The 116,679-nt window shown below is 44.5% G+C and overlaps 1 protein-coding gene and 1 long non-coding RNA gene across 3 annotated transcripts; both read left to right on the forward strand.

The window, feature by feature from the left end:
• The first annotated feature begins 11,070 nt into the window (after positions 1-11,070).
• On the forward strand, positions 11,071-115,368 carry RAB6A (RAB6A, member RAS oncogene family). Of its 2 annotated transcripts, none has more exons than XM_074954849.1 (8): positions 11,071-11,227; positions 73,839-73,897; positions 80,828-80,881; positions 82,657-82,762; positions 85,276-85,387; positions 86,947-87,040; positions 105,057-105,123; positions 112,295-115,368. In XM_074954849.1, exons 1-8 carry the CDS (start codon positions 11,158-11,160, stop codon positions 112,357-112,359), a joined length of 627 nt encoding a protein of 208 aa, XP_074810950.1. In that variant the 5' UTR covers positions 11,071-11,157; the 3' UTR covers positions 112,360-115,368. The 2 variants fall into 2 exon arrangements, with proteins under 2 accessions (XP_074810950.1, XP_074810941.1); XM_074954840.1 differs by lacking the exon at positions 82,657-82,762 and adding an exon at positions 82,828-82,933 and having other exon boundaries at positions 11,073-11,227; positions 112,295-115,365.
• On the forward strand, positions 26,957-54,548 carry LOC141988840 (uncharacterized). Its single transcript, XR_012639841.1, has 3 exons — positions 26,957-26,997; positions 53,589-53,680; positions 54,330-54,548. It is a non-coding gene; the product is annotated as an uncharacterized LOC141988840 (long non-coding RNA).
• Positions 115,369-116,679: the final 1,311 nt, after the last annotated feature.

Here is a 116,679-nt window from a genome sequence, read left to right on the forward strand (position 1 = left end):
ATCTGTACCCTAGAGTTCAGAGTGGGGGAGGAACCTTGACACCTTCCTTAGAGGTTTTTAAGGTCAGGCTTGACAAAGCCCTGGCTGGGATGATTTAACTGGGAATTGGTCCTGCTTCGAGCAGGGGGTTGGACTAGATGACCTTCTGGGGTCCCTTCCAACCCTGATATTCTATGATTCTATGATTCTATGTCAGGGGCGTACGATTCAAATAATCAGAAATAGGATGAGGATCTACAGTCTTCAGAATATCTTCTAATACTGCTCCTAAATGATGGGCTTTGGTAGTGGTGAGATCTGACTGAGAAAACGCTCAGAGCGGAAAGGTTCATTGTACCCTTCTCGCTCATCAAGCATATGACAGGAAAGAGAGGAAACAGAATGATGAAGCTCAAACAACATTCACAATTGCTGCTGACCCACTTGAAGGGGGGGAAAACAGTGTCTGCCCAGGAGTCAGACAGCTGACCACGCAGACAACCCAAGTGATTTACAAACTCAGTGGGTCTAGTCGTGGGCACAGGAAGAGATAGGATTTTTCTCTATGTTGCTAGTCAGAGAGCAAGTGAAGTGGTTTTGGATGATGTCCCTTTAAGAGGAGAAAGGATGGGATGCTGGGCTCATACGGTTCTGGGGCACCTGAAAGCAGTGGCAGGGAGGAGGCAGCTGAAGAGGGGATGACCTTTGGGGATGGGTAGTTGAGAAGCGGCTGGTGGATAAGAGAATTGGGAGGGGCTGGCTGGGAGTGTGAGTTGGCTCCTGGATTGGGAGTGGTGGCTCAGAATGACCGTTGGGAATGATGGTGGCAGTTGGGAGTTAGGAATGCCAGTCTGTTTGGTGTATGTATTATTTAAGTGCTCCCATCAAACAGTCTTCTCTGGGGGCATGAATAGAGTTCTTTAAAAATAATACTAAAAAAAAAAGACACACCACACACTGATTGCAATATTTGTTGAGACATGTCAACTAGATTAAGGCCAGGTCTACACTACAAACGTACATCAGTAAAGTTACATCTCTCAGGGGCGTGAGTGACGTCGTTATACTGACCTACCCCTTGGTGTAGATGTAACCCACTCACCTCCTGGGTGTGGTGTTCTGTCCCCTCTAGTGGCACCGAAACTGAGATCAATGAGTCTGCTACAGCCTTAGCTAACGGCCATGTGGCTTGAAGCTCATGTATTTAGCTCCAGAGGTCCCAGGTTCGATCCCTCCCTCCAACGACCGGGGTCTGTCAGTGTTACATACATAGCGCAACGGGAAAGCCTCTCCCATTGATATCGCTGCTGCCTGTCGGGGAGCTGTATTAAGATGCTCTCCCATTGGCATAGCAGTGTCTTCACTACAATGCTGCAGGTACAGCTATGCAGCACTGTACGTGCGGACAAGCCCTTAGAGAGATTTGCTCAAAAATGGGGACACCTCAGACATAAAAGCTGTAGTGCCTAAAAGTGCTCTCAGATTTTGGGTGCCACATGTACCTGATGGCCAGCTCGAGACTCCTCATTAGCAGAGATGCTGAGGGCTCACTTTTCTAGCTGACACCAGTAGGAGGTACAGTTGCTTGGCACCCTTGAAAAATCAAGCTCAAGCTGTCTCATGTTGGGCCCCCAAAACTGGAGGTACCTCAAACTGGTGGACAATTTCAACAGTTTTCAGAGTAGCAGCCGTGTTAGTCTGTATTCGCAAAAAGAACAGGAGTACTTGTGGCACCAATTTATTTGAGCATAAGCTTTCCTGAGCTACAGCTCACTTCATCGGATGCATTCAGTGGAAAATACAGTGGGGAGATTTATATACACAGAGAACATGAAACAATAGGTGTTACCATACACACTGTAAGGAGAGTGATCACTTAAGATGAGCTATTACCAGCAGGAGAGCGGGGGTGGAAGGGGGAGGGAGAAAACCTTCTGTAGTGATAATCAAGGTGGGCTCAGATAAATTTGTTAGTCTCTAAGGTGCCACAAGTCCTCCTTTTCTAATTTCAACAGTGTTGGCCACAGAGGACACAGTCTTTGCATCAAGCCTGAAAGGTCAACACAACGTGGGCTCAGCAAACTAGGGGAGACTCCAGAGTTAGAGGGCCCTCCACTGAAAATTTCCTTCCAGGAGCCCGTAGAGATTTCAAAGCTAGATAATGCTATCAACAGCATATCAGCTGATTTGAATGTACACAAGGGTGCAGGGCATAGGATGGGGAAAAGGGCTGGAATGGTTATGGGGCTGACTGGAATAACACCTGAGAACAGGGAGTTGGAAGTAGGCAGCTGGTGACTGGGAATGATAGCAATCAGGCAGAAGGGAGTGAGCAAAAGGAAGACTCAGAAGGTGGTGTAGTGAGAGCAGCAAGTCCCCCAGGAAGAGCAGAGAAACAAGGCATAATCAGGGAAGAAAGATTGAGCTGGGAAATAAAGGAGATAAAAGTGACCCAAAGAAAGCTTCTGATGCCAATTTAAGGCTTGGTCCTCATTTCTAAAGGAATTTATGGATCAAGTCCCAACTGCATTTCAATCTATGAATCACTGGGACAGCTGTGCTTCTCTGGGACAACACAGATAGCAAAGCCCAGGACGAAGCACGAGAGAGCTGGAGACAAAATATTCTGGATCTAGGGAATCCAGCTATGGAACAAACTTCCAGAGACAGCCAGGCAAATCTAGAGTCTGACAGTCTTCAGGAAATGCTGCAAAACCTTCCTCTTTGAAAAAGCCTTTCCACCATCAGAATTACAGAACACTGACCACTAACCCCCACCCTCCCAGCCTAAACCCCAACCAACCAAAACAGGACATTCATAACAGCTAAATAAATAAACCAAACACCCCACCCCATGCAGAATTTTGGCCCCCACAAGGGAGAAGTGCCAGGGATTCCATGAAGTCTACCAGGGACTCTGCTATTACTATTGATTTTCCAGGGGAGGGGCTAAGAGACGATGCTGATGGGCAGCAGTACAAGAACAAACGAACTCTGCTCAGAAAAGTAAATGATGTCCTGGGCCCGTCTCTCCGCACTGAGAGGCATGAAGGGCTTGCATAGCTTCTTCGGCCTTTGTTTCTATGGAAAAAGAGTTTCTTTCCACTGCTGTCGAATCACATTGTATTTTGTCAATGGCAATTGAGGTAAGTAGGTTCAGGGGAAGCACTGAGCCATTGCAGCCAGATGCTGTGGGCCTCTGTAGAGAAGCAGAGATTTGGCATCATCCATCTTTAGTGATACTGAGATCAGGCACCCTGCGAGCTCTCCAGGAAATGTTGTGCCGTCCCCACCGCGGCAGGAAGAGGTTGGAGGCTGCAGTGGTGCAAAGAGGCTCTAGCCTCTCCTCCACTGGGAGGCCTGCAGCTGGTGATGCTGGCTTGCAAGGAGGCATGACCAAACAGAGGCAGGGGACGTGCTGATTCAGGGCAGTCCCGCAGCAGCTTCTGCTACCGAGAATCCTATGGAGCCCCCAGTGGAACTTAAAGTTGTCCCCACAGTTGCAGTGAAAAGCTACCTTTTGGCACAATCTGTATCCTCCAGCACTCGGAAAAGCAAATCCAGCCCTCAGGTTCTAATACAGCCATTATGTAAACAGGCATGTCAATTGGTCAGGAAATGTGACTTCAAGGTCATGTAACTTGTGCCGTAGTGGGGCCGGCTGCCTCCAGAGCGCCCCCGTGTGGCAGAAGTCACATCAATCTGTGGTGCCCTGCTACCAATGTCCCCCCTCATCAGGGCCCCTTAATAACTCACAATTCACAGTCCATTACAACATTCCTTCGGTGCCATTTAATGAGTCCTTACACACTGGCCCTCCAAACGCCAGTTCAGTCACTCTCTCCCCTTCTTCTCAGAGCTGGGTCCCCATAAGTGTCTCTCCAGCTTTACCTGGCTGAAGCTCAGCCATCTGGTTCCAGCTGCCAGGCCCAAACCCTTATCTCAATCAATCTCAAACTATACATGTAAAATGATGGGGTCTAAATTAGCTGTTACCACTCGAGAGAGATCTTGGAGTCATTGTGGATAGTTCTCTGAAAACATCCACTCACACTGCAGCGGCAGTCAAAAAAGCAAACAGAATGTTGGGAATCATTAAGGAAGGGATAGATAATAAGACAGAGAATATCATATTGCTTCTCTATAAATCCATGGTACGCCCACATCTTGAACGTGCAGATGTGGTTGCCCCATCTCAAAAAAGATATATTGGACTTGGAAAAGGTTCAGAAAAGGGCAACAAAAATGATCCGGGGCATGGAACAGCTTCCGTATGAGGAGGGATTAATAAAATTGGGACTTTTGAGCTTGGAAAAGAGACGACTAAGGGGGGATATGATAGAGGTCCATAAAATCATGACTGGTGTGGAGAAAGTAAATCAGAAAGTGTTATTTACTCCTTCTCATAACACACGAACTAGGGGTCACCAAATGAAATTAATAGACAGGAGGTTTAAAACAAACAAAGGGAAGTATTTCTTCACACAACGCACAGTAAACCTGTGGAACTCTTTGCCAGAGGATGTTGTGAAGATCAAGACTATGACAGGGTTCAAAAAAGAACTAGATAAATTAATGGCGGATAGGTCCATCAATGGCTATTAGCCAGGATGGGCAGGGATGGTGTCCCTAGCCTCTGTTTGCCAGAAGCTGGGAATGAGCGACGGGATGGATCACTTGATGATTACTTGTTTTATTCATTCCCTCTGGGGAATCTGGCACTGGCCACTGTCAGAAGACAGGATACGGCTCTAGATGCACCTTTGGTCTGATCCAGTATGGTCGTTCGTTTGTTCTTATGTCTCTAGCAGGAGCCCCCAGCTCACTGCAGCTCCTCTTCCTCACCAATCTCTTCATCTCAGGGCCTTCCCAGCAGGAGCCTTCCACGCTCTCCACTGACTACCATTTCCTGAGCTTCCTTACAGCATCCTGCTGCTCTGTCTTGGGCACTCCCCCGCTCTCTCCCAGGCAAGCCTCATTCTCTAATCAGAGCTGACTAGCCACCCCTTATGTGCACCAGTCTGGCATTTACTAGGTGTGCAACACAAGCATAAATCATACCCCCCTTATTGGCATTCTGTGAAAACCAAATGCAGCCCTAACATAAGGGGATGCAGCTCCCACTGAAGTTAATGGAAATTGCGTCTGCCTCTGCCAGGCCTCTGTTTGCTGCCTGGGGATTTGCGGGAGGTGCAGAAGTAAGTTAAAATAGGGGGACTGCTTTATATTACACCCTCCTGCCAATTGTTTCCCGCCAACATCCCATTTTCCTCCCTCTCAGCATGTAAATCACACTCATTTTGCACACTCCCTGAATTCCCAGGAAGTCACACTTACGCCCGCCTACACCTGTTGGCAATTTACTCCTGACGTGTAACTTACATCAGTTTATGTTACTGCTCAATTTCTGGAGGAGATTTGGGGGATTTGCACTTACTGACTACAGGCTGAGTGTGACTGAATTTGCTCCTGTATCTAATCTAGATGACAAGGGCCCAATTCTGCCCTTACATTTGTGGATATAATAATAATAATTAACAAGCAATAGGAATAATACCTAGCTTTTATTGAGTGTTTTTCATTAGTAGTGTCATTATCCCATTTTTCAGATGAGGCACAAAGAGGGGCAATGGTTTGCCCAAGGTCACCCAGCTGGCCAGTGACAGAGCCAGGAATAGAAGGAAGGTATTTTGAGTCCCAGTCCAGTGCTCTATCCAGGCCATACTGTGAATGCCATTGATTTTGCTGGGACTTTTGCCTGTGTTTCTGAGGGCAGGTTTGTTATTTCCAGCCTTCGCTGATCATTTTCTGCCACGTTTGTGCACTGCTGGTGCTCAGTAAATAAGGGATAGTAATGAAAGTGGTACATTTTCTCAGGCTAAATAAATCCACCATGGTAGATCACAGCTTCAAAGAAAGCCACTTGTTTGATAGACTCTGGCTGACCAAGGGTTGCAAGCATTAATGGATAAGGAAGATATAAACCTTTGCAGGGGGTGCAAAAAAATGGATCCTGATTTTTGGCCCTGCTTTGCATCACCCACCAGCATGAAACAGCCATACAGCTGTTTTACATGGCCCCTGGAGAATTCCCCATGCATGGGGACATCCTTGGATGGCTTGGTGGCCTTCACATCATCTAGCATAGGGATGTGGCCAGGGAAAAGAGAGCATGACCCAGTGGTCTCTATTCTCTGGCTGTTGGAATGGCCCCTTGCTCTAATTTAGGCAGGGACCAACTCTGTGGCTGGATTTCCCTCTGGATCAAGGGAACACAAAGGTCGCTGAAAGCCACATTTGTGCATACCCTTGCTGATCTGTACCAAGTACAGCTTGTCCTTCTGGACTATACACCCTGCATCCTTCAAAGGATCGGTTTGGCTGGCAGTCTGGAAAATTCTAATTCCCTCCAGGGTTAAAAGAAAGATGGAAGGACAAGATTTTAAATGTCTTGTTAAAACAGATTGCACTGAAGCCAAAATGGGTGAGATTTTGCAGGTCTGGAGCTGGAGCTTGGGGAGGGGAGGATGGCAGAGGAAAAAGCTGTATGAGAAGACAGCACTGCAAATGCCTTATCTTTACCAGGAGCAGCAGCAGCTGTCTAAAAGCCTGTAGAAGCCAAAGCAGCAGTGACAGATTGTTTTATAAGAATCTGGAGCTAGTCAGAGTAATTATAGTTCCAAAGTCCAGATCCACCTCGATGGCTATTTCTGAGAGTACAATACAAATGAACACCTTTCAGGAGAAAAAAGTATACCCACTGCTCGGTTTGAGTGCCATCGGGAATTTGTTTTTAACAGCAGGAGTTTTGATAGGCTGTACCTTTTTCTTTAGGTTTCCTGTGGGGGGGGAAGGGGAAGGGGGGCTGCCAACCTGTGACAATGTGAGAGATTTAAATCATTCATGACTCAGTTTGTTAAATGGCTCATTGAGACTCGTTGCCAGTGCTTTCATCATCAGCGGGATGAGAGACAACGAATGCCAGTGAGCCTCCAATAGGCAGATAGGAGTGTGAAATTGCTGCTGCAGCTTTTTGGGTGCAAGAGGAACAGGAGGCTTGAAGAGCTGGAGTTCCCTTGTAGCATAAAGGGGGAGGGGGATCATTTGACATAGTCATTGTCAGAGAAAAAAAGTGTGTTTGAAGCACAGGAGTGGGAGCCAGGAACTCCTGGATCCTAATCCTCCAAGCTCTTACACTGAGTCACTGAGGCCAGGACTGCACTACAAACTTTGGTTGATGCAAATTACATTGCCATACAGCTGCCAAAGTTTGTGTATCGACAAGGCACACACATACTTGACTGCTTGCATCGGGGCTGCACGTAGTCACCAGGAGTGCTGGTGCTGATGCAAATTGCGGTGCGCCATGGGTAGGTATCCCAGTGTGCCATATGCTACCATCTGGTGCAAGGCCTTTTGGGAAATTTTTGCAATGTGTTGTGGAATAGAAATGGCTCTCCCAGGGATCTGTGAGATCTAAGGGTCAAGTTCCCAGCATGCACCTTTCTCCATCCCATAATGCCATCCGTATCCCATCATTTCACACCTCTTTTTAAAAATCCCACAAACCTGCATGGCACTTTTCAGTGTCCGCCATCCCTGACAGAAGCACGGAGCCTGCAGAGCTCTGTGCTGTTGTGACTAATGTTGCAAATACAGGACTCACAATTCTTCTGTATTTGCAGATCCACAGGAAGTATTGCAGTAATGGGGGTCATGATGATTTCTTGGAGGACAGTTTGCTGAGGGATACAGCGAAAAGCTATTCCAGGTCGTTGGTGACATTCCCTGAGCAGCTGCAGATGGTGGAGGAGTGCCACATCTGGGCCTGACAAACAAGCACTGACAGGTGGGATTGCATCGTAATGCAGGTGTGGGACAACAAGCAGTGGATACAGAACTTTTGGATGCAAAAGGCCACATTCTGTGGATCTGTGTGCCACGCTTGCTCACCCCAACACTTCACGACAGGGACATCAGAATGAGAGCTGCATTGACAGAAGCAAATGGCAATCGCACTCTGGAACCTTGCAACACCAGATTGCTACTGGTTAGTGAGAAATCATTTTGGAGATGGAAAATCCACAGTGTTGGCTGTTGTCATCCACTTGTGCCAGGACATTAATTGTCATCTGCTGATTCTCTGCAATGTGTAGGACATAGTGGATGGATTTGCAGCAATGGGGCCCTGTTGCATATCCCTATTTTGGCAGCATGTATGTACCTGTTCTGATACTAGGGCACCTTGCCACAAAGTACATCAACAGAAAGAGCTACTTTTCTATGGTGGATCAACAGGGATACTTCATTGACATCAGTGTGGGCTGGTCCGGGAAGGCGCATGATGCTCACATCTTTAAGAACCCAGGACTGCTCAGAAAGATGCAAGTAGGAACATTCTTTCCTGACCAGTGGATTACCATTGGCAATGTAGAAATGCCAAGTGATTCTGGGGGACCCAGAGTATCCTTTGCTCCCCGGTTCATGAAGCCGTACATTGGCTACCTTGACAGTACCAATGAAAGCTTCAGCAGGTGCAGAATGACTGTTGAATGTGCTTTTGGTAGGTTGAAGGGACACTGGTGGTATTTACTCACTAGATTGGATCTCAGTGAGCAAAATATCCCAATGGTTAGAGCCGCCAGTTGTGTCAGGCAAGAAAGGTTGAGCTGGGAAATAAAGGAGTTAAAAGTGACCCAAAGAAAGCTTCTGATGCCAGTTTAAGGCTTTTTGCATTCATGAAAAAGAAATCCCAACCAGTGCTGGCTGGTGATGCTGGGAGATTGCTTTAGGTGAGAAACTGCTTGTTTAGACTATAAGAAGGGTGTTCTACTTTTGTTTTATTTGTAACCATTTCTGTTCCCACTTCTTATCCTTGCTCACTATCTCTTAGATCTTAGCCTTTTGTACTAAACTTGATTTTCACTATAGATGTATCTCAGTGCTGTGATGTTATAAAGGACCTGATCCTGGGCTGTACCAGCCAACCTGGGTTTAAACTGTTCCTTTAGAGACCACAAACCTGGCGAATTCTGTGAGTGTCCAGTGGCTAGACACAGCGGACCACTTCAAGCGGGCTGGTGTATATCTATCACTAGCCTGCACAGAGAGAGTGAGGTCTGAAGAGACCTGGAAGGCAGCGCTTGTGTGGCCAGAGGCTGATGGTTTCAGGGAGCTGAACTACAGCAGGCAGAAACAAGGCTGTTTCACACTAAGGGGAGGTAGCAGTAAGGTGCCTCACAAACCTGGGTACTGTCACAGCTGGAGGAGGGATTTGACCTTGGCTTTTCCACATTGCAGGAGTGTGCCCTAATGCCTAGACTAGTGGTCTCACATTCTCTCCTGTTAAAGTTGTTCCATGCCATTTTTATATAAACTACTTGACTCGTCATTGGGCCAGAGAGAGAGTGAGAATTACCCTATAGCTTGGTGGCAAGGGCATTCATCTGGGAGGTGGGAGACTCAAATTCATATCCTGCTCTAATGACTATCAAATTATTTATACAGAGTGGAACAGCTTCAACAGGAGAGACTAAGGACTGGTCTACACTGAAAACTTACATTGGGATAGTGACGTCTCTCAGGGTGTGAAAAATCCACATGCCTGAGAGATGCTGCACAGAGAGAGTGAGGTCTGACCTAATCCATGCTGACCTAACCCTGGTGTAGACAGTGCTAGGTTGACAGAAGAATTTTTCCATTGACCTAGCTACTGCCTCTTAGGGTGGTGGATTAACTGCAGGAATGGGAGAACCCTCATGATGAAGTGAGCTGTAGCTCACGAAAGCTTACGCTCAAATAAATTGGTTAGTCTCTAAGGTGCCACAAGTACTCCTTTTCTTTTTGCGAATACAGACTAACACGGCTGTTACTCTGAAACCTGTCATGTTGTTGTAGTGAGTGTTTATGTTGACATGGTCCAGCACTGCAACATTTTCAGTGTACACATACCCTAAGGAAAACCCACCCCAGAATAGTCTATATCCCAGTGCCTAGGACACTTTCCTGCAAATATGAGCGACTCAAATTCAAATCGTTTCTTCATATCAGGCAGCGAGGGGAATGAAGCTTGTGTCTCCCATGTCCCATGGGCTAAAAGTTACAAGGTTGGTAACAGCTGCATGTCTTTGTCTGGCTGTGTTGTAAATGGTGTATAAAAATTACAAGTTGATATGACCAGGCAAATTCATGTCAAATTTACTGTGGGAGCTTCAGGCTTGGGTGCATCTCCATCCTTCCTAGTCTCTCCCTGTAGCACATGACACTCTAGTCTCCTGTGGGCTGTAATACTTTGGTCTTATTTCAGTTGATGGGTTTAGTGTGCAGGTGCTGGCTGGTAGCCTGTGATGTATAGGCGGTCAGACCTGATGCTCTGCTGTGCCTTTCTGGCCTTAAACTGTACGGCTCTAAATTCACTATTAACAAATAACCTATTTGTCAGAAAAACGTGCCTCTCTCTACTGCTGAGGGGCTATTCTTATTAGTGATGAGGAAGATACAGCTCTTCCTTCTCAAGGGCATAGCACCAGAGGACTCAAAAGATTTTCGGGAGCAGAGCTCCCCAACCCAGGAAGCTTTGACAGCAGCCAGCTGCCCAGCTCCCACATCCCTGCCCAGGAACAACCGCTGCAGCTGGCAGCAGCAGCTGAGTTGGTCAGCAGTGAATTCCTTAACAGCCTTAACTGGGGTCTGCCCTCGTTAGGTTTCAGGGTTAACGCCTCGCCGAAGGGCAGGAGGGAGCTGCCGGCCCCCAGACCGTCCAGCGCTCCGCCCCGCCTGCGGCCCCAGGCCTCTCCGCCCCGCCCCTCTTCCCTCCGGCCCCGCCCTCTGCCCGCGCGGCCACACTCCGCATGGCCCCCGACGCGCGCCGCGCCCGGCCCCCTGATTGGGCGGTGCGTTCGGGCGGGCGCGCGCCCGCCCCTGTGTGGGCGGGGCGGGCGCGGCGCGCGCTGAGTCCCGACGCTAGAGCCGCGGGGTCGGTTGCGCTGCGCGTTGCGAGCGGTTGCGCCGCGCTCTCTCCCTTGGTAACCGGAGTTGCGGGAGGCGGGGACTGTCTGCCGCTGCCAGCAGCCCCGGGGCCCCTGCCCGGCTCCAGCCTCCCTCCCTGCCAGCCGGCCGCCGAGAGCGCGAGTCCCGCCGCGGGGAGCGGAGCCAGCGCGGGGCGGCGGCGGCTCCATCATGTCGACGGGCGGCGACTTCGGCAACCCGCTGCGGAAATTCAAGCTGGTTTTCCTGGGCGAGCAGAGCGGTGAGTGACCCGGCCCCGGCCGCGACCCCTGTGACCCCCCCCCACGCCCAACGGCTGAGCGGGACTCGGCCCCCTCCCCCACCCCAGAGCAGGAAACCCGGCCCCATGGGGACCCCGCTGAGCCTCCCACGGGCCCCGGCCTTGGAGCGCCCGCCAGGCCCCCCGGGCTCTGTCCTCGCCCCCGGCGGAGCTGAGCTGCCCCTGCCCGGGAGCCGCAGCCCCTCGCCCCACCGGCTGATGCAGCCCGCCCGGTGTGGGGTTTGGTGGGGGCCGGAGCCGGGCCCCGCCCGATGGGGAAGGGTCCCCCCCCGGGGCGAGTGTCTCCTCCCCCCCCCCCCCCCCCGGCATGAGTGTCGTCTTGTGCGGAGAGCGACGGGCTGGGAACCTGCTTCGGGAAGCCGCCCTCTGCCGCCACCTTCCTGTGCATCGGTTCCCCCCTCCCCGCGGAAATGGTGTTGCTCTCTCCGGTTGCAGCTGGAGGATGCTTGACTGTGATCTTTACCTTTATAATGTCGTAAATTCAGCCCCCCCCCCCACGAAGAACCAACTGGTGTTTGCTCCAGTGGGGGCAAGAGGGGGAAATGAAAGGGCCAGTACTTCTCTGAATGTATTTTAATCACTGTCTATTTGGTAATGGGAGGAAGAGATTTCAAATAGTGCAGTTGTGGTAGAAGCAGCTGCTGATTTCATATGATCTGGGTTTGGTTGGTTTCCTGGGGAGGGTGGAAACCGAGACTGGTAATTCTACTAAATAGTGGATTTTTTTTTTTAGGAAACTGTGAATTACATTCCAGCAAAGTGTTTTGAACACCTTAAATATTTAATATAGCAAATGAGAATACCCTCCCCCTCTTTGATGGAAGAAATCTGAATTCCCTCTTCCTCCTCAGCAAAAGGCCCTTGGTATCTCACCAGTGCAGTACAAAACCCTGATTTCATTCCTCGGGAGTGGATTGCTTTATTGAAATAATGTTGTCTGCAGTTGTAAGATGTACTATGATGAGACACTTTGATGAGGGGTGAGCAAAAATATTTAGTCTCTTCTGTCCCTGGGTGGGGTGGAATTGGTATCTGCTGCCACAGCCAGCACTAATGTGTTTTGAAATCTGCCTGGAAAGGGATGCTAATCCATAAAGGATCCCTTCTACCTTCTCTGGAATGACTTACATTTTGGTGTCGCTTCAGTTTACTTTAAACTGTCTTGGTGGTGGGAGACTGCTGTTAGCAAATCAAGCCATATACACGGGCAGTTCTCTGCCTCTTTCCTTTGTTGGGAGAGAGCTCCTTTCCATATTACTGTATGCCCAACTTGTATATCTTTTTGGGTAAGTAGCGTCATACAGAAAGTGAGGTGCTGCCTGGACAGCCATTTTATGAGAATTTCAGGAGAGGGTCATGTGTAAAGACACTGTTCAAGTAAATATTGATAAAATGAGTTTAAAGTGCTTGCTACACACCCCTGGGATTCTGCTGCTGCCTGTTTTATTGTGTTGCTGATATTTAGTTTGGAGGAAGCCTTTTAGTATGGGTCTCAAAGGAAGATTTTTAGCTTCTAGTACTGCTTAATACATCTTGGTAGGTAGCTTCCTTAGTTGACAAATGAATTTCTCACATATTTCAGTTCTATCCAACATATTGCAGACCACCTAGTGTCTAAATCTTCCAATCCTGTTCATTTTTGTGCTTGAGCTAATCATATTTGTACCAGAAAGGTTTACATGATTCCCATTGATAATACCAGATGTATATTTTGGGGGTAGGGGGGAGAGGAGATGATCATGGGTACAATGTAGCAGAATGCTACCAACGAACCCACACTCCTGACGTACATGATTAAACGAGGTCCTCATGTACAGTGGAAAAATCACTACTTTTTCCATGCTGTCAAAGTGAGGTTTAGGCAGCTCCACGCCATCTTGAGGTAATTGTGTATGAATTATTTTTTTTAGTAGCCTTAGTGCTGTAAATTTTAATATTGGATTTTGCCACCTTTTAGCTCATTCCCCTTGTCCTTTCAGGGTTGGTGAACGAGGATGCAGAGAAATCTAGAAACAAACGAACCCTTGTAGAATAGCAGCATTTACAAATCAAGCATCTGTTTAAAAAACACTGCAGCTGGAATATCTTTTTCACTTCCTGTTTCGCTAAATCGTTGTCTGCCTTGTTGGAAGGCCATAATTAAAGGTATCCTGCTGCTGAGAGGAGAACAGAATGCTGCTTTTGCATTGTTTTCTTTCAGTCACTTCAGAATGGCAAGTGAAATGTTATAGTGTGCTCTGCTGCTGATTAGCTGGAGGGAGATGCATGCCAGGGCTAAGATCAGGCCTCTTGTGTTGGCTGCATTCAGTCTTTTCAATAAATGTATGTGTTACTGTTCTGTGATTCTTAATTGGAGTTTGTTAAAGTTTTTAATAGCTTGCACAGGCGATGTAGTAATGTGATCAAGGATAATATCTTGCCATGTGAAACTGGATATGTTTGTGGAGATGTCAGTTTTAAATAAGACACAGAAAACCAAGTTAACAGTAAAAGATGCAGATCACGTCTATTGTATTAAGCCATATTACAGCAGCCTTCTCCCTAGGCATATTTACTTGGACTGCAGTGATTCTTCCTGATTATGCTGTTCCTTGTTATCTGCTGCAGGTTGTCTTGCTGTACTAACATGCTGATTATTATTTTTTAGATTATAAACTTCCACCTTCTCCCCACTTCCGGGTGTCTCCTCAGCTGGTGTCTCCTCAATTACTTATATTGCCTGCCATTCATGCTTTAGTTGAATCAATACCTTGAGAGCTCTCCATGCTGGAGAAGGAAAACTGACAGACTGCTGCAGTCTTCTGCCAGTGCCGATCAGTCCGTGGGGGTGTGTTGGCTGGATGACCTAAAATCACTTGCAGCTTCTTTCAGGATTTACTGCGAGTTGCTGGTTCTCAGCTGAAGTACATTTTTATTTCCAAACTAGATTAGCGATACTTGCTGTGGATTCCTCACCAGCCTGCGGCTTGTTCCTTCTCTGGCCCAAAAGAGCTCTGTTTGAACCTCGCATTTTTTGACTGTGGTATAAAGACACTTCTTAGGCTAGCAATGGGTAAAATTTAACTGGTGCTAGCCTTGATTGAATTACTATTTCTATGATTGCAGATTACATAGTTTAGTAGTGTTAAATATGTTAATCTTCCCTGAAAAGACGGAGCTTTGTGCTGAGGATTTAGATGCAGCTAGAGTAAAATCTATGATATATAAAAATCAGTCCTCTTAGTACCTTTTGATCTTGTTTTCTTTCAGGTGATTTCTGGTAGCCTAAATGTCCCAGGTTAATATTTAATTGCTATTTCAGGGTCAGATTATCAGCTAGAGTGGCACAAACCACCCTTATTAAAGTAGTTTTCAAATACAATTGCTGTGTGCTTGAAAACTGTAGAAAATGTTCAGCAGTCTTGTCCTCTTCATTGTTGTCTGGCATGTGTGCTCCCCCTTTCATTCTGGGTACACGTGGCCAGTTCCCTGCCTGAGCAGGCAGGAAGAAGTGTATGCCAGTGGCAGGTAATAGAAGTATTACTCTTCCTGATTTCATTGGATATGTTTATACCGTGAGCTTTATTAGAAAGGAAACCTGGAGGGCATCTATACAGGGACATCAAATGCGAAGCAAGAAATCACTTGCTTTGGTATGTCAGGTAGGGGTGGGGAAAGAATGTCAGTCTGTCTGTCTGCCTTTTCCCCAGGCTGTGGATGCTTCCCTGCAATGGATGACCAGAAAAATCAACTATGTTAATCTGTATCTATCTTCTAAAACACTTGATCACCATGGTAGCTAAGTGTTGTGCAACAGCTAAGGCCCTGTCTTCACTAGGGAATATATTTAACTGTGTTTTGAAATGACTTAACAATTGGGTTAGTTAATACAATGCTGACCAGCGTAGAGCAGACCAAGTCATGGTTTCCATGTCAGCTAGCCATGGGACCAGAAGCTTTCGTGTGACTACCTGACACAATGGTGATCACAGCTTGGTCACCAGCAGCTGAGGACAGCATCACCATGTAACTTGATTCTTTAAGTATGATTAAACTTCCAGTGAAGACCAGTCTCTGAAGAAGCATTGAGCTTGCCCGCCAAAGATTAATATCTTGTATCCTTCTCTCTCTCATGTTTACTCCTTGTTCCATTGTATTTGGGCTATTGTTATTGAGGAAGGGTGGTCCAATGGTGAGGGCTGCAGCCTGGGATTCAGGAGACCTGGGTTCAATTCCTTGTTCTTTCACAGACTTCCCGTGTGACTTTAGGCAAGTCACTTAAACCTCTTCGGTCTCAGTTCCCCATCTGTCAAATGGGATAATAGTACTTCCCTACCCTACAGATGTGTGGTGACGATTATACATCAAGGCATGGTCTACACTTAACACTTAAGTCAACCTAGCTACATCACTCAAGAGAGTGAAAAAGATTTAGTTAAGCTGCCCTAAACCCTAGTGTAGACACAGGCTGAAGGAATAATTCTCCCATCGACCTAGCTACTGCCTCTTGAGGGGGTGGATTAACTATACAGTGATGGGGAAACTTTTCTGTTGCTGTAGCAAGTATCTACATCCGATGAAGTGAGCTGTAGCTCACGAAAGCTCATGCTCAAATAAATTGGTTAGTCTCTAAGGTGCCACAAGTACTCCTTTTCTTTTTGAAAACATCTTGCCTACTATGAATGAGCCTAGTGAAATTCCAAGTAAATACCTGCACTCATTTTATTATTTGAGCCCCACTGACTTCCTTGAGCCCCATGCAGACCTGTTTATGTGCACAAGCAGACCTGGAGCTCACTCTTCCTAAGTGACTCTTACTGGCTCAGTGAAATGCTTCTAAACTAGGACGAAAAACTATTTTGACTGTAGCTCTAATCCAGCTCTTCACCATGGTAGTGACCCATGTTTAACTTATGTGAACAAGTGGTGAATTCTTCGAATACTCTGATTGTCTCAGCTGTCTCCTTGAGGGGAATGTAAAGTGTATGATCTCTGTTTTGTTCTGCGTACCATTCTGAATTCTTCTTCACTGCTGGCCCACTCTGCACCCTGACAAATCACTGCTGTAGCCAGAAGTCCAGGCTGGGCTGCATTGAGCTGCCAAACAGTTAAATCTTTTCAAAGCTTATTTCTTATCCCTCTAGAATGCCCAGTCTTAGATTACATTCATATAAATTGGCCTTGGGAAAGTATACCCCCCCCATCCCCTCCCAAAGAAAAAAAAAATAGTGGTTGCACAAAGGAGGTTGAAGATCAAACTGTTGTTCAATGCTTGTTTTGGAATTTTATTTTCTTTCTAGCATTTTCACAAAGACAGAGATACAGTCCTTAACCGACCAACTGCCAGTAGACACCAGCCCCAACTAAAACCAGTACTTGCCCCAAAGTCCGTCCCCTTCCCCCGTACCTGACCACTCTACTGCCATGGCAACAAATTACAATTTAACACCCCCCAAGTTACATATGCAGCTCTCCCCAAATCATGTCACTAAACTGCTACTACCAGAACTGCTGCTCGCTCACCATCCTGCTTGCATAGGTCAGATTTTAAAAATAGTCAGTCAACAAAACATAGTCGGTACCAATCCAAACGTCCCAAGTTCAGGGTCTGTTGTACCATGAAGGGGAGGGAATCCAGAGAGTTAACCCAGCAACCCACACAGCAAGAGGATCTCAGTCGATCTCTACTGCCATATCGGGCATAGGTTGAAGTGTATCTCCCTGACCATTGAGGGCAACAGAGATGAGAAGTAACTTGAAATTCACCTGTAACTGACTAGGAGGCAATTGCAAAGCTCTGAGCACTAATGTTCCATGCTCATGGCAGTTACCTGTTACTGCACAAAGTCTCAGGATAGCCTTCAAGAAATAGCTCTTAGTAGAGTGCTTGACAGCCTCTCCTGGAAGTGTCAGAAATGGATGCCTATTACAAGGTTCGTACCAGAGAGGAGCAGTTGGAGCTTCCTGGCCAGGTCTGAATTAAAGAGCGCTAAGGGCTACTGATACCCAAGTATTTAGGAACTTTGATAGATTCAGTAAGCTATTCCCAAGGCTGAAACATAACATGAAGGTTGACATGCTGTAGGGCTTGCATAAACAATGCAAAAAGAAGCAATGCAACCAAGGTTAGCAATGGACAAAGCATAAACTCGCAAGTGGCCTTCTAAATAACATAGTTAGATTAAAAAAAAAAAAGTAAAGAGTTGTGTGACAAGCTTGCAGCTGCAGCTTTGCTCACTAGCATACTTTGTAGCTCGTGGATAGTTCGATCTGTACAGGGATTGGTTACAAAAATTAGTAGACTAATCATAAATTAGATCAGTCATAAAGTACATGATACACTTAATACTATTGATTTGTGATTATGTACATTGGATGTGTGGTATGCCCTGTAAACCCCCTGCCCTCCCCCCCCCCCCCCCCCAACTTGAGTCTGATGACGTGTAGCTTGATTGTATGCCAGTAAAGAAACCTCAGTGATGAGTCTGGGGCTGAACTGATTTGTTGGATTCCAGAGAACTGGATAAAGTGTTTTCCCAGAACTGGCCGAGGTGTTCTGGATAACCTGTGTGGAAAAGAGCTCTGAGAGAATTCCAACACATGCCAGATTAGCTGAGCAGTCCGATATCTTGTCTTCCTCAATGGGCAGAATCAGCTGCTTCAGAGACATGTGCAAGAAACTCTGCAGTTGGAAGCGATGGAATAACCCACCTCACAAAGAGAGCTTCTTCTAACCTCCATTCATTTAGAGGTTGGCTTACACTCTGAAACATGTGGGTTCAGATCCTTTCCAGCCTTTTAAAGTCTTGCTGTTTTAACTTCAGATGTTACTGTTCTTCTTTAGCAATGTATTTTGTGGGACTGAATTCCACAGTTAACTGACTGAACCATTGTATCAAAAGATAGGGCAACTTACTCAGTAGTTAGCATAGAGGCCACCTAGGCTCATTTCTCTAAATGTTTCCTCTTGTCAGCAAGCACAGTTAGCATCCGATTAGGTTTGAGTTGAAGCCAATTTACTTTCTTACAGTTCTTGATCTCTCTCAAATGCTAGGAAAGTAGTGGAAACTATAGTCTAGGTTAGATGAAAGGGAGATGAGGCCTCCTCAGGGAAGAGCCTCATTGGCAAAGCTGTGAGCACAGAGAAAGCAGTCAGTAGCAGAATGAAATTGATGTGATCCTTATCAGTTTCACTGCTGCCAACAAGGTTCTGGATAGCTGCTGTGGAAACTGACAACTCTGGTCAGTTTTCATATCTGTAGGTTGGGAAAGCTCTGAGCCAGGTAGGCAGTGGAGAGCAGTCTGCAGTCATGGGAAGACAGTGCTGCCTCAGTCCACTCTTGGAAAACTTTCTTTGCGGAAGTACTTAATTTCTTTTAATGAAGTGTTAAATTCTGGAAAAGTTGGTGGTATTGGTTCCTTACCCACCCCCTCTGCCCCCAGCCCAAAAAAAAAAGTGGCTGGGAGAAAATCCAGTGGATGTCTGGGTTGGAGGGGGAATGAGAGAATATAATTTATTGTAAATGTGAAGAGCAAAAGCGCACCGTGCGCGAGGATTGAATCTCAGCGAGAGCAGCTGGAGCTTCGAATTCGGTAGAGGGCATTAGAAACACAGGTACTGGAGAACGCCACCTGTTACAGTAACTTAGTCCCTGGTGCACAGTCACTTCTGAGGAAATGAACAGGGTTGTTCAATTTTTGTTTGTTTTTAGCTGCATGATTTGGCTGTGTCTGTAGCACCTAGTCCACAGCAGACTCTAATTCCTCCTTGTTGTAATGGACATCAGCTGGCAAGTCCCAATGCTGGAGGTTTGGTGCCTTCTTTTGGTCCCTCCTGAGAGCTGCTGTCACCAGCTTGTTCTTCTGGCTTCACCTTTGAGTTTGCAGCAGCAGCTTTTAAATACAGTATGTCCACAGCTCACTCAAAATGGCTGAAACTCAAACTAAAGTAAATGCTTCATTCTGCAGAACTACTCTGCAGACTTCCAGGATAGCTTTACTTAAACAGTGCCCTGCTACAGCAGACCATCCCTGCACATCTGTGGCTACCTCAGGCAGGCTGTGCAGCAAAAGGAGGCCCCAATTAAAAAGGCGGAACAGACTGATAGCCCCAAGTGAATTTGGCACAGAGCCTCAGGCAGACCCAGAGCTTTCATCTCTGACCTCTTGAATGCCTTGCATAGAGCTTTCTCAGGGCAGGCTCTTTCCAGCTGCTCTCATTTCTGGACCAACCCGTCAACTCATATTCCCACAGCTCTACATCCAACAGCCTCAGCTTTCAGAACCGGCTCCTGCAATCAGTACTTCATGTGCATGCCTTAACTGTCTGTACTCCTCCAGCTCCCTTGGTTTCCATTACTCGTAAAACTGTCTCAGCTTCCTTTAATCCCAATTTTGCCTCTTCTGCCAGACAACCATCTCTAGTGCCTTTCACTTCAGATCATGTCTTCCCTGGCAATTATTGCTCCATCCTGGCTTCTCCCTATTTTAGTTGCCATATAAACCCCACATGATCTAGAGGAGGATGGGCTTTTTTTTTTTAAGGGAGCACCAGGTGGAATGCAAGGCTTGTTTCCTACCAGTTTCTGCCTACTTTCTCCATTGGTGGATGATCTAATCTATCTCTACACTTGAGAGAGGGCTGCTGAGCCCATAAGAGCACTCAGAAAATGTGAAGTAGCAGACCAGTCCACTCTACTAAATGAAAAGTCCCAAGACATTTCCCTCTCTATCCAGAAAAGACCGCATCCTGTTATGAATATGTTGTAGGGAAATGATGCAATATTTGTGTTGTGGTTGTCTAGATGCCCCAGTCACAGACTGGGACCCTGTTGTATTAATCACAGCACAAACTTATAATGAAAAGACCCCTGCCCCAGGAACTTGCAATTTAAATAAAAATCCAGAGAAAGATGTTCTTGGTCTACTTTGCTGTGAATTCCCTAATTTAATCCCTTTGGGAGAACCTTGAGCTAAGAAAAGGAATTATTTGGGGATCCTTTCCTGTGGTACTTGGTCAGAGTTAGTCCTTCACCTTAGAAGGAAATGGGTTCCTGAATGACTGTGTGGATAAAGTGGGAGGGTAACTTTAAACAAACAAAAAAAAACCCTAACCTTTGACTGTAAGTAATGTTGTCAGAAGGTACCTGTGTGGTGCTCTGCTCATGTTCGGTGATAACAGTCGGCTGCATATCTTTATGCAATATCAGCCTTTTCCTTGCCAGCTTCTGTGAGCAGGGCCTGCCTCTGGCTCACAGCTTAACTTTGCTTTATGTTAGCAAAATCTTGACCATTACTTTAGCTCAGGCCTTAGATCTCATACCGGGGCCTCTGATACCAAGGATTTATGTTTCAGGGCCTCGTCTTACTACATCATCGAGTCTTTCTGCACACAGCTTGGCCGTGTGAGAACGGGTCAGACATTCCAGATCAGCTACTAGCCATGTCTCTCATTCCTGGTTTCAGTGTTAGAGTCTATCTTGTCTTTCCAGCTTCTTTCATGAGACAGCACAGCAGCCCTGTAGGGCGTTGACTGGCTGCCTTGGCCCTACATTTCAGGTGTCTGTCTGATCTTTCAGCAAAATGTAAGCTACTTGCATTACCTTTCCAGAGGAAGGGAGGGGGAGAAGAGGAAAGAATTAGTTGAGTGCCTACCTGAGACATGTTTGAGTAGCAGCTGTGTTAGTCTATCTTCGCAAAAAGAACAGGAGTACTTGTGGCACCTTAGAGACTAACAAATTTATTTGAGCATAAGCTTTCCTGAGCTGTAGGGAGTGTCAGAATTGCTTTCTTTGGTATGTGTCGAATATTTCAGAAATTAACGCCTGGCAATTACTTGCTGAAATGCCTGATTCAGATAGGCCAGACTGCTTTTGGTTGGTCTCTCCGGGCTCTTTGCTTTCAAGAAAGAATTTTTTTCATTTGAGAACAGGGAGGGCAAGGAGACACGGCTCTTGAGGGTATGTCAACACTGCCCCCCTCCCCCAAATATAACTTGGGTTAGCTAACCCGGGTTGCTGTCTTGGGTTAAAATAGCAGTGAAGACATGGCACCGCATGTAAACTGCTCAAGTTAAAGTCTATAAAGGAGCCCGGGGTTGAACTCAAGCACCTAACCTGAGTGAAAAGCCAAATTGCTGTTGCTTCACTGCTTTTTAACTCAGGTTAGCTAACATGGGTTAAGAACACTCTTTGGTTTTTTCTTTTCAATGTAGACATACCTTCAGCCATCTGCTAAACTGACCACTAATTCCTCATCAATCTGAATGGAAGTGGGAGGGGAGCTCCTGTTTTTCTTCAGAGCTTTTCAACCATAGATCTTAAAACACTTGTAAAGGGGGACATGTTTCACAGCCGGCAGAGGACTGGGGCTCCACAGCTGTGACTCGGGGGGAGGGATAGCTCAGTGGTTTGAGCACTGGCCTGCTAAACCCAGGGTTCTGAGTTCAATCCTTGAGGGGGCCATTTAGGGATCCAGGGCAAAAATTGGGGATTGGTCCTGCTTTGAGCAGGGGGTTGGACTAGATGACCTCCTGAGGTCCCTTCCAACCCTGATATTCTGATTCTGTGGTTGTGCAGTGAATTGGCAGCTGTTGAGCTGGAATAGAATTTCTCTCCACTCCCAGTGTAGTGTCCAATCCACAGGATCACAGTGCCACTTAAAAGCAATTCCTCCTGCCACATGGAATGAATGCATTAAAGATGCTCTTAATTGTGTTTTGGGGGGTTTTAGAAAGAAGTGAAGAATGGTTCTAATTAATTGCAAGAACCAACAGATCTATGTCCCTGCAGTGCTAGATCAGAAGGGGTGGGGTTTATTCCTCCTCTGAAGTGTATTGCTTAAGGGGTGCACATTTGCTCCAAGATATGCATGGTCATCAAAGCTCCGATAGAGAGTTGTCCTTTAAACAACCTGCTGATCAAGAAGAACTGCAGAATGATTGTTTCATCAGCCCTGGCACTTACCTGCTGTGTGACTTTGGGTCAGTTACTTAATCTCTCTGTGCCTCTGATTCCACTCCCAGCCTTTGGCTCTTTAGAATGCAGGCTCTTCAGGACAGGGACTGACTCTTGCTGTGTGTGCTGTGCACATTGGCCCCCAGTTTTAGGGTGCTGAGGATGTCTGTCTTATCAATGAGATTCCATCTCAAGATGCTCACTATTACCATGAGTATCCATTGAAGCTGATACCTTCCAGCCCTTAGAAATGTGAGAGCCTCCTGGAATCCTGCAGGCCTTGCTTACATCAAGAATCTCCAGATAGTTCGTAGGACCCAGTGGTGAGAAATTGACAGAGGTACATGCTGTGTAAACTGGGACAGCCTTTCCTAGCTTCACGGGTATAAAGTCACAGTCTAATACTCTGAGGGTAGCAACATCTGGGCACAGTGACATTGGATGGATAGGGAGAAACTTTGGGGCATCCACTAAATAGACTAATAAAGTCTATTTAGTGGCTTTGTCTTTAATGGCTTAATGTCTGCAGAACATGGGTATTTGGGTTTTTCTTTAAAACAAAACAACCCCCCCCCCCATAATTAACCTTTACTTTTCCTTAGCTTCTCTTTCTAAAAAGGCTGCATTTTGGGGGAATTTAACAAGTGTTTTGGTCTGTGCTTAGTTATGCTAGTGTATCATTAACTGGTCTAATTGATTTTTCTGTGTTGCTGTGGAATTGCATCATCTAGGTTAAACATCTCTGTGCCTTGTAACCCAGACAGGATTGTGTGCAGCTGTGGTTATCTCGGAGCAGTCCCAGAGTGCTCTTCACAGGTATCTGGTGCCAGTTTGGCTCAGCAAATGCTGCCCAAGTTCTTACAGCGTTGTATGGTAAAGTGCACTGAATTTAAGTGAGCACTGAATGTTCATTCTGCACAATCTCTTCTTGCCTGTCCCCTTCTGAAACTTCAGTCTAAATATGTCTTAAAACTGAGCTAATGTGAAGATTATTCTGAATACTTCTCACATCCTCCCCTGCCCCCACCCCCCCGCCCATATCTCAAATATCTGTGATTGTAGCAAGGGTCGGAGAGAGAAAAGCTACTAGGTGGCTGAATTGGGAAGTTCTCTCCCTTCTGCAGAGGAAGAGTTAAGACCAAATGCTAGTCTTTCCACAATCGGCTAGCGAGTGTTAGGTTGTAGGACTTGGAGGCTGGAATTCAAAAAGGGATTGGATACTTAAATGGATATCAAAAACATCCAGAGGGATCAAAGTGAATGGTGACAACCATTTTACCCAGTGGGAACTGGAGCTTGTCTGAGCCGCATCTTTCAAGCAGGAGGGAAACTGCTGCTGGGCAAGAGGAAGGCTGCTGTTGCTTGTGGGCATGGCTGGCAATGACTGGGCATGTTGGGAGTGAATTTTACTTGCGGGAGACGGGAATACATTAGGAGGAATTTAACTTATGCGGGGAATGGAAATAAAAAATCGCACACAGATTATACAGCAATATGAGCCCTGATGCCAAGTGAATAGTCTACAACGCCACCTTCCAGAATACCTTGTAGCACCTTTCATAGAATCATAGAATATCAGGGTTGGAAGGGACCTCAGGAGGTCATCTAGTCCAACCCCCTGCTCAAAGCAGGACCAATCCCCAATCAAATCATCCCAGCCAGGGCTTTGTCAAGCCTGACCTTAAAAACTTCCAAGGAAGGAGATTCTACCACCTCCCTAGATAACGCATTCCAGTGTTTCACCACCCTCCTAGTGAAAAAGTTTTTCCTAATATCCAACCTAAACCTCCCCCACTGCAACTTGAGACCATTACTCCTTGTCCTGTCCTCTTCTACCACTGAGAATAGTCTAGAACCATCCTCTCTGGAACCACCTCTCAGGTAGTTGAAAGCAGCTATCAAATCCCCCCTCATTCTTCTCTTCTGCAGACTAAACATTCCCAGTTCCCTCAGCCTCTCCTCATAAGTCATGTGTTCCAGACCCCTAATCATTTTTGTTGCCCTTCGCTGGACTCTTTCCAATTTATCCACATCCTTCTTGTAGTGTGGGGCCCAAAACTGGGCACAGTACTCCAGATGAGGCCTCACCAATGTCGAATAGAGGGGAACGATCACATCCCTCGATCTGCTCTCTATGCCCCTACTTATACATCCCAAAATGCCATTGGCCTTCTTGGCAACAAGGGCACACTGCTGACTCATATCCAGCTTCTCGTCCACTGTAACCCCTAGGTCCTTTTCCGCAGAACTGCTGCCTAGCCATTCGGTCCCTAGTCTGTAGCGGTGCTTTGGGTTCTTCCGTCCTAAGTGCAGGACCCTGCGCTTATCCTTATTGAACCTCATCAGGTTTCTTTTGGCCCAATCCTCCAATTTGTCTAGGTCCCTCTGTATCCTATCCCTGCCCTCCAGCGTATCTACCACTCCTCCCAGTTTAGTATCATCCGCAAATTTGCTGAGAGTGCAATCCACACCATCCTCCAGATCATTTATGAAGATATTGAACAAAACCGGCCCCAGGACCGACCCCTGGGGCACTCCACTTGACACCGGCTGCCAACTAGACATGGAGCCATTGATCACTACCCGTTGAGCCCGACAATCTAGCCAACTTTCTACCCACCTTATAATGCATTCATCCAGCCCATACTTCTTTAACTTGCTGACAAGAATACTGTGGGAGACCGTGTCAAAAGCTTTGCTAAAGTCAAGAAACAATACATCCACTGCTTTCCCTTCATCCACAGAACCAGTAATCTCATCATAGAAGGCGATTAGATTAGTCAGGCATGACCTACCCTTGGTGAATCCATGCTGACTGTTCCTGATCACTTTCCTCTCGTGTAAGTGCTTCAGGATTGATTCTTGAGGACCTGCTCCATGATTTTTCCGGGGACTGAGGTGAGGCAGACTGGCCTGTAGTTCCCAGGATCCTCCTTCTTCCCTTTTTTAAAGATTGGCACTACATTAGCCTTTTTCCAGTCATCTGGGACTTCCCCCGTTCGCCACGAGTTTTCAAAGATAATGGCCAATGGCTCTGCAATCACATCCGCCAATTCCTTTAGCACTCTCGGATGCAACTCGTCCGGCCCCATGGACTTGTGCATGTCCAGCTTTTCTAAATAGTCCCTAACCACCTCTCTCTCCACTGAGGGCTGGCCATCTACTCCCCATGTTGTGACGCCCAGCGCAGCAGTCTGGGAGCTGACCTTGTTCGTGAAGACAGAGGCAAAAAAAGCATTGAGTACATTAGCTTTTTCCACATCCTCTGTCACTAGGTTGCCTCCCTCATTCAGTAAGGGGCCCACACTTTCCTTGGCTTTCTTCTTGTTCCCAACATACCTGAAGAAACCCTTCTTGTTACTCTTGACATCTCTTGCTAGCTGCAGCTCCAGGTGCGATTTGGCCCTCCTGATTTCATTCCTACATGCTCGAGCAATATTTTTATACTCATCCCTGGTCATATGTCCAACCTTCCACTTCTTGTAAGCTTCTTTTTTATGTTTAAGATCCGCTAGGATTTCACCGTTAAGCCAAGCTGGTCGCCTGCCATATTTACTATTCTTTCGACTCATCGGGATGGTTTGTCCCTGTAACCTCAACAGGGATTCCTTGAAATACAGCCAGCTCTCCTGGACTCCTTTCCCCTTCATGTTAGTCCCCCAGGGGATCCTACCCATCCGTTCCCTGAGGGAGTCGAAGTCTGCTTTCCTGAAGTCCAAGGTCCGTATCCTGGTGCGAACCTTTCTTCCCTGCGTCAGGATCCTGAACTCGACCAACTCTTGGTCACTGCCCCCCATCTGTCCAGAGATGGCTTTTACGATTCTTCTGAAGCAGTTGCAAGTAATGCTTCAGGGGAAGTCTTAACATCCTGTTAATCTCAGTAGTGCCTGACGACGAAGCAAGAATGGGCCCTATTGGACCAGGTGCTGTACAAACACACAGTAGTAGACAGTCCCTGCCCCAAGGAGCTCACAGTCGAAATAGACAAGACATGCCATGTGAGGGAAGGGATATCGCACACGCTGAGTAAGCAGTGCGATGGCAGCGGATGTCATGTTAGTTCTGTGACTTTTTTTGTGGGGGGTGGGTGGTGAGGTTTAGTTAGGAGGGATAAACTGAAGGGGAGAAGGAGAATGAAGGTGTGGGGCAGGGGAGGAGTGACGCTGAAGCGAAGAGACTGAGGAGGCAGGGAGAAGGTTGGAACAAACACCCAATTAGCACAGGGTAGAGGTGGTTCAGTCAGAACTGTAGAAAGTTAGCTGATTGTCCAAAGGTCCCTGTTTTGGCTGCCTCTGCAGCTGCTCTGACCAGCTGGAGTCTCTGGCTGGTTCCTCTCTGCCGGTTTTTCACCAAGGCCAGAGGGAGGGGAGACACCCCTGGATCGAGTGGGTGGGAGTGAGTCTTAAATACAAACTACCTCAGTTGCAGTGGTTGCTCCTTCTGCTATTTTAGAGATGCAGACAAGGGGGAAAAGATGTATTTTCACCTGAGATTTAAAATGAGCCTTTTCCAGGTGGCAGGAAGGACAGAGAAGACCTTGATGCCAACAGTGGCCAGATGATGATGAGGAATGGAGAGGAACGTGCTAAATGAGCAGAAAAGGCAAAGTCCACGAGTGAAGCTGGAGTAAATCCATGAAAGGCTTGAAAAACCAAAGGCTGCCCCTGAATCCTGGCACAGATTAATGAACCAGTGGGGTTGGGAATGGGGTGCTGTGGCCATGATGTTTTCTATATGAGAGCAGCATTCTGCACGTATTGGAGTCTGCTTTCCTCACCAGGAGCCTTGGCTTTAAAGGTGAACTACAGGGCTAAAAATGAACCAGAGATATGCTGACTTTTTCCTCTAGCCAGGAAGAAATAAACGTTAGCATTGCCCCTGCCTCAGTGAAAATAAGACTACATGTAGCATCAGTAATTCAGAGCATGGCTCATAAAGATGGCCATTTGCAGCCCTCAGTGTCATTTTTTGACCCTCTGTGTGCTCCTCAGTCACCCAGCCAAATGTACTGATTTGTATTTCAGTAGTCCCTTGAGGCTTGCAGTCAGGATCAGGGACTCATTGTGCTGTAGAAACAAAGTGTGACAGTCCCTGCCTTAGAGATTTCAGAGCCTAGTTTTGTACCAAGATTTCCATGCTTCAGACTGTTCCCAGAGCGTTCTGCTTCAGCTGGTCACAAGGTTAAAGGATGAACATTAATCCATATTTGCAGTTTTGTAATAACTTCATTTTTATTTATGTAGCTAGTGGTCATACATGAAACCTATTAGACACCCCGAGGGACCAAGCTGTAACTACAGACCTCTTGTTAGAGATGAGAAATCATAGAAATTGGACATAGGGAGGGTTGGCAGAGGAAAAGACCTAAGGGGATGACCTGACCTTGCACTCACACTGGTCATTAGAAATGACCAGGGTCAGAGGAATGATATTCCAATGGCTTGTGTGCTAGCTTGGGACTTGAGAGGCCAAGGTTCAGTTCCTTGATCTGCCCCATACTTTAATGACTTACTCAAGGTCACACAGTTTCTCTGTAGAATGGGGATAATAGCACTTCCAAATCTCACAGCAAGAGTGTTATAAGAATAAATACATTAAAGATTATGACATGATCAGGTGCTATGGTAACAGAGGTCATATAGGTACCTAGGAGATAGGGTTTTCATCCTTCGTGCCCAGAATCCCTAGATGGCTTTGTTGCTTTCTTTCTGCACTGTACATCCTCAAAGCTAGTGATCATGATCACATGGCACCTTTACAAATGTCTGGTCGGATTAAACTGATCCACAGAACAAATGTAGGCTAAACTCCTTTTATTGGTAGCCATCATTTATTTTCTTTGGTCCAAGTTGTTGGAAGATGCATCCCAACAATTACTGACACATTCCAGTCAGTCATGCACTATCTCATGCTGCTCCTAATCCTGCTTTCCTGCCTTTGTACCAAACATGCCCCTTCCTTTCTTTAAAGGTACAGTGCTATGTATTACCACTGACAGGTTGTTCTTGAGAGCCCTTATATCAAATATTGGAGGCATCTCGGTCCATTCTTTCAGGGACTCAAAGATGAGAACTTCCAAGAGGTGGAAGGAAAGCTTTAATGTAAGCAAATCTGTTGAAATCTGTGGGTGTACTGTGAAGCGAAGCCATATTATTTTAAGATTTCTGCAGTATTTGCTGCTTTTAATTGTACAGAATCCAGCCTCTGATTTAATCTTCAGCATTTGTCGCACAGCCTCCCCTATGAGTCCAGAGTAATGCGCACATTAGATATACATGAATTCAATTTTGCGTCTACCTTGTTAACCTAGACCAGGGGTCGGCAACCTGCGGCACGCGTGCCAAAAGCTGCACCCGAGCCGATTTTTACTGGCACGCTGCTGCCAGCCGGGGTCTCGGCCGCCAGCCCGTCTCATCCTGCTGCTTGCCTGGGTGAAAAGAACTCCCCAGGCTGGCGGCCAGAACCCTGGCTGGCAGGAACTGGTGGACGGAACCCCAGACCGGTAGTGGGCTGAGCCACTCAGCCCGCCACCAGTCTGGGGTTCTGTCCGCTGGCCCTGCTCAGCCTGCTGCCTGTCTGAGTGAACAGAACCTCCACCCGACAGTGGGCTGAGCAGAGCCGGTGGCCAGGACCCCGGCTGGGAGAAGCCGGCGTAACCCCAGACCAGCAGCGGGCGAGCCACCCAGCTCAGCCCGCTGACAGTTGGGTTGCCAGCCGGGTTCCCAGCCATCTGCCCCGCTCAGCCTGCTGCCGGCCTGGGATACCAGCTGCCGGCCCTGCTCACCTCGCTGCTGGTCTTGGGTTCCAGCTGCCCAGCCCCCTGCCAGCTGGGGTCCGGGCTTCTGGCCCTGCTCAGCCCTCCTGCCAGCTTGGGGTACTGGCAGCCAGCCCAGGGCTCTGCTCCTGGCCTGGGCCCAGTGCTCTGCAGCCCTTATCAAAAATTACGCTACAATTAGCTTAAAAACTTGAAAACTTAAAACCTTTGTATATTACAGTAATCATTAATGTATAATGTTAATAAATACATAGGTTTGAAGAAACAAAGTAGTTGTACTTGCGTGCCTGTGCTTAATTTGAGTTTTCGATGATTTACCTTCTAAAAAAATCTCGCATGTCTTGCATGCACCCCACGTTAAGAACCACTGCACTAAACTGATAAGATCTGCATTTTAATTTAATTTTAAATGATGCTTCTTAAACATTTTAAAAACCTTGTTTACTTTACATACAACAATATTTTAGTTATATAATATAGACTTAGAGAGAGACCTTCTAAAAACGTTGAAATGTATTACCGGCACATGAAACCTTAAATTAGAATGAATAAATGAAGACTTGGCACACCTCTTGTGAAAGGTTGCCGACCCCTGACCTAGATGTTCAGAAAAGTACTGTAGCTGTTTCTGATGACAAAAGGAGGTATGTTTACTCATTCTCCACTCACTTTTTATGTTGCTGGCAAAGGTGAACTGGGACCACTTAAATTAGATACAACCCTGAACCAAACACCCTGAGCGTTCGGGAAGCTCCAATTTGGATATCCTCTCTAACTGAAATGCAGTCATAAGGCATAACAATCTAAGTAAGGCCTTATCCCAACTGGGAGCAGAACTATGCTGGCTCCTGCATCAATTAAACATTCATTTTTGCAACTTCACCCCCACTTTTATTCCCCACTTACCCATGAAAGGGGCGTTTCCTTTAGCCACTCATTCTCCAGAACTAGGTTTTCCTGTCTTACTAACTGAGGAAGATTGGAATTCTCCCTGCCTCACCACCTTTGGCATTCTTTCTACTTAATATTCCAAATAAAAGGTGTTGCCTTAAGGGTGTGATGTGCAATTGTCTTTTAAAAAAAAAAAATCACAAACTTTGGGCTTGTGCCTTTTTGAGGTGCCCTGTGTACAAAGAAGATCTGAAAATTTTTCCAGAAACAAACCATCTAAGGGTGGCTTTTGGGGGTTTTTTACATTAGAAGAGTTAGGTTTTGTCTAGTGTTGAAAGGGTCTATGAATAAGTGAGATGAGATCGAAAAAAAATCAAGCGACTAAAAATAAGCAATAGAGAGGATGGGATTTTTAAATCACTGTTCAAAAGAAGACACACACAAAAAATCTTTTTGTTTATACTTCTCTTCAGTGACTGACAAAGTTGTCCTCTCTCCAAAACATTAGTCACTGGAGCAAAATAAGCAGAAACAAAAGTTTCTGAAGAGTCTGTCAACCCCTCCCAACCCCCGGTCTGCTTCTCATTTTTGCTCATTTGGCTTTTGCAAGATCCTCATCATTTCACTTGTTCTCCAGTCGTCATAGCCTAGTCTTCTAGGCTAAATAAGCTAGTGGGATGCTAATTGTCCCATACAAATGTACACAAGTGAATTTAGATCTCTCAAGTCTTGAGGTGGAAGCCAAATGCAATTCAGCGTGGGTGGCTTGTATAATGTGCACTTGATCATCCGTATGAACCATAATTAACCAGCAGAAACTGGTTGTTTGCCCACTTCTTAACAATTTACTGGAGGAGGAAGGCTGGGCAGTGGTTAGGTCTCTAGCCAGGACTGGGGAGACCTGGCTTCAAGTCCCAGTTCCAGCAGGCTTGTTGTGTGACCTTGGGCAAGTCACTTGACCTCTCTGTGCCTCAGTTCCCATCTGTAAAATGGGTATACTGGCGCCATCCTTTTGCACTAGAGTATTGTGAGGCTAAATACATTAAAGGTTCCAAGATGCTCAGATACTATGATGAGGGCAATATAAGTACTCTAGGTCAGGAGTCCCCAACGTGGTGCCCGCGGGCGCCGTGGTGCCCGCCGGGGCATTTTTGTGCGCCTGCAGGACACCCCGCTGCTGAAATGCCATTGTTTCTTGGCGGCATTTCGGTGGCAATGCTTTTTCCCGCTGCCACTTCTCTGCAGTGGCATTTCAGCAGCCGGGTGTTTGGCACCTGCCACAGTCTTCTGGGAATAGCAAGGTTGGGGACCACTGCTCTAGGTAGACCCAACCTTAAACCTAGCTGTAAAAGTGACCTTTGAAATGTCAAATTCTAAGATGAAAAATAAAATGTCAACTGAGCTTGCTACAAAATATTCCAGGCTTCAGTTGGCTTTTTCCATTGTAAGTATGTTGGAAGCATGTTTGCGAGATCTACGGTGTCTAAAACTGGAAAATTGCTTGCAAGGTCCTGCACAAAAAAGGGGCATAGCGCCAAAATTGTCTTCCTCTTCCACTCCCACAGCTTCCTCTGCAGCTCAGAAGTGTCTCCTCCTCCCCCCCCCCACCCAAAAAGAAAAAAAAAGCGCCAAACGAACGATCTGGGCACTGTTGAAATCATGTTGGCTTACTTTTCTTTTGCATTCCCTATTTATGTATAGGAGACCAAACGGCGTGACTGAAGATTAGACTTAAATTTCTTTCCCCTCTGATGGAAAAATTAGGTTGCACTACACATCTGGTTAACTGTGATGGTATATTCTGCATTTCCAAGCTTGTCCTGAGTGTCTAGGTCACAGTTCTTATTGCAAAAATATAATTCAAAGATCTGAGGGATGCAGTTGGGCAACTTCCATCTCTGTATGTAAAAGATGCATATTTGCAATTCCCTTCTCTGTCTCAGCAAAAGCTCCTGAAGTTTGCCATGGGCAATCGGCATTTCAAAGATCAGGTGATGCCATTTGGACTCTTTTTGCCCCAAGCCTGTTCGCCAAATTGGTGTTCATGCTTTCAGCAGAACTCAAGGGAACCCCACTGAGATGGTAGGTGTGGCTTCATTCTTGCAGAATCTGAATGAAGCATCAATTGGATTTTGCAGGTGATCTGGTTTTCCAAATCCTATGGCGAAGGTTGGGAGGAAGAGGTTCTCAGTATTTCTGTCCTGTGCTCTGTTATATTATCAGAATTGTTCTAAATGGAAGCTGGTCCTTCTAGATTCCTCTCTTGCTTCATCATAGTAAAGCAAGGAATTCCTATTAAAATGTTAAGTCTTCTGGCATTGCTAGGTTCACTGCTGTGTTTGGTAGCATTAAAGTATTCTAGAAATTGGTCCCCTGAGTTGCCTTCTGAGCACCAGTGCTGGAGCTTTTTCTATGCTGAGGTTTATATTTTTTCTAACCCTTGCACTAGTGCAGCTCCAGTGCCTCATATTTCTACCACTTTCTGGACCTCCGCTGAGCATGTTCGTGTGATACAGTGGTTAAAATCACTGTTGGCTGGTCAAGTGAATTAACCAGTGCTGTGATTAAATAGCTGATATCAGCTGCATTTGAGAGTGGTCTGGTTTGCATTGATATCTGGTGACTACAATGTGTATTGTGGAATGGCATGAACTACCCAGTGAAAAGCTCTGAACTCTTGTGATTCACTAGATATGATATAGCTAGAGCAGCTTCTGTATCTGGATAATTCCTGAGATGAGAACTCCACTCTGCTGTGGTAAACGGGGGCTAAACAGCTTTGTCTGAAACGTGAGCATTTAGAGCCTTTGATAAAAGTTTGACACAACCTCTTGTGTCAAATGTCCTTTCCATCCCAAAACGACTATGGTCTTGGAATCTCCTTCTTGCAATGCACTGGTTTTGATATACACCAGTGTTGAGTGCTCTTCTGGCTTACTGGTGTCTAGCAGGGCAACTGATAGGTCACCATACTTCTGTCAGTTGGCAATAACTCAGTCACTATTGAAATGGGCTGGATTAGAATATTCAACACTTGACGCGCTGGTGATTTGAGGGAAATCTCAGTATTCCATCACCAATTCTGTGAGCCACGCCTAGGATGGTGCTTAAGTTAATGAGTGTACCATACCAGCAGAGCCACCAGGTCCTGTGATAGAGTGCATTTTCCAGATAGTTGGCATCTCTCTGCACCTGCTCAGTGTGATCCATTAGGTACGTGAGCCATAGCGTGCCTAATTGGAGAAACAAACTCTTTCAAACAATGTTTTAATTTGATTTTCCACAAAGGGCTGGTGGGTGCCATGTACTCTGCTGGGGTAACCATCGAGCATTTGAGATATTGGTTCAGTGATGGGAATCCTGGTTTGCTCATTATCTGTGAGCAAAAAAAAACATTGCCAGAATGTGTCAACTTTAAGAAAAGCTGTTTTTTCTGGGCGCTTGGTCTTTTTGGGTGTTTTTTGGGAACGCCTTGGTCTAATGTCCCCAAATTTAGATCACTGACCATACCCTGTGCCCCCATGAGGTGCACTAAATTTCAAGGCAATCTGGTTGACTCGATATATTTTAGAGCAGTTAGAACAGTCAAGCTTTAGACAGAAATCTGTTCTGAATGGTAAATTTGAGTGTTTGTAGAAAGGTAACTAAAAAGCAGGGATAGCACTGTTTCTTTCCCTTTTTTTTGTTGCTTAATGATGTGAACAACCAGAACACTGATTCTAATTTTCGTCTTTGTCTGAAAGATATAATGTGGCTACAAGGGATACAGAATTAGAAGCTTTTGTTCCCCCAATGTGGGAATCCAGGCAACTAACATTGAATCAAGCTGGGTGGTGGTGGTGGTGGGGTTTTGACATTTTTCAAGCACTGAGGAAGCAAGGGGCCTTGAAAAAAAAATTGTCAGCTGATCCAGAATTGCTGTACTGCGTTCTTGGACTTATGTGAAAAAAACAGAGGAGTTTGTTTTTTACTGTCATCTGAAATGACTTAACATTTTCAGGGGTGTGTGGGGTGTGCGCACATGTAGGTTGGTTATGTATAATTACTAGTATCCACCTAATGTGGCCATGCCAGTTTACCTTCCCACCCAAGATCATGTCCTGATTACGAGATGTTGCCATTTTACTTTAGCAGGTCTGCAAGGGTAGAGTACATTATACTAAGTAATGATCCTGCATTGCATCTGGATTTCTTTTATTTTTGGCTTATTTGTAAAGTGCTTGAAGAACTTCATGTGAAAAGCATGATATAAACTCTAAGTATTAACTTTGTTAAAAGATTAGCTTAAAACTTCACCCCAGGTTAAGCAATACAATTACTTGGTACCAGCTGAATGTATCCTCATTAGCACAGTATTTGCAGAAATTCTACTTAGTTAAATCATTGACCATCACTGTCATTTAATAAATGTAGATTAAAGCAGTTCCTTTGAAGACACCCTGATAGAGCCTTCATGATAAGAATACTTGAAATCACTAACTTAAATTTAATGTTCTTACTCATTTCTACAAGATCAACAGTATATCACATGTGGATTAGTTCTTTGTGTATCCTTTGGTGCGCTCTGTAGGCCTGCACTGCCTATTTGTCTGCTTCTTGAACCTCTGTGCATTTTCTTCCATTCTTTCTTTTGTATGTGGAATATCCTCCCTGAGCAAGTCCCTGTCCTCCCACTTGTCAAGTACCATTTGTTGCAGTGCTTACAAGAAATTGAACTAAGAAATGGGTCTCAAGCTCCTGTGTGATAGACCCTTTTTTGTATAAAAATAGCCAACTGTTTAAGCACTCTGAACCTTCATATGTTCTTAGGTTGTGTGCTCTCTGGAACAGAGAATGATAGTGGGTAACAGGACGGTATTGTAGCATAAAATTAGATACTAGTCCTATAATCTCTAGAAAACATTTACTCTGAATTTTAGTGCTTCAGAATGCTGGATTGACTACCCTCATCCATAGAGTAGGCATCGACAGAGGGAAACTTCCTCACACAACCCATCAGTGCACATAAATTTTGAAGTGTCTTCTGGGAGTTCACTTCTTTGCTATTCTGTGAGGCTGATAATTAGGAAGGTAATTTTTGGACACCTGTCAGCTAGAAGCTGGACTGACCCCGCCGCCCCCCTCTGATTTATTTCACTGGAACGGAAGAACCATTCATTGGTAAATATTTTAGTAGCTATTTGTACCTGGTTTGAGTCTGAACCAATGATCTTGAGGTGAAAACTTCCACTATCCCACTGCAAGTCCTGGGAGCCATACAATCCCCTCCCTATTCCTATTCTGATGTAAATTTTGCAGTGAGTATTGCTCCTCGTTGCTGGTACATTGATGATACGTTTGTAGTGTACGTGCCAAAATTGATCCTCCCACTATTTATAAAGCTTCACTAATTGTAAACTCGCATCTCTCATCAAATGGTGGCATCCTATTGTCTGACACTTAGTAATTGTCCTTGATTTTTCTGTTGTTTTGCAGTATTTTAACTAGGATGGGAGGAAAAAGTATTACCATGATACCTTTTCAGTTTAGGGAGCAGTAACTCTCAGACCACAAGTTATGGTATATTGATTATTATGTTTCAAAAGGATGGATTACACTGTAAGCCTCTGATTACTGTTTTATTAAACTTCAGTGATGTAACTAATCGCACCTAGCTTGGTACAAAGAATACAGGACATATGGAGCTCAAATGCTCTTACATGTTACAGTGAAAACCTCATCACATTCCTGTAACCCTCTAACAAAAGAGAGAGGGACGATAATCTGAAATAGTCCAGAAGGGATCCCAGTTAGCAGTCAAATTTGGTGACTGCAGGTGATGAATCAACAGGCAGTAGCAGTAAAGCACGTCACTGGTGCTGTCCCTTCTAGTGTGCATGTGTTCAAATTGCCTTTGTTCGTGCTTATAATCCCAGGGGAAACTAAAGTATGCAAAGGAGAAATGTTTAAGGTTTTTGAAAATGTTTTAAGCATTTCTGCTCTGGAATAGAATGAATTTTCTGTGTTACCTTATGCCATGGCTTGGGTGTAGACTTTAGTATGGAAGGGGGCAAAGATAAAGACAGTAAATGTCTGTATTTTAAAGCACCAGAGACAGGAAAGAAGAGGAATTTTCCAAGACGGTGTCACTGACTGACTCATCTTGCTCGTTTAGCCTTTTCTGTGTTTTATTTGTATAACCCCGAAATAAACAAAAGAAAAGAGCAAACTGAAAGCTTGTACTTTGCTCCCTCACTTTTAAATCCATGACTGTCTGTTTAGTAAGTGTTTGGAGAATGAACCTCAGTTTGCTGATGCTGAGGTGCAACTTCTGTAACAACTATGCCATTTGATGTTTTGGGGATCACCCAAACCAGTAAGGGGTTCAGTCACCGCCTACCCTGTAACCTTGAGAAGCCTTTGTACTGTGCTGCTATGGTTCAGATCCCTGACCCCAGTAGCCAGCCCACAAACATAAGGTCTCACCCTGGCTCTCACCAGCCCAGCTACTCTTCACAGGGTGAATCCAACAATCCTCCTAGTTCTGAGTCTTCCCAAATACACCCTCCCTGAGTTCTTAACTACCAGACACTTGGACTGTTCACCCCTGGTTTGTCACCCCCACACCGGCTCACATTGGTACGTGCACTCCACACAGTTTACAAACCAGAGACCTGCTTGGGATAAAAATAAACATAATTTATTTAATAGGAAATACCATTGAGTTAAAGATGATATAGTAAGGGAACGTGAATGTTTACAAGTTACACAGAAAATAAACAAAGACGCAACCTCAGGCTTTATATTTCCATATTACAACAGAACCTCAGAGTTATGACCACCTCGGGAATGGAGGTTGTTCATAACCCTGAAATGTTCACCCATAACGTTTTGTTCAGAGTTATGTTCTTTCAAAAGTTTATAGCTGAACATTGACTTAATACAGCTTTGAAACTGTACTAAGTGGACGAAAAATGCTACTTTTAACTATCTTAATTTAAATGAAACAAGCACAGAAACAGTTTCCTTTCCTTGTCAAATCTTTTTTAAACTTTCCCTTTTTTTTTTTTTAGGAGTTTACATTTTACACAGTACTGTACTGTATTTGCTTTTTTTTGGGTCTCTGCTGCTGCCTGAGTACTTCCATTTCCAAATGTGGTGTGTGGTTGACCGGTCAGTTCGTAACTCTGGTGTTTGAAACTGAGGTTCTACTGTAGATAAATCTCTTTTCGAATGGTAGTTACCTGTTGCCTTAAAACAGTTTCCCACCATACCCCCTAGCTATAGGTGGGATCCAGCATTCCTGGACAGCCTCCTACCTCGAGACTGTCCCCCAAGTTCTGGATAAAACAACCTCCGTTACAGTCCTGCTTTCAAAAGGCTTTTTCCTTTTTCCCTCCCCGCTTTCAGTCTATGGAGACTCATGGTTAATCGGAGTGGGGAAACTTTCTCCTGTCTTCATTGTTAGATTTCAATCTATCTCCTCCATTTCTCTTCATTAATGCTAATGGTCTACCATTTCCTTTTCCTGGGCTGGACAATGTATAGTCACAAAAGCTGGTTTCATATAACTAACTGGTTTCATATAAATAACTGGTTTGGGAGGTGTCTTTCCCAGCTTGACTGCTCACTACCCTGTTGTGAGGTGGAGCTGAAGTTGCAACACAGATTATGAGCATAGATTTCTATTGTCATAAATGTGTACATTCATAACCACAGACAATACATATCTCACAGTGACCATCAAGTCCAGAACATTACAAGCTTTCATAAAAGACCTTACTTGATATATTTTTATAGTGCAATAGCAGTATGCAATCAGTTGGATTAACTGCTTATTTTGGTGATTTAAACCTTCTTTTCTTCCCTTGGGGTGTTTGACCATGATTGTCATAGTCACCAGAGCACATTACAGCTCTGGATCTGGAAGAAGGCTCTTGCTTTATGTATTAAATGTTACTGTCCTGAACCCTTAAACTTGAAGAGGTAGAGGAAATGCAGACAGGTTCAAAAGAATCACATCTTAGTGCATCCCAGCTTAACACAGTTTTCCATCTGGCACTTGGGTGAAACAGCTTAATATCGGAGCTTTGGCTAAAAAGATCACGAGCAAGCATTATTATTGACCTCATTACAGATTGTCCAAATGAGTAGCTAGCCATGGGGTCACCCGGCCGTGCAACACAGTACTGTGCAAGATTGCAGACTCCTGTTCCTGCACAGCTGTGTGAAACTGATCATGATCAGCTGGAAAACAAATAACTTAAGGGTCCCTAGAGGAAACCAGAAAGTCATAACTATCAATAGAAATGACATGTCTTCTGTAATATTTTGGTATGCTTAATATCCCAATGAGTCGCTCATTTTATATTATAAAACTGTTGGATCTCTTTGTGACATTAGGCAGTGAGCATTTAAAGGAATGATTCATGCAGCCACATTCAAGATCACCATAAAATTTGTGGTTTTGCAGGACAATGCAGAGTCTAACTTTGTTCACATTCTATTGATGTTAATTCATTGTAGGCATGGGATTCAAGACCTGAATTCTTCTTCTTCTCTCTCCACTTTCTCACACCCAGTCAGCTTTTTGTCCTCCAAGAGGAAGAAAACCATCCACAATGAGAAGGCATATTTTCATAGGTGTTCATGACTTGGAAATTCAGCATGCTCTGTAACTCTGCACAAAACTTCTGGGCTGGATGTTTAAGTTTTATGTAGTAGGAGCTCTACGTTCATTCCACTTCTGGAAGTGGCATTCGCTGTACAGAGGAGAATATAACTGTTGTGCTAGAGCCACTTCCATAGAAAGCAGATCAGCATTTCCAACAGACTTTCTATCGTAAGGTTTAATTACTCTTGATCGTTTATGTATTTAATATACTTATATACTGCTTTACAACTTCAAAGTACTCTTCAAACAACCAATTAGGTGTTCAGAAATAATACAAGACATTGAGATGTAAAAATTGGATGCTATGAATGATTAACTGCTCTTCAAGGATTCCTTGTGGATTTATGTTCTGTGTAGCACATGTTCTAAATTCCATATCTGACGAGTGTAACTCTCTATATAATGTGCACTTCAAAAAAAAAAAAAAAAATCTGATTCACCTCCCTTGATTTTTAACTGCCACCTCTCTATACTGTAACTGCCACCTCCTCATATAAAGGGCCTAACTTAAAGTTTTTACAATATTGTCATTTAAAGGTAAACAGCCATATCTTTTGACTTCAGTGGGGCTCAGACTTCTAGGTGATGGTCTCCCTTTCCACTACCAACACATGTTTTAGCTTTTTATTAGGAAGCTGTCTTGGGGAAACTATGATTTGATTAGAGGAGTACTAGAGTGCAGTAACAAGAAGTCATTCAGTTTTTCAGCGATGTAGCAGTCATTTCAGTGAATTTGCTTAGTAATCTTAACTTTATGAGAATGCTATCAGAACGGACTTGACCTCAAAATAAAGATTTTTGTGAAAACTCTTTTACAACATCTGCGAAGTCAGCAAATACTTATATTTATTTTTTCAAATTTAATTTTGAGAGCTTTCAAGCAAACCTTTCCCTACAGTGTTTCCAATTGCTACAACATTTCAATGTGTTAATGCATGAAAACAGAATAAAATAACTAGAAACTGTAAACCAAAATAAAAATAAGAGCTGGTTCTGTTTTTGTTTGTACAGTACCAAGCACATTAGGACTTCTGAGTGCTAAAGCAATAAGTATAAATAACTTGTCTTCAGTGTCTCGGTAAAAATGCGAAGTGTAAAGAGTGGGATCTTTTAAAAAGTACTCACTGTTTGGCCAAATTCTGCTCTCATCGAAGTGATTGGCATTTTTACTACTGACTAAAATAGGAGCAGAGCTAGGCCAATGTTGCATGTGCTGGACAGTCCTACCCAAACAGCATACACTGTCAAAATTGCCTTATTTGAAGTCCTAACATAGCTAAGGAAACTTTAAAAAAAGACTTTTGGTAAAACATTCTAAACAAATGGAGACAGTTTCTGACTAGGAGCACAAAATAAGTACTAAACATAATCTGTTTTGACCCTTTGGTCTCCTATTTACTACCCAGTTGTGCAATTTAAATGTTGTCCTACTTGACATCCCTTAGGACACTTGAATGACAATCCAAAGGTGATGGGTTTGCAATTTCACCAGTCTTGGGAACTTTGGCCAAACATGCATTATCTACATGGAACTTGAATTAACTCTCATTCACAGTTCCATTGGGAATGTGAAATCCACTTTTAAACTTCCCCTAACAGAATTGCTTAGAAGCCTCTTCCACTTGCATCTTTCAATGCAGGGTGTCTGTAGTAATGGAATTAAATATAGGATTTATTCAGTAAGGGAAGACTTGCATTTTAAGTTGTTCACTTAAACCAACGTATGCTGCTGTTCAGGGAAGGGCAGATTTTCTTCATCTGCACTTTTTTCAGAGCACCTGACTGAAGCAGAGAGGAATATTTCTAGGCAAGATTTCATATCCTTTTCCCCCCAGAAAAGTTCCAGAGACAGAATCTGTGGCTTGTTGTCTAGTATGAGTTCTATTTGCCATATAAATTAGGAATTTAATATTCTAGGTTATAAAAATCAATCTGGAAATGACACTTTGCTATGTATAGTGTAAAAAAAAAAAAAAAGCTTCATCTCAAAAGCAGGGTGAAGGCTGTGTCAGCAAAGTTAATAAGACTTCATGTGAACTGTTTGCTGTAATTTTTCTATATCCGATTACCATGGTATGGATATCTAGATTTTCCTGGCTGAGATGGACCCTGATCATAGAATCAGTTTGTACCTGGAGTTAACTGAATACCATGAAGAACCTCCAGATGGTATAACATGCAACTGCCAATCTTCTTCCTTGCGTAGAAAGGGAAATGTGATCCTCTAATGCTGAACACACCATGCTGGCTCTTGATCTAGTACTGAATCCATTTTAACATCCTGTTGATTTTAAAGCTCTTTAGTGGGCAGGGCCCTGAATATTTTACACATCCTCTTTCCATGGCGTTGACCTATTATCGCAGGGGTGGCCAACCTGAGCCTGAGAAGGAGCCAGAATTTACCAATGTATATTGCCAAAGAGCCACAGTAATACATCATCAGCCCGTCATCAGCTCCCCCTCCCAGCACCTCCCACCCACCGGCAGCCCTGCCAGTCAGTGCCTCCCCACCCTCCCCACACCTCCTGATCAGCTGTTTTGTGGCATGCAGGAGGCTCGGAGCGGGAGGGGAAGGAGTGAGGGCATGGCAGGCTTGGGAGGGGGCCAGAAGGGGTGGAGTGGGCAGGGCCTGTGGCAGAGCCAAGGGTTGAGCAGTGAGCACCGCCCAGCACATTGGAAAGTTGGCACCTGTAGCTCCAGCCCCGGAGTCGGTGCCTATACAAGGAGCCACATATTAACTTCTGAAGAGCCACAGGTTGGCCACGTCTATATTATGGCAACTGCACTTTTCAGGAATTTTGGCCTCCAGCTTTGGAACTCTCTTCTATTAATGGTTAGACTACAGATCCTTTCACCTTAGCAACACAAAACACCCATCTCTTTAAATTAGCTTTCACACAAGAATCTTCCTGAAAATACCATGCATAGTTTATTGAAATACCTTGAGGCAAGGGTAGTATAGTGAATCTTTCATGATTTGCTCTCTATTGTTTTGATCATGCTTACATACCACTGTGGTAGGTATGTTACAAATATTTAGAACTTATCAGCAGACTCTGTGCATTTAAAATGATTTATACTTTCTCCACGCTGTTTCAGTAAGAGATTAACTGTACTCAGCAACAGATTTTTGAAGTGGCTGGAAGTAATGAGGAAGCGATGAGTATAATATTTCTTGCCTTATTAAAGAATGCTCTTCCTGCAGCTTGGAACCCATTATGACTAAAACCATGTGTTTATAAAGGACATGAAATGTGTAAAATGAATGAGATTCTGAGAAAGAAATGAGATAAAATTACACCACTAGAAGATGTTACTTTGTTACATATTTTCATACTGCAGTGCTTTGACTCTGATCGTCTTAACCAGCAACATGTGGCAGATTTTCAACCTCTCTTTTCCTCTACTGGAAAAATACAATGGAGAAATGACTCCATTGTGTTGGCATTTGGAAATGCACAGCTGATTTCTGTGGTTATGCTTCTCAATTTGACTGACTGTGATGAATGGCAATATAATCTACAATCTAGACAATGGAACAATGCCACTGGCCCATGTAGGGTCTTTTCCTTGTCTAGACAGGACTACTTAAATCAGTCTGGTGGTGGTTTGTTGATTTAATCCAAAATATTTAAAGATAGGAATTTTTGTTCAGATTCCACTCTGAACTGTTTCAGAGTAACAGCCGTGTTAGTCTGTATTCGCAAAAAGAAAAGGAGTACTTGTGGCACCTTAGAGACTAACCAATTTATTTGAGCATAAGCTTTCGTGAGCTACAGCTCACTTCATTGGATGCATACTGTGGAAACTGCAGAAGACATTATATACACAGAGACCATGAAACAATACCTCCTCCCACCCCACTCTCCTGCTGGTAATAGCTTATCTAAAGTGATCACTCTCCTTACAATGTGTATGATGATCAAGGTGGGCCATTTCCAGCATAAATCCAAGTTTAACCAGAACGTCGGGGGGGGGGGGGGGGAGGAGGAAAAAACAAGGGGGAATAGGCTAACTTGCATAATGACTTAGCCACTCCCAGTCTCTCTTTAAGCCTAAATTAATAGTATCCAATTTGCAAATGAATTCCAATTCAGCAGTTTCTCACTGGAGTCTGGATTTGAAGTTTTTTTGTTGTAAGATAGCGACCTTCATGTCTGTAATTGCGTGACCAGAGAGATTGAAGTGTTCTCCGACTGGTTTATGAATGTTATAATTCTTGACATCTGATTTGTGTCCATTTATTCTTTTACGTAGAGACTGTCCAGTTTGACCAACATACATGGCAGAGGGGCATTGCTGGCACATGATGGCATATATCACATTGGTGGATGTGCAGGTGAACGAGCCTCTGATAGTGTGGCTGATGTTATTAGGCCCTGTGATGGTGTCCCCTGAATAGATATGTGGGCACAGTTGGCAACGGGCTTTGTTGCAAGGATAGGTTCCTGGGTTAGTGGTTCTGTTGTGTGTATGTGGTTGTTGGTGAGTATTTGCTTCAGGTTGGGGGGCTGTCTATAAGCAAGGACTGGCCTGTCTCCCAAGATTTGTGAGACTGTTGGGTCGTCCTTCAGGATAGGTTGTAGATCCTTAATAATGCGTTGGAGGGGTTTTAGTTGGGGGCTGAAGGTGACGGCTAGTGGCGTTCTGTTATTTTCTTTGTTAGGCCTGTCCTGTAGTCGGTGACTTCTGGGAACTCTTCTGGCTCTATCAATCTGTTTCTTCACTTCCGCAGGTGGGTATTGTAGTTGTAAGAATGCTTGATAGAGATCTTGTAGGTGTTTGTCTCTGTCGGAGGGGTTGGAGCAAATGCGGTTGTATCGCAGAGCTTGGCTGTAGATGATCGTGTGGTGTGGTCAGGGTGAAAGCTGGAGGCATGTAGGTAGGAATAGCGGTCAGTAGGTTTCCGGTATAGGGTGATGTTTATGTGACCATTGTTTATTAGCACTGTAGTGTCCAGGAAGTGGATCTCTTTTGTGTGGACTGGACCAGGCTGAGGTTGATGGTGGGATGGAAATTGTTGAAATCATGGTGGAATTCCTCCAGGGCTTCTTTTCCATGGGTCCAGATGATGAAGATGTCATCAGTATAGCGCAAGTAGAGTAGGGCTGTTAGGGGACGAGAGCTGAGGAAGCGTTGTTCTAAATCAGCCATAAAAATGTTGGCATACTGTGGGGCCATGCGGGTACCCATAGCAGTGCCGCTGATCTGAAGGTATACATTGTCCCCAAATATAAAATAGTTATGGGTAAGGACAAAGTCACAAAGTTCAGCCACCAGGTTAGCCGTGGCATTATCGGGGATAGTTTTCTTGACGGCTTGTAGTCCATCTTTGTGTGGAATGTTGGTGTAGAGAGCTTCTACATCCATAGTGGCCAGGATGGTGTTATCAGGAAGATCACCAATGGATTGTAGTTTCCTCAGGAAGTCAGTGGTGTCTCGAAGGTAGCTGGGAGTGCTGGTAGCATAGGGCCTGAGGAGGGAGTCTACATAGCCAGACAATCCTGCTGTCAGGGTGCCGATGCCTGAGATGATGGGGCGCCCAGGATTTCCAGGTTTATGGATCTTGGGTAGTAGATAGAATATCCCAGGTCGGGGTTCCAGGGGTGTGTCTGTGCGGATTTGATCTTGTGCTTTTTCAGGAAGTTTCTTGAGCAAATGCTGTAGTTGCTTTTGGTAACTCTCAGTGGGATCATAGGGTAATGGCTTGTAGAAAGTGGTGTTGGAGAGCTGCCGAGCAGCCTCTTGTTCATATTCCGATCTATTCATGATGACAACAGCACCTCCTTTGTCAGCCTTTTTGATTATGATGTCAGAGTTGTTTCTGAGGCTGTGGATGGCATTGTGTTCTGCACGGCTGAGGTTATGGGGCAAGTGATGCTGCTTTTCCACAATTTCAGCCCGTGCACGTCGGCGGAAGCACTCTATGTAGAAGTCCAGTCTGCTGTTTCGACCTTCAGGAGGAGTCCACCTTGAATCCTTCTTTTTGTAATGTTGGTAGGGAGGCCTCTGTGGATTAGTATGTTGTTCAGAGGTATTTTGGAAATATTCCTTGAGTCGGAGACGTCAAAAATAGGATTCTAGGTCACCACAGAACTGTGTCATGTTCGTGGGGGTGGAGGGGCAGAAGGAGAGGCCCAGAGATAGGACAGCTGCTTCTGTGGGCTGACAGTATAGTTGGATAGGTTAACAGTATTGCTGGGTGGGTTGAGGGAACCATTGCTGTGCTCCCTTGTGGCATGTAGTAGTTTAGAAAGTTTAGTGTCCTTTTTCTTTAGTAGAGAAGCAAAGTGTGTGTTGTAAATGGCTTGTCTAGTTTTAGTAAACTCCAGCCACGAGGAACTTTTTAAAAGAACCCAAATAGAAGTTGAATTACCCTTTTTGTGTCTAACTGATTACTTAGCACAATACTAACTAACCTCTTAAACACTCTTTCAGATGTTCCTTATTTTGAATAAAAATGCAGCTCATTTCTGATAGCTTAGTCCAATCTTGTTTTCTGTTTAGCACAAGGGAGACTTAGCCTTGCATTAGTAATTAGAGCCTCAGTGTTTTGTTTTCATTAACTATAGCAGCATTTGTTGTGATTTAAATCATGGTGAAGAACGGTGAATCTTGAGCAGGCTACCTTAATTCATGTAGACTCTAAAGCATTTGCATTTGAGCAGAGTGTGCTTAGATGCTGAAATTACAGATTAAAAAATTAATGTCCAGCTTTACATGTAGCTTGCTGGTGGCTTCTAACTTGGGCTATGCTAAGCCACTAATAGTATCCAGCCTCAGTGTGTAGCATTTGATTTTTATATCCCACATGAATTTTTCAGCATGGATGTCGGTAACTTTCATTTACACTAGTTTTTTTTACACCTGTTATACATGAGTTTTTAAAGTTTTTGAAACTGTCTTGTATGTTAGTGAAATAACAGAACTGGTGCTGGTGATTGCTCTGCTGATACCTAAAGGATGGAATACAGTGGCTGAAGTCCAGAGACTGAGGCTGAAAAAGGAGGAACAGTTACAAAACTTGTAAACACTGTCTTTTCCTCTGGTTTTCTAGTGATTGGTGTTGTCGTGATCCTGCTTCCCAACACTGACAATCACTAAATAGTCAGTGAATGAATCTCTGAATTGGAGAGAATTAAATTTTCAGTTGTGAAAACCTTTGAGGTTAGGGAATATTTCCTTCTGCGGCAGGTGGACTGAAACCCAGGGCAAAAGGATAGACTTCTTGTCGCTCTTCTCTTGTGCCTTGACTTGACTGTTCTGCTGCCCACTAGATGTTCTGATCACTCTGGCACTGCCCATTGCATTCTTCTGAATACTTGAAGCTTTGTTTTGAATTCAGCACCAGTACCCTAGGCAGTCCCCAGACAAGACCAAATGTTACTGGATTGAGTGGGCCAAGGCGAGGCGGGGGAATTGTCTAGTTTGCCTGTGGCGGATGAGTTAATCTATTGCTGTCAAGGCTGGTTCCTAGAGTGCAAACATGCTTCTGGGTGCGTGGTCTCATTTTCAATAGTAGCATTTACAGTAGGATGTGCAAGGCTTTGAGAAATGCTAATAGTAATATTTAAACTTCCTATTCATTTCCCTTTTAACTTCTTTGAGATCAGCGTTTCAGCCCCCTTACATACCTGATGAAAAACAAGACTTCTGAAAAAATTGTGATTTTATATTAGTATTTCTGGTCCCTCCTGTTTGAAGGTGACTTGGTCACACTTATTTTTGGATGTCCTGTCTGCTTCTGCTGTTCACCACCTGATATAGTCAGTTCTAGTCCATGCTGAAGTGTGCGCTACAGCAGTGTCACAGCTCTGGTACCCAAGCTCTCTCCAGGCTTAAGCTAGCGTAGGTATGTCTATTACAGCTACAGTCATATTCTTTGATTGCAATGTAGACAGCTGCATAAGGATGATACTGCATCAGTTAAACTATATTTTGCTTTGGAAAGCTCTCTTCACAGCTCCAGTACTTCTGCTGTTTGAAGCTTGGCTAACTACAACAGAATGGAATATTGCTCTTTTAAAATGTTCAGCTGTTGATATCCATCAAAATTGAGCTCCCCACCTCTCCAGTTCAGTGCCTTTGCTACTAGGGAACTCCTTGAAATCCTGCAGTAGAAAAAAATTGCAGCTGATCACGGAGGGTTCTCCATTACGACCACAAGAGCTAGCATAGATCTATGCCCAGTGTGGACACAGAATATTAAACTGGCATTGTCTCCAGAGAAACTACCATCCTAGTGATCATGGAATAACTTCTGTGCTGTAGCCTAGCATTTCAGAAAGGATGTGGTTTCATTGTAAATCTCAGCCCCCAGCTGGGATTTTTGGCTGCTTGCATTATCAGAGCTGTGGTCTTCTGTATTAAACAAGTAGTACGAGTGAACTGATCAGTGTCATTGCTGACTTCAAGTATCGTACGATGTGCAAAATAAACTTGCTTTGAATATCTCTGTATTAAATGTGCAATTTACTCAATCAAATACAAAACAAAGCCAAGGTCTTAAAAGCGGCACAAGTTAAATGGTCTTGTGTCTGGAAGAGATCCTAATAAATACCTTTCCCCACCTTTTGGCTATTGATAATTTTAAGTACAAACACCAATTTTTTTCACTCTCCCTGCCAATCCTGACGTGCCGAGAAACAGTATTAAAAATGTACTTAAATGGCACTGAGCTCTTAGATCTGTGGCGTAGTAGACCTTTATCCAGTCATTCTTCTTCAATATGTAGCTGTCAGCTATAGAAATCAATTTTCTTTATATTGTGGCATTTGAATCTTAGTGGATTGATTAGATAAAGGGAGATCCTTAAGAGGAATTAAATTACTGTGCTTGGTAAGGCAATTTTCATGTCCATTTGGTGCCATTTAAAAGATTGTGTTTGAAGTTTAACGCTATGGGTCACTGAGCTTTCCTAAACGTCATGTGAGCGAGTAACTATAAAGTGGTCCTGCAGCTGCAGTGTTTTGAAAGCAGAGTCTTGCTGTTGCGAAACTCCTCATTGTGCTCTTGTTCAAAGTTATTAGTGAAGTGCATATTGAGGATGCTCTAGCTAGCAGGTGTTGCGCAGAGGTGCACTGGTGCCGGTAAGTCTGGCGCTTGCTGTTTGGAAGAGCTGATCAGGTTCTCCTTTGAGCTCTAGGGAAAACGTTGTTTTTTAGTTTTCATACTCTAAATAAATCACGTTCTGAACTTTCCCATGACATCGACATTTTCTGTCTCTGGTGTCCTGGGTTTTCTGAGAGAGTTTTCTCAGCCCTTCCTGTTAGTTTCTGATGTGTGCTCCTGTGAATGAATATTTCTGGGATCCAAATATCACCAGTGTGGACTGAAGCTGAATCCCTCTTCTGACAGCCAATGAAAGAGCAGCATTTTTATATCTATAGCCATCTTCTAGGATCTCTCCCAATGCACTTACTGTCTCAGATGGAGTGGTCATGTTCATAAGCAGCTCTTTACAGACCATCTTCTACCTTTGTTCCTTCCACTAGGTGCACAATATGTAAGTCTTGCCTTCTAACATCCATAACTGGATCTTCCAGTAGTGTTGTGCAGAAAGGGAGTGCAGTGGAAAGTCTGGTGTCTCTGCTGTGCTGGTCCTCCCAGGCAGGGAAGTGAGAGACCTCCTCTTCCTCCCCCCCCCCCCCCAACTGCTCTAGGTAAAAGGCTTTTGTTGTCATTAAAGTGGTCTCTTCAATAGAATATCTTGAAGATCAGCAGAAGCTTGTTCAGGTCACTAAGCAGGCTGTGAAAATTAAATACATTGCTCCTTCCCTCCAAGGATGGTATGGAACGCATGTGGAGAGGCTTCCCTTTCCTTGTCATGTACCAAAATAAACAGCTACCAAAGGCAGTTCATTAAACGGACTAGGGCAAGGACTCCTTACTGAAGGAATCTTTTACTGAAACGCTGCCCCAAACCAGCTGGGAGTTCTTCCCATTTTTCTGTTGTAGATCAGCCTAGATCTTCCCGTGGCATGACAAAACCCCCACACAAATAACTGGTTCTCTGCCCAACTTCCTTGCTGTCCCATTTGTGAGCAGAATTGCTTCTTTTTGGGAAACCTGGGTTCAAATTACCATTCTAGAATTGAGAACAGTGTCCTGAGGGTCCGTATCAGCTTCTAATATCTGTAAATACAGAGATGGACCCTTAAATTGGCATGATAAAAGTATACCAAACAGTAGGTAGAGAAGGTAGATTGGGGACTTCTGTTCATTTTATTTCACAATCCAAGAACATGGGAATATTCAGCAAAAATTGGAAGGTGGGAAATTCAAAACAGGGTGTTTTGGGTTTTTTTGTCACACGTTGCATGATTGGTCTGGGGAACATGTCTGAGGCCAAGAGCTTAATGTGATTCAGATAGGATTAAACATTTAAATGTGCATGCAGAATATCCAGACGTCTCATCGTAATACCCTGTATTGAAATAACTAGGCATATAAGCCCTCAAGTTTTGGGACATAAGCCCCACTGGAACATTGGATGTTAAGAGGAAACTTTCTCCCTTGGAGCAACTTATCCTGTTGCTGCCTGCTGCATGGTTTCTTGCATCTTCCACTGCATCAGCTTGTATGGCTACTACTGGAGATGCGATGTTAGGCTAGATGGACCATGGGGTCTGATCAATATGACAATCTATCGACATAGCTGTAATGGCAGGAACTTTTTAAAGTTGCCACTTTTAACAAACATTCTTCCCAACTACTCTCAGCAAAGAATCATACATGCTGATCTTCATACCTCAGACTGCTCGTCTAGTCCATGAGGCCCTGCCCCTGCCCCAACTCTGCCCCCTCCCTGCCCTTATTCCAACCCCTTCCCCAAATCCACACCCCAGCCCTGCCTCTTCTCCACCTCCTCCCCTGAGTGTGCCATGTCCCCACTCCTCCCTCCTCCCTCCTGGAAAGTCCTAAGCACTGCCAAACAGCTGTTTGGTGGTGGGAAGCGCTGGGAGGTAGGCGGAGGAGCGGGGACGCGGCGCGCTGAAGGGGGAGGAGCTGGGGCGGAGGGTGAGGGCAGCTTGGCTGCCAGTGGAGTCGGCACCTCTAGCGGGCCACAGGATAGGTCATGTTTATACTACAAAATTAAATAAACCTAATTTGCGTTGGCATGTAACCCCCACAGTAATTACATTGCTTGTGTGTTGGCGGTGCGCATCTTCACCAGTAGCACTTGTATCAATTGAACTGGCAGTGTGGGGCATTGTGGGATGGCTCCTGAAAGCTAGTAACAGTCAACATAAGCAACGCAGTGTCTACAGTGGCACTGTGTCAACCTAACTACATCAGCCTTGACTCTACATCACTCATGGAAGTGAAGTTATTAAGTTGGTGTAGCAGGGCAGTTATGTTGTGGGAGCGAAATTTAAGGTGTAGACACTTCCATAGTTAGGTCAACATAAGCTGCCTTGCTTTGACTGAACTCTCTAGTGTAGACCCAACCTCCCTGAGAGGCAGTAGCTATGTCAATGGGAGAAGCTCTCCCATCGACGTAGCGCTATCTACACTTGGGGCTAGGTCAGTATAAGTACGTCGCTCAGGGGTGTGGAAAATCCAGCCATAGGCCTGGTCTACGCTATAGAGTTAGTCGATGCAAGGCAGCTTACGTTGATCTAACTTTGTAAGCGTCTGCACTGAAATGTAGCTCCCACCGATGTAACTCATCTACTACACACTGATTTAATCACTCCACCTCTGCGAGAGGTGAAGCACTCAAGTCAACGCAGTTAGGTCAACACAGTGTCAGCGTAGACACTGCATTGCTTACATTGACTGTTGCTGCCTTGTTCAATTGGTGCAAGCGCAACTGGTGAGGATGCGCGCCGCTGACATAAATGAGGTTAACTTAATTTTGTAGTTGTCATAAATATAAAGGGAAGGGTAACCACCTTTCTGTATACAGAACTATAAAATCCCTCCTGGCCAGAGGCAAAACCTGTAAAGGGTTAAGAAGCTAGGATAAGCTTGCTGGCACCTGACCAAAATGACCAATGAGGAGACAAGTTACTTTCAAAGCTGCGGGGGGAAAACTGAAGAAAGGATCGGTCGGTCTGTCTGTGTGATGCTTTTGCCGGGAACAGATCAGGAATACTCTTCAGAACTCCTGTAAAATGTTAGTAAGCAATCTAGCTAGAAATGCGTTAGATTTCCTTTTGTTTAAATGGCTGGTAAAATAGCTGTGCTGAATGGAATGTATATTCCTGATTTTGTGTCTTTTTGTAACTTAAGGTTTTGCCTAGAGGGATTCTCTGTTTTGAATCTGATTACCCTGTAAGATATTTACCATCCTGATTTTACAGAGGTGATTCTTTTACTTTTTTTAATTAAAATTCTTCTTTTAAGAACCTGACTGCTTTTTCATTCTTCTTAAGATCCAAGGGTTTGGGTCTGTGTTCACCTATGCAAATTGGTGAGGATTTTTATCAAGCCTTCCCCAGGAAAGGGGGTGTAGGGCTTGGGGGGGATATTTTGTGGGGAAGACGTCTCCTAGTGAGCTCTTTCCCTGTTCTTTGTTTAACACGCTTGGTGGTGGAGGCATAGGGTTCAAGGACAAGGCAAAGTTTGTACCTTGAGGAAGTTTTTAACCTAAGCTGGTAAGAATAAGCTTAGGGGGTCTTTCATGCAGGTCCGCACATCGGTACCCGAGAGTTCAGAGTGGGGAAAGAACCTTGACAGTAATGCAAACTTGCGCATAGATTCATGACTGCATCTTCAAGCTTAATTCATCTGGGGCAATGGCATTCTCTTAGACTGATGGGCAAGAAGCATATGTGGCAGAACTGGGAGCTCACTGCATATTCACACTTTCACAAAACACCACTTGACTTGACTCACACATATCAGATGTGGCCTTCAGCCAGACCTTGGAGACTTATGCTTCCTTAGTCAGCAAATCTTCTTAAACCTCCATTCTTCCTTGTCTTGACTTATGATTCTTGGCCCAACCAGGATCTGATTCTTCCCAGCCAGAAAACTGCAATGCAAATGTTCATTTTCTGTGGTCTGCCTCTGCTAGGGCAGGCACCCACTTGGAAACAAGTACTCATTTCCCCCCTCCTCAGTTGTCTGTTTCCTAAAGGAGCTACTGGAATGTTAATCACTTGGTTACTGGTTAATGGAGATAGGGGAGTAACTGGTCCCTTTCTGTAAATTATGAACATGCTTAACTGGGGAAAGCAGTCAGCCAACAAGTAGGCCTGAAATTCTTGTTTACATTGGTTATTGCCAGATTGATTGGAACTGAATCCTTCAGTCTGCACAGGTGACAGCCAGATTGTGATAGGAAAACAAAGTGTTTATTTCCTGCTGGCTTATCGGTGGCTATAGCATTCTTGGTTGCTAGCTCTAAAATGCATGTTATTTCTTGCATGTTTATCAACACAGAGCATCTATATCAATTTACAGTACAAATGATTAAAAATCAGCCTTTGTGAGCAGTTAGATACTTTTCAGTTTGGGAGGAAAACTCTGGTAATCTCAATGTGGCGATTGACAAATGGCTTTGAAATGGTGCCCACCTTTCTTTTTTTAACGCAGTTTACCTGCACGCAATATATTTGAGTCGTCCTATAGAAATGAATGTCCTACATTTTTCCAGGGTACCAAATGTGTAACTGATTAAGGTCCTCTGGGGAGAATTGTGATTCTCATGTGCATCTGTATCTCCTGGAGAGAGAAACACGAAACTTGTCAGAAATGTAAATGTTAAACACAGGACCTTTAATTTCTCTAGTTTATACAGTTTACATCTTCACACTCAAAATGGAGCCTGTCACGGAGTCACTGGGCCAAGGCTCTGGAACTGCTCCAAATGAAGCCAGTCAGGAGTCTGATATAGCATGCCTCCAGAGCAGTGAGTGTGTCAGGGGTCAGGCAGTGGGGTCCAGCTCAGTCTGCTGTTGCTCCTTCTCCTGGTCTTTGTCCTGCTTCCTGGGCAAAATGTCACCTGGTTCTCAGGTTACGAAGGATATCCCTCCATAGCTTATGTGCAGGCAGCTGGGAAGCCTCACCTGCCCCGAGGGCCTCAGAAAAAGTCACACACCCGATTCCCACCACCTAGGCATTGGTGCGGTACGCAGGGAAACTGTGGTACATGCAGTATTAATACAGGACAGTAAGATTCACGTGCAACATAACCAGGGGGAAAACCCCACTTGGTCACATCGCCATTACTTACATTCTTGGTCTTCCTTTACGTACTGTCCCTGTTAGCGTAGCACTTTTCGGATAAGCTGCAGTTGATCATATCAACCATTGACATAAAGTAAATGGCTTTTTTTTTTGAGTGCGTTCATCTGCTAGGTAGATGTCATCCCTCATTATTTCATGCCATTTCACTCCACTCTGTTACTTACCTTCATGCTTGTTCTGCACCAGACAGTCATAAATATTCATGCAGACTTCCTGCCATCCATTTAGTCTTGTATACTTAGCTGATAGTCTGCTTCTTTAAAAAAAAACAAAACCACTCAGGCTTTCTTAGCATATGAGAGAGCTGAAGGCTGCCTAGTGCTAGTGAGCTAATAGGTAAAATGCTTAAACCTCTGGTTTTGTGGAGTTGCTGGGAGACATGAAGGTCTCTTGAGATCTAGGATATTACTTTTTGTTGAATGATCTTCTCAAGATTTCTTAACAATTCTGCCAAATTGGGGGCACTTGATTTTTCCCTGTTAAAATCCAAGTTGATTAATTCAGAGAATTTCAAATATTCCAGCTTCTTTTACTGTTTTTTATTTTCTAGCCAGATGCAATAATGAATGTCTAGTCTCCTGTTACTTTTTTTTATAAATTGACTGCATCAGATGCTTGCTCATTTTTTCTCACCTTAATGTAGCTGTTCTGACTTGCCAAGTATAGTCCATTTTGGATTGAATCTTCTTTAAGGGCTGAGATGCAACTAATTACAGTATCAAGAGAATAACTGTTAAGATTAGAAGGAAAATGGCTACTAGGTGCCATCAGTCAAGACTGTATGATAAATTTTCCAACTGTGGGGTAGAGATAAGCACACGCTCTTGAAGTAGCTTACAGCGCTGGCTGTTTCCTTCATTCTTTCGTCAGGTGGTGCACTGTGACTGAATTCACTGTCATCTTGTAGAACTCCCAGATCTCGTGATGCTGGAAGAGGCAGTTATGTTATGTTCTTTCCCCAGGTGAGAAATTTTAATGGGTGTACAAGGTAACAAGTTGTGAGCGCTGAAAGATAATGGCAGGGATAGTAACCCAGGTTGAGACTGGAAATGTCTGAGGTGAGCAATACTTATCCTTCCAGTAGACGTGTGCTTGAGGTTTGGGTGCCAGTACAGCTTTAGATGATGGATTCATAGATATTTGGGTTTCTACAAGGTTATATTTTGTAGCTGCTTTTCTTAAGTCAAATAACTCTTGTTGTCACTAGCTTCTGTAGAACTTCTCATGGCCACTGGTAAGTAATGAAAATTCAAGCACAAAACACTTAAATGGATCTTGCCTGTAGATCATTAGTCTGGCTGGGTCTGGCACTACCAAGTGGATTGAATTCCAGTGATAAGAGCTCTCAGCTGAGGAATCCTTGGCACCAAATAGCATTAAGACTTTACTTCCGTAAGCAAGCACTACCCAGCCAGTTTCAGCTACCAGAATGACGTGTTAGATGAAAGGTCTCTCATGTAGCTGGGCACCTGGCCATTTATGGGTTTGAAGATAATTGCCAGTGCTTTGAATTGCATCCAGTTATTGGGTTCATTCTGGCCCACTCCACGGGGGGGGCAGATCTCCTATGCTACATGGGATTTCCATGTGGATTTTGTGGATTGCCCCTAGGAGTCAGCGATGACGGCAACAGACACACAAATGACTGAGGTCTGCATAACAAGCACTTCAGACATCCAGAGTTAAAGGGAACTTTTCAGATGCTTGGAGCTGTGGACAGCTACAGGATGAGGGCAGGGAACAGAGCGTATGAATGGAATGGGACGGAACAGAACACAGAGGAAAGGTACAGCTCTGGCCTGTGAAAGGACAACGCATCTTTTGGAAGAAACAAAGGTGAGGGAAGAGAATCTACAGGGAAACAGGCAAAAATGGTAAAAGGAGAAAAACGACACTGATTTTAGGCTGGTGAATTTTAATAGATCTATTACCTAGACTGTTCTGTCACCCCTGTTTTTAACTTCAGGGCATGAGAAGGTGGGGAGAAAGCAGGTGGTGTAGCAGACTGCTGCTGTGAAGGACTTGAGCCAACCTACTTCTTTGCATGCATAATTGTAAGAGGCGATTCAGCTCGTGCAGGTATCTTCCTTTTGAAGTGACGCTCCAAAGGACAATTATCCTCCACTCTCCCACTCCCCTGAATTTGAATACATGTGGACCCATCACTGTATCCTTGCTAATTTGTAGAATTTATGATGGCAGTTTTACGCCTTTCTGCTGTGCCACTAACTGTGTCTGAAATAGCTGCTGAGTCTGGTGAGATGTGCAATGGATTTAAGCTCCCTGAAATACTGTCACCATACAACACAGATTTCACTGTGTGCGCGCACGCATTGCACCAGTATGTGAATTAGAATGACTGTGCCATTAATGTGTACAGGATATACAATTCAGACTATAGGGCAGGCAGATAAACTTCAGATTTATCCTCTGGTTCTTTGTTCGTAGCCTTAATTCATCTTGGATACTACAGTGATTAAGTGCTCTAGAAATACCTGGGCACTGGTTTGTCTAATTCCAAGGGCTTGTCTACAAAGAGAAGTAGCCTGGAATAGCTACTTTGCATTAGCTTAAGCTAAAATGCACAAAGGCACTCTTACTGTAGAATGAGTGCCAGCCACAGGAGCTAGTTGTGGAATAGTTGTGGCTCTTTAAATTCACGCCCTAACTTATTTTGCATTCGTTTCTCTGTGTAGACAAACTCTAACTCCATTGCTGGACAGGGTGTAGCTTTCAGAATCTAGGCCATTATCTCATGTTTGGGCTACACCGATCTTTCTCTCCAGCCTGAATGAAGGCAGGTTAAAACTCCAGTAGCAGAATCCATTCAAAATACTGCAGTCAGAATCTATGTTCCTTGTTGTGGTTGGTTGTGGTTGGTTGTTTTGTGTCCCCTCCCAACCCCACCCCTTTCAGTCCCTCTTGAGGCTTCCCTGTTTTCATCTGCATTACAGGCAAACTTCTAGCCTTTACTTTTCAAGACTTTTCCCAATTTAGCACCCTTGTCCTTACCTATTCTCTTATCACACCAGATTGTGACTCCTCCCCTTTGCTCTGCTAACAATGCTAGTCTCATCTACTCCCATGAGCATCTCCATTACTTCTTCCGACTCTTATCCATTTAATGCTCTCCCCAAGTTGGTTCACACATATCCTTCATATCCCTTATGGACCACTCTTTAAGCAGGAGGTCTTGCAGATATCTTAGAGAAAGGTAATGGTAGTTTGGTTGGTGAAATGCCAAGAAACCTCATATAAGATGAAAAATGTATTGCATCGGCAAGCTTCAGCTCTGCAAATTCTCATTGGCTCACAGTTCCTGTCAAATACAGGCATGTACCTGTTAATTACATCTGTCAGCGAATCACAGCATCAGCAGCACCAGAAAATGGCAGTGCTGTCAAAAGGACAATATCAAATTGATGTATGCCCAGCACAAGGGCTTATCTTCACTAGACTTTTTTTTTTAACCTTGAGTTAGTTGATTTCCAGTTAACGTTAACATGCCCGTAAAGGCTGGTGGGGACATTCCCCACATATTTGATGCAGGCTATAAAATTGTTCTTCAGCCTAGGTCAGTGGTTCTGAAACTTTTTTTCCCCCGGACCACTTGCAAATTGCTGAGGGTCTCAGCAGATCACTTAATGATCTTTCCAAGTGTTGTTTGTACCATTAGCTAGCTATTGTAAAGTGCTTTGGATAAAAGTGCTATACAAAAAAACCCCGTAATAATTAACGTTTTTTTGTTCTACAAAGAAAAGCACACAACTCATATTTTAATATCAGTAGTCTTACCTTTCTAATGTGATGGATGTACCCTCTTTCCTGTGCTGTGACAGCCCCCAAGCTGGGGCTGGGAAGGGGGCGGTGGGTGTCTCTCCCTCTCTCCCCCGCCACAGCAGCCCCCGTGCTGGGGCTGGGAAGGAAGGCCATCTCTCCCCAGCACAAATTGACAGGGGTTAGGAATAAACTTCGATGGGCAGATTTATTACATAATTCTCCACTGCAGGGCTTTTCCTTTCTCTGCGTCTTTTACTACTGGCCACTGTTGGAGACAAGATACTGGATTAGATAGTCCACTGTTCTGATCTGGTATTGCAGTTCATTGACACAAGGAGAGCATCTTCTGAACAGTGAGAGCAATTTGACAATGGAACAGCTATTCAGTATCATCAATGAAAAATATTTAATGGTGAAAACTTCTGTAGGCAAAGCCTGTAGTAAGAAGAAAAGGCTGGACTGCATGAGCTGAAAGGTCCCTTTCACCCCTACCATCTGATGGACTTGCTCTATCCTCTTCATTCCTGACATTCCAAAATACAACTTTCATCTTAAGTAAACTTAGAAGCAATAATAAACTTCCTGTAATTAAGTAAATAAATGAATATTGGTTGCTGCTGGCTCTGTCAGCATCCACAAAAGAATAAGCAAGTTCTGCGTACTGCTTTGGGGAATGGGGCAGAATTTTCACTGCATGATAGTGGAGACTACAGAGGAGGATTTTTTTTAAATAAGCTGCTTTAATCACTCTCATATTCCCATTCTGCAGTTGTAGAGTGGGCTGACAAATCTAAAAATAAACTTCCTTGATGACTGGCTCACATGGATCGTTTAAGTCAAGTATGAACATGCCCACCGTTGGGGTTTCTTTTTAAATGAGTCTAAAAAAGGCTTTAATGCATCGTTCTCCAATGTGCTGTGTCTTTCCGCTCAGCTACACTTCTTCCCTTTCTGTGGCTTTTATTTCTAGCTCTGCCATAGCTTCTCTCATGTTTCCATGCTCTCATCTTTCTGATCTTTGAGATCCCATGGATGTCCTGTATACTGAGGACTCAAGATTAGTTTGAGACCAACAATTAGAAAACTTCTAGGACTTGTAATTCACCATATTGCAGCTTTGTCAGTGGTAGCTATAGTGCAGTGTCAGGTCATCTGATCCTGCCATGAGTGGGGTTAAACACAGAACAGGGTTAAATGACAATAAAAATGTCTGAGCCTTGCACTACAGCTGTCATTACTGAAGTATGCCATGGTGAATTAATAGTCCTAGGGTAGACAAAAGCCAGTAGGAATAGCTTTAGAAATCCATACTGCAGAATATACACTCAACTCCCTTAAGTCGGATGGGTAACATGTAGCTTCCTAAGTGTCCACACCCTCAACTATCTCCCCTTAAAGGAGACCAGCGAAGTGTGGTCAGAGGGACTTAGGTTTATGCCCTTTGTTTGCTTCCTTACAAAGCACACCTGAAAGGCTTTTAAAGTTTCCCTCTGCTTAATTTTTACCTTTAGAAATAACAAGAATTTCAAGCCTTAGTTTTGCTAGAGGAATTCTTGGAGGACCCAGAGAAGTGGATTGGAAATTTTCTCATCTTTTTGCTGGAGATGGCAGGGGTTATTGAGTCTTTCAGCATATCCTTTTTTTGTCTCCCAGTTTTTCTCGTGTGTGTGTGTGAGAGAGAGAGAGAGAGAGAAATAGGGGGTTATCAACATTTTGAGAGCTGAATAAAAATCTTTCACTCTAAATCAGGTTTCACTGCTCTCTATCTCTGAGAGACCTTAACATTTGCCATCCCTGTTTTTCCTGGAAGACTTTGTGTAGGAAGCCTGAATTTCTAATGTAATACAGGCAAATCCCTAAAAAAGGGACAGGAAGGACTGTCTTCATACATCATAAAGGAGCAAAAGTGGCACAATCCCAATTTTTTTCCTTTGTGGGTCACTTTTAATTACTTTGCCTGAACTTCTTACCAAACTCCTGCCTGGCAACAAATGACCTTCTAATCCTGTCTTGGCAGGAAAATGATTTTGCATGATCTAATGGGTCTTTTCCATCTCTAACTTCTGTGAGTCTCCCTAGTGGCTCATTATAGCATGAAACAAAGAGCACTTTTTGTTGCACTGCCAATAGTGGGCAATAGCATACACTGTTAATGCAGGCAAAAAGGAATAGTAGAGACCTGCTATTATTAATCGGTTTTATTAGTGGATGGTTCTTGTGGGGTGTCTGCTTCCGTTGCATTGCATATTAGAGATGTAGAGCAACATAACATCTTTCAGGAAGCAGATAAACTCTAAATGTGCATGGTAATTTGTCTGATCAGAACTGTTAGAACCAGAAGCTTATCACCATGACTTCAGTTGTATCTGACTACTCTATGAAATGCACGTGTCATTTGGTTCTGGTCTTCCTAACACTCGGCGTTCGTCAAATGGACTCGATCAGCCTTTGTGCTTTGATTTCTGAACACTGATTTTGTAAGAAAGTAATCCATAGAAGAGCGCCAGTTTACAAAGTACTGTGTAGAGCAATTTGTTTCTTTTTAAACTTAGGAAAAAGTTTGATATTTTAAAAAGCAGTATAGCATATGGGGCTGGATGGCCTAAGTTAATGGAATGGGAGTAATAGAGCCTGGCTCAGCTCTAGCCTGGGTTAGTAATGACCCAAGGCCTGATTTACAAAGTTATTTATGTGTCTGTAAGTGCAGGTAGGCACCCAATAGGGCTTGTAAAAGTACCAAACTTCCTTTTGAAGTCACTGAGTTAGGCCCTCTCTAACATGCCACAAGGTGCCTGTATACATCTTTAGATACCTTAATACCATTGTAAACCTGGCCCCAAGTTACTCTCACCTTGCCTCTGGCCTGTGTGAATTGAGGGTCTCGCTGGGCAAGCATTCATGCCACAAACTGCTGCTCCTTTTGATACCCTTATGGTCAGACTTAGCAGAGCTCACCCACTGAGTGGGACATGGAGACTTCTATCCTACACATCTGGTCTCTTGAGGTCAGGGCTGGGACACGCTGGTGGTGCAAGAGAAGGGAGCCTGCATTGCTGCAGGGGCTTTCACAAATACACTGTCTCCAGTACGTTTCATTAGCCCTGTTGCCTTAATCCCTTCCTGTAAACAACAAAGCATGCTTCCCACCTTTCTGTATTGTAACATGCTATGTTGTGGTTGCCCAGAGCCCTGCAAGATTGGGGCACTGAACTCTCACTCTAATGGAGTTGAGGGCATCCAGCAGCTCAAGTGATCCTGCCCTTTGATTGTTATGACGTGCAGAATGGTCACACCCTAGCACTAGGCTTTTTAAGAAGAAATGTACGCCAGTTCCCCCGTACAAGGAGCCTAATTTAATCTGTTGGGGAGAGCTGAGCTGTATGAGGAAGGAGGAGGAATCGTCGGAGTCCTGCCTGCTTGAGAGGGGAGATATGACAGCACTATAGCAAGCAGAGAAGAGTAGATCTGCCTTAGGGTGATCAGTATCTGCTTTCAGAAGCCCTCTGGGAGCTGCATTTTTCTCACTGGCAAAGGCTGGATGAGCCTGCTTCTCGTTCCCACCAGCAGTATGCTTTCCTTGGGGGGAGCTACTGAGTTGCTGCTAATGGAATTGGCTCTTGGAGCTGGGAAAACATCATCCTACCTCATTTAAATAACTACTGGGGGGAGCAGGGCGGGGATGTCTGTAACTTTTCAGTTCCGGCTTCTGCTTTTAATGCATTTGGCTTAGGTAATTTTTTGGATGTTTTAAAAAAGCAATTTTAGTGCTTTTCAGAGGTGCCAGACTGAATATGAAGTCTTCTAGCCCCCTGACATAAGAACATACGAATGGCCATACTGGGTCAGACCAAATGTCCATCTTGCCCAGTATCCTGTATTCCAATAGTAACCAATGCCAGCTTCCCCAGAGGGAATGAACAGAACAGGTAATCATCAAGTGATCCATACCCTGTTGCCCATTTTCAGCTTCTGGCAAACAGAGACTAGGGATACCGTCCCTGCCCATCCTGGCTAATAGGCATTGATTTATCCATCAATTTATCTAGTTCTTTTCTGAACCCTCTGATAGTCTTGGCCTTCACAACATCCTTTGGCAAGGAGTTCCACAGGTTGACTGTGCATTATGTGAAAAAATACTTCCTTTTGTTCATTTTAAACCTGACAGTCCTAGCATGAACAATGGTTCTGAAAACTGCCCATCATCCCTCAGTCTTGACCTTCTCTAGTCTCCCTTCCCATGTGATCCTTTGCTTCTGCAGAAACTGTCTGCAGGGTTTCATAGTGGTGGTGTCGGACACAGGTAACTCCACGACTACTTCTTGCGTATGCGCACCATGTCTCAGGCGACATGTGACCAGGATTAATCACTGAATTTGGTCCGCTGGTTGGATAAATTAGGTTCCCTGGCTCAGGCCGGATATTGACATGGACGCTGGTGGACGCTGATCCAGGCCTCCCAACAGCATCACTAGCAACTGAACTCAGGCCATCAGCTCATCTTGTATACCACCAGACTGGCATCAGTATCTCCTATCCCCAGTAACAGAGGAGATGGCAGGGGGGATTCTGCCAGTATTTATATGTCCTGCACCACCCCCATTATCAACAGTTGTGCATTGCCCCTGTCCAGTAAGATTTTATAAAAGCCTCAAGTGCAGAGGGGTGATCACTTGTCAAAGACAATCAGATTGCTCCCACTTGTGAATTTTGATAGCTCTTTAGAATAGCTTGTCCCCCCCGCCCCAAACCAGGGCACCTATTGAATCCCTGCACTGCCTGAGTTTAATAGAAAGGAGCATGGATTGCAGTAACTGCCTTCGATTACCACAAACAGCTATAAGTTCAAATTCACCCTTTAAACTAAGGGTTGGGGAAAGCAGACAGGTGCGAAGGAGCACGTGGTTTGGACATCCCTTAGGGGAGGATCTATAAATGGAGATCCTCTGTCCTAATGAGGAGAGCATGGAAGATTAAAAAAAACAGGTAAGATTTGATGAGAAACAAAAGAAAAAATCCCATTCAGTTACATCATGTAATGGAAGACAGCTAAAAAGTGACAAGTTTTTAAAGTGCTTATATACCAGTGCTAGAAGTCTAAATAATAAGATGGGTGAACTAGAGTGCCTCGTATTAAATGAGGATATTGATATAATAGGCATCACAGAAACTTGGTGGAATGAGGATAATCAATGGGACACAGTAATACCAGGGTATAAAATATATCGGAAGGACAGAACAGGTCTTGCTGGTGGCGGAATGGCACTATTTGTGAAAGAAAGTATAGAATCAAATGAAGTAAAAATCTTAAATGAACCAAACTGTACCATAGAATCTCTATGGAGAGTAATTCCATGCCTGAGTAATAAGAATCTAGCAGTAGGGATATATTACTGACCACCTGACCAGGATGGTGTAGTGACTGAAATGCTCAGGGAGATTAGAGAGGCTATTAAAAAAAAAAAACAACTCAATAATAATGGGGGATTTCAACTATCGCCATATTCACTGGGTACATGTCACATCAGGAAGGGATACAGAGATAAAGTTTCTTGACACCTTAAATGACTGCTTCTTGGAGCAGCTCGTCCTGGAACCCAGAAGAGGAGAGGCAATTCTTGATTTAGTCCTAAGTGGAGCACAGGATCAGGTCCAAGTGGTGAATATAGCTGGTCCCCTTGGTAATAGTGACCATAATATAATTAAAGGTAACATCCCTCTGGGTAAAACGCCACAGCGGCCCAACACTGTAGCATTTAATTTAAAAAAGGGGAACTACACAAAAATGAGGAGGTTAGTGAAACACAAATTAAAAGGTACAACACCAAAAGTAAAATCCATGTCAGCTGCATGGAAACTTTTTAAAGACACCATAATAGAAGCTCAACTTAAATGTATACCCCAAATTAAAAAACATAGTAAGAGAACCAAAAAGGAGCCACTGTGGCTAAACAAAGTAAAAGAAGCAGTGAGAGGCAAAAAGGTGTCTTTTAAAAAGTGGAAGTTAAATCCTAATGAGGAAAATAGAAAGCAGTCTAAACTCTGGCAAATGAAGTGTAAAAATATAATTAGGAAGGCCAAAAAAGAATTTGAAGAACAGCTAGCCAAAGACTCAAAAAGTAATAGCAAATTACATCAGAAGCAGGAAGCTTGCTGAACAACCAGCGGGGCCACTTGATGATCAAGATACTAAAGGAGCACTCAAGGACAATAAGGAGCGCTCAAGGACATTGTGGAGAAACTTAAATGAATTCTTTGCATCAGACTTCACGGTTGAGGATGTGAGGGAGATTCCCAAACCTGAGCCATCTAGGTGACAAATTTGAGGAACTGTCCCAGATTGAGGTGTCACTAGAAGAGGTTTTGGAACAAATGATAACCTAAACAGTAATAAGTCACCAGGACCAGATGGTATTCACCCAAGAGTTCTGAAGGAACTCAAATGTGAAATTGCAGGACTACTAACTGTCATCTGTAATCTATCATTTAAATCAGCTTCGGTACCAAACAACTGGAGGATAGCTAATGTGACACCGATTTTTAAAAAGGGCTCCTGAGGTGATCCCGGCAATTACAGGCCAGTAAGCCTGACTTCAGTATCAGGCAAACTGGTTAGCATTTACCTTTTGTTGCATTCTCCGGACCAGGGCTAACCTTATGACCAATATGCAGAGGCAGAAAAAACTCCTGACACTGATCTTTAGCTTCCTTAATATTTTTCTGTCTCGTGCTGATCAAACGTTCCCCAAAATCTGGGTCTGGTGCTTTGTATGAGAACAAATCTTAATTTTCTTCTTTTTATCCGTTTTTATTTGCTAGACTTTCATCTTTTCCAAAAACTCCCTGCTGTGACGTCCCTTACCTCATTATGCAGTTCAGCATGTGATTGCTGAATCTCACCTTTGATTTTCCTTATTTTGGAGAGTCATCGGAAAGTAAATGTAAAGCAGCTATTTTGGCTTTCAAATATGCTGTTGCTAACTAAAGATTTTTTCCCTAACTGCCAGCTCACTGTACCATAGTTGTGTAGGCACTGCAGTGTTGGCAGGAGTAAAAAAGTAGCAAAATAGTCAGCTGATTGGACTCTGCAACATGCAGTGAATATGTTAACAAGGTGCCATTTTATTTAGTCACTCTTCTGATCAGACCCTCTCTATATAATTGGGTATTAGTTTTATAGGTATGTTTTGACGAGCAAAAAAGGTGTGTCCGCTCTCCAGTTCATAGAATTTAAGGCCAAAAGGAACCAATGTATCATGTAGTGTGACAGGCCATAGAACATTATCCATTAACCCCTGTATTGAGCCCAATAACTTATGTCTGACTAAAGCAGATCTTCCAAAAAGGCATCCAGTCTTGAGCTGAAAACAGAAAGGGATAGAGAATCCATCACTTCCCGTGGTAGCTTGTTCCAGTGGTTAACCACCTGCACTGTTAAAAATCTGGGCCTTATTTCTAATTGGAATTTGTCTGGCTTCAACTTCTAGCCATTGGTTCTTGTTCTGCCTTTTTCTGCTGGATTAAAGAGCCCTTTAGTACCCGCTACTTTCTCCCCATGAAGGTACTTCTACACTAGGAGTGGCCAAACCGCAGCTCACAAACCCCATGCGGCTCTTTTACAGTTAGTGCAGCTTGTGGAGGCCCCCCCACTCCATTCTCCGCCTACCAGATAGGGGGTGGGGGATCGGGGCTTCTGCCCTGCGGCCAGGAGTTGGGGGGGGGGGTAGGCGGGGGAGAGGGGCTTCTGCTGAGCGGGGAGGGGGGTTCTCGGTGCCTTAGACCCGTGAGGCATGCCTGCTGAACTCCCTAGCCCCAGCAGGCGCCTCCAATGGGGCGAAGCCCTGAGCCCCAGCAGGCACACCCAGCTCTCGAACTTCTGAAGATTATTGTATGTGGCTCGGAGGGTCAGTAAGTTTGGCTGCCCCTGTTATAGATTCATAGATATTAAGGTCAGAAGGGACCATTCTGATCATCTAGTCTGACCTCCTGCACAACGCGGGACACAATCTCACCCACCCACTCCTGCGATAAACCTCTCACCTATGTCTGAGCTATTGAAGTCCTCAAACCATGGTTTAAAGACTTCAAGGAGCAGAGAATCCTCCAGCAAGTGACCCGTGCCCCATGCTACAGAGGAAGGCGAAAAACCTCCAGGGCCTCTTCCAATCTGCCCTGGAGGAAAATTCCTTCCCGACCCCAAATATGGTGATCAGCTGAACCCTGAGCATATGGGCAAGATTCACCAGCCAGATACCCAGGAAAGAATTCTCTGTAGTAACTCAGATCCCATCTAACATCCCATCACAGGCCATTGGGCCTATTTACCATGAATATTTAAAGATCAATTAATTGCCAAAATCATGTTATCCCATCATACCATCTCCTCCATAAACTTATCGAGTTTAATCTTGAAGCCAGATTGGTCTTTTACCCCCACTGCTTCCCTTGGAAGGCTATTCCAAAACTTCACTCCTCTGATGGTTAGAAACCTTTGTCTAATTTCATAGAATCATAGAATATCAGGGTTGGAAGGGACCTCAGGAGGTCATCTAGTCCAACCCCCTGCTCAAAGCAGGACCAATCCCCAATTAAATCATCCCAGCCAGGGCTTTGTCAAGCCCGACCTTAAAAACTTCTAAGGAAGGAGATTCTACCACCTCCCTAGGTAACGCATTCCAGTGTTTCACCACCCTCCTAGTGAAAAAGTTTTTCCTAATATCCAACCTAAACCTCCCCCACTGCAACTTGAGACCATTACTCCTTGTCCTGTCCTCTTCTACCACTGAGAATAGTCTAGAACCATCCTCTCTGGAACCACCTCTCAGGTAGTTGAAAGCAGCTATCAAATCCCCCCTCATTCTTCTCTTCTGCAGACTAAACAATCCCAGTTCCCTCAGCCTCTCCTCATAAGTCAAGTCCAGACCCCTAATCATTTTTGTTGCCCTTCGCTGGACTCTCTCCAATTTTTCCACATCCTTCTTGTAGTGTGGGGCCCAAAACTGGACACAGTACTCCAGATGAGGCCTCACCAATGTCGAATAGAGGGGGACGATCACGTCCCTCGATCTGCTGGCTATGCCCCTACTTATACATGCCAAAATGCCATTGGCCTTCTTGGCAACAAGGGCACGCTGCTGACTCATATCCAGTTTCAATATGCTGACTCATATTTCAAGTCTAAACTTCCCGATGACCAGTTTATATCCATTTGTTCTTGTGTCCACATTGGTACTGAGCTTAAATAATTCCTCTCCCTCTCTGGTATTTATCCCTCTGATATATTTATAGAGAGCAATCATATCTCCCCTCAGCCTTCTTTTGGTTAGGCCAAACAAGCCAAGCTCTTTGAGTCTCCTTTCATAAGACAGGTTTTCCATTCCTCGGATCATCCTAGTAGCCCTTCTCTGTACCTGTTCCAGTTTTGAATTCATCCTTCTTAAACATGGGAGACCAGAACTGCAAACAGTATTCCAGATGAGGTCTGACCAGTGCCTTGTATAACGGTACTAAAACCTCCTTATCTCTACTGGAAAAACCTCGCCTGATGCATCCCAGGACCACATTAGCTTTTTTCACGGCCACAACACATTGTTGGGTCATAGTCATCCTGTGATCAACCAATACTCCAAGGTCCTTCTCCTCCTCCGTTACTTCTAATTGATGCGTCCCCAGCTTATAACTAAAATTCTTGTTCTTAATCCCTAAATGCATGACCTTACACTTCTCCCTATTAAATTTCATCCTATTACTATTACTCCAGTTTACAAGGTCATAGACTGTAATCAAGTCACAGCTCACTCCTTTTGACAAGCTTAAGCTTGAGCTCTTTAAGTCTCTCAGTATAATGCATTTTTTCCAGCCCGTAATCACTTCTGTGGCTCTTTCCTGCATTCTCTCCTATTTTTCAATATCCCTTTTAAAAAGTGGACACCAGAACTCGCGTGTGTGTGTGTGTATGTATGTATTACTATATGTAGTTATTTCACTATCTATCTCACCGGTGCCATATACCTCCCTTCTCTTACTCGCTACTCCCCTGTCTATATACATCCAAGGATGGCATTAGCCCTTTTTGCCACAGCATTGCACTGGAAGCTTGTGTTGTCCCCTAAGTCCTTTTTTATCTTAACGTGAATGCAGTGCCTTGTTAAGAGGCAGGCTAAGGTGTCTGAAAAGTTGTTGGTTGGCTGTCTTGTAGCCTAGAGGAGAACATGGACTACAATAGAGCCTGCCAATGCAGCTTTAAATGTGTGAACTTGCCTCTTAATGAGGCTTTTGAGTCTGATTGCGCTAACATAAGGTATTTTTCCTCCATTTGCCGATGGAGACATGGTCAAAGACTCACCACCTGACTCGTTTTCTGCTTTCTTCTGGATGCATTTCTCACTGGGTTCCTTCATATTTCCAACCGAATTTCTGGATGTTGACCTTCTGTGTTGGTCTCTAGGCAGCGAGCCTCCCAGCCTGGATCACCAGGCTCAGGCTAGTGGGGCGTGTGATAGTGCTCTAACATGAGCTGTGTGGACAGCTCTTTGAAGTTGTGGGGTGGGCTGGAGCTCAGGGGCTGAAGTCTGGGGGTAGTGGGGGCGGGACGGGAGCTTTTGAGCCTGAAATGCAACTTCAAAGCACCATCTACACAGCTATTTTTAAAGTGCCAGCACAAGCCCGGCAAACCTGAGGCCTTGTCTACACTACCGAGTTTTGTTGACAAAAGTTATGCCGATGATCAAAAGGTGTTATAATTACATCACTAGTGCATATTCACCCTACACTCCCTCTGTTGGCAGAGCACATCCACATTTGGTGCTTTATCATTGATAGTGAGAGCAGTGCACTATGGGTAGCTATCCCACTGTGCTACTCGCCACCTTCTGCAGCTAGGCATTGTGGGAAGGTATGTGGACTCAGTGTCCCATGATGTTTTTTTCTGTCTCAGTATTCCAGGGGCTTCCAGCTCGTTTCGGCTCATTTTTCAACAGCCCCTGTTTACTGTGCGCCCACCATCTCTTTCTGAAAGGATGAATCCAGCACTGTTATGAACACATCATGGCTGGTCATGCAGTATATCATGAATTCCCAATCTGAACAGGAATCAGAGTTCCCTGGCCTGTTGTATGCCATGGAAAGAAACAACACCAGATTACTTTTGGCATTTACAGAGCAGTTGCACATGGTGGACTGTCGCTTTTGGACTCAGGAAACAAGTACTCAGTGCTAGGATTGCATAGTTATGCGGGTCTGGGATGCCGAGCAGTGGCTGCAGAACTTTCGGATGCAGAAAGCCACCTTCCTGGAATTGTTTGGGGAGCTCGCCACAGCACAATGGCACAAGGACACCAGAATGAGAGTTGCCCTCTCGGTGGAGAAGCGCATGGTGATCGCCGTGTGGAAACTGACCAATCCAGACCGCTACCACTTGGTTGTGAATCAGTTTGGAGTCGGTAAGTCGACCCGTGAGGCTTTGTTAATGCAAGTGTGCAGGGCCATTAATCACATCCTGCTATGAAGGACTGTGACTCTTTGACATGTCCATGAAATAGCGGATGGCTTTGCGGCAATGGGATTCCCTAACTGTGGAAGGGCGATAAGTGGAACACACATTCCAGTTTTGTCCCCGGACCATCTTGTAATGGAGTATACCAGTAGAAAGTGGTACTTCTCTATGGCATTGCAGGCGCTTGTGGATCATCGTGGGCTTTTCACTGACATCAGTGCAGGGTGGTCTGAGAAGGTGCATTATGCACACATCTTCAGAAACACTGGCTTATACAGAAAACCACAAGCAGGGATTTTCTTTCCAAACTAGAAGATTCCAGTGGGGGATGTTGAAATGCCCATAGTGATCCTGGGAGACCCGAGCAGCATCAACTAAAAAAAATCGCTTACCAGGGTTCTTCTCTTCTGTGTCATACACGCCAGAGACGAACTGCTGGGTCTGGCTAGACTTCTCCGGAGTGGAAAAGAGATCCTGACTCATTGCACCAATGACTACCCTGCCCTGTTCTCTACATTGTCCTCCAACTCAACATCCTTAGCCACAACTTCGCCCTTGGGGTTGCGTCCACTGTCTTCCGCCTCCAGTCCCACCAAAGTATCCATGGGGCTCTTGGTGGTGGAGGTGGCGTCACCGCCTAGGATAGCATCCAGCTCCTTATAGAAGCAGCAGGTCTTCAGCACAGCACCAGAGCAACAGTTTGCCTCCCTTGCCTTCTGGTATGTCTGCTTCAGTTCCTTTATCTTTGTTTGGCACTGCACTGTGTTCTGTTCATAGGAATTGAAGTTCCTGCAGCTGGAGCACAGCTGGGACTGGACAGCCTACTCCCCATATACTCAGCAGATCCAACAACTCAGCTGTGGTCCAAATGGGAGAGCGTTTGCTGCTTGGAACCGCCATGGTCACCTGGGAAAATTCAATATGAGTTCTTCATGCCAAGCAAAACATGAAGTGGAATTTCAAAAATTCCCAGGCCTTTCAAGTGGGAGACACAGATGCCTGTGTACCTGGATGCAGGGCAGTGGAGTTTGAACTGCTGACTAGAGTGGTCAGGATGGGCATTATGGGACACCACCTGGAGGCTATTTACAGCGACAAAACCAAGTATGGTGTCTACACCGATGCTTTGTCGATCTAACTGTGTCACAAAAGGCTCTGCGCCTCTCGTTGAGATGGTTTTATTTTGTCAACAAAACTCTGTAGTGTAAACTAGGCCTGTGTCTGTCCAACTAGAAAGCTCGCTGCCACAGGCAATTAAGACTTATATCCTGAGTCTGTCTGGCACAGCTATTACACTGCTCCATCTAGTGGGGCAAGGATTTTTGTCTGTCCGTCTCTCTCTCTCCCCCCCCCCCCCCCATATTTTGACAGAGATGATCATTTTAGAAGTCTTTTCCCTTTGTTGATGGCTTTGCTGTCTGCATTCAGCTTTGATTCTCCTCCCCCAAAAACATTGTCATGAAATAGAATGTTGTTTAAAATCAGTCCTGTTTCAGGTGCTGTAAGTCAAGTGTATGTTCAGTAGAGACTGACATGGTTCTGATCCTGAACTGTAAAGTGAGATAGAAGTGAAAATGGAACTTGAATTACTGTGACGTAAGGGCAAAAGCAAACTGAACTCTGGCTCCATGGCCCTCCCTCTGTGTAAGGTGAATGAACAATAATCAACTTGCTAAAAAGGCCATATCTACACTACAGACGCCACAGCAGCATAGTTACGGTGTCATGGCTATGCTGCTGTAACTCTATAGTGTAGATGTGGACTACAGCAACGGAAGAGGTTTCCTGTGCTGTAGGAACTCCACCTTTCTGAATGACAGGAGCTAGGTCAGTGGAAGCATTCTTCATTGACCTTGCTGTGTCTGCACTGGGGGTTATGTTGGCACAGCTGTGGTGCTCAGGAGTGTGGATTTTCCACATCCCTGAACACAGCACCTATGTCAACCTAAGTTTTAAGTGTAGTCTAGGCCAGACCACTAGCTGTGGGATCTGGCCTCTCTTCACATCCTTCTAAAGCCACTATATTTAAGTTCAACCAACCCCCCCCCCCCTCCGGCCCCGTTTTCATGCCTAGTTAAATGTCAGTATAAAGCTGGTGCTAGTGATACTTGGGCCTGCCTGAGACCACGTCTCTCCCTGTGTGACAGCACCACAGAGGTGATCAGGGTGGAGTTTTTAGGCTTTGTTTAACTCCTTTCCCCTATCTTAGTATACTGGGGAAATGAATTAACCAACATGTAACATTGTTAATCACTATTTAGTACTTGGTGTGGACAGTCGTGTGTAAAAGCATATGAGGTGGTCTAAATGGTGTGAAACATGCTGACTGAAACCTATCTCCTTTTCCTGGTGTAGGCTGAGGCCTGGTCTACACCAAAATATTAGATTGACCTAGCTACATCATTCAAGGCTGTGAGGAATTTCACACCCTGTGTTACATAGTTAGGTTGGTCTAATGCCCATTGTACTTGCAGCTAGGTCGACGGAAGAATTAAGAAGTGGATTGACTACATCAAAAGGAAAATAACCCTTCCATTGATGTAGGAAGCGTCCGTGCTGCAATAGCGCTGCTGCAGTGGCGTAGCTTGGCAGCTGTAGGGTAGATATACCCAAAGCCTTTGATAGCAAGGGACTGCTGGCAAGACAGCTTCCATGAGTGGCCTTTGGCTCTTGGTGTGGAATAGCCAGTTTGAATTCCAGGGCATTCCTCAAGGCCCACCTATAATCTTTTGTGAGCTTGGGGCATCCGGGGCCGTTCTGAAGTGGGAAAAATATTTTTTTTTGTTTTTTGCTGTTTCTTTGCCTTTTGGCTTGTGATGGAGGGCATGGAGAAGTTGCCTTATACAGGCTCTGTTCCAAATATTGTAGGAATGGTTCTTTGAAATCAGTGTTAAGCCTATACAGCTTCAGGGTGGGTGCCTGTTTATATAAATCCAAACCCATGAATTTCAAAATCTGAGGCTCACCGATCCCACTGGGCCTATAATTTAAGGGAAAGTGCGGATACTGTTGGTTCCAATCACTTAGCTCCCACTTCTACCTAGACTCTTAAAGCAAGTTTGCACTTACAAAAGTGATATTTTCATAGTCGTGGAATTAAAACTGTAAACAGTCGGTATCAAGCCTAGCCTGATTCGGTAACTATTGATTCACTGTGTAAGGAGAACCTTTTTTCCCTTAAAGGAAAAGAAGAGTCTTTGAACTGAAGTGCATCCAAATTACCAATACGTAGGTTGAAATAGTTTCAATTCAAATTAAACCCAACAGCAATCACCTTTTCTCTCCCCCGCACCTGCTGTTTGATGCTGGAAAGGTAGTTTAAATGAGGGTGTTGGGGTGTAGGGAGATATGGCAAGTGATAGGAAAGAGAACCTTCCTGTCTGGCGGATCTGTATTTTCAGCAGAGATTGCTTCCAAGAGACCCAGAAGTACAGGAGAGGAGTTCTAGAAGCTCGTGCTGGCAGCCTGCTGGCATGTTTTGAAGTACCTGCAGTGTATGCTTCACTGGGCATGATGATTGGTAGTCCTGTTGTCGATCCTTTCAGTGCCCTGTCATAGTAAGATGGATTTGCTCTTGGTGGTGCAGGGAGATACAGATTGACCCCACTGTACCTCAGGACTCCTGAGAGAACCAGCTCAGTGGTAGTTACCTGCCCACTCTCAGAATTTCCACTGGGGACTCTGTAAATTAATCATAGAAGTGCAGTGAGGATTTGTTAAGTCAGCTCCTCTCCTGAGTTTCTTGGCCAGATCCACTGCTCCCATTCTTTGAGCTATGCAAGCACCCTTATGGAGGGAAGGTGCTGTTCTGTTTTGTTGCATCCTTCTGATACACCTTCTTCAACTAGTGGCACTGCACCAGGGTCTATATCAGCATAGATGCTGGAGTGAATCATGCGGCAAAGTTAATCTGAGACTTGCAGCGTCTCTAGATCTGTGACTGACCACTGCTTTGTGTTCACTCTGCACCACATCTCCCTGTTCAACATACTTGTATTCTGTTGCGTAGGGTTCCCAGGACAAATCTGAATAAATGTGGGACTACCCCTGCTTTATCTCAGATGCTTGCTGCCTAAAGCTATACATTGAAGGGAATATTTGTTACATCTTTACAAAGGCAGCCTTCGAACTTCTTGTGAAATTTGATTATGCTTACAGGGTGGAAGCATTTACGAATTCATGGAGAAAGTTGCATCTGGATTCAAGGGCTCTGTCTCAAAGGCTCCTTGTTGGAAGCTGCAGATTTCATTTCTTATAGCAGAGCTGGATTCAAAAGGAAGCAATGGTGAAATTCATGGACCCTGGAAATAGAATCAAATGCTGAGTTGGGGTGGCCTTAGAGAGCCCTTGTTTGTAGAAGTTTGGGCCAATGTTGTCAAAAAGACAAGTGATCCATGGTCCTTTTTCATGGTCTCCCCAGTCCCCACCCCCACTTTCTGGAAGGCTACATGCTACTGCTTGTGGGGGGCATCTGGTGGTTCAGTGCCACCGAAACAGAGAAGCTCTGGCTATTGCTGAAGTCTACAGCCCTGTGCAAGTTGAGCTGCCACATCTTCAGCTGCGTTGTGTGGGTGGGTAGCGTGGAGGTAATTCAGCTCTCCCTTTTTGTCTGTTCTGCACCACCTGAACTAGCCTATATGGAAATCACTGCACTGGTGCTTATGGAAGGCCCTATGGCGGTGTGGAGTACAACAGAGAAGCATAGTGCATGGCAGTTGCTTAGCACTAGAAGTACAGTGCGAGGATTTTAAAATGCCAGACTGTGATGAGGCACAAGAAGGGATTTGGTTTCACCAGCCTCACACTCCTCCTCTTCTATTTTCTTACTGACTCCTTTAGTCTAAACTGGCTCAGAAATAAGAGCAAGTGGTGGACTAGGTAGAAAAGGAGTTTGAGTCAGGTCACTTGTGTCCTCATCCCAGCTTAGCCACTGACATGTCACTCAGAAGCTAGCTGCCTTAGTGTGCCTGATTTACAATGGGTATGTTACTTCTTACCTGCCTCAGGGAGACATAAGCTTTTGACAGAGTGCTTTGAAATCTGTGATAAATGCTACCGAAGCACTCAGTACTAATAAACATAGTGATGGAGATCCATTAACAATGGCATGATACAGGATCTAAGATATTAGGTGATCTACCTCTCCTACCAATCCTGAAATGCAGCCACCATCAGATGGAACGTGGGAGCTATTTAACACTGCACATACCTGCATATGCTGCAAGGGGTAATACATGTGTTGTCTGCAAGGGTGGATCGAAGCTGACATGGTGGTGAGGAGTATAAAGTAGATCCTGTCCAGGCGTTTTGTGGGCTGGGGGTCTGCCAACTTCAGTGCATTTCCATCCTGTCTTGTGGTAGTGACTACTAGTTATGTCAGGTGCATGTGTAGTGTGAGTTAATGGAGATCAGAGGTAAAATTTTCAAAAGTGAGTAAGGCCCAGATACATAAAGATGTTTAGGCTCCTAACTCCCATTGAAATCTAGCTAGGAACCTAAATACCTTTGTGGAGCTGGGCCTAAGACACTTTTGAGAATGGGCACAATTGGCTAAATTTTAAAATCAAACACAATAATTTGAAGTTAATGTTGTAGTTGGATCTGTTTATGTTTGTTTGCTTTTTTGTGTGCATTTAACTTTAATTTCTTAAATATCTGAATGGCTTTCAGAAAAATAGTAGTGACTCTTGCAACAATTACATCAACTGAGTTCCTTTTTACCCTTGGCCAGTTTAATTGCATAGTATTGATTGATTGGAACACCAGTTAAAACTGGAATGCAGTGTTTGGTCACTTGTTCTAATTTCACACTAAAAACTCTTCCTTGAACCTGTTTTTCTGTTTTCTAGTGGGGAAGACCTCCTTGATCACCAGGTTCATGTATGACAGCTTTGACAACACCTATCAGGTAATACAATCAATCTCAGCATTTTATGGGCCCCAATCTTGTCAAACTGTTTTTCACATGAGGCCTCTACTTGACTCTAGTGAGTGAGGGGTTTGCTGATCAGCCAGTATCCTAAATACATTTATTTGGTTTTAAAGCTTTAAACTTATAAAAATACACCCCACCCCACCATTGACTTCTTCATATAACATTGGAATTTGCATTGTAGCTGACCAATGGGCAGGTGATCCCTCCGCTCTGAAGCGGAAAGCCAATCTCCTTGAGAAGTGGCTGTTCTCAACTATTGGGATAGCTCTGCCATTCCCTTCCTTGCTTGCTGCCAAAACTTCATGGACCTTATTCAACCCTAACGTAACTCTAGTGATGGTCATGGAAATACAGCAGGAGTGACTCTGGAACGTACTGACGTGAGTGGAGTTACCACCAGAAACTTGGAACCATGTTTGCTGGCGCAAGACTGGGAAGAAAGCTGTTCCACAATGGACTCCTGGCTTGTGCACACCGTGGGACTCGAGGGTCTGTGGAGCACAGAGGGGAGAAATGAGTAGTTCGTTGTTTAAAAAATGTGTCTCTCGCTCCTGCTATCTAAGCAGAGCTCTGTGTAGCTCAAAAGCTTGTTTCTCTCTCTCCAACAAGTTTTATTACCTCCCCCAACTTGTCTCTCTAATATTCTGGGACCAACATGGCTACTGCACCACTGTATAAAACTATTAAGGACAGGTCCAGGCATAGTTCTCTCATATCCCACCTCGGGTTTGAACTGGCAGCATGGTTTCTGACTGCTGGCAACAGGAGGCTGAAATAGTGGTTGCTGCTATTTACTCTGTTCAGCTCTGTAGAACCAACACAGCTGTGTGTTAGCTGGATTCTATTCTGACTACATAAGCAAACCGTGTTCTGGTAGACTCATGAGCCAGGAAGAAACCAGTTCTCATATTCTAGCTTGATCTTGCAAGGCAGCTACGAAAACCGTTGTTTTTTTTTCCATAAGTGGAGCATGTTTGCTCTGGCAGCCATCAATCATGAAACCAAATGCCACTGTTACAGAGCCCCTTCTTGAAACAAATCCGCATTACGTTACTTATTTACAGTCTCATCTCACCCATCACATGCTAAGCACTTTCCAAACAGACAGTCCCTGTCGTGAAGACCAGTCCTCTATATTTATATTTTTTAAAAACCCAGTACTGTAGTTGTTCTCCACTTAAACTTGTAAAAGCATTTTTGGGAGATTGTCAATAGCCTTTCCCCCTTATTAATGGTTTCTTTCCTGTCTCTCCATAGCTCCCCATCACTGCTGCTAGGCAAGATGGACAGAACTAAATGCAAGTTCCCATTAAATCAGCAGTGTTAGCAAAGCTTCTATGGTCTAGGATGACTACAGTACACATTAGCCTCTCCTGGGAGCAAACATCCTTGCAGATTCTGCCCACAGTAATTACATGGACATGTTAAAGCAGTGCTTTTATTTAATCATCTCTCTTTCCAACAGTACTTTTTTTCTTTCAGTTCTATTTTTTTCTCTGTGGACCCTGTGTCCTAGTTTTGCTTGGAGAGCTTTGACCCTCAAACTTTATGTTAATGCAGCTGTCTCCATGGGAAGATGTCTGATGTAATAAACTGATTGCAAAATGAATGAGTGGGACTTAGAGAAATCTTGGGGGCTTATCAAATCAGCTTCAATTTACCTGTCACTGATGTGTGCCTAGCTTTGTACTTGTATGGCACCATTCACCTGAGGATGTTTAGTTTTACAAACATGATCATGACTCAGAGGCTGGGAAATATTATTCCAGATTTTACATAACAGGAAGGGGGGATAAAGTTCCAACAGGTTAAGTGACTTGCCCAGGATCGCACAGCAAGTCAATGGCAGAGCCAGAACCCAGATTCCCTGCAGCCCAGTACCAAGTTCTGAATAGTGGAGCCCTGTCAAAAGTCCAGTACCGTACCTTGAACTGTTTGGCTAATTTTAGCTATAGGTGGGTTGACAGATGATCTTATCTTCTGGTGCCTTTTGACAAACTTGGGTGCACTCTTTATTTCTGAAAGCTTCCACAACCAATCACTAGAGCCATATTTGTCGGGTTCAGTTATAAATAGGAAGCTTGTGTTTGATAAAATATTCCTTGCTTTGTGTGGGTTTTTTATTCCCAAGTTGCCAAGTAAGAGGCGTGCTGCTGTTGCTCGTCGGTTATTAATAAGCTGCTTTCAGGAAAGCAGCAGTTGTGCAGACTTACAAATCAGCAGAGGGTTCCCTGCTGTGTGTTTGGGGGGGGTGGGACACATGAGAAATAAAATGTCACGTTTGGCAAAGTATGTTTATAACAGGAATGGAACCCTTTGCCTGCAGGTGGGGTTGGGAGAGGCTGCATTGTAGATATTATGCAGTGCTGGAGAGCAAGGAAAGGACAGAGGCCCCAAATTACCTGCCACACTTTTAAACAGCTAAGTAGCAACGTACTGACCACTTGCTCTTCTGTTTTCATGCTCTCTCTGTATATGGCCTTTCTAAAAACACATGCAGTAACTCAACCACAAGATATGGGCTTGATGCAACAATTACTGAGTGAAAGTTCTATGACTGTTATGCACAAGCTCATACAGAAAAATGATAAAAGGCAAACATACCATACCCCCATGGGCAACACTTGTCACAAAATGATCACTCCATAGCTGACTTCAGTCCTCATCCTCAAAGGAAACCTGCACAACATCTCCAAAGGACAAGCTGGGAGTTTAAATTCAGAAATTTGCTAGTCACTAAAAATCATGGTCTCAATAAAGACACTGGATTTATGGCTGATTACAACAATCTCTAACCCACTAACCCCCCTTTTTTATCCTATGACTGCAGAGGTGTTAACAGGCTACTGTACTTTGAATGGTCTCTTAGAATGTGTTAACTACTTTCGCTAAATAATCTGTTCCAATTTGTATTTAGCTGTGACACTCTGAATACGTTTCCCAGACATGAAGATGAAGTCCTCTGTGTAGCTTGAAAGCTTGTCTCTCTCACCAGTAGAAGCTGGCCCAATAAAAGACATTAGTTCACCCCCTTGTCTCCGTTATGCAAGAGAGCAGACTAGAGGATTGTAATGACCCCTTCTGGCTTGATTCTGTAAGCATGTAAAAATGGAGGGAGGATGGTCTTGTGGTAAAGGTACCTGCCTGGGACTCAGGAGATCCAGGCTCAATTCCTGCTCTGCCACAAACTCCCTCTCTTACCTTGGGCAAGTGACTTGTCTTCTGTCCGTTCCCAATCTATAAAATGGGGATAATAACATTGCCCTATCTCACAGGGGTGTTGAGGATAAATACTTGGATAGTATGGTGAGGGGGCCATATAAATATCTAGACAGATACTTACAGTGGATGGAGCACTTTGTTCCATTTAGGTCCACCTGCCTCCTTTAAATTTGCAGTTGTGCCTCACAATGTGTCTCTTGCCTACAGAACCTGTAACTACTTGCTTCTGTTGGTTCCACACATTAACAACTGTGTGTGTGAAGAAATGGTACCCAAACTTCCCTAAGTCTTGCTCTACTTTAGCTTAATTTCATGCCCACTTATTCTTGTATCTGACAGTAAACTTTAATAGGCTTACAGCATCCTTCTTACTTCAAGTCCACTAATCCGCACTTCAGGTTTTCCCATCTCTGTGCAGCTGGGGACAGAACCAGAGCCGGCTTGCAATTCCTGTCTTCCTCCTGTCAGGAACTTGAACAGATGCCCAGCTCCTGTGTCCTTTCTTTGATTTAAGTTTTATTGTATTTAAAAGTTCAGACTCCTAGGCCTTGTCCGCACTTGCGGCGGAGTGTAGGGTACGCGTAACTACATGCCGCAGAGAAAGACAGATTGCATCCAGACTCTCTGTGGCTACTCGCATGTAGCTACCCATGGCAGTGAAAAACTCTGTCAAGGGGAGGCAGAAGGGAAAGGCTCCGGCAGCTGCCCCTGCCAGACCCTTTCCCTGCTGCCAGAATCTTTCCCTGCGATGGGCAGAGGAGGCAGCGGAATACTACGCTACTAAAAACAGCAGTATAAACGTGGGAGGCACTGTTTTGGCAGATAGGGTACGTACCCGCAGGGTTCAGGCATGTCTTTACTCACCTAAGCAGTGCCTCACCATCTCCCCTGCTGTTTATACCCATGCTAGCTGGGTGTCAGTATGCTACACGCTGTCACAAGTGTAGACCTATCCCTAGACTGCCTGTTTTCTTGCCTTGCCCTCTACTCTCACTTCACTTTATTTTTTTTTATTATTATTATTATAATATGGCTAGAACTGTGTGGCTGTCCAAATTTGGCTCCTCTGACTCTGCTCAGTGTGTCAATATCAAATTTTCATACTTACGAAGATCTACACAGCGTAATGTTTCCTATCAGTTGAGTAGGAGATACTGCAGATACGGTGCCAGGCTAATGGGAGACCACTCAATCTGGGATGCAGAGAGAGTTGTGTTGCTTCTGACCTGCTTTAATGAAGATGGAAACTTTCATGCGTAAAGGACATTTAACTTAAAAATCCTACAAGCCGTATACTCAGCCTTCAACCTGGCATTACCTGCCTTTATTGAGGAGGCATTAGGGCATGAAGGAGTCTCCATACTTAATACCTTGTGGGGAGATATGTTGCTTTAGGCACACTGGCATTCCTACCACGGTTACAACTTGAGGTCTTCTACATACCTACTTTTTGGGATAGGAAAGGCTAATAAAGACTTCATACCACACAACCACAGTTCCGTCCTCTTACTTAGAAGAATCAAAGTGGAGAAAGGAGTAGAGAACCTTTTGGGTTATCGAGTCCATCCCTCAGCCGGGACCGCTGATCCTCTTTGTTCAGTGTGAAGTTCCCCTAATGATGACCCCCTCATGTCTTTGAGCTAGTCCAAGGAATTACTTTTATTAAGATACCTGTTGGAGGTGGATTAGTGGCATATGAATCTTGCTGGTATATGACAGCTGGGTCCAGATGTTGAGGGACCTTTCCAAATTAAATGCTCTTAAAGCCTCCACAGCATCAGACATTGTTACATTATGACTTGTTTCGACTGGGGAAATTTCCCCAAAATTGCAAATCAGACTCACTTGAGCTGCTGTTGTACAGGAAGCTCTGGCACAAAGCAGCTGGGACAGTCTTCTGTTTGAGCTCAACCTCCTTTTCACTAAACCCGTTGTAAAAACTCTGCTAGTCACCAGGATGGTGTCTTTACTGTGGCTCCAGCTGGATCAGTGGGAATTTTTGGTGTGACCCAGGGTTGTGTGTGGTGCAAGATCTTAAGGCTTTTATCTATTAAATATTGTTTAATAGAACAAGGAAATCCATAAGATATCAGGGAGAATGGAAACTTTCTTGAGGCAAACTTTAATGTAGCTTTATCAAAACCTTGTAGCTTGTTTAGCAGTGGAAGGGAAATGTTTCAATGTACCAGTTGACTGAGTCCCCCAATATGTATATTTCAGGGGTTCTCAAACTTCATTGCACTGCGACCCTCTTCTGACAGCAAAAATAACACATGACCCCCAGGAGAGGGGACTGAAGCGTGAGCCCACCCGAGCCCCACCACCCCAGACTGCGGGGCCAAAGCTGAAGCCCAAGGGTTTCATCCTCGGGCGTGGGGCCTGTAACCTGAGCCCCACTGCCCCTGGCTATAGCTGAAGTCTGGGCCCCAGGCAGTGGGGCTCGGGCTTCGGCCCTGGGCCCCAGGCGGTCTAACACCAGCCCTGGCAACCCCATTAAAATGGCGTCGTGATCCACTTTGGGGTCCCAACCCACAGTTTGAGAACCGCTGGTATATTTCATCTGCTCACCTCTAAACTTTGGGATCCTTCCCATTTCTTGATGATGGAAATGCTTTTGGGTCATCAGCATTTGGGAAATCAACCTTGTCTCTTTCATATACCTTCCTCTGGCTTCCTCCCAAGACACTGGCTTTCTCTAGTCAGGAAAAGTCTTGTGCATCAAACACTGCAGCTAGCAGCAGAGGGAAACTGAGTTGGATCATGCAATGCTAGTCAGTTCCCTTTTGCAGCTGGCTGGTTGCATGAATACCACCCACTAGATTGTCCCCCAACCTATTGGGAAGCGTGGCAAAGACGGTAGAATGCCTACAATAAAAGGGATTTTGTGGTACAGAAGCATTTTTGGGATAAGGGTTCCTCTGACTTTTAGGATCAAGCCTTCTTACCGTAACTTGAGGAAGACTAGACCCTTAATGGTTTTGTTTCAGTTGATACCAGGTTGCTGGGACTCAGCTTGTCTTCCTGGCTTCATTGATAGCATTTAATGGCACTGCCATATCAAGGGTCACTCTGTTAAAGCCATGGTAGTGTTAGTAGCCCCAGTCCCAGGTCAGTCATACACCTGCAATACACAAAGCTGCAGTGCTGAGTTTCCCAATCCTGCAGTAAATATTCAATGCAGCATCACCAAGAGAATGAAGACTTGGGATCAGTGCTACAAGGGCTGTTTTTAACACTGTTCCTCCCTTTCCCCCACATTTTGGTTAAGATGGTGTCAGGATTTCTGTTGCTATGCTCCAGTAATGTCTAAAGGCACAAAGAAAACCCTGCTGCTGTATGCGTGTCTGTGGAATAAATGACCAAAGTTGTGTACAAACTGGTTAACTTAATTAAAAACGTGCCCTTTTTATGCTGTAATCTTATGCTACTAATAGGCACTAATTTTGCCAATATCTTTCACCTTATTTAGGTATGTACTTAAGAGTCTTGAGGCTTAAAGTGGAAAAAGCCTAACCTGTATCTTGCTTTCAAATCCCACTGAAGGAAAGCGCTATCCCATAAGTATGGCCCTCCGATCAGCTTGTACCAGTTCTAGTCTGGCATGACAATTATTGAATACCCTTGAGAGAAACAGATAACACCTGTTCGTTTTTTTAATTGAAATCTGACATATTTTTACAGGCAACAATTGGCATTGACTTTTTATCGAAAACCATGTACCTGGAGGATCGAACAGTGAGTAAGATTTTGCATGATTTTCTGTAGTCGCTTGGAAAGAATCTGCTATTCTTGGTATTTTTTTTGTAATCTGTCATAATGTGAGCATGCTTCAGAGTTCTGAAGTGGCCTGGAGGTCTAGAAGTAAACCATCCTGCTACCATGCAGAAGATCAGTGTTTGACTCAGGCTTGGTCCCTTGCTTCTAGGCTGTGCTGTGGAGGCCATGTAGGGAAATGAGTGTTTGCCTCTTGAGGTTTTTCACAAGTTTTGAAAGAGGCCATGTTCAGTCATTCTTGATTTGAATGGTCAATGTGATGCAGAATGTGGGGAGTAAAGGAGGAAAAGTGCATGGCTGGGGGAAGGTTTTAAAGAGTCTGCTGTTAGATGGGGTTTTGGAAAAGGGGCACCCCCAAAATTTCTTAATATGTGGCTGGGGGCTGAATATAAATTGGATCATGACTAGAACTGCCAACCTGTAACTCAGCAGGGTTTAACATGTCATTTTAAACAGAATATGTATAACTCATAAAGATATGCATGTTTACTCTGTTTAGCGCAGTACTGTCTCTGAAATTAAGCCAGTGTTCCACAAAAATGAACGCCATGGTCCAAAATTAGCTCACGTCCTTAATAAATGGGGTATATATTTGTAGAACATAAATTGCATAACTCTGCACAAGCTGATGGTATTGGGTAAATGCACAATAGATGTGATTGCATTTTAAGTGATCTGACAATTAGCATGCTCTTTCTAAAGCAGTTCAGGCCCTTAGATGTTTTTATATAGATGTATGCTGGTTTATAGAGCATCTTGTATTTTCTTTCAGAATTGAAGTGGTAAGAGAATTTCATCCTTGTCATCAGTGTTTATCTCTGTTAGTTTGCATTATGGCTAAACCTTACATGCAGCTGAATGACTAGCATTCATCCTCTTTTTGAAAAAGCATGATGTTAGCCGCTCCAGTGGCTTGGCAGCAGCTGGAAGACTTGCATTTAGAAGTGGTCTTAAATGTGATTCTTCCAACGCCCTTGTCATACAGGTCTCTGTGGTAGTGATGCATTTGGGCCCCAGGAAGAATGGCAGCAGAGCATGAATGCCTTCTGTGGGTGGATGTGCAGATTGGCACTTGCCTCAGGTTTCCTGCTCGCCCTCTCTGGCTGGAAAACTCAGCCATCCTATTGCCCACCCTCTAGAAGTGGGAAGGGGCTTTTGAAATACAAAGAGGTGGGAAGTGAGTGTGAAATATAGATTCCTCTGGACTCCTTTCTAGATCAGTTTAGGTAAAGAATACACTACCTTTAGGCTATGTGTACACTGCCGCCTATGTCGGCAAAATTTATGTTGCTCAGGGGAGTGAATATTCTACCCCGGAGCAACATAAATTACACCGACACAAGCACTAGTGTGCACAGCGCTGTGTCAGCAGAAGAGCTTTTCCCGCCGATCTAGCTTATGCCGATCATGGGGGTGGTATTTTTATGCTGCTGGGAGAGTTCTCTCCCGTTGGCATAGAGCGTCTTCACCACACACATTGCAAAGGCGCAGCTGTGCCGCTGCAGAGCTGTAAGTGTAGAGATGGCCTTAGATACCACTGGGGGTGGGAGGTTGCCACAAGGAGAGGCAGTTCGCTGCTGCTCCCAGTCCCAAACAATCTCCTGCATGAGTTATATTTTTATTTAGCTTTTTAAAAAGCCAATAAAATAAAATTTACTCTTTATTTTTAGTGGCAGTTTGGCTTTTTTTTTTTTTTTTTTTTTTTTTTTTTTTTTTAATTTTCTCCCATCCCACAGATCAGGTTGCAGCTGTGGGATACTGCGGGTCAGGAACGTTTCCGTAGCCTCATTCCCAGTTACATCCGTGACTCTGCTGCTGCTGTAGTAGTTTACGATATCACAAGTAGGTATTTTGCACTGGGTTTGACCTTTTCTTATTTTTCTTGCTTGTTTGACTGATTTTGTTAGGTACGGTTGCAATTATGGGACACAGCAGGTCAAGAGCGGTTCAGGAGCTTGATTCCTAGCTACATTCGTGACTCCACTGTTGCAGTTGTTGTTTATGATATCACAAGTGAGTGGGGGGAATTCTGCATTTCTGATACTCTGCTCTGTCGTTCTCTAGCCTAGCTCTGCATGTCCTATCACACTCATGTGGTTGTTCTTCATACTGGCATGAACAGTGTTTCCTTGTACTGTCGTCACGTTTTTGAAACCAGACACTTCTGATCACAGCTGTTTGTAGTAATGTATAAATGGACTTATGAATCTCCCTTGCTGAAAGAATACATTTATGACCCTTTCCTATCACATGGTTTGTCCCAAAGCCCTGAGCACTGGCTGGCCTAGTCTCATCTGCTCTTCTTTTGGGTACCATCTCCATCTTTGACTTGGTCTCAAACACCTGAATCACTTGCTTGCATATCTTTGAATTTCCAAATTAGAGCTTTCCCATTGAGGCCATTTGAGAACTGCAGCTTGCTTCATTCCATTGTCCCCAAAATCTGGGTGTGGGCTGGGGAAGGACATGCCACCTTTTTACCTTAATCGGTCACTTTCATTTTCTGGTATTTAAAGCTCCATGACTAAGGATTTAGCCTTTTAATAATGTAGTCTTTCATTTCATAATAAGGTATATACACTTTTGAGGACTAAAATGTTAGTGCTTTTTCACCTCCACCCTGAAGACTGGTTCAAAAGGCCAGAACAACCCTCATTTATTGGCTTTTAATTTTTAAAGAGCAATAATTTTGTTAAAGGAGAATTAAACCTTCGGAAGTTTTTTCCATTTTAAATCAGTAGGGACTGGATTAAATAGTCTGATTCTACCCAAATCCAAACAGGGCTTATCCTTTTATTCATAAATACTCTAGTAGATTATAGCAAGAATAAGGGCTTCCCTTGTAAACTTATTTAATTGTTATAAATAAACATTTTAAATTGAGCTAAAATTGCATGATAGTTGTGAATTTTGGACTTCTCTTCTGACCTCGTGATTATTGCTAAGTACTAAAGCAAAGCTTTATGCCATTAAGTTGCTGGCAAGTCTTAACCATCTAAGACTTACAGTATTTCATTGTACCATTACAAAGCCAACAGTTACCACAGAGATCTCCTTATTTAAGTGTAGGCAAATACTTTGGCATCTCGGTGATCGTAGCTTTTGTATGTTAACTGTTAAATTGAATGGTACTGCAGCTGATATTATTGTTAGGAACACAGCTTTGCAAACAAGGTTATTGTATATTAATTAGTTAATGCCTATTTCCTAGAATCTTGTTTTGCAGCTTAGATGTTCATTACCTATTCTTCTAAAGCTGCTGGAATCTGGAAGGGGCTTTTAGTTAGAAAAGTGCCAAAGGATCCTTTTATGTATGTTTTTATGTAAACAGTTCTGAACTTCTTTTGAGGTCAGTGATCAACCCAACAAGGGTGGCTAGTAATTATATAAGCCAAATATTCCTAGGAGAACAAGCCTAAAACTAGTGATCACAAAATGAGTAAGCAACACAGTATATAATTGCTGATAAACGCTTTTTAAAAGCCTTGAAACAGTAGGGCCCTCTTACCAATGCGCATATTCAGTATTTTTCAAGTCATGAGTAGTACAGATTAAATAGCAAAGTTATTATGCCCCCATTCCGTATATAAAATACGTTCAACTACAGCCTGGTGTAAGTGTCTACACTACAGTGGAGCCCCCGCCGATGTAAGTTGCCAACTAAATTGACTTAACTCCACCTCTGTGAGAGCTGTAGCACTTACGTTGATGTAGTAGGGCGACGCAGTATCTGTGTAGACACTGCGTTACTCACTTCACCTGTTGGCTCCCAGCCCCGTGCGGGGCTGACAGCCAAAGCCCTCACCACCCTAGCATTGACAACCTGAGCTGTCAGCACCAGGGCTGCGGGGCTCCAGCGGTCAGTGCCTCACAATGCCTTACTTCAGTCTGTGGAAACTCCTGGTGAGGGATGAGCAACACTGACAGAAGGAGCGTGGTGTGAATGTGAACCTCCACTTGAATTACTGCGGTGGCTGTACATTGACTCAGTTTTGTAGTGTAGACAAGCCCTTAGTTCAATAAAGTAAAATAATAACAGTTCTTTAAAAGTAATGATAAAAAACTCTTCATAATTTGCACTCTGATACTAAAAGTCCATTTATAATTTGATAGATGAAGTGCAATTGCAGGTGCATTTAAAGCCAAAGGGTAAAATCCAAGACCCACTGAAATAAATAACAAAACTCCCATTGACTTCACTGGGGTCAGGATTGCATCCATTGATTCTACATAGCCCTAATGTACCAATTACCAGAGAATGTGAGGCTTTTATTCAAGATTTATGGCTGTATTGGCAGTGATCTGGGAAGAACATTTTACAGTGACACTCATCTTTGTCCACTCTTTCTTACTAGATGTAAACTCATTCCAGCAAACCACAAAATGGATTGATGATGTCAGAACGGAAAGGGGCAGTGATGTCATCATTATGCTAGTGGGAAATAAAACAGATCTAGCAGATAAGAGGTACGGAGAAATAATTCTTCTTAATTATATGGCCAGTCTGCTGTTGATTTCGCGGAGAAAGCTCTGTTTAAAGTGATTCTGTTATTTTTGGCCCAAAATCTAGTTTGTTTAAATTATGCTGAAGCCAGATGTGAATAGAAATTTCTTGATTTAAAAAAAAAAAAAAAAAAAAAAAAAATCAGTTGACACTTTATTTAAACATTTCCTGGCTTGAGTGTGAGCCCACAGGACAGCATTGTGTGTGAGAACCAGAACCAGCATTATCCGCGAGAACCAGGAAGTGAAATTAACCAATCTAGTGTCCAGTGTCCAAGCTGAGTGAAATGTAAAGAGTCAATAGCATCAGTGAAGGAGTAAACTAGATTTAAAACGTTTGTTTAATAATCTAGGTTTAGGTGACTAATTTAAATGTAGGTGACTAATTTAAATGATTATCTTGAATATTCCTTTAAACATTAGTTTGTTTTTAATGTTAAGATTAAAATCAAAACTATATTTAGAATTTTGTTTAAAAGAGCAGCTTCTGTTGAACGGAGTGATTTTTCTCTCTCCTGCCCCCCTTGTCATACCTACTGTAATTTTTTAGGGGTAAGTTTTTTCAGACATACTAATACAAAGTTGCACTGGCATTTGGACATTCTGCTGCCTTGCTACAGTGGATTTATGCTAATCTCTCCATACAAAGTGGTACAAAATAGTGTCTTTTTAAAACACAAACACATAATGGCAGTATGTCCTTCTGAACATGACAATATGCTAGCAACAGACTTGGTTAAAGTATAAATTTCATGACATTAGCTTCCTATGTGTCATAAATGGTGTATCATAAACTTGAGTTCAGGGAGCAGCTGGGTATATGTTGAGGACTTTAGGATATTTGTTTGGAAGATCTTTAGCTCCTTTCAACAAAATAGTTTTTAGTTGATTTAACTTAAATATTTTAAAAGTAGTTTTTTGATACTTTCAGGTTACATACAATTATTTTGAAAAAAGTTAAATAACCATATTAAGGTTTAGCTAAACAGGGCAATAATGGCTAGTTAGCGCAACGTAAGAGCACTAATTCTTATCAAGCCATACAAGTGTTGTTTCCTGGCAAGAAACTTAGGAAATGGCCAGTGGCCACCTTGGCTTTATTACTGAAAAGCCAGAGAATCATAGAAACATAGGGGCTGGAAGGGATCTTGAGAGGTCATCTCGTCCATCCACCACATGCTGAGGCAGGATTGAGTATACGTAGGCCATTCCTGGCAGGTGCACTGTAGAAGCCCAGCTTGTATTCTGAAATGTTGTGCCCTTCCTCTGGTGGTGACTGGAGACCGTACCTGGCAGGTATAACTACATGTGTGCTGGGACTGGGGGGACATCTCTTGGGCTGGAGGCAAAACCCTAATTGTCAGGATAGTCCTATCTTTTGCTCTAATAAGAAAAGGAGGACTTGTGGCACCTTAGAGACTAACAAGGTGCCACAAGTCCTCCTTTTCTTTTTGCGAATACAGACTAACACGGCTGTTACTCTGAAACCTGTCATTTTGCTGTAATGTTTTTCTTTTCCCCAGGCAAGTGTCCATTGAGGAGGGAGAGAGGAAAGCCAAAGAGCTGAATGTAATGTTCATTGAAACTAGTGCGAAAGCAGGATACAATGTAAAACAGGTAAGTGACATGGGGCAGTGTGTACTGTGCACTCAATCTGCTGGAATATTTTTACATCCTGTGATGAACCAGGGTATAGCATGTTCCATGGTAGTGGAGATAAGCAAATTGGCCAAGGACTCTAGAGGAACATCTACTCTTCAGTCCGCAGACAGCACTTCTGGGGGGTTTTTAGCTGTCATTTGAAAGACCCACCTGTAGTAAATTGCTTGAAACCTCATTTATTCACTTTGAAAGGGTGGATGATTTGTCTGGGGTTGGAACCATAGGACTCTGGGTATTCAAAAGCTGATTGGACTAGCTGGAATGGTTGAAAGTGTGGGAAGTCTGGGGTCTCTGACCCTGATTTGCTCTGGGACTGTGGACAAGTCAGTCTGACTACATTTCACCATGGGCAAAACAGGAAGAATAATTAAGCTTCACCAATGATAGTTATTTGGAAGACACTATAAGTGTGAATGATCATTCTCTGACCTCCAGCTCATCCCCTCCAACTATGGAGTGATAGACTTTCAAGTTGGGAAAGGTAATCTAACAGCTTTCTGCAGTGCTGCAGCATTCAGTTTTATGTTGCAAGATGAGTTTCTGCCTTTTAAATGCTGAACTGCCAAATGAAGTTCTTTCTGCCTGGTCTATTGAAGATAAATTTTCCATTTGGCAAATAGCTAATCAGCCTAAGCAATAAACAGCACTAACCTTGTGTTTACATGCAATAACATCCTTTTTTGTTTTTTCCTGCCCATGTAGGCAAATATCCGTAATTGCAGAATGTGAACAAAGGGCTAGAGCCACTCATGTTCACTCAGAGGCAAGAGCAAAAATGGTGTATGGTGACACAATTGCTTTATTGACTTGGCATTTCTCGAATATTGCCTATTGCCTCTAAGATACTTGACAAACAGTCCCATGGTGAAGGGCAGTGAGTTGTTAAAAGATGTAGAACTCTTCTGTTGAGACATCTAGGAATAAAACTGCAAAGCAGCTAATGTATGAAGCGCAGAATAATCAATGTACATTAATAATCGTATAACCCTATTGTATCAATTTACTGCACAATTATATACTCTAGTCTTGTATACACTGTGTATCCAAATTAATGTGTCAAATACTAAATGCCCCCTGCACACCAAACGGTAACTTATTACATAATCTTATACTGGTAGTTAGCTTGCTACATGATTTCAGTGTTAAAAACATGGTAAGAAATCAAGCTGTGCTGCTATATTTCAAATCTCTCTGGTTTCACGCGGTCTTGTCAAACACAAAATACTTAAGTAAAGTAGAATATAAGTGACCATGCAGGGGTCGAACAAACATCATTCAGCAAACAGTTTGGCTTCCAACCAAAGGCTCAAAGGAGATTGTACAGGAAGCATTGAATATTCTGAAGTGGTTATTTAGGAAGGGGCTGCCTATTGGAGGATGCAGGTTTCACTGCTAATGAGGAATGGTGGTGACCACTGACTTTTTCTTGTTTGTGGTGTGGTAGTGGGGGGGATGGGGATCCTCTGGACATAGCCAATTTATACTCACCTCAAGGTTACTGTGACTCCCTGTCCAGGCTAGGAAGACAGTATATGTCTCCAAGAGCTAGCTAACTAGCTGTGTTGGAGAGGGACATCTGGGTCCTCAGTGCAGTTATGATAACTCAGAGAAGCCATTGGATAAATAAGTCTTTGACAGCATGTGTCTCGGCATAGATCTCGCATGAACAAATGACACAAGGTGCAACTAAAATATGCACTTAATGAGGTGACCACAGTGTATGTCATTAAGGTGGTGGTAGATCCATTTAATGCATTATGTGAGGGCAAGCTTTAGCTTTTTGTACTGTTCAGGAACTTTACTGATGGGATTGTCAGCACAAAGGCTAATTCTCCAGTTGTAGCCCCTTCTCTGAAAGAGAATTTTAAGAAACATATCAAAGATTCTGTGCAATCAAATGCTTTTAATTTCTTAATTGCAAGACAATTTGTAAAACTAACAATTTTTGTTCTATTTTCTGAAAAAGAAGATTCAAAGGATCATCAATAGGATGTTTCTTTAAACTATTGAATAAACTAAAGATTTTGGGATGCAGCGGAGTTTTTGTTTAGTATTGTATTCAGCAAATCACAGTGGGTGGTTTTAAATCACTGGAGGCTGTTGCATGGCATTGGGTGCCATCATAATACAGATTAATAATTCATACACCTGTCAAATCTTCATGTGGAAATGGACAGAGGAAAGCTTAAGTGAGCTCTAGCTATAAGTGAAGTTAGTATAAGCAAGTACACTCAGATGGGCACTTGACAAGAACTTAGGCCTGGTCTACACTACGAGTTTAGGTCGAATTTAGCAGCAGTATCTCGATTTAACCCTGCACCCGTCCACACAACGAAGCCCTTTTTTCAACTTAAAGGGCTCTTAAAATCAATTTCTTTACTCCACCGCCGACGATGGGATTAGCGCTGAAATCAGCCTTGCCTGGTCGAATTTGGGGTACTGTGGATGCAATTCGACGGTATTGGCCTCCCAGGAGCTATCCCAGAGTGCTCAGTTGTGACTGCTCTGGACAGCACTCTCAACTCAGATGCACTGGCCTGGTATACAGGAAAAGGCCCACAAATTTTTGAATCTCATTTCCTGTTTGGCCAGCATGGCAAGCTCACCTGCACAGGTCACCATGCAGAGCTCATCATCACAGGAGACCATGCAGTCCCAGAACTGCCAAAGAGCTCCAGCATGGACCGAACAGGAGGTACAGGATCTGATCGCTGTACAGGGAGACGAATCCGTGCTGGCAGAACTCCGTTCGAAAAGACAAAATGCCAAAATATTTGAAAAAATCTCCAATGGCATGAAGGACAGAGGCTATAACAAGGACCTGCAGCAGTGCCGCATGAAAATTAAGGAGCTCAGGCAAGCCTACCAAAAAACCAGAGAGGCAAACGGCCGCTCTGGTTCAGAGCCCCAGACATGCCGCTTCTATGCATGCCATTCTAGGGGGTGCAGCCACCACTACCCCAACCCTGTGCTTTGACGCTGTCCAAGGAGTGGGAGGCAACGGAAGCGGGTTCTGGGGGCAAGGAAGATGAGGAGGAGGTTGTAGATAGCTCACAGCAAGGAAGCGGAGAAACCTGTTTCCCCAACAGCCAGGATCTGTTTCTCACCTTGGACCTGGACCCCAGTACCCCCTGAACCCACCCAACGTGGGCTCCCGGACCCTGAACGCGGAGAAGGGACCTCTGGTGAGTGTACCTTTGTAAATTTTATATATGGTTTAAAAGCAAGCGTGTTTAATGATTAATTTGCCCTGGCATTCGCGGCCAGTACAGCTACTGGAAAAGTCTATTAACCTGTCTGGGGATGGAGTGGAAATCCTCCAGGGACATCTCCATAAAGCTCTCCTGGATGTACTAACAAAGTCTTTGCAAAAGATTTCTGGGGAGGGCAGCCTTATTCCGTCCTCCATCGTAGAACACTTTTTACCATGCCAGGCCAGTAGCACCTAGTTGGGAATCATTGCAGAACAAAGCATTGCAGCGTATGGTCCCGGTGTTTGCTGGCATTCAAACAACATCCATTCTTTATCTCTCTGTGTTACCCTCAGGAGAGTGATATCGTTCATGGTCACGTGGTTGAAAGAGGGTGGTTTTAGTAAGCGGACATTCAGAGGTGCCTGTTCCTGCTGGGCTGTTTGCCTGTGGCTGAACAGAAATCATCCCTGCTGTTAGCCATGCGGTGGGGGGAGGGGTGAAGCCATCATACCAGAGAATTTGGAGGGGGAGGGGCTAGTTGGATTTCTGCTGCATGTGAACCCAGAAACCTCAGCCCCTCCTTTTAAATGGCCAACCCAACGGCTACTTCATATGGGAAATGAGGGCACTGCTGTTTGAAACCAGTCCCACTTGTTACGAAGGTTAAAGAACCCAAAAGACTATGGCTTACCATGGCTGCCTGCAAGCTGAATTCTGCTGCCTGGCCCTGCGTGTGTGATCTCTCTCTCACCAAACCAGCATACCCTCAATAAGAGGCAAAATGCAACCTTGTAATGAAAGCACATGTGCTACGTAATGTTAACAGCAAGGTTCACTGTGAAGGAGTGTACCCATTGTTCTATAAAATGTCTTTTAACTACCACTCTCCCTTTTTTTTCCTCCACCAGCTGCATATGTTTCTCCTTCCCAGAGGCTAGCGAAGATTAGAAGGCGAAAAAAACGCACTCGTGATGAAACGTTCATGTTCTCTGACCTCATGCTGTCCTCCCACACTGACAGTAGAGCAAAATACGGGAGGCAGACAATCTCAGAGTGCAGGAAAACACAATATGACCGTGAGGAGGGGTGGCAGGCTGAAGATGGTAGGTGGCGTCAGCTTGCTGAAAGAAGGCAGGAGTCAACGCTCAGGCTGCTGGAGGATCAAACTCATATGCTGCAGTGTATGGTTGAGCTGCAGGAAAGGCAGCAGGAGCACAGACCACCGCTACAGCCCCTGTGTAACCAACCGCCTTCCTCCCCAAGTTCCATAGCCTCCTCACCCAGACGCCCAAGAACACAGTAGGGGATCCTCTGGCCACCCAGCCACTCCACCCCAGAGGATTGCCCAAGCAACAGAAGGCTGGCATTCAGTATGTTTTAAAGTGCTGTGTGGCCTTGTCTTTCCCTCCTCCACCACCCTACCCGGTGCTTCCCTCCTCCACCACCCCTCCCGGGCTACCTTGGCAGTTATCCCCCTCTTTGTGTGATGAGTAAATAAAGAATGCATGAATGTGAAGCAACAATTACTTCATTGCCTCTGCAAGTGGTGATCAAAGCAGGGAGGGGAAGGTGCTTAGCTTACAGGAAAATAGAGTGAACCCAGGGGGTGGGGAGGTTTCCATCAAGGAGAAGCAAACAGAACTTTCACACTGTAGCCTGGCCATTCCTGAAACTGGTTTTCAAAGCTTCTCTGATGCGCACCGCGCCCTCCTGTACTCTTCTAACAGCCCTGGTGTCTGGCTGCACGTAATCAGTGGCCAGGCAATTTGCCTCAACCTCCCACCCCGCCATAAACATCTCCCCCTTACTCTCTCAGATATTGTGGAGCGCACAGCAAGCAGTAATAACAATGGGAATATTGGTTTCGCTGAGGTCTAACTGAGTCAGTAAACTGCGCCAGCAAGCTTTTAAACGCCCAGATGAACATTCTACCACCATTTGGCACTTGTTCAGCCTATAATTGAACAGCTCCTGACTACTGTCCAGGGTGCCTGAGTATGGCTTCATGAGCCATGGCATTAAGGGGTAGGCTGAGTCCCCAAGGATAACTATAGGCATTTCAACATCTCCAACTGTTATTTTCTGGTCTGGAAAGTAAGTCCCTTGCTGCAGCTGTTGAAACAGATCAGAGTTCCTGAAGATGCGAGCGTCATGTACCTTTCCCGGCCATCCCACGTGGATGTTGGTGAAACGTCCCTTGTGATCCACCAGTGCTTGCAGCACCATTGAAAAGTACCCCTTTCAGTTTATGTACTCGCTGCCTTGGTGCGCCGGTGCCAAGATAGGGATATGGTTTCCGTCTAAGGCCCCACCACAGTTAGGGAATCCCATTGCAGCAAAGCCATCCACCATGATCTGCGCATTTCCCAAAGTCACTACCCTTGATAGCAGCAGCTCAGTGATAGCGTTGGCTACTTGCATCTCAGCAGCTCCCACAGTAGATTTGCCCACTCCAAATTGATTCCCGACTGACCGGTAGCTGTCTGGCATTGCAAGCTTCCACAGGGCTATTCCCACTCACTTCTCAACTGTGAGGGCTGCTCTCATCTTGGTATTCTTGCGCTTCAGGGCAGGGGAAAGCAAGTTACAAAGTTCCATGAAAGTGCCCTTACGCATGCGAAAGTTTCGCAGCCACTGGGAATCGTCCCAGACCTGCAACACTATGCGGTCCCACCACTCTGTGCTTGTTTCCTGGGCCCAGAATCTGCCTTCCACGCCATGAACCTGCCCAATTGACACCATGATGTGCACATTGCAGGGGACTGTACTTTGTGAGAAGTCTGTCCATGTCCTCATCACTCTCGTCACCACGCTGCAGTCGCCGCCTCCTTGCCTGGTTTTGCTTTTCTTGCAGGTTGTGGTTCTGCATATCCTGCTGGATAATGCGCACAGTGTTTATAGTGCTCATAATTGCGGCGGTGATCTGAGCAGGCTCCATGTTCCCAGTGCTATAGCGTCTGCGCTGGAAAAAGACGCGAAATGATTGTCTGCCGTTGCTCTGACGGAGGGAGGGGTGAGTGACAGCGTGGCTTACAGGGTTGGCTTACAGGGAATTAAAATCAACAAAGGGGGTGGCTTTGTATCAAGGAGAAACAGAATGGCCCCCTCAAGGATAGAACTCAAAACCCTGGGTTTAGCGGGCTGTTAATTTCACAGAGGGACGGAGGAGAAAATGAATACAAAACAAATCTGGTCTATTTCTTGTTTTGATCCACTTCATCTATCTTTATACATCTTGCTGGCAGCAGATGGTGCAGTACGACTGCTGGCCATCGTCATCTCCTGGGTGCTCATTAGAAGACGGTGCAGTAGGACTGCCGGCAGGACTGAATTGCCATGGGACGAAACTTAAAAGGGAGATGACCTGGCTGAGTCACTCCCATGTTTGCCCAGGCGCCCCGACCGACCTCACCGAGGTCGGCTCAAAGAGCACCGTGGAGTACGGCGACGATGGCTACCAGTCATACTGCACTGTCTGCTGCCAAAAGGCAATGAGCTGCTGCTGTGTAGCAATGCAGTACCGCGTCTGCCAGCACCCAGAAGACATACGGTGAGCTGAGCGGGCTCCATGCTTGCTGTGGTATGGTGTCTGCACGGGTAACCCAGGAAAAACCCGGAACAATTGTCTGCCGTTGCTTTCACGGAGGGAGGGAGGGAAGGGGGTGCCTGACGATATGTACCCAGAAGCACCTGCGACAGTGTTTTTGCCCCATCAGGCATTGGGATTTCTACCCAGAATTCAAATGCGTGGCAGAGACTGCAGGAACTGTGGGATAGCTACCCACAGTGCAATGCTCCGGAAGTCAGTGGTTTCCTCAGTACTGTGGACTCACTCCGCCGACTAAATGCACTTAAAGCATTTGTGTGGGGACACACACAATCGACTGTATAAAAACGCTTTCTACAAAACTGACTTCTATAAATTTGACCTAATTTTGTAGTGTAGACATAGCCTTAGGAGGAATTGTTCTTTCTGTGGGAAGGAATTGTTCTTCTGTGTTCTTTCTTTGTAAAGCAGATAGGATTTAGATTTTTAGAGTCTTCAAGACAATTGAAGTTCCTGGGGTATGTCAACAAAGCAAGCCCAGAAACGCTGCCTCAAAATCCAATAAGTAGCTGTTGCTGAAGCAGGTCCCAAAAGGGAAGAGACAAGAAATAGCATTAGTCATTCAGTTTTCCATTTTCTTTACTGCTGCTTTCACTGAATGATCTCAGATTATTTTACTGAAGTGTGAAAGAAATTCTTCCCCAGGCAAAACGGGAAAAGTTAGGGATTGCACCCATTCTGAGGTGCTATTCATATGACCTTCTGCGTGAATCACTGTTTTTACTAAGATGGTATGAATGGGGGCAGTCAAGGTTGACCTTCCCATGGCTGATAACTTCTGTTCATAATAATGTGATATGAGCTAGCTCTGCAGAATAATTACTGCTTTAATCTTCATACAGGAAGTTGATTCGAGTGGTAAATTACTTTAGTCCTGAAATGCGTATTTTGGATATGTATAATGAATTGCATTTATGTAAAATCCTAGATCAATCAGTACTTCATATCATGCATTGAAGTAAAAATGAAGCCTAGAATAATGGCAAATCGCTAATTTTCCCATTTTAGGATGGAAATTCACAGAAGATTTTAGCAGTACTTTTAATATGCAGGTTTGGTACAAAACATGGTGCCCGATTGCATTGATTAGGGAATGTGAACTAATCTTTGTCTACTCAAACTGTTGTAACATAAGACAGTTTTTAACTCTGTTACAATTTTGAATGTAAATTGTCAGTACCTCCTTCAGAAGCCTATGTGTCACCCACCACAATCATTCCTGAAGGCCTGGCAAGTTAGTCCTGCTTCCAGCCTGTCTTTTCAGGGCAAAGTCCTGTTCCAATATCTAAACCCTTCAGTCTGGCTTCAGGCTTAATGCTTAGTTTAAGGCTAGCACAGTGGATGTCCTTGGAACACAACTTTGCAAACAAGGTTATTTGGACACAGACAAACTTCCGTTCTTGTACTAATAGATCTTTCAATGGCTTTCCATACCTTTGACTATAAGGTGTTGACTTAAATACAATATGTAGTAGGAGTTAATGGAACGGCGGTTAGCTGGATCCTTTCAGATCCCTGAAATTCATGGTGGGCCCCTACTTCTGTTCCTTAAGGCGTCACATGTAGCACTCTATATGTTGAGTACTTTCATCCATCCTCTCCAGCATATACCTCACATTGAGACACCATGAATTCGTGTCACTAATATATTTGGATGATACTGCACTCTGAGTCCTCCTCAAAGCACCCAGTCTCATAAGTCTTATTGGTTGAGCAAGTGCCTGGAAGCGACAGTTGGTTCAAACTTACCCTCACTTATTCTAAGATAGGTTAAGAAGGAAATATTTTGGAATCTATCCCATACAATGAACTCATGGATCAAGAGCATCAGCTTCTGGTTGTTAAGAGCAGGGTGTCACAGCGGTCATGCTGAATTTTAATGCTATCCAAATTGTTTGTTCTCCGTACTTGGGCACTGTGATAGATGCCTTACAAACCTTTACAATGGTTCAGAAGTGGTATTTGCCCTGTATGTTTTGAAACAATTTTTGAAATATAGCGGGTAAGAAGCTTAATCTCTCATTCCACCAGGGCAGACTAATGGGTAATGACAGGAGACTGCAGCCCCGAGACTTTGCTCTTAACTTCAGTCACTCCTAGTGTATCTACTTTTGTGCTTTGACCTCTTGTTTGTTCTATGTTCCTGGAAAGCAGTGAAGAGTTGGAAAGGATGCAGAGAATGGGCTCATTCCACCCATCGTGCAGCTACAGAGGTCCTTTGCTCCATAGTGTGCCACTAGAATGCTGTGGGGCTGCCACATCTCATGGCTGCTCTCTGGCAGTGAGCTCCCTGCCTCTTCCACCAGAGAAATGCAGGGAGTGGGTTCTCGGGACCTGAGCATGGCAGTCTGGCTCAACTGCACTTATGTAATGTTCAAGACAAGGACAGAATTGACCTCCTAGCTTCCCCTTCCAAAGAGACTTTGTGGTGCTCCCCTTCCAAAGTAGTGGCTTTCCCCCTTCAGGCCCTAAAACCGCATTTGGTCTCCAGGAAAAGAAAGGAAACATGAGCCCACAGGAAAATAGTGCATTTAACAGAGGCTTCCTGTCTTGAGAAGAGGAGTGCAATGCATGTTGGTTAAGCAGAAAGCTTTGTTCTCCAGTGGTTCATAAGCAATCAGGTACCTGACTTGATTCAGAGGAATCGGGGGCAGTTGAAGGTACAGCTGTTTGCAGTCAACTCGAACAGGTGGAAAAGGTTTGCACCAGCAGATAAACTAGCTTGGAAGACTGGGCACATGAGGCTTTTTCAGTTGCCTTGGTTCCACCTGGTGTTTGCATTTCCCCATCCTCGTCCTGGGAACAGCTCTAATAAAGAAGCTGATGGGCCAAGTCTCGTCCATTCTCCTAGCTGCAGTTTCCACCAAGACTGTTTCTCTCTCAGGCTTCTATTCTACTCCCAGATCTGTTAGTTCAGGGCCCTCTCCAGACATGCAGGTGCAGATTTCAAAAGGTATTTAGGCACCTAACTCCTGTTAAAATCAGTGGGAGCTAGGCTCCTAAATACCTTTTAAAAATCTGAGCTCCAGTCTCTACGCATGTGACACTCCTCCTGGCTTGGGAAAGGAGGATATCTGAAGGAAAACTGGGGATAGTGAGCAGCGTATCAGACACCCTTCTGGCTTGAGGGATGGTCTATTCCAATAGCATGTTAGAATGTTGGTAAGGGTGCTTCCTGCAGTTAAAGTAGTTACTTCAGAGCAAAATTGTCCCTTCTGCTGATCTAGAATTCCTCTAAGTGAGTTTCAGCAAAGCCCCCCAAATTTCTTGTAGATTCAAGGGGGGGGCCACTTCAGGATTAAGGGGAGGCTGGATTGCTTGCTTAGATTTAACAATTCTGCCCTACTGCAAAATTCTCTTTATTTGTTCTATTTGCTGGCACAAGCAGGTCTATAAAAGGCTTTGAGATTCGTGCTCTCCAGGGTGTATGTGACACTCTTACAAATCAGCAGGCCAACTGAGCCCAGAGTACATTAGGGTTCACTCCACTGGATCTGGTGAAGTCTCAGCAGAGACAGGGGAGGTCTCTGAAGAACTCTTACGGCAGCTATCTGGTACGTTTTACATATGTTCTCAAAGAACAACAGGCTGAATGTGGCATCAGGTGATGTGGCATTTGACAGGATGGCTTTCTCGTAGTAGTAGTTCAAGAACCACAGCCCCATGAGGTAACCCTGTTCTGTAGAATAGGCCAAGTCTAACAGTTCGGCACTTTCTCCCGTCCCTGTGATTCTTGTTCTTATAAAATGGGGAAGAATAGCTCTGTCTCCCATCATTGTCCCTGTAGAATGAGACCTCTTCATAGTCACTGTTCCCCTGGGACAGACCCCTATCTCTCGGGTCTAGTACCTGAGTTCTCACCTGGGACAGAGACCACCCTTCCCTTGTCATGTTGCTGAATGGACAGTGAGGGAGAGGAGGGTTGAGTATGCAAAGAGTTGAGAGCCCCTGGTTTAGAGAGAGGTCCATTTAATGTTCCAGGCCTGATTTCCTTACGATATTCGATGCTGTTAGAATTCCAGCTCAGTTGGATCAATTAGCTGGCACAGGAAGTGAGTTGAAACTATCACACCAAAGGGGTGAAGTATCTTGACTCTATGGAACAGGCTTCTCTCCTGCCTGAAGTCACTGGAGGAGGAGCGACCCTTCAGTCAGGTGTGGCAGAATAAGATGTGAAAACTGCATGGGAAGAGATTCTCCTTGTGCCTGTTGCTCTTTCATGCTCCTGTGTTTCACCCCCTGCCTTTGAAAGGTGCCAAGTATATGCGGCTGTCTGTGAAATGCCTAAGTCTGTGAGATGAAATACAGTGGCTGCTGATGTGGGTATGGAAGCTATAGTGAAGGAATAAGTCTGTGTACAAGGCTGCTTTCTAGCCATCCTACTTTCCCTAATTGGATTTATTCGCACATGCTCTGGCTGATAAGCACATGGTTCATAAAAGAGAGAGTAGATTTTCTTAGCTGCCAAATTCCCCTTTTTTTTAGTCCAATAATGTTTTTTGTTAAAAATGTAGCGTAAGGCATAATTTTTGTGCCTTGCCAGACTGTAGAGAAGGGATTGCTGCATTAAACTTATCCTGGCTGTCAACAGCTGGTTTTAAATGCCAGAATCTAATCAGTTCCCATCAACAGATTCATTTTTTTAAAATGTTAATTTTTGACTGAATTTCTGACCTTGACTTTAAGTGCTGGTGAGTATTGCTAGCCTGGCCGGGGGGAGGACTCCTATTCCGCACATCAGTAACATCTTCCTTTCAGGGATCTCAAAGCACTTTAAACAAATCAGCAGAGTACGCTGTGAAAGGGGGATTCTCCTAAAAATTGAGGCACAGAAAGGTTACGTGATTTGCCCAGTATCATACAAGAAGTCTGACAGAGCTGAGAATAGCAGCTATTTTGTGGTGTTGTCTATAGAGCCTCTTGTGGTAGGGCCAGATTTTCTGAAGAGCACCACACCCACAGTTGGGGTCAGACTTTCAGACAGGTTCAGCTCCTATTTAAGGACTGGAATAAGTGGATAGATTTTCAAGATTACAGCATGTTGGGTGCTGAGCTCTTGAAAATCAGGCCCGTAGGTGTCTCGCCTGCAGCCCCTCAGCTCCTTGTTCTGTCTCTTCTTACAAATACCCTTCATCCTCCCATCCTTTTTGTCTCGCATCTGTTTAATTCTCCTGAAAATAGCAGGTGAACTTGTACCTGGTTCTATCGTGCAGTCCCTAGCAAAACTAAATGGAGTTCTAGGATACCTCAGCTTATAAATGTTTACGTGTCCCTCTAGGCCGGGGTTTACCTGGATTGTGGGCTCCTCCTCGGAGTTCCAGTGCCTCCCTTCATCTTTCTCATCACTTGCCTTTACAATTTCATCTTAAAACCGCTGCTGCCTGCTGAACTACAATGTCGCCGCTCCTCCTCCCTTTCTTTACCCCTAGTTTGCATGGGGGGAGCTCCCAGTGGCTTGTTTTGTCTCCTTCTTGGCTCTTTCCCAGCACTTGGATATTTAAAGGTTCGGGGGGGGAAGGGGGGAGAGAGAGGATGGTTGCCCAGTGGCTAGGGTGCTAACCTGCGACTTGGGGAAACCCAGGTTCAATTCCCAGTTTTGCCACAGACGTCTCCTGTGCCTGGGGAAGTCACTTCGGTGTTGTGCTTCAGATCCCCATTGTACAGATAGAGAAAATAGCAGTCCCCCACCTCCCAGGTACCTAAAGAGAGTGACGTACTTGTGCTACAGTAACGAGGTCTATCGTACAAGTACCCGAAATCCATAGCTGGGAGATGGGATTGATGATTTTGAATTTCTCTCTTCGGTAGTATGTACTTTGGCCGGGATGGTGAAATAGCCATAGGAGGGTACTTGAGTTTTTTTCACTTTGAGCGTCTCGTCCATTCTGTGAGCATCCTAACATTTTTCGACTGCTGCTGTGCATCTAGCAGAATTATTGAGCTGTCCAGAACCAGCAAATCTGCTTGAGTAGTTCAAATTATTTTTCTAATGTGCATTAACTTGCATTTGTCCACAGTGAATTTCATCTGCCATTGTGCAACCCATTTGGCTAGCTTGAAATCCCTCTGGAGTTACTCAGGTTAGATGAACCTAAATCACCAGTCACTCTCTTGTCTGTGAACCTTGCCAACTTGGTAGTTCCCCCTTCCTCTCCTCCCCTTTTCTCCAGATCATTTAAGAATGCACTAACCTTACTGTGGATCCTTGAAGCATCCAGCTTTTTGCCTTGTTGAAAATAAACATTGTATTCCTTGTTTTCCCTCTTAGCCAGTTTCTCTTGCTTGGCAGAATTTTATCCCTCTCCTCTTGGCCCCTTAAGTTGTTTTAACTTCTTGCAGGATTGAAAGTCTGAATTATATCGGTCAGTTCTCTCTCTGCTTTTATTGACATCCTCGAATAATTCAAATAGATTTTCTGCCCCAGAAGCCATGCTGGGCTGCCCCATGCCCACGCTTGTCTTGGAGATTTGGAATTCTATTTTTAAGATTCAGTGGTGTAAATCCCAGAGTCCGCCCCTACTGGCTTTCCTAAAGAGAAGAACAATGCTCGTGTGGCAGAGTAGCCACCTGTGACCCAGAGGAACCGAGAGTAGCTAGGTCTGTTTGTATATGGGATTTGGTTGCATATACTTGATGTGGAGTAATAAGGCTTAGTTCACTTGTGAGTTACTTGGGCTTTGCCTACAATATAAAAGCCTTATTTTGAGAGCTCAGGGGAGAGGCATTTCCACAGCATAGATCATGAAGCCAGATGAGGCTTTTCTTTGGGACTGTCAGGAAGATGTGAGAGCGGAACTAGGCCAGGTGGAAAAAACCTAGAGAGCCGACTCTGAGAATCTGGATTAAATCTGCCGGAAGTGAAGGGTAAAGTAAAGCATCCTTGAAGTTTTAAAGGAATAGTTCTATTTTTTGTGTCATTTACTGCATGTCTTTCACAAATGAAATGCTTCAGCATGGGATGGGTGACTGCCCAACTTACCTCCAGATCAGTTTGCCACCCTCCAGTATGGTCTCAAGTATCAGGGGTAGCCATGTTAGTCTGTATCCACAAAAACAACAAGGAGTCCGGTGGCACCTTCAAGACGAACAGATTTATTTTTACCCACAAAAGCTTATGTCCAAATAAATCTGTTCGTCTTGAAGGTGCCACCGGACTCCTCGTTGCCAGTTTAATGGTTGCTAGTATATATTTTTGGTTGGCCGCTCAGGCCCTTCATTCTTAAATTCCTTCTGCACTCTTGGCTTGATACTGTTGGTCCTGGTGACTTTCTGTTCTTTAATTATTTTGTGCCAGCACCTTCTCTTTTGACACCTCCATCTGACTCTCACCTTCTCTGTGTCGTTCCAGGGCTGAGAATGATGAGAGCATCCTGTTGAACAGAAGTTATCACTAGGCTACATTGCCCTGCAGCTCAGTTTATTATTATTTATACAGCCATCATAAATGTTCATGGTGCTTTAAAGGCAATTTCCCTGCCCTGAAGATCTTGCCATCTGTGTTCAGTTTTTCTTGTGCAAAATTTTTAGAGGTGACTACGCTTTCAGCTCCTAAAAAACACGTTCACTGTGTCTGAGACAGACCTGCAGGACTTCTTTCAGCAGAGATCTGGCCCTGCAGAAGCCCCAAGACCTGAGAGAGAGCCAGCTACTAAGGATTATTTTACAGGGGTGGGAAGGCTACCACCTCCCCTGACAATGGGATGATCCCGATGAGAAACTTGTGGGCCTTTTGAGATGAGTTTGCTGTCGGTTTGTATTGCAGTGTGGTGATGAAACAATCCTGCCCCAGAAAAGGTTAGATTATTTTATGGGACTGTTCTACATCCAGAGGCCAGTTATAAAGGTGGCAGCTGTGAAGTGAGACTTGTATTCCTTGCTGGAGGGAGACATTCATTATAGGACTCAACTGAAAAAGCACATTGGTGCCTTAAATGTAAAATCTGACCAGCTTGGTAGTGAATGCTTGGAGAACAAATGAAATGCTAGGCAGGAAAGGATGAGTTGGTAAAGAGGGAATTCAGACACTGCCAATAATGTGTGACCATGTGTGGCTTATCCCAAAGTCACTACCGAAAGAGAATAAGGCATTTCAGTTCTGGAAGAGCAATAAGCACCAATATAATACTACTAGACTCTTAGGACTGGCAGAGGAAGAAGAGATGGGATCTTAAGTAGCTTCTTGGATCACTGGCTGTAAAGATTTTGCCTCTTAAGGAGGATGATCAATTTTACATTGAGAGAGCTGACCAAATCCTTCTTTAAATATGAATAAAAGTAATGGGGTTGGCAGGGCTGTCTGCAAATCATTTGATCATAATGGCCATGAAAATCCTCCTGATCATACGGGAAAGGAGACTCTCTCTCTCCCCGGCTTCCTCCTGTGACCCAGGCAAAGTGCCAGTGTCTTTCTAGTTTAAAAAACGGCCTCTTGAAAAATGCATTGGAGGCTGTGCTGCTTTTCCTGGCAGCTATGTATGAAGTGTGCTGGCAGGACTCTCTTTTGGGAAGCAGAGGTAGGGGAATGGATGTGAGACGGGAGTGAGAAATTGACCATCTGATAGGATGTCTTGATACCAGAACTCAAGCTGGCCAGATACTTAAAGTCTAGTTCCCCTATTATCATGACAAATTGGTTTAATTATTTCCTGATCAGCAAATCCTTCCATCCTTTCACACTTAAGAACAACAGGCATTTATCCTATAGGCTTCCTTGCCTGCCTGCCTCCCATCCACCGCTGATGGACAGTATTGTTAAGCATCTGAAAAGCCAGTGTGCTTTGTTGGTATTTCTTGTCAGTGACTGCTCTTTAGTGCTTTACTGTAGCTGGTGTACGAGAATTCAGGTAACCCTTTCAGAGCTGTGACTGTCTGGATGGTTCAGGGGAATTGTGGGAGGACATGGAGACCAGCACCAGGATACAAAGTTTTGTACTTCTAGGTCATTGGTTCAAATCCATCCCAGACTGGTGCTTCAGCCATCAGAGTCTGACTGGGCCTGCATGAAATAAATTTGTTCTGTTCAGTTCATGTCCTAGTGAACATTGTGCATCTGGTTTTGTTGGCTAAGGACTGAACGGACATAAAGAATGGAGATGTTTGAGTGGTCCCTTCTTAGCAGAAGCGCAATGTGCTTTAGGTGGCACATGATCAGGATTCATTACTGAGTCTGATCATTAGCTTCCCTGGCTTAGGCCGCGTACTTAAGGGGAGTGCGACATGAATGCTGATCCCTCAAGAACAGAGTTGAGATGTTGATAGGTGCTGCGGGGGAAATTGCTTTGCTAATGCCTATCTTATACCTCTTGTTAGTTTGGCATCACACCTTATAGCAGCCTGCCACCCAATCAGTAACGAATAGTAATGACAAACAGACATAGGGCAGACTCCAAACGCAGTGTGTAGCCCTGCCCTAGGAAGATCATGCCTACATGTGATGGAGCTGAGAGGCTGGTCTTTTTTTTATTCCAGTAACACTTGCATAGCTGGTCATGCCAACAAAGTCTTACTGGATTTCATTTCAGCATTGTTTACGGGGGTAAATTCGTAGTATGAACAGATTCACCCTGGATGTCTCTCGAAGTAGTTCTCTAAGTTGTTCAGTTTCCTGTGGAAGCTAGGTTATTGGAGTAGATGGAGGAAAGTTTGGTGTTATCCAAGGAGATCGGTGAAAGAATAATGGGATGCCTTCAGAGGGACACTGCTGTAAGGCTGACGCAATGACTGTGGGGTTCAGACACTTGGTGTCGGTTTCTGTAGCAAGCATTGTGTCTGCAGGTTATAGTCATGTATGTGCTCAGCCGACTGACTGCAAAACTCCCAAGCACCTGGAATCTTCCAGTCCAGTGCCCATGGTGCTTCTCAACACACAGGCATGTAGTACTTGGTAAGCTCGCTGTTAACCTTGTGAAAGTTTAACTGACTTGGTGTGTCAGTTTCACTCTTGTGTCTACTACTGGGCATGTGCTGTGTACGCTAGCATAGATCCAATCCTCTGCTCTTGCTGGGGTTATTCTGCAGGGGCTACAGAAAGAAAAGACAGGTAATCTCGTGCATCTCCTCATCTCACACCCCAGAGGATCATGCCTGAGTCTGTACGTAATTCCCAGAGGCACTGGGAAACACAGAATGGCGCTGTGGAGGGCTGTGCCATTCTCATCTGCTTGATGTGGCTGGTTCTCACAGTGACTCTGGAGAACACAGTTCAGCAAAGGCGTAATCCTTCACTACATGATTCTCCTGCAGGAAAATATCAGAATTCCACAGCGTGAGGAAAACATTTCCCATGTCACACATGAACTCTGATGTATAACGTTCGGAAATACATTATTAACAGAGAAATAGTGAATGGGATTGGTGGCATAGGCCCCTAGTGGCAAACAGTTGCAGGTGGTTGTCTGTCCAGAGGGCTGGGGAAACGCCATCTGGCAGACGCTACACAAAGCTGAGCTCCACATTACAGGAAAGATACTGGCTAATTGTAGAAGGCACAGAAGAGGGGAAAAGGTAGGTTTCAGCGTCGTCCCTCACTTTAAAACACCGCGTAGCTGGACATACCTGTCTAACCACATTTTCATTGGTATGAATTAGAGGCAAAAAGTACACGTAAGTGGAAAGGACAAACGAGCATCTGACAAAGAAAGTATGGCAAGAACCAGAATCACCGTACACTTGAGGCATACGTTCTCATGCTAGAACTTGGCATTTGTCTAGTGCATGGTATGTTTCTCTGAATGTGTAACCATTAACTAACACGTAGCTTTCCATGCAGTTGGGAGGCTCTGAATTCTCACGTTACACATGGACAGACTGTCCGAAGTGAAGTGATTTGCCTACGGTCATTCTGCAAATCGGTGCCATAACCAAGATTGGAACTCTGGGGTTCCTGTCTCCCACACTGAGTTCTTTGTTTCCAAAGACATTCGTGGGTTAACTGTTACTACGTAGCCAGTGAGTCCAGCTAATTTAACTTCCAGTGTTAACGAGGATGTGCACTTCTCGGAGTCCCAGATCCAAAGGTTACTGTGGGTGTTGGTCTCCTAGGGTAGCCAGTGCAGATTTTGAGATAGTAGACAAGCAGGTATGAAGTCATTCTGTTTTGTGTGGCAGAATTGGAATACATTGTCACAAATGTTACTATGCATTTAATCAGTTTTATCTTTCTCTTTTTCAGCTTTTCCGACGCGTGGCAGCTGCCTTGCCTGGAATGGAGAGCACACAGGACAAAAGCAGAGAAGACAGTATCCTTTACGTCTTCGAGCCATGATTCTGTGGATGTACAGCTAGGGGCTTTCGTGCATCGGGACATGCAGTCCCTGAGAAACAGACACAGGATGTGGGAAGGGAGAGGTATAAATATAAAACCTGCCCCTGTGGCCATTGCCTAGCTGCTAGTTGGCTAATTGCTTAGGCATCACAGAAGCGTGTGTTGAGGAAAGGGTACGATCCTTACAGACTAGTTCAGCGAGGGTGTTCTGGGCTGTAGAAGCAGCGTGGAGATGTGGAATAAGCTGTAAAGAAGCTGAGGGAGGTGCTGAGTCTGGGATCACTGGTGGAGTAGAGGGATGAGGGTTATGCAGTGACGTGAATGGATAGGTGTAGGGATGGTCAGCTGGGAAGTGCCTTGGAAGTGGGACAAGAGGCCTGAATTTAATGTGGTGGAAAAGGGAATTAAAAGGAGGGTGACATGGTCAGATCACCAGGCAAGGGAATTCTTAGCCCAGCATTTTGAACAGGTTGGATGTCAAGGAGGCTACAGAGGAGGAGTTTGCAGTAGTCAAGAGAGAGCCCCGAAGAGTTTGTGGTCTGGACAGAGAAGGCTGGATCTGAGATGTTTTATAGAGCAGAGGTTCTTAACCAAGGGTCCAGGGGCCCCGGGAGGCTGTGATCAGGTTTCAGGGATGCCGCCAAGCAGGGACAGTGTTAAACTTGATGGGGCTCGGGGCAGAAAGCCGAAGCCCCACCACGTGGGACTGAAGCCCGGGGCCCTGAGTCCCGCCACCCGGGGCTGAAGCCGAAGCCTCAACAATGTAGCTTCATGAGGCCCCCTGTGGCATGGGGCCACAGGCAAATGCCCTGCTTGCTACCCCCTAATGCCACCCTTGGCTTTTATATGCAGAAAATCAGTTGTTGTGGCACAGGTGGGCCGGGGAGTTTTTATAGCATTGGGGGGGGGGGGGGGGGCTCAGAAAAGAAAGGTTGAGAACCCCTGGTCTAGAGGATAAAGCTGCAAGTCTTGGGTGCCAAACTGACAGGCCCAAATAACAGGAGATCAATGCATTGTCAGTGGCTAACGAATGAGGAGGGCTGAGGGGGAAAGACAGCTGAATGGAGGCAGGTCAGGAGTGTAAAGGCAGGTTTCCGAGTTGCCTGCAACAAAGATCACTCATTGTCAAGAGAAATGGCTAGGGGTGCCCTGACAGGAGCCGCTTGGAGAGAAGCATAAGGGGATTTCCCCAAGAGGTGCTTTGCTCAGAGGTGGTAGGTCCAGGTGATAGTCACAAAAGCTAAGGCAGGAAAAGACCTTGAGAAGTTGTGTGCAATCAGTAATCTCCATACCCCACCTACAACCCTTCAGTTGCAATCAGTCTGACCTCTTCCTCCCCCATCATCTCTGCTTCTCTTGACACTGCAAGGAAGAAGGGAAATGGCGCAGTCATTGGAGAAGGGTCTTTTTTTTGAGTATGGGGGACATGCGCATGCTTATCTCAAGGGAATGATGCCAAAGGAGAGAGCAGTTGTTAAGAGAGGGCATTAGAGTGGAAGTGGATGGATTTTTTTGTGGGTGGTGCTGAAGGAGTTGGAGGGTGAGAGGTGAGAATCAGCATGGATGATAAGGAGGTAAGAGTGGAGAAGGAGGAGAGGAAATCACAGCAGATCTTGATGATCTTATTTGAAAAAGCAGGTAGAGGATAGAGGGGAGGTTTTAGGTGATAATCTGTTTCAAATAAGTAGCTGGCATTATGAGCCTATGAGTTAGTGAAGGTGGAGCTCTATAGTACTGTTTGGCAAGGAATGAGGCAGGAACTGTGAGAGAGCACACTTGGAGTAGAGGAAGTGATTGTATCAGATGTAAACGAAAGACCTTTTAAGCATCACATTTGTTGCAGAGTTAAAAAACATGATTTTAGCAGCTGTAGGTTGCAGCTGCTAAATCCTGGGCTTTCTGTGTGATATGTACTTGATTAATCAAGGACCCTTTCTCAGCAGCATACAGCTGACAGGGTAATCAGTGCAGATTTTATTAATGAGAAGGACAGTGTTAGATTCGTAGATATTTAGGTCAGAAGGGACCCTTATGATCATCTAGTCTGACCACCTGCACAACGCAGGCCACTGAATTTCACCCACCACTCCTGCAAAAAACCTCACACCTATATCTGTGCTATTGAAGTCCTCAAATTGTAGTTTAAAGACTTCAAGGAGCAGAGAATCCTCCAGCAAGTGACCCGTGCCCCATGCTACAGAGGAAAGCGAAAAACCTCCAGGGCCTCTTCCAATCTGTCCTGGAGGAAAATTCCTTCCCGACCCCAAATATGGCGATCAGCTAAACCCTGAGCATATGGGCAAGATTCATCAGCCAGACACTACAGAAAATTCTTTCCTGGGTAACTCGGATCCCACCCCATCTAATATCCCATCACAGGCCATTGGGCCTATTTACCATGAATATTTAATTACCAAAACCATGTTATCACATCATACCATCTCCTCCATAAACTTACCGAGTTTAATCTTAAAGCCAGATAGATCTTTTGCCCCCACCTCTTCCCTTGGAAGGCTATTCCAAAACTTCACTCCTCTAATGGTTAGAAACCTTTGTCTAATTTCTAGTCTAAATTTCCTGGTGGCCAGTTTATATCCATTTGTTCTTGTGTCCACATTGGTACTGAGCTTAAATAATTCCTCTCCCTCTCCAGTATTTATCCCTCTGATATATTTATAGAGAGCAATCATATCTCCCCTCAGCCTTCTTTTGGTTAGGCCAAACAAGCCAAGCTCTTTGAGTCTCCTTTCATAAGACAAGTTTTCCATTCCTCGAATCATCCTAGTAGCCCTTCTCTGTACCTGTTCCATCCTTCTTAAACATGGGAGACCAGAACTGCACACAGTATTCCAGGTGAGGTCTCACCAGTGCCTTGTATAATGGTACTAAAACCTTCTTATCCCTACTGGAAATACCTCTCCTGATGCATCCCAAGACTGCATCAGCTTTTTTCATGGCTATATCACATTGGCGGCTCATAGTCATCCTATGATCAACCAATACTCCAAGGTCCTTTTCCTCCTCCGTTACTTCTAATTGATGCGTCCCCAGCTTATAACTAAAATTCTTGTTATTAATCCCTAAATACATGACCTTACACTTCTCACTATTAAATTTCATCCTATTACTATTACTCCAGTTTACAAGGTCATCCAGATCCTCCTGTAGGATATCCCTGTCCTTCTCTAAATTGGCAATACCTCCCAGCTTTGTATCATCCGCAAACTTTATTAGCACACTCCCACTTTTTGTGCCAAGGTCAGTAATAAAAAGATTAAATAAGATTGGTCCCAAAACCGATCCTTGAGGAACTCCACTGGTAACCTCCCTCCAGCCTGACAGTTCACCTTTCAGTAGGACCCGTTGTAGTCTCCCCTTTAACCAATTCCTTATCCACCTTTCAATTTTCCTATTGATCCCCATCTTATCCAATTTAACTAATAATTCCCCATGTGGCACCGTATCAAATGTCTTACTAAAATCTAGGTAAATTAGATCCACTGTGTTTTTCCTTTGTCTAAAAAATCTGTTACTTTCTCAAAGAAGGAGTCAGGTTGGTTTGGCACGATCTACCTTTTGTAAAACCATGTTGTATTTTGTCCCATTTACCATTGACTTCAATGTCCTTAACTACCTTCTCCTTCAAAATTTTTTCCAAGACCTTGCATACTACAGATGTCAAACTTACAGGCCTATAATTACCCGGATCACTTTTTTTCCCTTTCTTAAAAATAGGAACTGTTAGCAATTCTCCAATCATACGGTACAACCCCTGAGTTTACAGATTCATTAAAAATTCTTGCTAATGGGCTTGCAATTTCATGTGCCAATTCCTTTAATATTCTTGGATGAAGATTATCTGGGCCCCCCGATTTAGTCCCATTAAGCTGTTTGAGTTTGGCTTCTACCTCAAATATGGTAATGTCTACCTCCATATCCTCATTCCCATTTGTCATGCTACCATTATCCCTAAGATCCTCTTTAGTCTTATTAAAGACTGAGGCAAAGTATTTGTTTAGATATTGGGCCATGCCTAGATTATCCTTGACCTCCACTCCATCCTCAGTGTTTAGCGGTCCCACTTCTTCTTTCTTTGTTTTCTTCTTATTTATATGACTATAGAACCTTTTACTATTGGTTTTAATTCCCTTTGCAAGGTCCAACTCTACTTGACTTTTAGCCTGTCTCACTTTATCCCTACATGTTCTGACCTCAGTAAGGTAGCTTTCCTTGCTGATCCCTCCCTTCTTCCACTCCCTGTAGGCGTTCTGCTTTTTCTTAATCACCTTTCTGAGGTGCTTGCTCATCCAGCTTGGTCTACAACTCCTGCCTAGGAATTTTTTCCCTTTTCTTGGGATGCAGGATCCTCATCCCTGCATGCGGTGACTCCTCCTGCCTCCATCAGGGAGTTATATCCAATCTCCAAATGGGAGAGCAATAAGGCCACTTCCAGTTGGGTTCTCTGCGGAGTGCAGATAGCAAAACAACTTGTCACTGTGTGTCCCCTGTGCTGTAGAAGCAGGTCAAGACCAGTGGCGAGTTTTGTTCTGTCCCCCCCCCCCCCCACTACCTGTTTACAGAACCATGGGGGTACAAGGAAATTGGGCTAAACATCAGGCTTTCATGCTCCATAACTCAGCTGCATGGTGTTGGCAGAGCTGTAGTTTTAAGCATCTTTCTCAAACAGCTTCCTCTTAACTGTGAGAGGATTTAGAGACTCAAAGCTACAAGACAGAACTGTAACAAAGGACTCTTCCGTTCTTTGTTTCTTGCTGACCATCTCCTTCCATCCCTTGGAAAGAAAAGCTTCCTCCCCAAGAATAGATAATTGGTGTTACCAGCCGCAAGAACTGCGTGCCACCCTGAGCGAGCTGGGCAGAGACGGATTTTAGACTTATGCTAAGCTGACATGAATCAGCGTGACTGGGGTTAGTGTTCAGCGCTCCACCTGTGATCTCTGGGTGCACTGTAATGATGGAGTGTCAGGTTTGGGGATCCGAGTACCACAAAGGGAGTCATTTATTAGAGGCTGCGTCAGAGGGGAGCGTTTGAGTGACCATGTGCCATTGTTCACTATTGGCTGTCATTGCAAGGGGAAGGTTTTGGAAAGCAGCACAAGTTGCTCAGTGACGCCAGTGAGAGAGCTGGGGGAAAGGATTCATGATTATTTCCCACAAAGGCATTCTCAACGCCTGGGAATGCCGTCCAGAAATGGTGTGGTAGTGTGGGAGGGTCAGTGCTCCTAAATCCCATGACGGGTATGGTATGAAAAGGGATTGTCTTTTTCTGATCCAGTCCAGGGCCAATGCCAAAAGTTAACTGAGTCTGTAACATTGCCACGGCACCCTTCTAAACCTGGTACATTGAGGGGCTAAACCTTAAATCTCATCTTATTACCCTCCTCTTCCCCCCACTGCAGTTCTGACACACAATCGCCAATTTCTGGGCAGTCACTTGTGAGTGATTGGAATGCCTTCTGTTAGGGGTGTCAGATTCGTTCTGTGGCAAGAGCCAAATTACCGTCTGTCACTCCGTGAACCTGGCGTTAAACTTTCACTAGTCCTTTGGGCACTTAAGCCTCCTCACTTTCACTCTTCTTCTTTCCTGCCCCCTCCCTCTCCTGGTACTGGTGCTGTGGGGTGGAGTGACAGTGGTGGGGTGGGCACTCTTTTCTGTGAGGCTGGGGATGCTTAGAACAGCAGGAAGCTGGAGGTCGGGGAGCAGAGAAGCATCTGCTCTCCTCACCCCATTGCTATGGGGCTCTGCAGTGGCAGCGAGAGGCTGGGAAGAAGTCTCTTTAAGCTGGGACACGGCAGCCCTTGTAGGCACTCAGGGAGAAGGGGAGTGAGGAGGAGCGCAGATGCCTGTGACCAATCAGGTATGAGTTCTCTTAAGCTCCTCCCACTTCATGGGTCCAGCCCTGTTGAAGTTGACGTGCAGGAGCTGCAGGTTGAATGCCTTTGAAATGTGGAGGCGGTTGCAAGCTGGAAGAAAGGGTCCTGAAAGTAGGATCTGCCCCGCGAGCCATGTGTTTGACACCTGGGCTTTATGCCATTAGAAATTTGGGTTCCTGCTTTCAGAGGAGATACGGCTGCAGTGTTAGCTTCAAAATGATGGCTCCTAAAACAGCAGGATAATCAGGACAACTCTCTCTATTTATAATCCAGTCTTCACAATTTGTCAGGCCTAGGAGACAAATACTCTGTACCAGTCACTCTGTCTTCCCTAGACCCTGGCCCACAGAGTGGTTGAAAAATTGTCCCAGGGTCCACCATAGCCCTCAGTCCTCTGTAAATGGAAACAGTTGTGAGCTTTGGGCCATGGAGGGGGTTGCTGAAGGGTGGTGTGGGGGGGGGGGCGGCGCTGAGATGAACTGGGCCTTCCTCGCTGCCCTGGAGCTGCGACCAGGGAAGGGGACGTGCAGGAGCTGCTCTCTGTGAGTTGGTGAGAGCAGGGCTGAGGGAGGGAAAAGAGAGCAAGCTTCTCTCTGCTCTTGCTGGGCTCTACTGGCCTGTGTGTGTTGCTGCTTCCTCAGTAACCCACTTTTGGGTGTCTCCCCCAGCTGAAAGCTGCTGTTCTCTACCACTGGAAAGCAAAGACTGGTTATAGTGTTTGTTTCTGGCCCTAGTGGTTTGAGACACTGGACATACAAGCCATTTTCAATCTAGCCGTGGGTTAGAGACTGCCCTAGATCTTCAACCTGTGTACCTTTCATTTCCTGCTGTCAGAATATCTTGGAAACAGGAAGAGGTGATTAGGAGACAGCAGGAAGGGAAAGATCTTACAGGGGTGGGCACTGCATTTCGAAGAGCTTGGCAAGGACACCCCAAGCCTGGCCTGGGCACGCCCTTAGGTAATTAGCACAAATCTCAAATCAGTAAAGGGGGCTAGGAAATCTACCTTGACTTATCTGAGGCTGGGATTTTCAAGGATAGTGCCCCACTGAATACCAGTAGGAGTTGGCGCCTAGCTGTGTTAGGCTTCTCTGAAAATGCCAGCCTAAAGCCCCACCTAGAGGCAGTGCAGAGAAATATGGCAGAACGAGGATTGCTGGGTCCTGTATTCAGAGCAAGGTTGGCTTTGGACCCAGCAGGGCCAAGGTGGGGAGTGCTCCGACTTGTTTGCCTTAACTTACTTACTTCCAGTGATTGACATAAAACTGGAAAAGCCTCAAGAGCAGCCTGTCAGTGAAGGAGGTTGTTCCTGCTAATACCATGTTGCTTCTCTTACCTTTCTCCAGAACATCACTGCTTCCCCTCCCTTTACTCTTCATTGACTGCAGTGTGAATATTGGCTTGAACCGTCCCCTTTCAGTAATAACGTATTGCAATTCATCGTTGCTGGCTGTCTCGTGGAGATGATCTCTTAGCTTCACAAGCACACACACAAGAGAATGTCAGTGTCTTCATTATTTATAAGAAAAAAAAATAAAGCCAAAATATTCCAGCATATTCCAGTTATAACTTTAAAAAGATAGGTACAATTTCTTAATATTGGTTCCTTTTTTAATGTTATGATATTGCACTTTGAAATGATGGAAATTGAGTAAATTTTGAGTTGGACTTGGTGAAGAGGTATGTGCAGAATAACACTTATATCTTACCCACTTGATTTCGCTATCAAACTGGAAATGACTAGACAGCAGTCAAAAGAAAGGTAGAGTTGGCGTATCCTTTAGGGTTAGATGCTGCCCTTTCAATATAAAATAAACAAAAAAGCTATAATCATCCTCTACGGTGAGATGCTCTGAATCTTTTTTTCAAGCCCCAAACATTTTGGAAACCTGAAACTTTAGCAGGGTTTTGATGCTGAAAAAGGCTACCGAGTCTTAGTCTTCGCAGAGTCAATATGAACAAATTTCCAAGAAAGCAGACCCAGAAATATTACATTTCTTTCTGATATCGATAGATGGCTTTTTTGGGCAGGGACACGTGCTAACGAAACACTTTTGCGGGAGACAAGTAAACAGATGTCTTGGATACACAATTAGTTTTAAAAGCATTTTTTTCTTTTATGTAGAACTCCAATAAAGTAAATTATTACTCGAGAGATTGGAACGTGACATTTTGGCTATTGGGGAGAAAAGCAATTTTTTAAAAAGAGGGAAGTTTTAAACAAAGTTCAGCATCAGCACTAAAAACAATTTGGTCAGTGGATTAGCATGTCCAAATTTAGTAGAAAGACAAAACAGCATTTGATGGAACAAGTAGAAATGTTACAATAATTTACAGTTAATATGGGGTGGATGGATTGAGGATCAGCTCGTGGGTTTCCTTATCATGGTCCTAAGTAAATTGAGGAGGGGGGGATATTTACTTGTGAGTCTATAGAAGTAGATTTGAAAGACCCTAGGTGAAAAAGGGAATTTTAATAGGATGGAAAGAAACTTACGATTATGCAGACGTATGCCTTTAATTTTTAGCATTTTTTATGTTGGGTCTTCCAAGTTGGTTTAGTTTTTTCATTAGATCTGTATAGTTTGGTTAAATAGCTAGTAATTTAGTTTTATATTTAACTAAGCTACAGTTAACCATTTTTCTTTTATATTTATTTCTCGGCTTAATTTTTTTTTACTATTTTCAGTATTTTTTGTTTTGCTGAGGAATCCGTGTAGAGCTTTGCCAATGTTGCAAGATGTAGCTATCCAAGAAACACACAGAAACCAATACACTAGATGCGCACCCTCGTAATCTTTACTAGTCCTTGTGAAATTGCTGTCAGTTAATAAACACAATTGTAAATACATTGTTTGCAGGAAGAGTATTGCTGAGTTACAGTGCAGGAAAAAAATGCCTTACAAGCACTACTTAATTGACAAAGTCTAAAGATGGAATTGAAAACACTCAGACTCCTCCCTCCTTCCCTTCTGCCCTTCCCCCACTGAAAATAACCAACCTGGGGGGAATAGCCCCCCTCCCCCACTGCTGTCACCTGGCAATATGCAGAGAAAGTGTGGAATTCTGCATTCTGGAGTTGAATGTCAAATCAATACCTGCCCTGGGTTTCTAATAACTCTGCATACCAATAACTTAACATTAAAGGCAAAAATGAGATGTAAAGTGCTTTTATAATGCAATATTAAAGGCGATTTTTTTTTGACGTGGCATGTCTTGAAATAAACAGTGAAATATGACGAAGGATCATATTTTTTATTTCAAAGAAGCTGATGTGGGGAGGAAAACCTGGCTACTTTTCCTGTATTGTAGTCGCCTTTATTGTGCAAAAAACAAAGACCCCATCTCGCTGCTTTTAATATTCAGTTTTCTTTGGCTTGGATTCTTGAAGTAATTTGGGTTGTTCGTAGTTCGGATTTCTGTAAACAAACGCAGCATTTTTGCCTCCAGTAAAGTATAAAGAAAACACTAAAACAAGGTGCTTGAACAGCAGCTCTTTGCCCTGCAGTTCTAAGTTTGAAACGTTTGACAAGCCAGGCCCTAGGTAAGTCAGATGGTCACTCAAGCAAGTAGTCCTTACTCAGCTGAGTCATCCTGCTTATTTTAATGGGGCTACTTGTGCAAGCTGTGGGCTGCTCATCTGAGTAAGGGTTTGCAAAATCAGCCCATTAGGACTTGTTTTTGCCAGAAAATGAGGGTTAGAACCTGACCTCGAGGAGTTGTCTTGAACATGTTAAACACCCTGTGGTTGCATAAACCAGGACAGCTCGTGTTTTTAACATTTTCAGTTGGTCATGGTTGATTCCTACTGAAACCAGGGCGTACCTCTGACTAGCAACAACTTGTCCCTGCATCCACTGACTGCAGTCATATATAACATTGTGCTAGGGTCCATGACTCTCAACGCATGTTCCAATACTGCCCCGTTTTCTAGTGAAAGGAACTCCCCTGATAACGTACATGGAAGCAGAATGTTTATTGTATGTACAGTGCTTCCTCATTCCAAGCTGTCTAGCTTTTCTTTGCTCCATTCATGCTGCCAGTTGACCCATAACAACAGGCTTGGTTTTAAATAGGGTTTTAAAATGGTAAAAATTTCCACTTTGTTTCTTTTCCCCTCCCCACCCTGGCTTGATGATGTACAGTACATTCTGCAACTGTCCATTACTCACTTTTTGTCTTGATGCAAAGTAGCTGAAGAAATTGTAAAAGGGGGGAAAAGGTTCCTTCTCTTCTTCGTGTTGGAATGTCACTGGTACCTCAGCTCTGTTTGATAATATAAAACAACAAAAACTCCTTAGCGCTTGAACTAAATAAATACCTGTCTCATTGGAACTCTTTGATGGCTCTTTTCTCTAAGAACGTGGTGGGGGAAGGAAGGAACTCTGGTTTATTTACTTAGCAGGAGGCTTGGATCTCTTTTCTCTTGGAACAAGAAAATAGCTCTATCTACCTTCTCCCCCAAAGTAAGCTTAGTGTGTCCATGAAATACTCTCCAGTCTAAGCTACTGTGCCCTGTTCTGAAAATTTAATTCCACAGAGAGCATCACTTTAATGTCTTGTGGCACAAACTAGAGCAGCCTTTGCAACGTTAGCTCTTGGCTGTAGCAGTCGCTCTTTTTCTCTCCTTCCCCTGCATCTGGTGACCACCTTGACCTTGGAAGTCAGTAATCTTCTCTTTTCGGTTTTAAAATCCTTGTAAAGAAAAACAGCAGTCCCACAAGCAGGTACATTGGTGGCCAGCCTCTGTGTTGAGCCCCGTCCGTTGGCACTGCCTGTCCTGCTGTTCAATTCGTCCTCTAAGATCCAAGAGCTAGCTCCAAGACTGAGGGTGGAACTAGCTCGTATGGTGAGGGCATGTGCACAATGGAGAGGAAGCCACGACCGCTGGTGAAGATTCTGCTGGTAGGCTTCGCTTAATCAAGAAGAGAGATGGTGGTTGTTGGAATTGCTAATGAGGTAACAACAGTCCAATGCTGAAGTGCTGGTATATGTAGCAATGACTGGGAAACGCTAGCCAGGATCATGGAGGGAGAAATACAAGAGAATTCCATAAGCACTTAGGGGCACCAATGTGTGAACCATGCATGGCATAACATCAACTCATTGGCTCAGTGTCCCAAAACACACAATGAAATGTCATGTCTTATCAACTGGTTCTCCAACAAATGAGCTTTTGGATTTCCTGGTAGTATTACGAATTATACCTGATAGGTCACGCACACAAATGCATCAGTAACTTTTATTATCAGGATGGGAGGCCTCACATCAAAGGCCAGGAGATAGGGAGTTAGGGACAGACAAAGAACAGAAACCGGGAGTCAAGGCAGGCTGGAGACAAGGGGGAGGGTTTTCACAGGAATGCAGTATCTAAGGAACACTCTCCTGGTGCATGATGTGCTTGCTTTTAGACAGTGGTGGGCCCCAAACCAAAATGGAGTCACATGTGTTAACTTTTCCTTAACAGTAGCTTTCACGTCACAGTACACGAGGCACTGGAACTAGTATCAGTGGATGCCCTCAGGCAATGAGCCATAAGCGCATCTGTTGACGGGATGAGGAAACGCTGAGTGACATTGTAGACGGGCTCAGACCCGAGAGCTCTAAAAATGGGGTGTAGTTGGAGGGAGTTGGAG

The sequence above is a fragment of the Natator depressus genome, chromosome 1 (genome assembly GCF_965152275.1).
Source record: "Natator depressus isolate rNatDep1 chromosome 1, rNatDep2.hap1, whole genome shotgun sequence".
NCBI classification, from domain to species: Eukaryota; Metazoa; Chordata; order Testudines; family Cheloniidae; genus Natator; species Natator depressus.

Excerpts from the sequence above, each read along its gene's own strand:
- RAB6A (XM_074954849.1), top strand. The coding sequence starts at position 11,158 with ATGTCGACGGGCGGCGACTTCGGCAACCCGCTGCGGAAATTCAAGCTG. Across the intron at positions 11,228-73,838 it reads TTTCCTGGGCGAGCAGAGCG|TGGGGAAGACCTCCTTGATC; the intron begins GTGAGTGACCCG and ends TCTGTTTTCTAG. Across the intron at positions 105,124-112,294 it reads GGACAAAAGCAGAGAAGACA|TGATTGACATAAAACTGGAA; the intron begins GTATCCTTTACG and ends ACTTACTTCCAG.